Source organism: Anguilla anguilla, chromosome 15, assembly GCF_013347855.1.
Source record: "Anguilla anguilla isolate fAngAng1 chromosome 15, fAngAng1.pri, whole genome shotgun sequence".
Taxonomy (NCBI): Eukaryota; Metazoa; Chordata; class Actinopteri; order Anguilliformes; family Anguillidae; genus Anguilla; species Anguilla anguilla.
The window spans coordinates 1,543,795-1,686,384 of NC_049215.1; the positions used below are offsets into that span (position 1 = coordinate 1,543,795).

Here is a 142,590-nt window from a genome sequence, read left to right on the forward strand (position 1 = left end):
CCATGTGGGAGAAAGGAGACTTACTATAGCTGCTGTGGACCAGAGCTCATATCTCAGCCCTGAAAATGGAAATAAATAAATAAAACAACATGTCCCACAGCTCCTTTTAGATAGCTAGGAAGTGAATCTGTAAAGAGAAAATGCCATGGAAAATCAGCTCCTCGATTTAGAAAAAAAAAACTTCACAAACAACCGATATGATGAGAAACATAGAGATGACAAATAACCTTACAGAAACATTCAGACACAATAATTACAAACTTATAAACAAAAATAAACATATAAGAATCGGAGATAACAAGTAGTGAAAACGGAAATTAATACACAAACATCAGCACATACGACCATGGTCACGAGGCAGTGCATGCGTCAATGTCAGGAGACTGCGGGAGTGCGATGGGTTTTTAAAAAAAAAGTTTAATTGTGGAACTGAAAGTGTTCAAACTCAAATGCCATTTTAAAGACGGAGAAGAACGCAGAGAGCCTAAAAACTGAAAAAAGAACGGAGTAAGTAGTCTGTAGTGGAGTAGGATGGAGAGAATATAAACTGAAGATGAACAGGTGAGGGGAAAGCTATAGTAATCGCAACACGCTTAATTCAGTAAAACTGGAAACGGACAAGAAAATACACGAGGAGTAGCCTACTAGGCTATCATCAGGTTCCCCATTTGAGACCGAAAACAGAAGTACGTTTTTTAAGTTTAAATAAACGGTTTACTAATGCATTTTTGTATATTTCATGACAATATTTACCTCGCTGGACATGACGTAGGCTATTTGCAATCCAACTCGAACTAGTGCGATCTAGTGGCATTCGTAATAATAACGTACGTCTCTTTAGAAAGCGTCTGCCAAATAAATGTAATGTAAAGTAAAGTAATGAAATAATAATAAATAATTATCTGGTTTGATTGGATCTGCGGCGTCTTTGGATACAAGTAGGTTTCTCGGGACCTGTGTATAGGCCTATCTGTTAAATGTGATTTAAGGGGAATTATTTATGGGTTAATATGCTGTTTAAAAAAACTTGAAACATGCTAAGTGAAGTTTATGTTGCCGAATGTTATAATGTATGAAGCACAATGATAGGGATATTGCCGGTAGTAGCTAGCTACGTCTTCAGGCAACAAACATGTATAGGTACTGACAACAAGAGACATATAAATATTGCATTTCTAATAAAACCAAGGAGACTCATATTAAACTTCTACACAAAATATATCCAACTAAGGCATTTATGGCTAAATTTACAGATATTGACAGCCTTTGTACTTTTTGCAATAAAGCTGATGAAACTCCTGTCCATCTGTTTTATAGCTGTGAAATAACAAAGAAATTCTGGGAAGATTTAGTATCTTACTTATTTCCAAATTCTAATATTACATATTCCTTCATGCTAAAAGACATTGTTTGTTATTATGATAACGAAAATAATAAAACATTGGAATATGTAGTTAACTTCTTTATTCTTATTGCAAAATTTTTTGTTCAGAAATTCTCTAACTCCCGTCCTGCCTTGCGTCTCTTTTTGATTGAACTGGATTCACTTCTATCGTCAATTAAAATACTAAAGGACAATAAAAGTCAAAAGTTGATAAAATATTTACAAAATTTTTTTGAAGAACCCCCTGTTGAAATGTAATTGAAATAATTGGTTAATTTCACTCCTTACCATTGTATATCGTAATGTATATTCATTTTAATTTAATTATCTGTACTATTACTGACTATGGAATGTCTGTATTCACTCTATTCTTTTCCTTACTTTAACCCTTTAACTGACTTCTCAACCATGCGGTAGAGCTGACTTTGACAGTGAAAAAACCTATGAGAAGAAAAAAAATCTGACCAGCATCCTGATTGGTGTGGGGCTCCAACCCCCCTTAATCAATTTGCATAAAAAGTATCTTCTTTTAACACAACTGTGTGGAGCAGCAGTTCCCGCACTTTACCCACTCTGATGACAGAGGCAGCACTACAAATCACTCCCCAAAGATTAGGGCATAAAGCAGGAATTTGGTAGGTAAGAGATAAACCATGATGTTTTCCAGATAGAAGAGACCTTAAAGAATAGGAATATGATATTAAATATCAAAAATGTTAAAAATCCATTGTGCCAGAATTTTACAAAAACATGCTCAACCGTGCGGTTGATATGTCAGTAAAGGGTGGAAATGACCACGAGGCAGGGCAGATGTTAGCATAGTAGTTAGCATGGTAGGAAGATGTTTGAGTGGAAAAAGTGAACAAATACAATGAAATTACATTATATTACAAAAACACAATATTATCCTATTACATTACACTTGTTCCTGGTGATGGTTATACACTTTGCTTTATGTCGCTCTGGATAAGAGCGTCTGCCAAATGCCTGTAATGTAATTATATGTTAAAATATGCCTTAGTATGCACATATTAAGGGGAAACATGTAGTGCAGTGTATTGTGACCTCTTCATTGTTTCATTCTTAGCGATGGACACCAAATTTTTCTATGGCAGAGGAAAGGGTAGCAAAGCTGTGGTCCCCCTTGATCCAGAGGAGTCAGACATAGAGGACAGTGATGAGGACTTGGATGATCCTGATTATGTGCCAAGGCATACAGGTGACACAGTTGAAGAGTTACCAATCCCTGAGCTTAGTGGCCCTGATACACACTCAGACAGTGCCCCCAGGAGAAAGGTAGCCAAAAATCAGCTTGTGCAGGTCGCAGATCAGGATTCTGTTACCCCCAAAAGTGCTGAGAAAAGAAAATTGTAGAGAAAAGTGGATATCACTTCAGTCAAGTTTCCAGAGCCTATACCCCCAGAAATCATTAAGGTTCAGACACCATTATTTTACTTTTCCATGCTATTTACTGATGAAATGGTGCACCACATATGTGAGCAGACAAACCTCTACTCAGCTCAACAGCTTGGATTTCCCATTAAAACAAATCCAAAAGAGATTCAAGAGTTTTTAGCCATATTGCTATACACAGGTGTGTTCCCATTTCCGTCCCTGGAGGATTACTGGAAGCCAGAGAGCCGCTTTGCTCTGGTTGCCGACATCATGCCACTACGCAGGTTCCGGGCACTGCGCAGTTTGCTGACAATGCAGACTGTGGAAACACTATCGACAGGTTCTATAAAATCAGGCCCATTTTTGACATGTTGAGAAGACAGTGTCTTCTCCTCCCAGCTGACCAAAAACAAAGTATCGATGAGGTCATGGTTGCCTACAAAGGCACAAGAGCAGGAAATCTCCGACAATACATTTCCAGCAAGCCAGATAAGTGGGGATTTAAACTATTTTGCCGAGCTAGTTCCACTGGGATTGTACATGATTTCATTTTGTACCAGGGAAAGACATCCTTTTTCAATGTCCCCCAGTCAGAAGCTGAGCAGTCCATGCTCATGGGGGAAAAAGTTGTGACCACACTCTGCAGAACAGTGGAGGAACCAGAGTCAACAGTTGTCTTTTGTGACAACTTTTTCACAAGCTTCAACCTTGTGCAACTTCTGGAGGCCACCACTGGGTTAAAGTGTTTGGGCACTGTGAGGAACAACCGGATGTCAGGAGCAGAGAACCACCTGAAGAGTGACAAGCAGTTGTCAAAAGAAGGAAGGGGAGCATTTGACTACTGCTGCTCAGGGGGAATTGTTGCTGTAAAATGGCGTGACAACAAATGCGTCACTCTCCTCAGCAACGCATGTGGGGTGGAGCCAGTTGGTGAGGTCACAAGGTACAGCAAGGAGGCAGGGAGGAAGATACCAGTCTCCTGCCCTGCAATAATAAAGGCCTACATTGAACATATGGGAGGTATAGATTTATCTGACATGCTTGTGCATCTCTATAAGACTCCCATGAAATCACGACGCTGGTACCTACCCCTATTTGGCTACATATTGGATGTGTCAGTCTCCAATGCCTGGCTGCTGTACAAGCGAGACTGCCGCATGCTGCAAGAGAAGCCCATGCCACTCAAGATATTTAGAACAACTGTGGCCCGCACCCTGGAAGGCATCCACAAAACCCCGGCCCGAGTTGGTAGACCACTCTCCTCCTCACCTCCACCAGAGAGACCACCACAGAAGCGCAAAAGAGATGCTGCACCCATTGATGATGTCCGCTATGACAGTTTTGGCCACTGGCCAGCCTGTGGCCCACAGCGAGGGCAATGCAAACTCTGCCCAAAGGGGGTGTCACGGTGGAAGTGTGCAAAGTGCGGAGTCTTCCTGTGTCTAAACAGCACACAGCAGTGCTTTGTCACGTATCATCTCAAATGAAAGCTGAAAATGAGGCGAATAGGAGATTCCAAAACTGATCAGTTGAAAAAATATGTTCAGGACTGAGCATGAACTCAGATACCTGCAATGGGTGTTTTTTAAAAAGTTTTGTTCATGAGTTTATACTTAAAATAAAATGGCGATGTACCATACGGTGCCTGATTGTAAAGCAGAAATGACATACAAAGGAGTATATGTATACAGATGTTTGTTCCAAATCGTAGTTAATTATATGTTCAATATGAAATATGTAATCTAAATGAACTCAATGATACCTGGAATGAATATTTTTTTACAGTTTTGTTCATAGAAACAAAATAGTGCCTGATTTTAAAGCAGAAATGCCATATGACGCAGTATATGTCAATATATACAGATTTGTGTACCTAGCCATTGTAATTGATGGGACATTTACAGGCCAAAAACATGTTGATGAAGTGTAAAAAAGACCAATAAACTGTTTTAAGGTTTTAAAGAGAGATTAAAGTGATTGTGTTTCAGGAAAAATGTTCAGAAATATAGCAATTTGTGAATAGCATCTTTTACAATAAACTGACATCTCAACCGTATGGTAGAGGTCCATAATTTCTAAAAAAGGGGTCAAGTTATGAAAAAAACTGTTAGACATTGTTATTTGGTGCTCAAGTAATAGGTATTTATGGTTAAATAATTTTTTCATCACCTATTTCAATGAGTGACAGTTAAAGGGTTAAAAAAATTTTTTTTAAAATTTTATTTATTTTATTTATTTTTTTACCTTTTGATCTTTGGTAATTTATTTATTTTTTTCCTATTATTTTATATATTGTACCATGTCTTCTGTGTTTCAATAAGATACAGTAACATTTGAAAAAAAAAAAAAAAAAAACTGACAAGAGATTAGCCTATAGTATAGTATATACGTTCGCAACCTACCTTGCTAACATTCTACACAAAACATTGTAATGCTACACAGGGGGGATATCCAGGTGCATTACCACTAAATGTGTGTGTGTTTATGTGTTTATGTACAAAAGAAAAAAATCCCTGTAGGCTACTTCCCAGTGAACAAATATGCGTGCTCACCATAAATATTTGGAGAGTGGAGTCAAAGTAAAAAAATTTTTGTCTGTACTCAGGCAGTTTGGATTTGTGACCAAACGTATACGGACAGCATTTGACTTTTTATTGTTAGCATGTCTATGCATGTTTGTATTAAAATACAATGTTTAAATAACAGCACTTTTTGTTTTCAGAAATTAAGAAATAATTTAAACACGTGTACAATAACCCGAATAGGAACCTGTTGATTCATCTCAGTCTTTAAAATACCTCAATTAAAATACCTCTTTATGTAGACCTGTTTGCAATATAGCACAATAAGCACAATGTGAATTGGGGTATTTATTCTACATTGCATGCATAGCTATTTCTGACATAATGTGGCTGAAGAGGGCAAATAATCCAAACGTGAAAAGCACCTAATTAAGAAAAATAACAGCTCGTTAAAATTCTGGTATCGCAATTGTGGTTAGAATGAAAACCAGCATACAGGTGGGAAACAGGACCGAGGTGGGGAACCAGATCTTTTAACAGGTCTGCTTTCAGATAAAAAATAAATCAATTTTAAAAAAATCAGTTTATGATATTTGGTGAAGAATTCGAATTATGGTCATGTATACCAGGACTATTGTCATTAGTTATAAAAATGCAGTGTTTTCCTAAGCGTGGGTTTTGTGTGCCACAAACCCTCCCCTACAAAACGATACAGAACATGTCAGTTGTTGGTTCCTCAAATCAGACTTTTCATTGAATGTGCATTCACCTACCTTTACAGTGTATACAGAATTATTGGCACTGTCAGTTGATATGAGCAAAAATGTGGATGACATTCACTTTATAAAATGTTTTCTATGCTCAGCACTATGAGACGATTATATAGTTTTATTGTGAAACCATTGCTTAGAGGAGAAAAACTATATTTTTTATTGAGAAAATGATGCATGTCATAACTCTTGGCACCCCTTGCATTTAGTTCTTAGTGCTGTTATCTTAGCAAAGGGAGGATGCACTGAGCCTTCTCTTATAATGCCTGATGAAGTGGGAGAACACATACGGTGCCTTCGGAAAGTATTCAGACTGTTATGTTTCTGTTGTCACTTCACTTTTTAGTTTACTATCTGTTTTTCTCCTGCACAATCTTTGTTTCGGTTTGTAGTATGGGCGTGGTTTTCTCTTTCTCTCTCTCTCCCCTCAGCTGATCACTCTCACCTGTTCTGGCCGCATTCTCATGCACTGGCTAATCACTAATTTCATTCACCTGTTCCCTGTTTGCATGTTCACGCTCTGTTCAATTATCTCTCATTTCACTTACCTGGTTTCCTTGGTATATATTCTCTGTCACCCTGTTCTTCCGTGCCAGATTGTGCCTCCTGTTTACAGTGCCTTTCCAGTGTTTACGCTCTTGTTTGTTTGACTCGTGTTTAGATCTTACCTGTTTTCCCGACCACCGATTTTTGCCTGCTGTCTTTGTTTTCCTGATTTCCTGTTCTGACATCCGCCTGTTTACCGACTTTGATTTTGCCTTCCGATTTTGTACTTCTGCCCCGGTGGATTTTTCTGGTTTTGATCTTTGCACGAGCTGACTACGAGACTGCCTGCTGTATTGTGTACTTCCAAATTAAATATCTCCTATGGGAGTTTCACCACTCTGTTGTCCGAGTCTGCATTTGGGTCCACCTCACCTCGACCTGTGACACAGACCCTTCACTTTTTATACATTTTGTTACATTACAGCCTTATCCTAAAATTGATTGATGAGAATAAAAATTAATTTAATCTACACACAATACCCCATAATGACAAAGCAAAAACAGGTTTTTTGAAATTGTTTTGCAAATTTATAAAAAATAAACTGAAATCACATTTACATAAGTATTCAGACCCTTTGCTATGACACTCAAAATTGAGCTCAGGTGCATCCTGTTTCCATTGATCATACTTTTGATGTTTCTGCAACTTGATTGGAGTTCACCTGTGGTAAATTCAATTGATTGGACATGATTTGGAAAGGCACACACCTGTCTATATAAGGTCTCAGTTGACAGTGCATGTCAGAGCAAAAACCAAGCCATGAAGTCACGTAGACCTCTGGTACAGATCTGGGGAAGGGTACAAAAAATTTCTGCAGCATTGAAGGTTCTAAAGAGCACAGTGGCCTCCATCATTCTTAAATGGAAGAAGTTTGGAACCACCAGGACTCTTTCTAGAGCTGACTGCCCTGGCAAACTGAGCAATCGAGGGAGAAGGGCCTTGGTCAGGGAGGTGATCAAGAACCTAATGGTCACTCTGACAGAGCTCCAAGGTTCCTCTGTGGAGATGGTTGTCCTTCTGGAAGGTTCTCCCATCTCTGCAGCACTTCACCAATTAGGCCTTTATGGTAGAGTGGCCAGACAGAAGCCACTCCTCAATAAAAGGCACATGACAGCCTGCTTGGAGTTTGCCAAAAGGCATCTAAAGGACACTCAGACTATGAGAAACAATATTCTCTAGTCTGATGAAACCAAGATTGAACTCTTTGGCCACAGTGCCAAGCATCACATTTGGAGGAAACCGGGCACCGCTCATCACCTGGCCAAAACCATCCCTACGGTGAAGCATGGTGGCAGCATCATGCTATGGAGATGTTTATCAGTGGCAGGAAATGGGAGTCTAGTCAGGATCGAGGGAAAGATGAACAGAGCAAAGTACAAAGAGTTCCTTGATGAAAACCTGCGCCAGAGCGCCCAGGACCTCAGACTGGGGCGAAGGTTCAGTTTCCAGCAGGACAACGATCTTACGCACAAGACAATGCAGGAGTGGCTTCGGGACAAGTCTGTGAATGACATTGAGTGGCCCAAGCCAGAGCCCAGACTTGAATCCGATCGAACATCTCTGGAGAGACGTGAAAATAGCTGTGCAGCAATGCTCCCCATCCAACCTGACAGAGCTTGAGAGGATCTGCAGAGAAGAATGGGTTAAATACCACAAATACAGGTGTGCCAAGCTTGTAGCGTCATACCCAAAAAGACTCAAGGCTGTAATTGCTGCCAAAGGTGCCTCAACAAAGTGCTGAGTAAAAGGTCTGAATACTTATGTAATTGTGATATTTCAGTTTATTATTTTTTATAAATTTGCAAAAATTTCTTTACCTGTTTTCGCTTTGTCATTATGGGGTATTGTGTGTAGATTTGAGAATAAAAACTAATTTAATCAATTTTAGAATAAGGCTGTAATGTAACAAAATGTGGAAAAAGTAAAGGGGTCTCTGAACACTTTCCGAAGGCACTGTACAGGGATCTGAAACGATCTCTCCTTGCAGAATCTCTCCACTTGTGGACTCTCCTCTTCAGCTTTTCTCACAGGTTTCAGTGGGGTTTAGGTCAGAAGACTGGGATGGCCATTGCAAACGCTTGATTCTGTGGTCAGTGAACCATTTTTCTGTGGATTTGGAGATGCAGTTTGGATCATTGTCCTGCAGTCAATGATGCGGTGTGTTCTAATAAGGATACAGGGCCTGCCTTTGGAAGTCAAACAGCCCCACAAAATCACAGATCCACCAACATACTTCACAGTGGGCATTAGGATCTTTTATGCATGACCATTTCTTTTTTTAAACAAACCCACCTGTGGTGTTTGTTGCCTGAAAGCTCTGATTTTGTCTCATCTGACCATAGAACCCCGTTCCAATGAAAGTTCTAGTGACGTTTCATAAACTCACTTACATTTGTGGTATGATGACAGAAAATTTGTGGTTTGATGATGGCAAATTCTGTCTGCTGGCAAGCCTTCCAAATAGCTTGCTGGCATGGAAGTGGGTTTTATGCAGCCCCAAGATGCAGCCAACTTCTGCAATTCTCCAGGTGTGATTGTTAGAAAAACGTTTGCATCTTGAACTGTCCTCACTCTGCGTGGGGGTGAAATACAAATTTTGGGTCCACTTCCATCACAGCTCCACTTCTAAATTATTGCACTAGTAGTGGAAACAGGTATGTTTAGACATTCACCTATTTTTATTGCCATTGCCTGATTTAGGAAGGTCCAGGTCTTTGCATTTGTGTATTCTCTGATCTTCACCATGTTGAGGGAGTTTGGCTTGCGAGTCAAATCATATTTATACCCCAGTGAAACAAGTAATGGATGATTATGTAAGACCAAAGTGTGCTGAAAAAAATTAAATCAGACTGGGAATATACATTATTTATTTATTTATTTCGGAAGAATTTCTATGCGCACCAATAATTGTGAATTAAGTTTTTGAGAAACGTTTATTTAAGAAGATTTTTTCTTTTAATAATTTTAACTCAGTTCATACTTAGATATCTGTGATATTTTGAGCTGATAAACATCAAGGCATTTTTTAATAGCCCTTCCTGCTCATCTTTGCAGAATGTGCTGATAATTCTGGCACTGTTAATGCATGTTCATTTCTGGAACAGCCATAACATAAAGATTTTGTCTAAAAGCTACGAGACCCAGCAGTGTCACCTTGAAGTTCATTGTTCCTCAAAAGCCATTTTTACATTACATTACAGGCATTTAGCAGACGCTCTTATCCAGAGCGACTTACACAACTTTTACATTGTATCCATTTATACAGCTGGATATATACTGAAGCAATTTCGGTTAAGTACCTTGCTCAAGGGTACAACGGCAGTGTCCTTACCCGGGAATCGAACCTGCGACCTTTCGGTTACAAGCCCAGTTCCTTACCCACTGTGCTACACTCCGTCCCCCGTTTTAAAGGTGAAGGAGAAAGAAGAGGGTGAACAAAGGAATTAAATTGAATGAAAGTTCACACATGGTACGATTTAGGTATAATATGCCATTTTCAAATCTCCCAAAAAGTAATTTAAAAAAAATGGACACCTGCTTCTGTCACAGAAAAACAGACCGAACAGTTTGTCAAACAGCATTGAACAATCATTGATTTTGCACTGAAAACAGACGTTAATCCAGCGTAAATTCAACAGGCTACTTATTAGTCTGATGGCTCATGAATATAACTGAGTACTGGGTACTGTATAAATAATGGTAAAGGTAAATAAATTAAAGTAACGTGGGTGAACTCAATCAAAGTGATGACGCTTCAGCACTAACATCCGTGGATGGCGGTATGAACTGAATTGATGCACCAGCGTTTAGTAATCAACGTCCATGTTAAATTAGCCATTCAGTCCTTTGTTTTCTGGTAAATGTTTTTTTTTTCCTTTTCCATCCAGTGTAATATTTCTCATAAAAAACACATTTTCAACGTACAAAAATGCCAAGTTACTCACACATACAAGACATACACTGTCTATAACTCATTCATTCAAACTGGAAAAATCTAGGCCTGCCATTAAAAGTACTGATATCAAAATGCCGCCAAGTTACTGTACTACGAACAGTATAAGCTATCTTGCTTCACCAAAATTAAATATCTGTATTCAAAAGCAATGCTACCCAACTAAATTATCAGGAAAATTGTAGAATTAGAGCTCTGTGGGTCGCAAATTATGTACCCTTCTGTCCTGCTCCGTTTTCTGTTATTTCGTCGAGATGCACTTTTAGTGTTTGGAGGGTGGGGCTGTCCACGAGGGTGACTGGTGCCAAGTGGTCGGGTAGTATTTGCCTTCCAAAACCACGCCCATTTCTCTGTCACAGTGCTAATAAGTAATGTGTCTCAGAGGAGTCTTTAAATATTTCACAGACAAACAGATACGATGAGAAACATGCAAATAACAAATAACCTCACAGATTGTCTAAAAAAGGAAAACAAACAATCAATGACTGGAAATGGCACATACCAAACGTACAGACATCATAATAGCAAAATCCACACCAAATCTTATAAACAAAACCAGTCAGTTAAAAATTGGAGATAATAAATAACTTTAGTATTAACAGAAATTACTCACCATAAACTTTAGAATATTGCATAACAGCTGTAACTGATTATGTTAGTGTTTTTGCCCACATTAAAAGTAATGTAGGCAAAAACACAAAGACAATTCAGCACTAACATCTGTGGATTTTATTTCAGTGAATCTATTTCTTAACTAAATTAATATATCTGTTTATTAAACAATTTACATGTTAAATTCAGTTCATGGTTTTGTCAGAAAAGTTTCTTTCTTTTCCAACTAGTGTCATATTTATTAATAAACTTATTCTTAAGAAAATAATTAAGACACATTAGTAACAACTGGATTTTCCCACATGGCACTAATAGGCTTATGGAAGCCTATTTCTCTTGAACAGAGATTTATGGATAGAAAAACAGTTTTGTTGTACATGATGAGCATTGTGTTGACAGGGAAGTCAGAATTTAGTTTTCTCTATAATGAAGCAGTTTGGATTTGTGCAGATTGTAGAAATGTAAAATGTGGGCAGAATGTACAGAACATGGCATGTTATTGCTACAGTTTTTCTGTTAATGCTATTTGGCTAACACAGCAGGTTTAGTTAAAGCACAGTAGGATACTGAGGCCAAACTGGTAATACAGAGCTACACAAGCAATGCAGCATTAGTGTTACAGTTTTATAGTTCTCCATAGAGAAGAAGGCTGCACATTCGGTTACCTGTTGCCTAGTTAGGTCAGGCGATGGTTCCACTGACGGCACAGAGCAACTGACACGTTTTGATACTTGCAGGGACAACAGCAGAGACAGTTTCCACAGGATGAACGTTCAACTAAGGAACTAAATTTAACAGAGGTAAGCCCTAGTAGCCCCTTCACATAAGCTGTCTTTCTTTCCATTTGAAATAGGCTATTCAGTTCAATCCGTCATAGGCTATTCAGTTCAATCCGTCATAGGCTATTCAGTTCAATCCGTCATAGGCTATTCAGTTCAATCCGTCATAGGCTATTCGGTTCAATCCGTCATAGGCTATTCAGTTCAATCCGTCATAGGCTATTCAGTTCAATCCGTCATAGGCTATTCAGTTCAATCCGTCATAGGCTGTTCAATTCACTGTATCATAGGCTATTCAGCTCACTCTGTCATAGGCTATTCAGCTCACTCTATCATAGGCTGTTCAGCTCACTGTCATAGGCTGTTCAATTCACACTATCATAGGCTATTCAGCTCACTCTGTCATAGGCTATTCATCTCACTCCGTCATAGGCTATTCAGCTCACTCTGTCATAGGCTGTTCAGCTCACTCTGTCATAGGCTATTCAGCTCACTCTATCATAGGCTATTCAGCTCACTCTATCATAGGCTGTTCAGCTCACTCTGTCATAGGCTATTCAGCTCGCTTTGTCAAAGGCTATTCAGCTCACCTTATCATAGGCTATTCTGTTTATTCTGTTGTCATTGCTAAAACATTTAGAATCTGTCCCTTTAAATGTTCAGCTATTTTTTCTGCAGTTGAACATTGTTAAATATGATATATTGTTGAAATAATGGCATACATTTCATTAAATAATTTTACTATATGAGTGCCTAAATTCCTTGATCCTGGCTGCCACAAGATTGTCTCCCTCACACCCTGCTATTCACACACTACAGCATTTGTGTTATTATGATACACACCCTGCTATTCACACACTACAGTATTTGTGTTATTATGATACACACCCTGCTATTCACACACTACAGTATTTCTGTTATTGTAATACACATCCTGATATTCACATACTGTCATATTTCTGTTATTACAATGCACATCCAGTTACTTTTTCTCCCGCATTCATGATATTTATGTTTTAAAGAGTAACAGAAGGAATATTTGGCAATATCCAGGCATGAACCCCCAAAAACAAGCAGTGAGGTAAAGATAAACTCCCGGATGGGAAGAAAAAACACTCAAGCGGTCGGTGGCCAGAAAAAAGAAATCTCAGGAGGAATCCAGCTTCAGATGTGCATTCTTACACATTTTGATATTTGAATATTCTTCAGGGTTGATGTACGGATATCATTTAACTGTGAAAACTAGATGAACTAACCTTGAAAAATATCAACGTCTCCTGAGTTGAAAGCAAATTTTGCTGCTGCAATTACAGTCAGCACAAACTTTTTTGGGGGGTTCAGGCCTGGTAAAGCCATTGTAAAGCATCTTTGTGACAGCATCGTCACCAGAACCATAGTTTTTCCTATCACTGCTGATACAGAGTGTCTTCTACAGGATATAACTATTATGACATGTTAGCTGTCAACTCCAAGAATTCTTAAGAGCGACTTTTAAGTGACAACAGAAAAATAATTAAAAACAGAGGGGTACCTTTTTTTTGCGGGGGAGAGCCAATGGAGGAAGAGGCGGGTGGAAGTTCTTGGAGTAGTGTTCAGGGGAATAAGAGGAAGCCATTTGACGAGAGTGGCGGGGATAGCCCCAAAAGCAATGCCAAAGTTAGGAGAGTGGAGGGTGAGGAGTTTAAAGTATTGGTTTCAGTCAGACATAAGCAGTGATGATTCTAACCTGATGAGACTGACTAAACTAGCCGGAGAGATTGAAGATTGGTTATGTCAGTCATCCAGTCAGGCTGTTAGTGCCAGCCCCACTGCGGTGCTTCAGATGTTCGAGGTTAGGTCATGTGACTTCAGTGTGTAGAGAGGTGCTGCTGCAGGTGTGGGGGGAACCATGACTACTCAGTGTGGGGGAGGGGTTGGGTCTAATTGCAGTAATCATTGGGGGTGGGGGTGGGGGGGCACAGTGCAGCCTTTAGGGGATGTGTAATGCAACAGCAGGTGCAGGAGATACAGGTACAAGGCTGTCAGTCAGGTATCACATGCTGAAGCTGTGAGGGAAGTCAGACAGGTGTGTGGTTCCACAGCACCTTCAATAAGGCAGGATGGGAGATCAGTGAAGAGAACACACGGGCCTGTACACACAGGTGCCCCAGACAGACAGCCTGGTACTTTGATGGTTGACAAGGTACAGTTTTTAGGTTTTCTGGCTAATGTAATTAACATTTCTGCCCAAACTGATAGTGCACAAAAATCACTGTGAATGCTGCAGGTGTGCATTTAGGAATAACTGGAGTGACAGTGGAGGACTTGACCGGGTTGTTGACTCCAGCAATGGCACATCCGTCTCAAAGTGGTGATTGACCGTCTAGTTTACAACTGGAGTTTTTTAAACGTCTCTACTTGTGTTAGGTGGCCAATGGGCAGAAATTTAAAAAATTTGCTTAAGAGTTGCTTGAGTTGTCTGACCTTCTCTGCATTGAAGAAACTTGGCTAACAGCACACCTGCAGTTTGTCCTATCAGGGTATAGATCAGTGTGGAGGGACAGGCAGGTTGGTCAGGGGGGAGGGTGCTGCACCTTTGTGAATGATGGGTTATCATTTAGAGAGCTGGTTGTAAGCGCTAAGAGTGAATGAGTGGTGGAGGAGGTATGGTTGGGTACAGGGGATGATGCTGTAGTGGTGAATTTTTATAACCAGAGTTTTGACCTGCCCCTTCATTACCTTGAGGGAACACTCCAGCTTAGGGCTAATAAGATGATTTGGAGTGGAGATATGAATTCCTACAATACACTTTGGGGTAGAAAGTTGGCTAACAGAAATGGTGCTGTTGTGGATAAATTTATGGATAGCCAGGTATTGGTTTGCCTGAATGATAGGTGGTGTGCACAGTCTGATGTTATTTTGGGGACGTCATCAGTGTTGGACCTTACAGTACCTTAGTGTGCAGCTCTATGGCTGGTGGGTATGAATGGAGGTCTGGGAGGATTCAGCTGTAGGGACTGACCGTTATCTAATACTGTGTAAAATAGGGACAGAAGCATCTAGAGAGGAATGGGTGTCCCTGGGTAGATGGTGCTGGGAAAAAGGAGACTGGGAGGTGTTCAGTCAGGTCTGTGAAACTGGAGCAGCACAGATCCAGGTAGGGGGTGATATAGATGATTCAGTAACTGCATCATCTGAAGTCCTGTTAGCTGCCTTGTCAGCTGCTGTCCCTCAGACTGAAGGGAGAAGGATGAGGAAGGTGGTGCCGTGGTGGTCACCAAAATGTTCTAAGGCTGTTTGAGCACACAGCCCTGCGCTCAGGGTCCTGCACAAGAACCTTCCTCCAGACTGTGCTGGAGTATCAGAGGGCGAGAGCAGTGGCCAGGAGAGTCATCGAGGCAGGGGAGGTGTGGCGTATGATTAGGAAAATGCCAGGAGTGTCTAAGGGGCTTTTGTTTGAGTGACTTGAAACAGTTTAGGAAACTTTGGATAGCATTGCTTTTTAATACAGCTTCTTTAATTTTGGTGAGGCGAGATAGCCTATATTCTTTTGTAGTACAGTAACTTGGCATCATTTTGATCTCAATACTTTTAATGGCAGGCTTATATTTTGCCAGTTTTAATGAATGACTTTGTGCTTTGTATGTGTGAGTAACTTGGCATTTTTGTATGTTGAAAACATGTTTTTCATGAGATTACAATATACACCAGTGAGATACACACTACACAGCATGCAGAGGAATTCAATTAAATGACAACTTATCAGCATTCATAAGAAATGCTAAGTGCCATACAGAATGCCAAATAATCTCTGAATTATTAAGAACCATTCAATTTGTACATTACGATAGACAGAAAATCATCAGGTCAGATGACATTTTCCCACTGTAACAGAATTTAGTACAATATGCACCACTATACAGCATGCAAATACATTCTCCAAAAACTCACTAAGTTGTCTCAGTCTTGATCGTAGTTTTGAAGCATCACACCTCATAAGGTCACATCTCATAAGCATGGAGTCTCTGTCTGCGGTCACACACGCGTGTTACATCAGTAATTAGGCCTCTCAGATCACACAACACAACAGCACAGTATAGTACCTGGGACGGGGGTAGTATATGCCCATTGTGGGTGCCAGAGCTTCTTGAGTCCTCTCAGGAGTGCATTTGGGATGGCCCTGAGCTGCATTCCATCCTCCCCGTAGCTCTCCATCGCTCTTCTCCCTCATCGCCACGGTAACTGGGAATGTGGAGACTGGGACAAGGCTGCAGGCCTAGGCAGAAGTGGCCAGGAGTGCATACATAAATACAGAAACATTCACTTCTCTTCACTACCTTAAGCCTCCAAGCAGCTGTACACTGTAGAGTCTGAAGTGCATTAATCACTGCAGGTTTCCCACTGAATCTACAGGAACTGAGGCGGAGCAGTGATTCACTATGTGCACTCATATAGTCATGAAAGCTGTTTTTCTGATTAATCAAACATTTAATTATTTGCAAAACATTTTAGTTTACAGTCACACCTACTGCAATTATTAAGACATAAGAACACCTGTGGAGTTCTAGAAAAGACTGTTGTAAAAATAATATTGTAGTTCCTCTAAACAGCCACCAGATGGTAGTGGAAGTTCAGTTTCACACTAAACTGTCGTCTCATGGGCGCTTCCTGGTTCGAACTGTAATCTCATGTTTGGGCTGTGGCAAACATAATATAATCTGAATAACAAGTATATTAAGCAGCAATAATGATTTTGCAGAGTTCTGAGAGATAGCCTAATAGCTTATCACTAGATGGATTACAGGAGCCTTTTCTGGTCAGAGTGTCACAGGCATCGGTAAGAAGTTTGGCTTTTTGAGCATTGCTGCACTAAGAGTTTAGTTGATTATTGCAGACATCATAAATGATTGCATGTTTTCACTTGTGAGCAAGAACATGGGCACTGATGTTTCTTATTCTGAAGGGACCGTTTATGTTGTGTACAATTATAGATTCAGTGTTGGCTTTTTAAAGTCTGCAGACAAAATTGTGTAATTCTTTCTTTATTAGGAGTATATGGTCACAGTGACCACAATATACATTATTGAAATCAGATTTCTGTGATCAGATTCAGATACAAGAAATCTTAGACAAATAAAATGGTCTATAAATACACCCCCCTCCCTTGTCACAATGATTTAAGGGCTTTTAGTGTATTACTGTTGCTTTATGAGTGTCATCAAATTGTCATTGTTGCAGACATCATAAATGGTTGCATGGTTTCAGCAAGAACAGGGACACTGATATTTCTTATTCTTAAGGGACCTTCTATGTTGTGTAAAATTCAGTGTTGGCTTTTTAAAATCTGTAGGCAGAAATAGTAGTTCTTTCTTCATCTGGAGTACATGGTCACAGTGACCACAGTATTTGTCATTGAAATTAGATTTCTGTGATCAGATTCAGAATACAAGAAATCATTGACAAATAAAGTGGCCCATACATGCATACCCCCAATTGTCCATATAGGTGTATGCATGTTTTACACTGTGCACTGTAAATGTGTGTCTTTTACACTGCATAGTCCTCATACCACAAAGATTTAAGGGCCACTGAATCATAAATGGCTTATCCATGTATTCTTTCTCATTGAATCTGATCATGAGATCTGATTTCACACACGTTACTCTATCCACTGTAACATCAAATAATAGCCACAGATACACTGTACAATCATACAGTTACAGGCCAGTGTGTATTATTTTGGTTACAGGTCACTGATAGCATGTCTGCTGATGATATTTTGTGCTTGGTCATTATATTTAATTATAACTGGCTGTATTTTAAAGGCCTTTTTTGACAAATCATTGTTCATAATTATGTTGATGTATTCATCAAGTTGGAAAGTCAGTTGATTATCCATTGAGTAAACATGTTATTACAAATAAACTGCAGCTGTTTGCACTGAATGAAAATTTCATCTTTTAATTCTAATGGCGCTAGTAATGGAGCAAAGTATGGTTCAGGGAGCAAAGAAATATCCAGTGGCCACAGTTGGAGAATTACAGAACTTGGTTGCATAGGGGGGTCACCAAGTTTCTATTAATTGCTACATTAGATGCTCCAAAATTAGATGCTACCTCCATGCCAAAAGGCTATTTGGAATGGCTTCAGGAAAAATGGTTTTGCTGGGAGTAATCAACAGTTTCAAGAATCTAAATTGTCTCCTTTGTCTCATCTACTGTGGTCCTGAGAGATGACATTAGAGCTCTTTGGCCAAGCATAGCTGTTATTTCATTTGTGGCCTTTCTGTTAGCTTGAACTAGTCTGCCCATTCTCCTCTGATCTCTCATTAACAATGTTTTTTGTTTATCACACCATTCTCTGTAAACTCTAGAGACTGTACTGCATGAAAATCCCAGGAGGGCAGCTGTTTCTGTGATGCTGGAACCACCACATCTGGCACCATCCATCTGGCACAGTCAAAGTCGCTTAGATCATACATCTTGCCCATTCTAATAGGTAAGGAGCGGGCCTTGTAACCTATAGGTCACAGGTTCGAGTCCCAGGTAGGAACCTGCTGTAGTACCCTTGAGCAAGGTACCTAACCTGCATTACTTCAGTATATATCCAGCTGTATGGATGTAATGTTAAAAAATATTATAGAAAAAAGAAGTTGTGTAAGTCACTGGATAGGAGAGTTTGCTAAATGCCTGTAATGTAATGTCTACATTGAGTTACAGCCACATAATGTGCGGTTAGGAGTAGCCTATTTGCATTAATGAGGGGGTATTCCAAATAAATGTGCCGGTATATAACACAAAGGATATAAGTTTGGTGTTAGATAGAGTCTTTATTGTCCCAATGGGGCAGTTTGTACTGCAGCATAGTATATAATAAATAGCAATAACTATATTTATGACAACAGATAAACATTAAAATCATTGCAAAACCATGATTATAACTTATTAAGAAAGCCAGTGACACTTGGGATAAAAGAGTGTTTAATCCTGTTTGTTTTTAACATAGGGATCCTATTTTAAAATAGGGAGCCTACACCGATCAGCCACAACATTAAAACCACCTGCCTAATATTGTGTAGCTCCCCCTTGTGCCGCCAAATCCACTCTGACCCATCGAGAGTTTTTAAAATCACGTGGAAATAATTCACCCTCTAACAATATCTTAGCTTTTTATAGCCCTGTAGCAACTAGTGATAGGACATGGTGGCATAGTGGTTAGCACTGTCGCCTCGCAGCAGGAAGTTCGTGGGTTCGAATCTCGGCTTGGAGCCTTTCTGTGCGGAGTTCGGATGTTCTGCCCATGTTCACGTGGGTGTACTCCGGTTTCCTCCCACACTCAAAGACATGCATGTTAGGTGCGCTCCTGCACGTGCCCTTGACCAAGGCACTTGCCTCAGAACTGGAGTTGGTCCCCTGTGGCAGCCCACTGCTTCTAGGTAACTAAGGATGGGTCAAACGCAGAGGACAGATTACCCCACGGGGTTCAATAAAGTATGTCTTATCTTAATAATGTAATAAACTACCAATAGTGTAATAACTCCCAATAATGTAATCCATTTTAAATTTTTATGTAATAAAAACCAATAATGTAATAAGTAGTAGTAGTGTACTTCATTGATCCCCGGGGGAATTTGCACTGTTGCAGCATAAAAGACAATGAAGTAACACAATCAGATACAAATTTACAGTAGAATCAAAATATCAGATACAAATATACAGTAGATACAAATATATACAGAAATACAAATATACCAGAGCCTCTGGTATATTTGTATTTCTGCATGTATGGTCCAGAGGACACCTTCAGAGCTGGAGACGGGTCAGAGCTGTTTTGGCGGCACGAGGGGGACCTACACAATATTTGGTAGGTGGTTTTAATGTTGTGGCTGATCGGTGTATATCTGCGCTCTGAGGGAAGTAATACAAATGAATTGAACAGGGGATGCTGGGAATCCCTCAGAATGGACTGGGCCTTATAGATCCCATCTGATAGAGCTGGGAGGGGTCAACTGTATCATGATCCTGCCAGCTAATTTTACAATGTTGGCCAGTCTACTCTTGCACTTACGATTTAGGTTACCAAACCAGCAGATCATATTAAAGGTTAAAAAAGATTCAATAAAAGACTTATAAAAGGTAGTCATCAGCGTCGTGTCCACCTTGAAACTTCGGACTATTAACTATTAAATAATAACTATTAAATGCGGAGAGGAGGTGCTCATGCAACATTGAACAGGTCATTGAAATAAAAGGTTATTGTTGTATAAATTCATATAATCATTTTCTCTCATCCTTCTGAGACAATGACTTTCCTGTTTGTCCTTTGTGGAGGACGTGACATTTCTAGTTCTGTCTTCAAGCCTTCATGATAGCTTAATATTCTCTGTGTCTATAATACATAATGGTCTTTAAATGTCATAAATTTGGATGTGAGATTGCATGTACTTTGACCTGGCGGTCTTTCCAGAGTTAAAATTATGATGTGTTCCCATCTCCTTAGATGGGGGGCGCTGTTTCTAAATTGAGTCTCTCAGAGGAGCCAAAGACCAAAGGAGGAACCCTCAGCACTGAAAGGAAGAGGTATAAATGCATGAATCAGATATTTAATGTGATATGCAGTAGGAGGATGAGTTTAACTGGTAGCTCTGTCTCCAAGTGCTGTGAGTTAGAGCTGCAGTAAGAGGATGAGTTTTACTGGAAGCTCTGTCTCCATGTTTTGTTCACAGGGTCCAGGTAGAAAGAGCAGGGTCACCTGTTCCCAGCTGTCTGTCTATGAGGAGTGGAGAGTCAATGGATAAGGTACTCAACTTCAGAGGAGAGTTACCAGGTGATTCAAGGTAAATGAACAGGTTCATTTTGACACTTCACTGTTTAATTAAACCTAAATTTCACTGACAACTTTGAGGGCTAGGTTGGGTGCCCCGTGTTACATTCACTTGAAGGTGGGTGTATTATGTCGTATTCAGCCCAGATGGCAAACAACTTCAGCCTGGACCTGCACCGATTTCGGCACTACACTGCTGACTTAAGGCCAGAATCAGTGCAGATCCAGCCCGGAGTCACTTGCTATCTGGAAGGTGTAGATAGTGGTAGGGTGTCCTCCTGGCAACTGTATAGTTGCTGGTTTGAGCCTGTGATGGAGATGTAGAGATGCTGACTTATATCTGGAGAGATTAAGTTGGGTCTGTACACAAAATTAAAAAACTCTCATTGGGCTCTTGAGCAAGGCCCTTAACATAAAAACTGCTCCAGAGGCTTTACACTTCTTCCCACTTTCTCCTCTTTTGCTACTCTTCTCTCTGGCATTTATCCCAGGGTGTATTTGCAAAAGTTAGATCAGCAGTAAGAGGATGAGTTTAACTGGAAGTTGTCTCCAAGTGCTGTGAGTTAGATCTGCAGTAAGAAGATCAGTTTAACTGGAAACTCTGTCTCCAAGTGCTGTACGTTAGAGCTGCAGAAAGAGGATGAGTTTAACTGGAAGCTCTGTCTACATGTGCTGTGAGTTAGAGCTGCAGTAAGAGGATGAGTTTTACTGGAAGCTCTGTCTCCATGTGTTGTGAGTTAGAGCTGCAGTAAGAGGATGAGTTTAACTGGAAGCTCTGTCTCCATGTGCTGTGAGTAAGACCTGCAATAAGAGGATGAGGTTAACTGGATCTTTGCCTCCATGTGCTGTGAGTTAGAGCTGCAGTTAGAGGATGAGTTTTACTGGAATCTCTGTCTCCATGTTTTGTTCACAGGGTCCAGGTAGAAAGAGCAGGGTCACCTGTTCCCAGCTGTCTGTCTATGAGGAGTGGAGAGTCAATGGATAAGGTACTCAACTTCAGAGGAGAGTTACCAGGTGATTCAAGGTAAATGAACAGGTTCATTTTGACACTTCACTGTTTAATTAAACCTAAATTTCACTGACAACTTTGAGGGCTAGGTTGGGTGCCCCGTGTTACATTCACTTGAAGGTGGGTGTATTATGTCGTATTCAGCCCAGATGGCAAACGACTTCAGCCTGGACCTGCACCGATTTCGGCACTACACTGCTGACTTAAGGCCAGAATCAGTGCAGATCCAGCCCGGAGTCACTTGCTATCTGGAAGGTGTAGATAGTGGTAGGGTGTCCTCCTGGCAACTGTACAGTTGCTGGTTTGAGCCTGTGATGGAGATGTAGAGATGCTGACTTATATCTGGAGAGATTAAGTTGGGTCTGTACACAAAATTAAAAAACTCTCATTGGGCTCTTGAGCAAGGCCCTTAACATAAAAACTGCTCCAGAGGCTTTACACTTCTTCCCACTTTCTCCTCTTTTGCTACTCTTCTCTCTGGCATTTATCCCAGGGTGTATTTGCAAAAGTTAGATCAGCAGTAAGAGGATGAGTTTAACTGGAAGTTGTCTCCAAGTGCTGTGAGTTAGATCTGCAGTAAGAAGATCAGTTTAACTGGAAACTCTGTCTCCAAGTGCTGTACGTTAGAGCTGCAGAAAGAGGATGAGTTTAACTGGAAGCTCTGTCTACATGTGCTGTGAGTTAGAGCTGCAGTAAGAGGATGAGTTTTACTGGAAGCTCTGTCTCCATGTGTTGTGAGTTAGAGCTGCAGTAAGAGGATGAGTTTAACTGGAAGCTCTGTCTCCATGTGCTGTGAGTAAGACCTGCAATAAGAGGATGAGGTTAACTGGATCTTTGCCTCCATGTGCTGTGAGTTAGAGCTGCAGTTAGAGGATGAGTTTTACTGGAATCTCTGTCTCCATGTTTTGTTCACAGGGTCCAGGTAGAAAGAGCAGGGTCACCTGTTCCCAGCTGTCTGTCTATGAGGAGTGGAGAGTCAATGGATAAGGTACTCAACTTCAGAGGAGAGTTACCAGGTGATTCAAGGTAAATGAACAGGTTCATTTTGACACTTCACTGTTTAATTAAACCTAAATTTCACTGACAACTTTGAGGGCTAGGTTGGGTGCCCCGTGTTACATTCACTTGAAGGTGGGTGTATTATGTCGTATTCAGCCCAGATGGCAAACGACTTCAGCCTGGACCTGCACCGATTTCGGCACTACACTGCTGACTTAAGGCCAGAATCAGTGCAGATCCAGCCCGGAGTCACTTGCTATCTGGAAGGTGTAGATAGTGGTAGGGTGTCCTCCTGGCAACTGTACAGTTGCTGGTTTGAGCCTGTGATGGAGATGTAGAGATGCTGACTTATATCTGGAGAGATGAAGTTGGGTCCTTACACAAAATAAAAAAAGCTCTCATTGGGCTCTTGAGCAAGGCTCTTAATATAAAAACTGCTCCAGAGGCTTTACACTTCTTCCCACTTTCTCCTCTTTTGCAACTCTTCTCTCTGGCATTTATCCCAGGGTGTCTGCAAAAGTTAGAGCTGCAGAAAGAGGATGGGTTTAACTGGAAGCTCTGTCTCCAAGTGCTGTGAGTTAGATCTGCAGAAAGAGGATGAGTTTAACTGGAAGCTCTGTCTCCATGTGCTGTGAGTTAGAGCTGCAGTAAGACGATAAGTTTAACTGGAAGCTCTGTCTCCATGTGCTGTGATTTAGAGCTGCAGTAAGAGGATGAGTTTAACTGGAAGCTCTGTCTCCATGTGCAGTGAGTTAGAGCTGCAGTAAGAGGATGAGTTTAACTGGATGTTGTGTCTCCGTGTTTTGTTCTCAGGGTCCAAGATGAAAGAGCAGGGTCACCAGTACCCAGCTGTCTGTCTATGAAGAGTGATCGTTCAATGGAACGTCCATTCGCGTTCAGAAGAGAGTTACCAGGTGACCAAAGGTATTTAAAGAGGTTCAATTTGACACTACTTTTAAATTATACCTCAATGTGACTGGGACCTTTCTGTTGTCGGTGGGTGTTTTAAGACTTTCAGATGCAGGTGGGGGTTATTACTGCACATATAGCTGAAGGTTTGTGATTTATATCACATTCAGGTGTAGGTGAGGTATATTTTGTCATTCTTTTGTGCTGTGAGTTAGAGCTGCAGTATGAGGATGAGCTCTGTTTCCACGTGCTGTGAGTTAGAGCTGCTGTAAGAGGATGAGTTTAACTGGAAGCTCAGTCTCTATGTTTTGTTCACAGGATCCAGCAGTCACTGAAGTCCAGCTCTTTTGAAGAAAAGAGTTCAGACAAATTATCTTCTGCAAAAAAGGTATGAGTTATTATGTGTGTTCTTTGTGCAGTTAATTCATTTGAGTATTCAGTATTTAATGCCTATATAATGTAGTGCAAGGGTAATGTTTACATGTGCTAAACATTGCTCTTAACATTAATAACATATTGCACATATTTTATATTATTCATGACCATCCAATGTGGAATATCATATGAACACAATAAACCGGTCATGGTTCCTTATTCCATTTGCTATGCGGCGTCTTGGGTTGTGCTAATCGACGCCATTTCGTGCTAATCGGCTACTCAGTATCCCTGTTGAGGAAACTGAGTGCTGTTTCAGGTAACTGAGTGTGGTAATTTTCAGGACCGCCTGAGGGCGCTCCGTGATTGCTTTTGATTACGACCGATTGTTTGCACGTGATTTAGAGAACTTATATACGCTCACAGGAAATCCGTTCTTCGGTTTAGTGTTTACTTACGTACGCGATAGGCGGTACAGAGAAAAGCTCTCTTAGAGAAAAGTGTGGTAAGGAAAAAGGCATAGGATTTTGAATATAGCTTTTTGTTTTGATTAGTAGTAAGACTTCGGTCCTACTAGTCACTTAGCTTTATTCCTTATTTTCCTTAATACGTCTTTTTTGCCTTCCTCGTTACGAGGCACCTTTTCTTTGCTTTTCTCCCGACTGCACTGCAGTCTTACTAAAATTCTACTCACTCTTACACCTTAGTTTGTTCTCCCACTGAGACTATTACTTTGTGTTGGGATATTCTTCTTTAGGAGTTGAGTCTTCTTTTCGTTATCCCCCTCAAGTTTCTTACTGAGACCTAGTGGTTTCCACTTCGGTGGTTACTTAAGGAAACCCCCTTTTGAATTCACTGTAGTTGCGTGTGGTCATCAACACTTCCCCACCCTCACAAAACCAGCTTTTTACTTAAATATTTAAAAAATGTGATAAAAATTGCTCTGTTTTAATGATCTTAGTGCATAGTCTAAAGCATGTGGCACACATATTTAGGTTGTGTCCAGACCCACTTATACTCGTTTAATAGTGGATTATTTGAGCGCAATGTAAGGCACACGGTTCCAATGGGCTGAACTAACTGCCTTAATTAATAGGTGTGTCTTGGGCATAAGCATGTAATAAACCAGTCAGCATATCATCTCCCATTCCCTCTAAAAGCCACCTGCACTTGCACCTTGGTGGATTGATAATATAATGGTGGATTTAAAAAGACTTAGAAAAGACAGATTTACCTCTGTCATAAAAGATCTGTTTCTGCGTGAGTCCATTAAAATTCGGAGATCTAAAAAACAACCATCACGCACAGTGAATCCCGCAGACCATATTTGAAATAAATCATAAAAAGGTGATTTAAAGTGTTGAAATAAATGAAGTATTCGCTGGGCAATGTTGTGAATTTTTTCAGTCAAATGAACCATTCTGTCTGCTTGGTTGGCTGTAGATGAAGCAACTCTTCTGCCAGCTGATTCCTCCTCGCCCGTGCTGCTAGGGTATCTCGGTCCATTAATATGCATCAGCACATACAGTTCAGCATCACACCTTCTAAAGTCCTATAATGTGTCCTCATTTGTGTCTGAGGCATCCATGACTTTGGCAACGTTATGCAACACACAACTCGCCATAAAGAATATTCAGACCTTCTGAGGGCTGTATTGTAAAATTCCACCTGACTTATGCAAACATCTGAAGTGTATTTTCAGCATTCCAAACATCCTCTCTATTGGGCTACAGTGCATGTTTTTGTGAGTTTCTGATTGAATGACTATTCACACACACTATCATATTATCTTCAGCCGTGTCTTTAAAGGTTAGCCATTGTCCCCTAACAGCCACCCCTCCAGGAGGGGGATTCCCCTAGAAGACTGCAGGTATGACTGAGTTGGCCAATATAAAGGAGTCATGTTTTAATCCAGGATAATCTGCAAATACATGTGTAACCATATAAGTCACATCACAAAATGTCAATGTTACGGTTCACATGTATTATGACGTATTTATTTGTCATGTGTTCACTTATTATTGTGATGCAGCACACCTCTTCCTGCGTTTATTTCACACTGATAGAGCACACCGCTTCATGTGTTTATTTCACACTGATACAGCACACCTCTTCATGTGTTTATTTCAGTCTCTCCTGCGCACTTTGATGAAGCTGAAGAAGGACAAAAAGTTGAAACAGTTTCAGAGCCATCTGAGTCAGGATTGTCCAGAATGCTTAAAGAGTCTGTCTGAAGATCATTCTGTACCGGCTAAGTTTATGAAGATGAAGGAATTGTTCAAGAGTCATCAAATTGCTGATTACCCAGAATGCACTGAGAGAGAGCCGGAGGATCCTGAGGCCCTGTACATAGTTGAGAAGTTGCTGGAGACCTGTGGCAGTGAGGGGCCTCTGAAGATCACACTCCACATCCTGAGGAACATGAAGCAGAAGGATCGTGCCGACTCACTGGAGAGAGGTGAGCACAGTAAGAGTTTTCCCTCACTGCTACTGTGTATCCTTTAGAATTCTGAACTGAGTTTAGATAGTAAATCTAACAATGATTTATAGCATCTACACTTTCATAATAGTGTTTTACATTGACACATATATCACATATATAAAATGCCACAAATAACATGTATACAAAGGCGTTTACATTTATTAAAATATTGCCTCAAACAGTGAATACGGGGAAAGGTAATTGAACAAGATTAAATGTCCTTGAGAGGGGTTTAAATCTTTTGCTCAAAAGCCAGTAACTAGACTACTGTCCCATCAGACAGACTGCCCTGAGTTTGTATACAGGAACCAAAATGATAAAAGTATTAGATTATAAGGACTTCCGGGTGTCATACGCTGTAAAGAAGCTCATTCCAAAAGCAAAAGCATGACCCTGCAAGAGGGTGTTCAAGTCCTAATCGTGCGTCTGCAGATGTGCAGACCGAGAATATGATGACCCATTTATCCTATCCTAATTGTCATTAATTCGCCAAATTCATTGATAGGTCAGTCTACAGAAAGCTGGTGGAATCAACCAACAAGTCAAAACAAGCTCTATATTAGGTTTTAAGATTAGCTAATTGAATTTACTACAAAGCAGTCAAATAGATTAATGTGTTGAAATCATACATTCTTTATTGAATTCAGGCTCACTACTTCTAAATGACAAAACAGAAGACATACAACAAAATAAAAATAAAAATAAGCACACAAAGAACTTTTTAGATAAAGTAAACGATGATATTAAATATATAGCCTATATATTAACACCATCTTTAAGTGTGTGAAATCAAAATAACTCCACACCTTGCTTTTACTCCTTTCTTTTCCAGCCATCTATAAAAAATGAATTTAAAAAAGTCAGTTTTCCAGTTTCAAACATGTATTTTGATGAATATTATTATTATTGTTGTTGGTGTTATTAATTTGTTATTATTTCTTAGTATCTATTCTCAGTACATTAATTATATTTTCTTATTTTATTCCTACTACGTGATCTCAAAGAAAGACTATCTAGCGAGCTTCCCTGTCCATAAGAATTTGGTGGTGAAAATAACTACAACGCGCTCTGACGCGTGACTAGATGGCACACTCGCTCGCAATAACGCATTAGCTATTGACACAGCCTCATTATTTCTTATTATATATTTCTCAATAAGTTAAATGAATTATATTTTCTTATTTTATTTCTACTACATGATCTCAAATAGTAAGACATTATCTAGCGGAGCCAAAGAGTGAATCAAGTGTAACTGACTGGATGAAATACGTGAAAAAAACTACAATGCGCTTTCGTGCAGGTTACCCGCGCTAACTGTTGGTTGATTCACTTCTCCAACAGCAATCCTTCTCTCATGTTATCACAACAAAGCTAGATAACATGGCTTAAAATGATCCACGTTAGAAGTGTTTTATCGGCGTTTTTACTGTCTTGTTAGCTTGCTACGATGACGGGTGACTAGATGACACACTCGCTTGCAATTACGCGTTGGCTATTGACACAGCATCATATAGTAGCTAATATCATTTTCTCAGATACAAAAACAAATGTGTGATGCATTCAATCACCATTTTATTTTGGCTGGTTATTTATCTGAGAATACAGCTATGTCCTCTGGAAATGTAGATCCTACGCTGCTTATGTGCTCACTGCCACTTCATAAAGGCTTGCTAGCCAGCTAGCTTGCTAAAGTGAACCAAATATGTTAGCTCGCTTGATAATGAGGATTGATAAACATAGTGGTCGTATAAACGCATTTAATTAAAAAACTTTCACTAAATATACATACCTTTATTGCGGCAATTGAATCTGTGCAGACAAGTCTTGCAGTGGAGAATATTGGATGAGGCACGAGTGACAAAAGTCTTATTAGAGAAGTAGCGCGTCAGCTGCTGCAGTTCACACTTGTATTAGAGCTCCCTCTACTGGATAATTCTAATAAATAGCAACTACAACGTTCGAACAGACAAGTACAGATAAATAATCATTGTTTTTTGTTTACTATACTTATTAAAATATCGGGACACATCGGCGGCATAACTGCCGATCCCGATGTCGTCAAAAAAGTCAAATAATGGCCGATATATCGGCCTGGCCGATATATCAATCGGGCTCTATGCCAGACCTTGCCAACGTGTTACCCACTTCCATCGATATATTTTTGTGTTTTCTCTGAAACTGAGACTTTGAATAAACTGAATAAAATAGCTACATGACAGCTGAGTGAAATATATCCAATTTGTGTGTGTGCGGTTCCAGCAAACCACCAAAGCTGCGCGTTCTCTGAGGAATTCATAAGAGAGTGACGGTGCATATTGCACTTTGAATTTCTTTAACTACTTTTTCTGTTTTGCGTTTTGTCATGCACATTTTAGCACTTTTCTCAGTGTTCTTGTAATATGCCTCAATTCATTTTCCCTTAGCCTATATAACAAAACCGCAAAAATTTTGAAATACAAATGTTAAAATTGATTCAGTTGTGTACTTTACTTCAAGAAAATAGTTTTGCAATGTACGGTTTTGTAAGCGGTAGCACGCAGGCTTACTGGAGTTAAAACATTACAAGTTGTTGGCTAATGATACACCCAGCACTGGCTCATGTGACTCTAAAATATCTGACCTGCCCCCCAACGAGTGTTTCAAGCAACTTTCCATATAGCAAGGGATGTTGTGTCTCCCCATCGCAGACTGCCCCCTGTGATGTTCTGTGCAAGGACCCAAACGCAGACCAGGGAAATCCAAAAAACTTTGTCTTTATTCAGTGCGAGGTTCGAAGCCAGGTAATCAGAGAAAGGACGGTGCCGAATCGAGTTTCCAAAAGAATAGTGAAAAACAGGAAAAAAATCTAAAACCAGGAGATCAGAGCGGCGAAGGTACAAAGGGACAGGCAAAAGAGAAGTCAAAGCAAAGCAAAGGTCAAACCAGAAGCAAACAAACCAAAAGGGGCAGGCAAACTCGAAGTCGTACAGAAGGGGTGTCTCAGGAATCTCGATAAACAAAGGCTTACTAAATATCGGCACAATGAATTCGATCAACGTTCTGACCGTGAGCTGGTGGAAAAGACTGACATTTATACACTGGGGAAGGTAACAATCAAGGAGGGGTAAGTGAGTGAGGGAGGAGTAACAAACAACATCCAGGTGAAGAACATTAGGATAACTAATAAAATGACAGGGGACTGACAAAACGCGGACTGGAATCACATAGACAACAATGATAATAGACGGCCTGGGTTAAGCAGGTAAAAACGCGTGCAGAGAGAGAGAGGTGCAGTCAGAGCAAGAGACAGGTGCAGGCAATTGCAGAACTCAGCGTTAGAGCAGGCTAGAAAGAAAAGGGGCGGAGCTACAGCGCAGCATGGAAAAGGGGAGACTGGTTAATGTATTAGTATAGTGATATAAACTATCAAAAACCCAAAACTAGTGTGTGTTAGTCCATTAGTAATATTCACATGTTAGTATATTAATGAGGTTAGTACTTTACAATCTATAAGTTAGTAAGGATTAGTAGAAATTAGTAAAACTAGAAATAAGTAGGAAGTAAGTAAAAACGAGACTGGAAGGAAGGGGGGGAAACCACGAAAACCCGGAACCACCCGAATAGTGAAATCACACAAATACAGGGGAGTGAAGCAGCTCAGGGAACACAGACACAGAGACAGTACTGGGGAGACAAGTGACCGGGAAATACAGACTACAACAGTACCCCCCCCCCCTAGGAAACGCCTCTTGGCGTTTTCACCGGTGGCACAGGGTGTTTGACATGAAAGTCCTTAATAAACTTTTTATCCAAAATGAAGCGAGAGGGGATCCAGCTTCTAGCCCTCCCAGTCCACCAGGTAATGAAGGCCGCGACCCCGACGACGAACATCCAACAGCTTGTTCACGGTGTAGGCATCGCCACCATCAATGAGTCGGGGGGGAGGGGGGGGCTCAGGGGCAGGACAGAGGGGATGGGTAACGACCGGTTTTAAACGGGAAACATGAAAAGTGGGGTGAATTCTGCGCATGGTGGAGGGTAACTTTAATATAACAGCAGTGAGGCTGAGGATTTTAACAATAGGGAAGGGGCCAATAAAACGAGGAGCTAACTTATGGGACTCAACGCGTAGGGAATGTCTCTGGTGGTGAGCCAAACAAGCTGTCCAACTCTGTAGGAGGGGGCTTTAGAGCGGCGGCGATCGGCCGTCACCTTCATCCTGGCGCTGGCGCGAAGCAAGTTGAGGCGAGCGGTCTTCCATGTTCTTCTGCAGCGCCGGATGAAGGCTTCAGCTGAGGGGACCCCCACCTCCTCCTCCTGACTAGGGAACAGAGGCGGCTGGTACCCTAGGCAGCACTCGAATGGAGAAAGTTTGGAATAGGAGGTGTGTGAGTTTATGGCATACTCTGCCCAGGGTAGCTGATAAGACCATGAGGTGGGGTTCTTGGAGCAGAGGCATCTAAGGACAGTTTCGATCACTTGATTGGCCCGCTCGGTCTGGCCATTAGTCTGGGGGTGAAATCCTGAGGATAGACTAATGGAGGAACCCAACAGTGAGCAGAAAGCTTTCCAGAAACGTGCAGTGAACTGGGGGCCTCTATCGGAAACTATGTTAGTGGGGATGCCGTGTAGTCTAATAAGGTGATGAATGAGTAAGTTGGCGGTTTCTTTGGCAGAGGGAAGATTGGTGAGGGGAACGAAGTGAACAGCTTTAGAGAACCTATCAACTATGGTGAGGATAGTGGTGAAAGTGTTGGATGGGGGTAAGCCTGTGATGAAATCTAATGCTATGTGAGACCAGGGGCGGTGTGGGATGGGGAGGGGTTGTAACAGACCTGAGGGTGGGTGGTGAGAGGGTTTGTTCTGGGCACAGACCAAGCAGGCAGCCACAAAGTCCAAGATCTCTTGTTTCATGGAGGGCCACCAGAAACGTCTCTGAATAAATGTCCTGGTTCTGGTGGCCCCCGGGTGGCATGAGAGTTGAGAAGCGTGGCCCCAAAGGAGAACTTGAGAGCGGACTTGGGCAGGAACGTAGAGACGATCCGCCGGGCAATTACTTGGACCAGCCTCATCCTCCTGGGCCTTGCGAACCATCTCCTCGATGTCCAAGTGAATGGCATTGATGAAACAGCTCTGTGGGAGGATGGTGTCAGGTGAAGGATCCTTGGTGGGTGGTTCAAACTGGCGGGAGAGGGCGTCAGGCTTGGTATTCTTTGACCCGGGGCGGTAAGCAAGGGTAAAGTCAAATCTGGAGAAGAATAGTGCCCACCGGGCCTGGCGAGAGTTGAGGCGTTTGGCTGTGTGAAGGTACTCTAGGTTCTTATGATCAGTCCACACCAGAAAAGGTGTTTGAGAGCCCTCAAGCCAATGGCGCCATTCTCCCACCGCCAACAGCTCACGGTTCCCAATGTCATAGTTCTGTTCCGTGGGTGTCAGGCGGTGAGAAAAGTAGGCACAGGGATGGATCTTATTGTCCCTGGATGAACGCTGAGAAAGAATGGCTCCCACCCGAATGTTGGAGGCATCAACCTCTACGATGAACTGAGCCGCAGAGTCAGGATGGACAAGGATGGGTGCAGAGGTGAAGTGGTTCTTGAGGGCTCGGAAGGCTGTTTCAGCCTGGGCGTTCCACTGAAATCAGGTCTTAATGGATGTGAGGGCGGTGAGTGGGGCTGCCAGAGAACTGTAATTTCGGATGAAACGGCGGTAAAAATTGGCGAAGCCCAGGAAACGTTGCAGTTCCCGACGACAGTCTGGCTGAGGCCATTCCACAACTGCCCGGATCTTCTGGGGGTCCACCTGAATGCTGCCAGGGGAGATGATGTATCCCAGGAAAGAAGTGGTGTTACAACTAAATTCACATTTCTCCGCCTTGACGAATAAGCGGTTCTCCAAGAGTCTCTGGAGCACCTTGCGGACCTGGATGATATGTTCCTCCTTAGTTTTGGAAAAGATCAGGATGTCATCCAGGTATACAAAAACGAACTTATTTATCCAGTCCCTCAGAACATCATTCACCAGTGTCTGGAAAATAGCTGGTGCGTTTGTGAGCCCGAAGGTGTCCAGTGTCCGGTAGGAGTGTTGAAGGCTGTCTTCCATTCATCGCCCTCTCGAATGCGCACCAGGTGATAGGCGTTGCGCAGGTCCAGCTTGGTGAATATGGTGGCTCCTTGCAGGAGTTCAAAGGCGGAAGCCATGAGGGGGAGTGGGTAACGGTTCTTGACCGTAATATCATTAAGGTCTCGGTAGTTGACGCAAGGCCGGAGTGAGCCATCCTTCTTCCCCACGATGAAGAATCCGGCCCCTGCTGGTGAGGATGAAGGACGGATGATGCCGGCAGTCAAGGACTCCTGGAGGTATTTATTCATAGCTTCCGTCTCTGGCCGAGACAGAGAGAACAATCGACCTCTGGTGGGAGTGGTGCCAGGCTTCAGGTCAATGGCGCAGTCGTAAGGGCGGTGAGGAGGCAGAGAGGTGGCTCGAGACTCCAGGTACTCGGGAGGAACCGCCGACAGGTCCGTCGGCTTCTCGGGAGGAGGTGACTCAGGAGCAGAAGAATGGGCCTCTCGCAGACAAGATGCTAAACAGAATGGGCTCCAGCCCAAAATCTTGTGCGAGTTCCACTCCAAGGTGGGGTTGTGCTTCTCAAGCCAGGGATGCCCGAGAATGATGGGTGAGTGGGGAGATTCAATGATGTGGAGCCGAAGCTCTTCTTGATGGTTGCCGGAGAGCCGAACCTTGAGAGGAACGCTGGTGTGAGTGATATTCGCCAACCTCGACCATTGAGTGAGTTGGCCACTAGGGGGCATGATATCTTCTCCAAGGGGATCCCCCATCTCTCGGCGGCCCCAGCGTCCAGGAAGTTCTCCTCGGCCCCTGAGTCGATGAGGGCGGTGGTCCCTTTGGTTCGTCCCTCCCACTCAATGGTGACAGGCAGGCAAGTCCGGTGTTTTGAGGAGGATTCAGTTGGAATCATACCCACTAGTGCTCCTCGACACACTAGCGGGCGTTGTCTTTTTAGCGGGCAGGCTGCGACATAGTGGCCTGGTTTCCCACAGTAGAGGCATGACCTGGTGTGCATCCTTCTATCCCTCTCCTCCTTGGTCAGGCGAGCACGGTTGACTTGCATGGGTTCCGGGTCCGACATCATGACTGTAGGTTTGAGATTAGTAGAAGGTGCAGCAGTGGTCCTGGACCTCTCAGTGACTGCTCGGTTGTAGACCCCTTGACTGCGAGCCCGTTGGCACTCTTGGATGCGTGAATCCACGCGGATAGCCAGGGCAATGAGATCGTTGAGGTCCTCGGGCAGGTCCCGGGTCAGCAGCTCGTCCTTCACGCTCTCAGACAGGCCATTGAGGAAGGTGTCGTACTGAGCTTTCTTCTCCCAGCCACTGGCGGTAGCCAGAGTACGAAAATCGATGGCGAAGTCCGACACCGTCATACCACCTTGGCGCATGTGCAGGAGTTCTTGCGCTGCATCATGGCCGTGCTTGGAGCGGTCGAAGACCCGTTTCATCTCTTCTGCGAGCAGCGTGGATGTCTGCACGCAGGGAAGCCCCTCCTCCCAGGTAGCCGTTCCCCACTTCTTAGCTCGCCCGGTGAGCTGCATGATTATGTAGGCAACTCGGGCCTGCTCAGTGGGGAAGGTAGCTGGCTGTAGCTGGAAGATCAGTCGGCACTGGGTAAGGAATAGGCGGCAGCCACCAGGTTCTCCGTCTTACTTCTCCGGAGGAGGAAGGTGGGGTTCACGAGCAGGTGCAGGTGGAATGTCAGGCGTAGCGGGAGCCGCAGGTTGCTGGGGAGCGAAGCCAGGTGAGGAAGCCCGGAGTGCAGATGTCAGCTCCGCCACGCAGGAGGTTAGGGTCTGCAGCTGGTGAGAGACTAACTCCAAGTGGGACTGGTGGCGTCCCAACATGGCTCCCTGTTGCCCAAGTACAAATTGTACCTGGGCAGGGTCCGCTGGGTCCATCCTGGTCAGAACGTATATTCACGAATATTCACATGTTAGTATATTAATGAGGTTAGTACTTTACAATCTATAAGTTAGTAAGGATTAGTAGAAATTAGTAAAACTAGAAATAAGTAGGAAGTAAGTAAAAACGAGACTGGAAGGAAGGGGGGGAAACCACGAAAACCCGGAACCACCCGAATAGTGAAATCACACAAATACAGGGGAGTGAAGCAGCTCAGGGGACACAGAGACAGTACTGGGGAGACAAGTGACCGGGAAATACAGACTACAACAGCCCCCAGCTCATGTGCAGGAGCTTATAAAATACAACTTGGGGAAGTTTGAATAAAGCATAATGGCTGGACATGTATTCCACCCATGGAAGCTTTTTGGTTTTTTCTTTTAATTACCGAAGCTTATGCAAATCAAACAAACAGCTAAAGAGGAAGGAAAAATATTAACAAACAAAAAATAACAAAACATTTTAGCCTAACATTATGTAGTTTTAAAAAAAATTTCATTAGGGGTTCATTGAATACAGTAGTTAATAATCAAGATGAGAAACATTTTTTTAATCATGAAAGCATTTTTTCACTTTAATAGACTTCACCGTCCCTTAGGTAGGGGTGGTGGAGTTCATGCAGTTTGTAAGAGTAAGAATGAGTAACTATGTTTTGATTCATGATAACATTTTTCCTATGTCTTATTAACCTACGTTAATGTTACATGATCTGGCACCTGAATTTTCAATACAGTGATTTAGGGTTTCATTTTATGCATTTGCCTCTACGGCAGAGGTTCTGCCAGCCAGAGGGAAATAGGCTACTTGCGGGGTTCTGACAGTAGGAGGCAGCAGAGTGTAACTTTTTCTCTATGTTTTTTCCTCAGAGACAGCTTCCATAATTCTGTATTGATAAGTTGTACTTGATGTCACACTGCGTTGTATTTCGGGGTGACTGGCCATCTTTAGAGAAACGCTTAGCTCTGTGGCTTTGAGATATCATTCGTACGCTATTTGGGAAAAATAAAGCCCCAGCTAATAGTGGTCTCGCATCGGGTACCATACTTAGGATAGTGGTCAGCGTAGGCGCCATTCAAGTATTTTTATGGATCCAATCCCTAACTCATATTATAAGTCTGCAATGTAAAACCTGTGTAAGACCCTGGTCAATCCCGTTTTGCCGATTTCTCAGAAAACACAGTTAATTTTTCATGTTCAATGTCAGAAATGCTTCAGCTATAATCAAATAGCAACATATAAATCATTAATTTACCAGAAAATAACAGCAATTTTCTTTAATACGATTCCAAAAATTAGCTTCCCTCTTCCATGTAGCTAGTCACTCTTGTTGGAGGGATAGCTACACATCATCACACACTGGCAGTAGGTTGGGAACGCGGAATCAAGAAAGTGTATTCTCCTTTTCACCATAATGAAAAAAATAGCCATTTGTGTTAATTCAATCAAAAATGATTATAGCGAGATGCTCGTGTCAGCAAGAAATTCAATTTCAAGGATGGAGTGTATGTAATTCTGTGTGAGGTGTGTAACATACTGATAGAAGTATGTAACACTACGATACTGTATTTGTGAAATACTGTGAAAACTGAGGGCCTTAATATTTTTCTTGATAGTTTCTTCTTAAAATCTGTTATTGAAAGGGAAATTTTAATCTTGTTTTAAACAATTATTTATCATATTTCTCTTCAGATGAATCCATAAAAAGAGCCCAGCAGGCACTGAAAATGCATCTGAAGCAGAAGTTTGAATGCATATTTGAAGGTTTAGCGAAGCAGAGCAACTCAACCCTTCTGAATGAGATCTATACAGAGCTCTACATCACAGAGGGGGGAAGTGGGGGGGTCAATAATGAACACGAGGTTAGACAGATTGAGACATCCAAGAGACAAACCACACAGGAGACTGCAATCCTCTGCAATGACATCTTTAAGCCTTTACCTGGACAAGAGAAACCCAGAACTGTGCTTACAAAGGGCATCGCTGGCATTGGGAAAACCGTCTCTGTGCAGAGGTTCATTCTGGACTGGGCAGAAGGGAAAGCCAATCAGGACGTTGATTTCATCTTCACTCTTCCTTTCCGAGATCTGAATTTGAAGAAGGAAAGAGCATTCAGTCTGATGCAACTTCTGCAGCACTACTTTCCACAACTGAAAGAGATCAAAAGTGTTGAAGGTGATGAAGTCAAAGTGGTGTTTATCTTTGATGGTCTGGATGAGTGTCGACTTCCTCTACATTTCCAAAGCAATGAGATCTGCTGTGATATAACAGAGTCATCATCAGTGGATGTGCTGCTGACCAACCTCATTAAAGGGAATCTGCTTCCCTCTGCTCTCCTCTGGATCACCTCCCGACCAGCAGCAGCCAATCAGATCCCTTCTGAGTGTGTCCACCTGGTGACAGAGGTACGAGGGTTCAATGACCCACAGAAGGAGGATTACTTCAGGAAGAGAATCAGAGATCAGAACCAGGCCAGTAGAATTATCTCACACATAAAGTTATCCAGGAGTCTCTACATCATGTGTCACATACCAGTTTTCTGCTGGATTTCTGCTACTGTTCTGGAGACAATGTTAGTTAAAGTAGAGAGCGGTGATCTGCCCAAAACTCTGACTGAAATGTATACACACTTTATGCTCATTCAAGCTAATGTGAAGAATCAGAAGTATCATGGCGCTGATGAGACAGACCCAAAGAAGATGTCAGCATCAGATACAGAAATCATCCTGAAACTGGGGCAGCTGTCTTTTCGACAGCTGGAAAAGGGCAATCTGTTATTCTATGAAGAGGACTTGAGAAAGAGTAGCATTGATGTCAGTGAAGCTTCAGTGTACTCTGGGGTGTGCACAGAGATCTTTAAAGAGGAGTGTGGGTTGTATCAGGAGAAGGTGTACTGCTTTGTGCATCTGAGCATTCAGGAGTATCTGGCTGCCTTGTTTGTGTTTAATTCATGTGTAAATGAGAACAGAAATGTACTCAGAGCAGAAGAATCAAAACTTCACAGTGACAGAGTGCAGCTGTCTGAGTTACACAGGAGTGCAGTGGATCAGGCCTTAGAGAGTAAGAATGGACACCTGGACCTTTTCCTCCAATTCCTTCTTGGCCTCTCTCTGGAGTCCATTCAGTCTCTCTTAGGAAGACTACTGACACAGACTGGAAATAGATCAACTGTACCAGACCAACAGACACAGACAGGAAGCAGATCACCTGTACCAGACCTACAGGCACAGACTGAAAGCAGATCACAGTGCATTGAGAAAACAGTCCAGTACATTAAGGAGATGATCAGAGGGGAATCTTCAGCAGAGAGGACCATCAATCTGTTTCACTGTCTCAGTGAAATGAATGACAACTATCTAGTGGAGGAAATCCAGAATTCCCTGAGATCAGGGAAACTTTCTGATAAAGAGCTGGAACCAGACCAATGTTCAGCTCTAGCCTTTGTATTACTGATGTCAGAGGAGGTCCTGGATGAGCTTGACTTGAAGACCTACAACACATCAGCAGCAGGTCATCAGAGACTGCTACCAGTAGTCAGGAACTGCAGGAAGGCCATGTGAGTATTATGTCATTAATAATGTAGATGATTGGCAGTATTTTCCCACCTTGTATTTCTAGTGAGAATAAAGTGCAATAAAATTGCCGGAGAAGAGAAAATTTGGTTAAAAAAAAAAAGATTTATGAATTAAGATGTTTTAACTAGTCCTCTATCCAGAACATAGGCAGCATGAAATGCAAAACCTCATCACGTATCATATGTGATTTAATGAACTATAACTATTTACTCATTTAATACATTTTCTTATTATTTGCAAAGATAGCCATTGTGAAATAAATAAGGCGTTCATTGATAGGCAGAGTAATCTGATGGATCAACCTTTGTCAGAACATACAATTCAAGCAGATTAAAATGAATAAATGCTATAGTAAGTAACAGTATTAAGAAAAGGGACCTTATTTTGGTGACAACACAGGCACAAACACACCTGGAATTTCTTGTCATATTTTTCACTTTCGAAGATTGAAAGAAAATGGATATCCGCACAATGGATTACAGCTCCCAATACTTTATTGACTAAAAACAAGCAAGGCAACGTTTCAACCCAACAGGGTCTTAATCAGGCAAATGACCACATGATCAGTAAAAAAGGTATATATAGGCAGTAAGCCAATGACATCACATCGACATCACTGTCAGCCAATTAAGTAGGCCATAGAACATTGGCCATTCGATAATATGGTAAAAAAAAAAAGTAGTGCAAATACATACAAACATTTAATAATACCACAATAGAAAAATATATAGAGGTACATAATAGAAAAAGTATCAAACGACATACCAACAAACAAGTAAAACATTTTTTACATATCATATAAGAATAATAGTTAAAAAACCTCATGGTATAATAAGCAGAAGACCAATTACAAGATGTTTTTTTAGCCACTAGCATACTAGGGCACTGGAAAAGAGGGCAAGAAAGAAAATCACAAAAAAAGGTTTTATGTCAAATTCCTCATTTAGACCATTGGGGGACATGGTATTGAGGAAATAGATCCAGAAGGTTTCACGTTTAAGAAGCCTTTTTCCAAGATCACCTCCCCTATGAGGCTTCTCCACTTTTTCCACGCCAACATCTCAATGCACTGACATTATGCCCGGCTTGTTTAAAATGAGCAGCCACAGGGTTACGTTCATCCCCAGTTCTGATATTACTCCTATGTTCGCTAATCCTGGTTCGTAATGCTCGCGATGTTTTTCCCACATAAGCGAAGCCATGTCAGGGTAGTGGGGGGTAGGACCCAAACGCGGAGTCAAAAAAACACTAAATCCACAGAGTAAACACTAAACCAAGAGTTGCTTTTAATCAGAACAAAAACCAAGGGAACAAAAACAAAGCCGCGCAGGGAAAGTCAAAAAGGACAAAGTTCTTAAAGTGCAAAAACAGAGGAAGAGCAGAAATTCCAAAGAACAAAGCAAAAACAGAACAGGGGCAGGGAGGATAACACTCACGGCAAAAACACTGAGTAACAAGAACGAGCACAAGCTGAAACACAATCCAATACGCACACAAGGAACAAACAACCAACAAGGATCCAGCACCTGAGTCAGGGAGAAGGGAACTTAAATAGACGCGACACTGACGAGACACAGGAGGGCACAATGAACAATCAGGCCACAGAGAGGGAAGGGAAAACGAGAACCAAAAAACAATAGTTGAACAATTGAAAACAATACAATTAAACAGGGGGAGCAGGACACAAAACAGAAGTGCCGCCATCTGGCGGCCCAACAAGGAAAACACAGAACCATGACAGTTTTAAATACACTGGTGTCTGAGCTTTAATCTCAATATAAACTGCCACTGGGTCCGTACAGCCTGCTCACTGCTTATTCCTGTATTTTAATGTATATACACAATGTGCAGATGTTCCTCTGTCATACAGTACTGCACTGCTGCCCTGCTCTCCCTGGGAGTATCGGGGCTCCCCCACTCCCTGCCCACTGATCCCTTAGCAGTGTGCAGCACCAGGGGGTCCTGAGACGGCCTCAGCACAGGGGCTCAGCTGATCTAGCTGGACTCAACAAGACAGGAACGGACTGGACCAAACTGACACATACGGAACAATACCAAGACTCTACATGAAACAGATACAAACACAACACAGGACTGGGCAAAAGACACGGAGCGGACTCACAACACTACATGGAACTGGACATGGACACTACACTGGGGTGGACTGAGACTGACAAAGAAACGGACTGACACAGACACAGGAACAACACCGGGAGACCTACAAGGACAGACAAAGGGACAAGCAGGCGGGGAGGCACACGGCAAGACCGACAGACACACTAAGAGACAGACAGACAGGGAAGGAGAGGGGTGAACTCAAAGACTGACACACAGACTGACAAACTGGCAGACAGGACAAAAAACAGGCAGACTGACACACCGACAGACAGGCAGACAGGCGGGAGAACAGATTGGCCGACGGGCCGCCGGCCTGGGGGGCAGATAAACAGGCCAACATGCTGGCCGACAAACATGCGGGCAAACAGGTAGACAGGCAAGCGGGCAGACAAATAGACAAGGGGGCAGGTGAACAGACAGACACACGGTTGGGAACAAGGATGGGGCGTGGTCTCTGGTAGCTGGGTGGGGGCAGCGACGGCTTGGGAACACTAGGCGGCGCGAGAACACTAGGCGGAGTACGGACACCAGGGGGCGCGACAACACTAGGGGGAGCACGGATACCAGGGGGAGCAGACACCAGGGGGCGTGAGAACACTGGGCGAGGCAGGAACACTGGGGGGAGCAAGAACAATGGGAGGCGCGAGAACACTAGGGGGAGCATGGACACCGGGGGGAGCGACAACACTGGGGGGAGCACGGACACTTGGCATGGCATGGACACTAAGCATGGCATGGACACTAGGCATGGCATGGACACTAGGCATGGCATGGACACTGGGCATGGCAGGTGGCTTCGCCTGCGGGACAACAGACGGAGCAGGCGGCCCCTTCAGGGCTCTGGACGGCTCGGGAGGCCTCTGCAGGACGGCGGACCGGGCGGGCAGCTCCTGTGGGACGGTGGGCTCCGGTGCGCTGGGCTGGGAGTACTTCTCGGCCAGAGGGGGCATATCCGCGGCCCCCCGAGATACTCCTCCCAGTGGAGTGCCGTTGCTAATAGGGCGTTAAAGTCGCAACACCCCTCCAGGCCAGAGTAAATTAGCCCGCCGTGGAGGGGGTCCCTCATGTTGTCCCTAAACAACTGGCACACTATAGACTGGGGCAGGTCCGTCTGTGCGGCTACAGCGCTGAACTCTCTCGCGTAGTCCAATAACAGACGCGACCCCTGGCATGTATCAAAGAGTCTGTCCGCCCACTGTCTACTGGACAGGGGGGCCTGTCCAACGGCAGGACCTGGCCTGGAGGTCCCCCCAGCCACCACCGTGTGGCTGACACTCAAAACCGGTGGCATGACTACACAAGAATAAACCTCCGGAAACGGGAAGGGGGGAAGAGAAGGAAAAAAAAAAAAAAACTCAGCCGGGTCCAGTAGTGGCTGGATCCTTCTGTCAGGGCGGGTGAGGGGATGGACCCAAACACAGAGTCAAAAAACACTCAAAATCCAGAGTAAACGCAAAACCAGGAGTGTTGCTTTTAATTTGAACAAAAAACCAAAGGGAACAAAAGGGAAGCCGCGCAGGGCAAGTCCTAAAAAACAAAGTAAAATTTTAAAAACTAAGGAAACAAAGAAAATCCAACAATCCAAAAGTAGAAAACATGGAACGTGGGCAAAAACACTGGAGGCTACTCTTAGGAGGAAACACACGGGGCAGAAGCACGATCAGAGGCACACACAAACAAACCAACAAGGATCCAGCACCTGAGTCAGGGAGTAGGGAACTTAAATAGACAAGACACTGACGAGACACAGCAGGGCACAATGCACAATCAGGACACAGAGAGGGAAGGGAAAACGAGACAACCAAAAAACAATAATTGAACAATTGAAAACAATAATACAATTAAACAGGGTACAAGCAGGACACAAAACAGAAGTGCCGCCATCTGGCGGCTCAACAAGGAAAGACAGAGACGGAAACACAGAACCATGACAGTTTTAAATACACTGGTGTCTGAGCTTTAATCTCAATATAAACTGCCACTGGGTCCATACAGCTTGCTCACTGCTTATTCCTGTATTTTAATGTATATACACAATGTGCAGATGTTCCTCTGTCATACAGTACTGCACTGCTACCCTGCTCTCCCTGGGAGTATCGGGGCTCCCCCACTCCCTGCCCACTGATCCCTTAGCAGTGTGCAGCACCAGGGGGTCCTGAGATGGCCTCAGCACAGGGGCTCAGCTGATCCCTTAGCAGTGTGCAGCATCAGGGGGTCTTGAGACAGCCTCAGCACAGGGGCTCAGCTGATCCCTTAGCAGTGTGAAGCACCAGGGGGTCCTGAGATGGCCTCAGCACAGGGGCTCAGCTGACCCCTTAGCAGTGTGCAGCGTCAGGGGGTCTTGAGACAGCCTCAGCACAGGGGCTCAGCTGATCCCTTAGCAGTGTGCAGGATAAGGGGATTCTGACTAGCTGGATGGTAGCTGTCGGCTGCCTAGCATGAGGAACCGACTGCACACAAACCAGATTTGTGTCAACAACCGTCTGTCTCTTCTGAGTTGAAAACTCTTTGGTTTTCCCCATGGTCATAGATTACAACGGGATTTTGTATGTGTGCAACCGCATATTTGTACCCCAGTGAAACAGGAAATGGTGAAAGGCAGCAAACAGTTCCGGGGGAATGAGATCAATTTAAAAAAAATCTAATTTCATTAGATGCCACTTTGTTTGGTTTTATTTTAAATATTCTTTTGGGGTGCCAATAATTTTGACCCCTACGTTTTTGAGAGTAATACTATTTTTTATAAGAATTATGTTTAATTAAAGTGAAAGTAAGCAGTGTGTACAAATGTTTGAGCAGAAAATTAAAATCATTATGTTTAAATGTTTCTTTTATACAATCGTTTATGCTTATTTTAATGAAGAGTGCCAATAATTATTCAGTACTTGAATGTATGAACTCTTCTTTGCAGACTGAACAGCTGTGACCTCACAGAGAAGTCCTGTGATATTGTGGCCTCAGCTCTCCAGTCTTCAAACTCACCCCTGACAGATCTGGAACTCAGCTACAATAACCTGGGAGATTCAGGTGTGGAGCTGCTCTGTGCTGGACTGATGAGTCCAAACTGTAAACTGCAGAGACTGGGGTGAGTAGTGCTGTGTACTGTGTGACATTAACTAAATAGAATTACTGATTATGGAAATGTAAGGGTTTGAATTTTGTCACAGGGAAGACTAATTTCCTGACTCCATTCATTTTCAAAACCTCTAACCTGAATGTCTGTGTAAATACAGTTTTGCTCATAAGATTATTAACTGGGGTGTGCTCATATGAAATGATGGGCAGCTTGACCCTGTATCCTGGAGAGAGAGACTAGCTGCTGCTGCCAGGCATTCATCTAAGTGTTCTCTGACATTAAGACCTTCAATCCTGGGAGGTAAATATCCTGCTCATCCAGGAATCTAAAACCAACCCTGGGATTAAGCTAATTAATATTTACCCCATTTGGGTAGCGAGACTATATAAATATCACAAGGCATGACTTCTGTATTATTCTATTAAATAACATTTGACTGACTCTAGCAGCTATCCATGAAGATTTGCATATCCTGCTAGTGAAACTAACAATATGCCTGGTGAGTACCTCAGTAAGGGTGTTACCCCAAAACTTTAAGTTACTGTTGCTACCCCGGTTCTCTGAAGAGTAGAAAGATCCACGTATTGGGAATGACATCTGGTCATCCAATTGCACCAAGTGTGGCTTTGACAGCCAGTAGCGCATTCAATGTTACAGGAGACTACTGCCCTCTTGGAAGAACATATGGGACACTGCAGCGCTACTACTCTTCATATTCACTTCTCATGTGCGGCAAGCAGGGCAGTCTTGGTGGATCTCTCCACTGGGGTTACAACAGTAACCTAAAGTTCTCTTTCATCATCTCGTGTTTGAGATCCACCTATGGGGAGATATGGTCAACTCCCAGGATGCCTTATGCTCACAGCTGAGATGCTGTCAGGCCAGCAAGGGATGGCTCCTCCCCTGAGGGGAGGGTGGTGTCTGGCACATCCCGTGTAGGAAAGTACTAAACAGATTCCACTGCTCAATGCTATAGCCAGGGCCATGAACAATGTTTTAAGATATACTTTATTTAAGATATACTTAATTTGTCCTCTGCATTTGACCCATCCTAGTTACTTAGGAGCAGTGGGAAGCTGCCTGTCTTGTGCTGAGGCAAGTGCCGTGGTCAAGGGCACCTGCAGGAACACACCTAACATGCATGTCTTTGTGAAGTAATAAAACCCATAGCAGATGAGGGGAGATGTGTGCACCTTACACAGAGCTCACCCCCAGAACTGAGTGGTCTACCGGCCTCCTGGGGACGTTCAGTCAGTATCTGGAGAAACCCACCCTACCGATGAATAAATATCCTGCAAGGAGATACCCTGGTATAGGGTCCATGATGCAGCCATTCTCCTCGTAGAATGAGCCCTCAGGCCCAAGGGGGGCATTATCCTCTTTGAATCATATGCCATAACAAGAGTTCCACAAGCCAGTGGGACAGCCGCTGCATAGAGATGTTTTCCCTTGGCAGGCAGGGGCCCAGGTGACTAAGAGCTGGTTGCTCTTTCTAAAAGCATTAGTCTTTGTCATATACGTGTGGAGAACACAGCTTATGCAGCAGATGCTCCTCTTCAGAGGAGAAAGGTGGTGGGTGAAAAGCGGCAAGCTCCAACACCTCACATGTGAAAGGAGGGAAGCTTTTAGGCATAAAGGCTGGATTTAGCTTAAGATAAAGCCTGTGCATCTTAGGGGAGAATATTGTGCATGAGAGATGCACTGAGAGCACATGGAGGTCACTGACTCACTTAGCGGAGGCTAGTGCGAGCAGCAACACTGTCTGGAGAGACAACAATTTTAAATCTCTCATGTATAGACTCAAACGGCCTTAGAGACAGAGCCTCCAGCTCCAGTGATAAATCCCAAGGGGAAATGAGCGTTTTAGCAACAGACAGAGAACAGTGAGCCCCCTTCATGAACCTGTGAATGAAGGGGTGCTGCCCCACTGCATGGTCTTTCAACCCAACATGACAAGCAGTGATAGCTGCCAGGTAGACCTTAATGGTAGGAAAGGATTTCTCTTTATCCATAAGGTTCTGTGAAAAGCACAGCACGTCAGAAACAGAGCTCTGGTAAGGCACTGACTGACGAGTGGCACACCATCTTTCTAACACCTGACACTTATTGTCATGAAGTGACCTGGTAGAGGGCGCTCTCGTGCTCTGGATGGTTGCAGCCACGCGAGGGGGAAGCCCTAATGCGTTGAGGATATGCCTCTCACGGGCCAAGGCCATAGAGGTACTCGCTCAGGGCAGGGGTGGTGTATTTCACCGTTCACCTGAGACAGGAGGTCCGTGCGTAGCGGGAGCGTGCATGACTGTACATAAGGGAGAGGGATAATCACTGCGGTAACATTTCCACAATCTGGGGATGAAGACACCATTCCCCGTTCAGTGGGTTTCTCCTTGACAGCAGATCAGCGCTCGTGTTCAGAATTCCTGGAACATCAATCAATCAAATTTTAATTGTATGGCGTATTTCACAGCAATTGTCACAATACGCTTCACAGACAACCCTGGCCTAGACCCCCACAGGAGCAAGCCTAAAGCAACATGGGTCACACGTAACCACAGAAAGTGACGGCTGCTCCAGACCAGCAGTCTGTGGGCTAGACCATGGAGCTGGAGGGAGCGCATGCCACCTTGGTGATTTACATAGGCTACCGCAGTCATTATCGCAGCATACGAGCACATGATGACCCCTCAGACAGGGAAGAAAATATCTGAGAGCTGTCCATATAGTTAATAGCTAAAAGATTTGATTTACCATGTAACCCTCCTGAGACCCCCCACCCCAGAGAGGGATGTGTCTGTCCTTTTTTTCTGTATGAAAACAATCCTGAGAGGGGTTCCCTGAGTGTTAAAGTCTGTTTTCCCAGTGACGCAGAGTTGCTGAGTGCTTGTGTTTCACTGTGAGACGGTGATGGAGATCGCACACAGGGCTGAGGTGGAGGGATGAAATCCACTTCATAAAGCCCCTCATTCTTAACAGCCCCAGTGGCAAAACCTGAGAGGCTGCAGTCTGAGGCATGTGTGATACTGTACTCTCGAGCCGGGCTTGAACTGAGAGAGACATACTCTGAGAGATAAAATGCAGTCCGCTGATAAGCAAGCTCACATGGATACAGAATATAAATCCACTCCCAAGAACGTTACACTCCAGGATGGGGAGAGATTGCTCTGAAACCAAGAGACATCAAATGCGTCAGAACTCGCTGAGTGTCCTGCACAACTCTGGGTTTTGAATTGGCAATAATCAGACAATCGTCTGTACAAGTCAGTATTCTGAGCTTCATTAGTCTTAATGGAGCCAGACCTGCCTCTACACAAATACAGAACACCCGTGGACTCAGGGAAAGGCCGAAGGGTGGAACTGTGTATTTGTAACAAACACCGCGATGGGCGAAGCGGAGGAATTTTGTGTGAGGGGGATAAATGCTTACGTGGAAGAAGGCATCTTTCAGATTTACTGATGTGAAGTAGTGATGTTAAGTTAATCAATTAACTGTTAATTCTTAATAAGAATGTTGATTCATGAATTTCTATAGATTAAACATTTAAATGTCAATACACTATTTCAATGGATAACCTAATGTTGGTGATTTGATTTCAAAGAGACGTTTCTAAAAAAATTTAATTAGAGAGTCATGGTTCCCTCTGCTGGCAGCATTAGTGAAACGTTATTGGTCTTCTCAGCTGCTGGTCTCACCTTCAGCAGACTGCTCTCCAGACTGACCCCAAAGCACATAGACATGCTCATACTCCTTAACAAAAATGCTTAAGTATTAAGTTAAGCATATTTTAAGTCATTCTTTTTATAGACCATGGAGTAGATTTAAATCTAATCAGTTAATCATTATTAATCAATTTTTTGGTGCCAACGATTGATTAAAAGAATTGCACAACATTTTCCAATGTGAAAGAGTGCTGTATGTTAACATTTTGAAATTATATTGCCTCAAATGTTTGTTTAACACTGAGATCCAAGATAGGAAGTTGTGAACCGTCCTTCTTTTGGTGCTGAAAAAAAGGAAAATAAAAACTATGTTGGGTTTGATCTCTGGGAACCACACATATTGCCCCTTTTTGTAAGAGGGAAGGAATTTATTCCTCTTGAACATGGAAGCACTCTCTTGTGTTTGAGAGTAAATGACTCTGTTGAAATGGGGGGGTCACTCTGAACTGGAGTCTGTAGCCCTTGGCTATTGTCTGTAGCCCTTGGCTATAGTAGCGCTGCAGTGTTCTATGTGCTCTTCCAGGAGGGCAGTAGCTTCCTTTAGCATTGGACGCGCTACTGTCTGTCAAAGCCTGACTTAGTGCATTTGGATGCTTCTATGGACTGGATGTCATTCCCTAGAGTTGGCTTTCAAACACAAGATGGAAGAGAAGTTTATTTATGGCACCAATGCAGTGATTTGTTCAAGCAGAGATGCACACTTCAGTCAGTGTGTAAGTAAGCCACGTACTTTGGATGCACTGTAAGAGAAAGAGTACTTTATCATATGTCAAAATATGAGAGTTGCCAATAACCATGAATAGAAAGCTTTAACAGTATTAAGAGGCAATCATTTTATTTACAAGACATGGTAAGATGGACTGGACACTATGCTATAAGAGAGGAAAGGACATGCACCTGAAGAGATTGTAAGATAAAGAAAAGGAACACAATGAAATTGTGAAGCATACCAAAAATGCTTTTTATGTAAAGACTTTGGATAATGAAGTAAATTGTTTGAGCTTCCCTTAAATGCTATCCAGAGAACATCTCCCACAATCCACACTAGTTTACATTTAACAAAATGAAGTCTGACCTTACCAAAACTCTAGTAGCTACCACCATCCCCAGGATACCACCCCCCCCCCCCCCTTCTACAGGGACAGGTGTTACGTTCAGAGTAAGGACCCACACGCAGACCAGGGAAATCCAAGAAAACGTTGTCTTTATTCCGTGCGAAGTTCGAAGCCAGGTGATCAGAGATAGCGAAGGTACAAAGGGGCAGGCAAAAGAGAAGTCAAAGAAAAGCGAAGGTCGAACCAGATCAAACAAAACCAAAAGGGGCAGGCAAACTCGAAGTCGGGCAAAGGGGTGTCGCAAGAATCTCAAAATACAAAGGCTTACAAATAATCGGCACAATGAATCTGATCAACGTTCTGACAAGAAACAAGAGGAAAAGACTGACATTTATACACTGGGGAAGATAACAATCAAGGAGGGGTTAAGTGAGTGAGGGCGGAGTAACAAACAACATCCAGGTGAAGAACATTAGGATAACTAATTAAATGACAGGGGACTGACAAAACGCGGACTGGAATCACATAGACAACAATGATAACAGACGGCCTGGGTTTAGCAGGTAAAACACGTGCAGAGAGAGAGAGGTGCAGTTAGAGCAAGAGACAGGTGCAGGCAATTGCAGAACTCAGCGTTAGAGCAGGCTAGAAAGAAAAGGGGCGGAGCTACAGCGCAGCATGGAAAAGGGGAGACTGGTTAATGTATTAGTATAGTGATCTAAACTATCAAAAACCCAAAACTAGTGTGTGTTAGTCCATTAGTAATATTCACATGTTAGTATATTAGTGAGGTTAGTACTTTACAATCTATAAGTTAGTAGGGATTAGTAGAAATTAGTAAAACTAGAAATCAGCAGGAAGAAAGTAAAGCGAGACTGGAAAGAAGGGGGGAAACCACGAAAACCCGGAACCACCCGAATAGTGAAATCACACAAGTACAGGGGAGTGAAGCAGCTCAGGGAACACAGACACAGAGACAGTACTGGGGAGACAAGTGACCGGAACTACAGACTACAACAGTACCCCCCCCCCTAGGAAACGCCTCTTGGCGTTTTCACCGGTGGCACAGGGTGTTTAACATGAAAGTCCTTAACAATCTGCTTGTCCAAAATGAAGCGAGAGGGGATCCAGCTTCTTTCCTCGGGGCCGTAGCCTTCCCAGTCCACCAGGTACTGAAGGCCGCGACCCCGACGACGAACATCCAGCAGTTTGTTCACGGTGTAGGCATCACCACCATCAATGAGTCGGGGGGGAGGGGGGGGCTCAGGGGCAGGGCAGAGGGGATGGGTAACAACGGGTTTTAAGCGGGAAACATGAAAAGTGGGGTGAATTCTGCGCATGGTGGAGGGTAACTTTAATATAACAGCAGTGGGGCTGAGGATTTTAACAATAGGAAAGGGGCCAATAAAACGAGGAGCTAATTTCTGGGACTCAACATGTAGGGGAATGTCTCTGGTGGTGAGCCAAACACGCTGTCCAACTCTGTAGGAGGGGGCTTTAGAGCGGCGGCGATCGGCCGTCACCTTCATCCTGGCGCTGGCGCGAAGCAAGTTGAAGCGAGCGGTCTTCCATGTCCTTCTGCAGCGCCGGATGAAGGCTTCCGCTGAGGGGACCCCCACCTCCTCCTCCTGACTAGGGAACAGAGGCGGCTGGTACCCTAGGCAGCACTCGAATGGAGAAAGTTTGGAAGAGGAGGTGTGAGAGTTTATGGCATACTCTGCCCAGGGTAGCTGATAAAACCATGAGGAGGGATTCTTGGAGCAGAGGCATCTAAGGACGGTTTCAATAACTTGATTGGCCCGCTCAGTCTGGCCATTGGTCTGGGGGTGAAATCCTGAGGATAGACTAATGGAGGAACCCAACAGTGAGCAGAAAGCTTTCCAGAAACGTGCAGTGAACTGGGGGCCTCTATCGGAAACTATGTTAGTGGGGATGCCGTGTAGTCTAATAACGTGATGAATGAGTAAGTTGGCGGTTTCTTTAGCAGAGGGAAGCTTGGTGAGGGGAACGAAGTGAACAGCTTTAGAGAACCTATCAACTATGGTGAGGATAGTGGTGAAAGTGTTGGATGGGGGTAGGCCTGTGATGAAATCTAACGCTATGTGAGACCAGGGGCGGTGTGGGATGGGGAGGGGTTGTAACAGACCTGAGGGTGGGTGGTGAGAGGGTTTGTTCTGGGCACAGACCAAGCAGGCAGCCACAAAGTCCAAGATCTCTTGTTTCATGGAGGGCCACCAAAAGCGTCTCTGAATAAAGGTCCTGGTTCTGGTGGCCCCCGGGTGGCATGAAAGTTGCGAAGCGTGGCCCCAAAGGAGAACTTGAGAGCGGACTTGGGCAGGAACGTAGAGACGATCCGCTGGGCAATTACTTGGACCAGCCTCATCCTCCTGGGCCTTACGAACCCTCTCCTCGATGTCCAAGTGGATGGCATTGATGAAACAGCTCCGCGGGAGGATGGTGTCAGGTGAGGGATCCTTGGTGGGTGGTTCAAACCGGCGGGAGAGGGCGTCAGGTTTGGTATTCTTCGACCCAGGGCGGTAAGCAAGGGTAAAGTCAAATCTGGAGAAGAAGAGTGCCCATCGGGCCTGGCGAGAGTTGAGGCGTTTGGCTGTGTGAAGGTACTCCAGGTTCTTGTGATCAGTCCACACCAGAAAAGGTGTTTGAGAGCCCTCCAGCCAGTGGCGCCACTCTCCCAAAGCCATCCTCACCGCCAACAGCTCACGGTTCCCAATGTCGTAGTTCTGTTCCGTGGGTGTCAGGCGGTGAGAAAAGTAGGCACAGGGATGGATCTTATTGTCTCTGGGTGAACGCTGAGAGAGAACGGCTCCCACCCCAATGTTGGAGGCATCAACCTCTACGATGAACTGGGCAGCAGAGTCAGGATGAACAAGGATGGGTGCAGAGGTGAAGTGGTTCTTGAGGGCTCGGAAGGCTGTTTCAGCCTGGGCGTTCCACTGGAATCGGGTCTTAATGGATGTGAGGGCGGTGAGTGGGGCTGCCAGAGAACTGTAATTACGGATGAAACGACGGTAGAAATTGGCGAAGCCCAGGAAACGTTGCAGTTCCCGACGACAGTCTGGCTGAGGCCATTCCACAACCGCCCGGATCTTCTGGGGGTCCATCTGAATGCTGCCGGCGGAGATGATGTACCCCAGGAAAGAAGTGGTGTTACAGCTAAACTCACATTTCTCCGCCTTGACGAATAAGCGGTTCTCCAAAAGTCTCTGGAGCACCTTGCGGACCTGGATGATATGTTCCTCCTTAGTTTTGGAAAAGATCAGGATATCATCCAGGTATACGAAAACAAACTTATTTATCCAATCCCTCAGAACATCATTGACCAGTGTCTGGAAAACAGCTGGTGCGTTTGTGAGCCCGAAGGGCATCACCAGATACTCCCAGTGTCCGGTAGGGGTGTTGAAGGCTGTCTTCCATTCGTCGCCCTCTCGAATGCGCACCAGGTGATAGGCGTTGCGCAGGTCCAGCTTGGTGAATATCGTGGCTCCTTGCAGGAGTTCGAAGGCGGAAGCCATGAGGGGAAGTGGGTAACGGTTCTTGACCGTAATGTCATTGAGGGCACGGTAGTCGACGCACGGCCGGAGTGAGCCATCCTTCTTCCCCACGAAGAAGAATCCGGCCCCCGCTGGTGAGGATGAAGGACGGATGATGCCGGCAGTCACGGACTCCTGGAGGTATTTGTTCATTGCTTCCGTCTCCGGCCGAGACAGGGAGAACAATCGACCTCTGGTGGGAGTGGTGCCGGGCTTCAGGTCAATGGCGCAGTCGTAGGGGCGGTGAGGAGGCAGAGAGGTGGCTCGGGATTTGCTGAAGACCTCTTTAAGGTCCAGGTACTCGGGAGGAACCGCCGACAGATCCGTCGGCTTCTCGGGATGAGGTGACTCGGGAACAGAAGAATGGGCCTCTCGCAGACAAGATGCTAAACAGAATGGGCTCCAGCCCAAAATCTTGTGCGAGTTCCATTCCAAGGTGGGGTTGTGCTTCTCAAGCCAGGGGTGCCCGAGAATGATGGGTGAGTGGGGAGATTCAATGATGTGGAGCCGAAGCTCTTCTTGATGGTTACCGGAGAGCCGAACCTTGAGTGGAACGCTGGTGTGGGTGATGTTTGCCAACTTCTGACCATTGAGCGAGTTGGCCACTAGGGGGCATGATACCTTCTCCAAGGGGATTCCCCATCTCTCGGCGGCCCCAGCGTCCAGGAAGTTCTCCTCGGCCCCGGAGTCGATGAGAGCGGTGGTCCCTTTGGTTCGTCCCCCCCACTCAATGGTGACAGGCAGGCAAGTCCGGTGTTTTGAGGAGGATTCAGTCGGAATCATGCCCACTAGTGCTCCTCGATACACTAGCGGGCGTTGTCTTTTAACGGGCAGGCTGCGACATAGTGACCTGGTTTCCCACAGTAGAGGCAGGACCTGGTGTGCATCCTTCTATCCCTCTCCTCCTGGGTCAGGCGAGCACGGTTGACTTGCATGGGTTCCGGGTCCGGCATCATGACTGGAGGAGGTTTGGGGTTGGTAGGGGATGCAGCAGTGGTCCTGGACCTCTCAGTGACTGCTCGGTTGTAGACACCTTGACTGCGAGCCCGTTGGCGCTCCTGGATGCGTGAATCCACGCGGATAGCCAGGGCAATGAGATTGTTGAAGTCCTCGGGTAGGTCCCGGGTCAGCAGCTCGTCCTTCACGCGCTCAGACAGGCCATTGAGGAAGGTGTCGTATTGAGCCTTCTTCTCCCAGCCACTGGCGGTAGCCAGAGTACGAAAATCGATGGCGAAGTCCGACACCGTCATACCACCTTGGCGCATGTGCAGGAGTTCTTGCGCCGCGTCGTGGCCTTGCTTGGAGCGGTCAAAGACCCGTTTCATCTCTTCTGCGAGCAGCGTGGAGGTCTGCACGCAGGGAAGCCCCTCCTCCCAGGCAGCCGTTCCCCACTTCCTAGCTCGCCCGGTGAGCTGCGTGATTATGTAGGCAACTCGGGCCTGCTCAGTGGGGAAGGTAGCTGGCTGTAGCTGGAAGATCAGCCGGCACTGGGTAAGGAATGGGCGGCAGCCACCAGGTTCTCCGTCGTACTTCTCCGGAGGAGGAAGGTGGGGTTCACGAGCACGTGCAGGTGGGATGTCAGGCGTAGCGGGAGCCGCAGGTTGCTGGGGAGCGAAGCCAGGCGAGGAGGCCCGGAGTGCAGATGTCAGCTCTGCCACGCAGGAGGTTAGAGTCTGCAGCTGGTGAGAGACCGACTCCAAGTGGGACTGGTGGCGTCCCAACATGGCTCCCTGCTGCCCAAGTACAAATTGTACCTGGGCAGGGTCCGCTGGGTCCATCCTGGTCAGAACGTACTGTTACGTTCAGAGTAAGGACCCACACGCAGACCAGGGAAATCCAAGAAAACGTTGTCTTTATTCCGTGCGAAGTTCGAAGCCAGGTGATCAGAGATAGCGAAGGTACAAAGGGGCAGGCAAAAGAGAAGTCAAAGAAAAGCGAAGGTCGAACCAGATCAAACAAAACCAAAAGGGGCAGGCAAACTCGAAGTCGGGCAAAGGGGTGTCGCAAGAATCTCAAAATACAAAGGCTTACAAATAATCGGCACAATGAATCTGATCAACGTTCTGACAAGAAACAAGAGGAAAAGACTGACATTTATACACTGGGGAAGATAACAATCAAGGAGGGGTTAAGTGAGTGAGGGCGGAGTAACAAACAACATCCAGGTGAAGAACATTAGGATAACTAATTAAATGACAGGGGACTGACAAAACGCGGACTGGAATCACATAGACAACAATGATAACAGACGGCCTGGGTTTAGCAGGTAAAACACGTGCAGAGAGAGAGAGGTGCAGTTAGAGCAAGAGACAGGTGCAGGCAATTGCAGAACTCAGCGTTAGAGCAGGCTAGAAAGAAAAGGGGCGGAGCTACAGCGCAGCATGGAAAAGGGGAGACTGGTTAATGTATTAGTATAGTGATCTAAACTATCAAAAACCCAAAACTAGTGTGTGTTAGTCCATTAGTAATATTCACATGTTAGTATATTAGTGAGGTTAGTACTTTACAATCTATAAGTTAGTAGGGATTAGTAGAAATTAGTAAAACTAGAAATCAGCAGGAAGAAAGTAAAGCGAGACTGGAAAGAAGGGGGGAAACCACGAAAACCCGGAACCACCCGAATAGTGAAATCACACAAGTACAGGGGAGTGAAGCAGCTCAGGGAACACAGACACAGAGACAGTACTGGGGAGACAAGTGACCGGAACTACAGACTACAACAACAGGGGTGCTGCATGGTAATTATACTGACAGTAAATAAGGGACTTTGTACTACTGGTGTGCCCTAATGATTAAATCTATCATTCCTGTATGTGTTGCATGTCCTCCTGCAATGGTTTACAGTGATGGTCCTTCTATGGACTGTTTTATACTTCTGTGTAGTTGGCATAGTTTGCATGATTTGCATTGTGTGTCATTTGCAAACGGCAGAGCATTTATATGGCATGTTGTACAGGTACAGGTTATGATTTTCCACCCACTTACACATATCTTCAATTCCACATCTTTCATATCCTTTAATAAATTTTTATCACATCCATACTGTATGCTATGGGAACGAGGCACAGACGAGACAGACAGTGCTGGCAACATGCCTGTAGAGGACTTTTATTGTGACAGCGGTATCACAATGAATGAAGACGGGAAAAGTGAAACACAAGATGAGATCAGGCTACTCAAATGTTGGGGAAAGCACAAGTGCTAGGGAAGTGCAGGTGGGTCCAAAATTCAGGCCATGAGGAGGGGCACATCCGAGTCTGCCACAAAAAAAAAAAAAAAACAAGATTCAGAGACTCTGTTAGGCACTCAGTGAGGGGAAAGCCAGCACACCCCTGGAGTGAGACCATGAGGCCTATATAGGGCCAGCAGCTACTCAGGCAAAGGGGAAAGTGGTGTGGAAAAATCACTGGTATGCTGCCGGTGGCCTGACTGTATCTCAGGTCCAGGTCTGAGTGCGGAGTGGAGGTGCTGAAACTCAGCCCTGTCCCTCCGGCGCTGTCCAGGTCTGAGTGTGGAGTGGAGGTGCTGAAACTCAGCCCTGTCCCTCCGGCGCTGTCCAGGTCTGAGTGTGGAGTGGAGGTGCTGAAACTCAGCCCTGTCCCTCCGGCGCTGTCCAGGTCTGAGTGTGGAGTGGAGGTGCTGAAACTCAGCCCTGTCCCTCCGGCGCTGTCCAGGTCTGAGTGCGGAGTGGAGGAGCTGAAACTCAGCCCTGTCCCTCCGGCGCTGTCCAGGTCTGAGTGCGGAGTGGAGGTGCTGAAACTCAGCCCTGTCCCTCCGGCGCTGTCCAGGTCTGACATTAGTGGCACATTACAAGGGTTCTCAATGAAATTGAAAAGCTCCCTATACCCCACAACATCTTGAAATCTCCTTTTAAATTCATTTCTTATTTCCTCCCATATGCCTACAAATTCATCATAGTCAAAATGTTGCAGTAGATCAGGGTTAGCAGTTGTGCAGGCTCTTAGATTGGGAAAGTGAAGAAATTCTCTGTTGGGTATGAAGAGAGTGGTGATCTTGTGCTGGAAAGCAGTGACTGCTCTTAGCATGTTACCTGGGTGCTTCCCTTTTCCTTGGAGTTGGAGGTTAAGGGAGTTCAGCTGGGATGTGATATCAGTAAGGAGTGTCAGCTGTAATATCCAGTGAGGGTCCTCAAGCTTTGGCTCAGCCCTCCCCTTGCTTGCAGGAAAATCACGGATGTGAGGAAGTTGAGTACAGAATCGTTCAAGCACCTGGCCACGCGATAGCCATCTCACTTTGTTGTGCATCACCAGATCCCATGGTTTTTAAGTTTTGACACCAGTGCCTCCTGATGAATTATACAGTGAAATGAGACAATCTTGGGAATGCTGTCTTCTTTTTCCATCAGTCCGATAAGTCACTTCTCCTTCCCTCTCATGCTTGGAGCTCCGTCGGTGCACACCGACACAAGCTTCGACCAGTCGATTTGTTTCTCTGCAAAAAAAGTTCATGAGTGCTTGAATAACGTCTTCCACTCTGGTCTGTCCATGAAGTGGTATAACAGACAAAACAGCTCCTCTTTTGAATACAGCGAACCCACACACACAATTGCACCATGTCGCTTATATCCGTGCTCTCATCGAGTGCAATGCTGTAACATGGTGCCGCTGCAAGATCTGCAATTAGCTGTTCCTGGATATCTTTCCCAATAAACTCGATCCTCTTCATTAATGTCGAATCTGTAAGCTGCAGTGCATGTATTTGCTTTATTATTGCGTCCTTATTGGTGAAGTTACGGTACATTATCTCAGCTGAGGTCAAAAAGCATTGTTTAACAATTTCAGCGTCCATGAAAGCCTTTTTATGCCTAGCTAAAATCCATGCGATCTCGTAAGTGGCCTCTGTCGATTTCTCGGCAACAGAGACTGATCTCACCATCATTTTTTGCAGCTCAGTCAGAGTCTATGTCAACTGTTTAATTTTATTAGTCCTCAGGTTGCTACCTGGTGGGTACAACATGTTGTACTTATCGTGAAAAGCACTAAAGTGGCGTTAAAGGTTAGACGGTTTACAGTTGTCACTGGTCTTCTGGCAAATTAGGCAGAATGGAGTGGATTCTTATTGCACAAAGAAAAACTCATCAGTCCATGTATTCTGAAATTTTCGGTGTTCGTCCTGAATTGACCGCACCTTTTTCTTTGCTGATGCAGCATTGGTGTCTTGGGCTTCTCCGCCAAACCAATCGGCATTTTCCCCCGTTCTTTCCTCACGTTGCTCTTTCTCCTGGGCCCTGTTTCTAACTCCCTCGCCGTCAGCTAATGAAGAATCACTTTTCTCGTTCTGCTTTTTTAAATAATAAATCTGTTCATTTTGAGTGGGGCGGAGGCCAAGAAAATATTTGATATAACCCTACGACGTACGGCATTATGGAATATCTCATTTAGGTTTACGTGCTAAAGTTGCAAAACCATTCGCAAATGCAAAGTGTTAGGATTATTTTGCCCTTCTCCGTGGAGTAAAATGCAGGACGATGAAGAACACGCTGACAACGTCTCCTCAGAGAATTTGATGTTTATTACAATGCGCAAGGGAGAGACAAACTTGGAACATTCGGGTAGTGCACCAAGCAAATCTCTGCCGATCACGCTGTGTGGTGTCTTGATATGCAGTCCGTGGTCATACACATCAAAAGATTGAGTTAAGTGGCGGGCCGGAGACAAATGGTCCTGTCCCTCCCTGGGAACCCTCACAGCCATTTAGCAAAGGTATGTGACATCCTTGCTGCAGACGCTAGAGGTGTTATACTGAGACACACTACAGAGGTGCTAGACACAGTGGCATGCAAACTACAGACACAGTAATGGCAGAAACGGAAACACAATACACTACATATAATATATAAATGCTAGTAAATAAAACTGGGAACCTATTAGTCCCCCATTTTGTATTTGGAAATCAGGCGTCAAACGCCATATTCCCAGCAACCAATCACGTGGCGACAGTGGCAAGGAAAAACTCTCCTAGAGTTAAGGGGAGAAACCTTCAGAGGAACCAAGGCTCAGCGGGGGGAACCCATCCTCCTCGGGTTGGCCTGTGTACAGTTCTGGTGGGAAAATCAATTCCTCACGATTACAGAATGATTCACGTTTTCTAACGTCAGCGTGCCATACATTCTTCTGAACGGTCCTTAGTTTGCGGTATATGCTAATTTCCAGGAAAAATTGAAATGTTAAATACACACACGTTGGGAGAAAATTACCCATACAATACATACAAACAACCCCACACCCAAGGGACAGTAATTAGCCATTGGGTCACAGTTGTTGCCTTTTAGCTGCATTGTGATATTAGGGTTCAACACCCAGCTATCAAGTGCTGAACAGAGATGTTAGTGGTGACATCAGGAGTGACTAGAACAGAGCTGATAGTGGTCAAAGTGTCAGTTGGATTAGTGCAGTTGGAAGTGTTAGGCATTGCGCAAAGAGTAGTTTGGTTAGAAAGTAGTCCTCCTTTTGTCACCAATATTGTGCCTGTTGCTAACAGGAATCAGCCCAATCTCAATTACTGATTTTATTTGCTGTGGACCCATTGGCTCTCTCCCATCATGCACTATCCCTATGTTTCCTAATTATATCTAATATATATAATTTTGTTACAAAGAAACTTAAGCTAACCTGAAGCGTTTTACACCAGTGATTAATGATTATGTGAGAGTGTCTGATTGATACAGCCACTAGGGCAGGCAGAGGCTCTATTTCAGAGGAATTCAAAATTTAGGTCCACTATACAATTTAGGGCATGTGCCAGGCTTCTCTGGAGGGCTGCATGTGCCTCACCTCTTAGCTGAAGGGTGTATCTGTATGTGGCCTTCCGAGTGGGAAAACTATCTTCCTCCAGTCCTGCAGCATTATCCTAATTAATATAAAACTTTTCCAATACTTTAATTGCCTTCTCCGAACGTGTTCCTGTATCAACCATCAACCCATATCAGACTGTATACAACATTACAATACCATGAAAAAAATGTTCAACATTATAACATAATGACAAAAATAATAGCTGTGAGGCCATCCTGGATCCAACTGCAGCCTGCAGGGTTGGTGCACATTCCTGTACTGTGGAAACGTGTGAGTGGAGACACGCAGAGAGATAGCCCCCAGGGGCTATAAGGGTAGATGGGGATTATTGTGCCCCATGTTGGGTCTCACCCTTGTATTTCCTTAACCATTTAATGTGAAACCACACCGGAGTTCCGGTCACTGGAAGCAGCTGATGGAATCGTGAGCATGTGTGGTCCAGACCAAATTTGGATCAAATGTCTTCTGATGTGTTTTCACCAGGACCTTGTCTCCAGGTTCAACCAGGCATGTTTCTTCTTTGTCCTCAGCCGGGTCAGGTCCAGTTCTGTGATCCTGTGAAACACACTTAGGACAAAAGCCTGAAATATTCACCTAAACGGTCACTCATTACATGCAATTCCCCACCAATACACTAATCACCAGGAGCCCTCATGGGTCAACCTGTAAGAATTTCAACGGGTGAAAGCAAATGTTAACAGTTAGGGGAACGGACTGGCCCCATCCCCAAAGGGAAAGACCCTCCAGGGCATAGCTGCGGGAAAGCTCCAGGGTGGCTGGATGGCCGAGGTCTCTGGGCCCTGGGCCGGGGCAGCGATGGCTCAGGAGCACTAGGGGGCAAGAGAACACTAGGGGGCGAGGCAACACTAGGGGGCGAGAGAACACTAGGGGGCGAGGCAGGTGGCCCCCGCGGGACAACGGGGAGAGCAGGCGGCCCCTGCGGGACAACAGGCAGACCCTCCGGGGAGCTGGGCGAAGCAGCAGGCCCCTCCTGGGAGCTGGGCGAAGCAGCAGGCCCCTCCTGGTAGCTGGGCGAAGCAGCAGGCCCTTCCTGGGACCTGGGCGAAGCAGCAGGCCTTTCCTGGGAGCTGGGTGGAGCAGCAGGCCCTTCCTGGGAGCTGGGCGAAGCAGCAGGCCCTTCCTGGGAGCTGGGCGGAGCAGGCGGAGGCGGCCCCTGCGGGAGACTGGGCGGAGCAGGCGGCGGCCCCTCGGGCGGCAAGGGCTCCTTAGCCAGTGGGGGCATCTCTGCGCACCCCCGGAGATAATTCTCCCACTGGAGGGCTGATGCTACGAGGGCTTCAAGGTCAGATGACCCAATAAGCTCAGAGTAGACCAGCCCATCATGGAGGGAGTCCTTTAAGCGGTCCCAGAAAAGCTGGCACAGAGCGCGAAACTCGGTCGCGTACTCCGCCACTGTATACGACCCCTGGCATATGCTCCACAGTCTTAACCCTGCCTCCTGCCTGGACAGGGGAGCCTGTCCTACGGCAGGGCTGGTCCCGGAGGGCTTACCCAAGACCACCGGCTTGCTCCACATCGGTGGAATACTGAACAAAAAAAAAAAAAAAACACAGGGAGGAAAAAGGGGGGGAAAAAACTGCTGGGTCCAGAGCTGGCTGGTTCCTTATGTCAGGGATTCGGGGGGTTGGACCCAGGCGCAGAGTAAAAAAACATGGGAGACTCCAAAAGGGAAATTCAAACAAATACTTTACTAAATAACAAACAGGGAACAAACAAAAGGCCACAAGGGGCAAAACCATAAACACAAAAAGATTCTTAAGAACTGAAAAAAAAACAAAACCGAACACAGGCAGGGCGGAACACAGGCAGGACAGAATACGGGCAGGACAGAATACACACAAGCAGGAATGCAGGCAGAAACACAAACAGAAACACAGGCAGAAACAAAGCCGGAAACACACAACGCACAAGCAGGACGGCAGCGGGCATAATACATACTAGAGCCAGACCGATATATATCGATTTGGCCGATATATCATTATTTTAACTGCCGATTTCCCGACGACATCGGGATCGGCAGTTATGCCACAGCAAGAAGGTTCTGGGTTTAAATCCGGCATCACACACCGTGACTACCCTGATAGGGACAGAAGAGCTGGACACAGGGAGATGCAGAAATTTTGGATATCTCTAGCATTTTATTGGGGTAGCGAGAGAGAGCACAAACAAACACAAATGAAAAACCTTTGCCCATCACCCTCACAGGATCTGGGCAAAAACAATAAACTAAAATAACAAAGACAAAATAAATGAAATTATACGAGCGCTTTTCAGCATTTTCTCTGGTCTGTACGTGCTCTCTCTCTCACCATCCCGATCTCAGATGCCTAGCATGAGGAACCGACTGCACACAAACCAGATTTGTGTCAACAACCATCTGTCTCTTCTGAGTTGAAAGCTCTTTGGTTTTCCCCATGGTCATAGATTACAAAGGGATTTTGTATGTGTGCAACCGCATATTTATACGCCAGTGATATAAGGAATGGTGAAAGGCAGTTATACAGTTTCTGGGGGCGGTTCTGGAGATCAAATAAAATAAAAAATTTCTTCAGATGCCACTTTGTTTAGTTTTATTTTAAATATTGTTTAGGGGTGCCAACAATTTTGACCTCCATGCTTTTGAGAAAACCGCTATTACTCAAAAGTTTTTTTAAAAGAATATTTTTATTATACTGAAAGTAAGTAGTTTCTCCAAATGTTTGAGCAGACAATTTGCATCATTGGGTATATTGATTGTCTTACACAATATTTAATTGCTAATTTTCATAAAGAGTGCCAGTAATTCCTGAGTTGAATGTATAAACTCTTCTTTGCAGACTGAACAGCTGCAACCTCACACGGAAGTCCTGTGATATTGTGGCCTCAGCTCTCCAGTCATCAAACTCACCCCTGAGAGATCTGGACCTCAGCTACAATAACCTGGGAGATTCAGGAGTGGAGCTGTTCTGTGCTGGACTGATGAGTCCAAACTGTAAACTGCAGAGACTGGGGTGAGTAGTGCTGTGTACTGTGTGATTTTTACTAAATGGCCATATAATTACTGATTATGGAAATGTAAGGGTTTGAATTTTCATCACAGGGAAGACTAATTTCCTGACTCCATTCATTTTCAGAGCCTGTAACCTGAATGTTTGTGTGAATGTGTGTTTGCATATAAGATTATTGACTGAGGTGTGCTATGAAATGATGGGCAGCTTGAACCTGTATCCTGGAGAGAGACTAGCTACTGCTGCCAGGCATTCATCTAAAGCCGCGTTTCCACCAAAATTACCCGGAACTTTCAGTCCCAGGAACTACTTTACCAGGAACTAAAAGGTTCCTTCAGCCAATGGTTGTCTGCGTTTCCACCGGGGTCTAAAGTACCGCGAAGATTAGGCAAATTAGCCCACTGACGTATGAAAAAGCAACGTTGTCGTCGGTCCATCTGTCATATGATTTCTTCCGTAACCCCATACTACCACCGAAGTAGCCTACATTATTTTCTAATAACCGGGACAGCCCGGAGGGGTTTATTCCACTTATACAACGGGTTACCAACAATGACTATATATGGTTACTTTTGTATTTAGGCTATTGATTTTCATATATCCTCTCAAACACATTCATTATATTTTTATGCGAACATTCGCTTTCATGTCTTGACATCCGAAGCGACAGAATGCATTCACATTTATATGTATAACTGGCAACAACAGCAGAAAACATGCACACGTTGTAAACAATTTGCTGTTTGGTTACTTTCTCGTCGTCAATTGCATATAGGCTAATGGCAAAATGACAAGCATAGAACGAAAACTCGGACTTGCGTGAAAATGTAAATTAGTAGTGATACAGCCACCGTTTGCTTTCCTTCGAAGTTACTGCTAGCCGAGCAGCGAAGTGTGCCCTCCAGTTGCGAACCATGCACCATAAATTAGTCCATAGTCTTCCTGGTCTTTTCGTGGAATTGAAAAATGGCAGTAAAATTGAGTAAAATTACGGCAGTCTGAAAAAGCTAAAGGGAAGATTACTAGAATTAACCTGTTATTTTACCCGGATAAAGTGCGGATGGTGATTTCCAGTTTGCTTGTACTGTATCACCAATGTTAATTATGCAGAACTACCGCATACCTCACATAACTGTATCAAACGTTTTGAGTCAATTACAAGGGGCTAACAAAGAAAATCCGGAAGAAAATATTCAGCAACCGAATTAATCCGTTTGAATGTTTTGGTAGCCTACGTAATATGCTGTCCCAGCACGAATGCTTAGCATTTTATAAAACGAATACTAAAGCAAGAAAAGAACAGAAGAGCACACGTTATAATTCCAAGACGTTGACAGGCTATAACCAAAAGTAGGCTACTGCGCCGCATAACATACAAGTTTGATTTGAAGTTATTATGAAAATAAATTGGTTTGCCGCTGCATATTTTCAAACATGGCGGGTAATGGCGGAAAATAAATACAACACAAATGCTGCGAGTACTCGACCAATCAGAAATGTTCAGCGCTGCAAGCTCCACCCAAAAGGTTCCTGTACTTTCGGAAAGTACTACCCCCCGAGCAGGAACGTTTTGGGGGGTAAAACAAAGCCCCCAGAACTAAATTTAGACCCTAGTTCCGGCGGTGGAAACGCACTGAGTTCCTCAAAAGGTTCCTAGTTCCGGGGTATAGTTCCTGCGGTGGAAACGCGGCTTAAGTGTTCTCTGACATTAAGATCTTCAATCCTGGGAGGTAAATGTCCTGCTCATCCAGGAATCTAAAACCAACCCCTGGGATTAAGCTAATTAAGATTTACCCCATTTGGGTAGCGATACTATATAAATATCACAAGGCATGACTTCTGTATTATTCTATTAAGTAACATTTGACTGACCCTAGCAGCTATCCTACATGAGCTGCATATCCTGCTAGTGAAACTAACAATATGCCCAGTGAGTACCTCAGTAAGGGTGTTACCCCAAAACTTTAAGTTACTGTCGCTATCCCGGTTCTCTAAAACAGAGTGGAGAGATCCACATATAGGGAATGACATCCAGTCATCCAATTTCACCAAGTCTGGCTCTGACAGCCAGTAGCGCATTCAATACTACAGAAGACTGCTGCCCTCCTGGAAGAACATATGGGACACTGCAGTGCTACTACTCTTCATATTCACTACTCATGCGAGGCAAGCAGGGCAGTCTTGGTGGATTTCTCCACCGGGGTTACAACAGTAACCTAAAGTTTTCTTTCATCATCTCGTGTTTGAGATCCACCTATGGGGAGATATGGACAACTCCCAGAATGCCTTATGCTCACAGCTGAGATACTGTCAGGCCAGCAAAGGATGCCTCCTCCCCTGAGGGGAGGGTGGTGTCTGGCACATCCCGTGTAGGGAAGTACTAAAGACATCCCACTGCCCAAAGCTATAGCCAGGGCTATGAACAATGTGAAATACTAAAACCCATAGCAGATGAGGGGAGATGTGTGCACCTCACACAGATCTCACCCCAGAACTGAGTGGGCTACCGGCCTCCTGGTGACGTTCAGGAGGTAGAACCTAGCAAAAGCATCTGGAGAAACCCAGGCTACGGCTGAATAAATTTCCTGTAAGGAGACCCCATGGAATAGGGCCCACAATGCAGCCATACGACTCGTAGCATGAGCCCTCAGGCCCAAGGGGGGTGTTATCCTCTTTGAATCATATGCCATAACAATAGCTTCCACAAGCCAATGGGACAGCCGCTGCTTAGATACTTTTCCTTTGCAGGCAGAGGCCCAGGCCCTGGTCGCTCTTTCTAAAAGCCTTAGTCTTTGTCATATACATGCGGAGAACACGGCATATGCAGCCTATGCTCCTCGTCAGAGGAGAAAGGTGGTGGGTGAAAAGCGGCAATCTCCAACATTTCACATGTGAAAAGAGGGAAGCTTTTACGCATAAAGGCTGGATTGAGTTTAAGAAAAAACCATTTTAGGGGAGATTATTGTGCACGAGAGATACACTGAGAGCACATGGAGGTCACTGACTCACTTAGCTGAGGCTAGTGCAAGCTGCCAGGAGAGACAGCAATTTTAAATCTATCTCATGTATAGGCTCAAATGGCCTTAGAGACAGAGCCTCCAGCTCCAGTGATAAATCCCAAGGGGAAATGAGCTTTTTAGCAACAGACAGAGAACAGTGTGCCCCCTTCATGAACCTGTGAATGAGGGGGTGCTGCCCCACTGCATGGTCTTTCAACCCAACATGACAAGCAGTGATAGCTGCCAGGTAGACCTTAATGGTAGGAAAGGATTTCTCTTTATCCATAAGGTTCCTCTGAAAAGCACAGCACGTCAGAAACAGAGCTCTGGTTAGGCACTGATTGACGAGTGGCACACCATCTTTCTAACACCTGACACTTATTGTCATGAAGTGACCTGGTAGAGGGCGCTCTCGTGCTCTGGATGGTTGCAGCCACGCGAGGGGGAAACCCTAATGCGTTGAGGATATGCCTCTCACGGGCCAAGGCCATAGAGGTACTCGCTCAGGGCAGGGGTGGTGTATTTCACCGTTCACCTGAGACAGGAGGTCCGTGCGTAGCGGGAGCGTGCATGACTGTACATAAGGGAGAGGGATAATCACTGCGGTAACATTTCCACAATCTGGGGATGAAGACACCATTCCCCGTTCAGTGGGTTTCTCCTTGACAGCAGATCAGCGCTCGTGTTCAGAATTCCTGGAACATCAATCAATCAAATTTTAATTGTATGGCGTATTTCACAGCAATTGTCACAATACGCTTCACAGACAACCCTGGCCTAGACCCCCACAGGAGCAAGCCTAAAGCAACATGGGTCACACGTAACCACAGAAAGTGACGGCTGCTCCAGACCAGCAGTCTGTGGGCTAGACCATGGTTCTGGAGGGAGCGCATGCCACCTTGGTGATTTACATAGGCTACCGCAGTCATTATCGCAGCATACGAGCACATGATGACCCCTCAGACAGGGAAGAAAATATCTGAGAGCTGTCCATATAGTTAATAGCTAAAAGATTTGATTTACCATGTAACCCTCCTGAGACCCCCCACCCCAGAGAGGGATGTGTCTGTCCTTTTTTTCTGTATGAAAACGATCCTGAGAGGGGTTCCCTGAGTGTTAAAGTCTGTTTTCCCAGTGACGCAGAGTTGCTGAGTGCTTGTGTTTCACTGTGAGACGGTGATGGAGATCGCACACAGGGCTGAGGTGGAGGGATGAAATCCACCTCATAAAGCCCCTCATTCTTAACAGCCCCAGTGGCAAAACCTGAGAGGCTGCAGTCTGAGGCATGTGTGATACTGTACTCTCGAGCCGGGCTTGAACTGAGAGAGACATACTCTGAGAGATAAAATGCAGTCCGCTGATAAGCAAGCTCACATGGATACAGAATATAAATCCACTCCCAAGAACGTTACACTCCAGGATGGGGAGAGATTGCTCTGAAACCAAGAGACATCAAATGCGTCAGAACTCGCTGAGTGTCCTGCACAACTCTGGGTTTTGAATTGGCAATAATCAGACAATCGTCTGTACAAGTCAGTATTCTGAGCTTCATTAGTCTTAATGGAGCCAGACCCGCCTCTACACAAATACAGAACACCCGTGGACTCAGGGAAAGGCCGAAGAATAGAACTGTGTATTTGTAGCAAACACCGCGATGGGCGAAGCGGAGGAATTTTGTGTGAGGGGGATAAATGCTTACGTGGAAGAAGGCATCTTTCAGATTTACTGATGTGAAGTAGTGATGTTAAGTTAATCAATTAACTGTTAATTCTTAATAAGAATGTTGATTCATGAATTTCTATAGATTAAACATTGAATGTCAATACACTATTTCAATGAATAACCTAATGTTGGTGATTTGATTTCAAATTAAAGAGACGTTTCTAAAAAATTTTAATTAGAGAGTCATGGTTCCCTCGACTGGCAGCATTAGTGAAACGTTATTGGTCCATTCCTGGAACATCAGTGCCATCTGAGCACGTCTTCTCAGCTGCTGGTCTCACTTTCAGCAGACTGCTCTCCAGACTGACCCCAAAGCACATAGACATGCTCATACTCCTTAACAAAAATGCTTAAGTATTAAGTTAAGCATATTTTAAGTCATTCTTTTTATAGACCATGGAGTAGATTTAAATCTAATCAGTTAATCATTATTAATCAATTTTTGGGTGCCAACGATTGATTAAAAGAATTGCACAACATTTTCCAATGTGAAAGAGTGCTGTATGTTAACATTTTGAAATTATATTGCCTCAAATGTTTGTTTAACACTGAGATCCAAGATAGGAAGTTGAGAACCGTCCTTCTTTGGGTGCTGAAAAAAAGGAAAATAAAAACTATGTTGGGTTTGATCTCTGGGAACCACACATATTTCCCCTTTTTGTAAGAGGGAAGGAATTTATTCCTCTTGAACATGGAAGCACTCTCTTGTGTTTGAGAGTAAATGACTCTGTTGAAATGGGGGGGTCACTCTGAACTGGAGTCTGTAGCCCTTGGCTATTGTCTGTAGCCCTTGGCTATAGTAGCGCTGCAGTGTTCTATGTGCTCTTCCAGGAGGGCAGTAGCTTCCTTTAGCATTGGACGTGCTACTGTCTGTCAAAGCCTGACTTACTGCATTTGGATGCTTCTATGGAGGTCTGGACTGGATGTCATTCGCTAGAGTTGGCTTTCAAACACAAGATGATGGAAGAGAAGTTTATTTATGGCACCAATGCAGTGATTTGTTCAAGCAGAGATGCACACTTCAGTCAGTGTGTAAGTAAGCCACGTACTTTGGATGCACTGTAAGAGAAAGAGTACTTTATCATATGTCAAAATATGAGAGTTGCCAATAACCATGAATAGAAAGCTTTAACAGTATTAAGAAGCAATCATTTTATTTACAAGACATGGTAAGATGGACTGGACACTATGCTATAAGAGAGGAAAGGACATGCACCTGAAGAGATTGTAAGATAAAGAAAAGGAACACAATGAAATTGTGAAGCATACCAAAAATGCTTTTTATGTAAAGACTTTGGATAATGAAGTAAATTGTTTGAGCTTCCCTTAAATGCTATCCAGAGAACATCTCCCACAATCCACACTAGTTTACATTTAACAAAATGAAGGCCCCCTTCTACAGGGACAGGGGTGCTGCATGGTAATTATACTGACAGTAAATAAGGGACTTTGTACTACTGGTGTGCCCTAATGATTAAATCTATCATTCCTGTATGTGTTGCATGTCCTCCTGCAATGGTTTACAGTGATGGTCCTTCTATGGACTATTTTATACTTCTGTGTAGTCTGCATAGTTTGCATGATTTGCATTGTGTGTCATTTGCAAACGGCAGAGCATTTATATGGCATGTTGTACAGGTACAGGTTATGATTTTCCACCCACTTACACATATCTTCAATTCCACATCTTTCATATCCTTTAATAAATTTTTATCACATCCATACTGTATGCTATGGGAACGAGGCACAGACGAGACAGACAGTGCTGGCAACATGCCTGTAGAGGACTTTTATTGTGACAGCGGTATCACAATGAATGAAGACGGGAAAAGTGAAACACAAGATGAGATCAGGCTACTCAAATGTTGGGGAAAGCAAAAGTGCTAGGGAAGTGCAGGTGGGTCCAAAATTCAGGCCATGAGGAGGGGCACATCCGAGTCTGCCACAAAAAAAAAAAAAAAAACAAGATTCAGAGACTCTGTTAGGCACTCAGTGAGGGGAAAGCCAGCACACCCCTGGAGTGAGACCATGAGGCCTATATAGGGCCAGCAGCTACTCAGGCAAAGGGGAAAGTGGTGTGGAAAAATCACTGGTATGCTGCCGGTGGCCTGACTGTATCTCAGGTCCAGGTCTGAGTGCGGAGTGGAGGTGCTGAAACTCAGCCCTGTCCCTCCGGCGCTGTCCAGGTCTGACATTAGTGGCACATTACAAGGGTTCTCTATAGCCGCGTTTCCACCAAAATTACCCGGAACTTTCAGTCCCAGGAACTACTTTACCAGGAACTAAAAGGTTCCTTCAGCCAATGGTTGTCTGCGTTTCCACCGGGGTCTAAAGTCCCGCGAAGATTAGGCAAATTAGCCCACTGTCGTATGAAAAAGAGACGTTGTCGTCGGTCCATCTGTCATATGATTTCTTCTGTAACCCCATACTACCACCGAAGTAGCCTACATTATTTTCTAATAACCGGGACAGCCCGGAGTGGTTTATTCCACTTATATACAACGGGTTACCAACAATGACTATATATGGTTACTTTTGTATTTACTGATTTTTATCCATTTAATCACATGGAATTGAAATATTCTTCTGCAGCCGTTTGGGCATATTTTACCATTGTCAAGCAAAACTGTCGTTGGTAGTTGAACTTTTGGACCGTTATGCAACAAATAGGATATAACAGACCAATAGTCAGATTGTAACTGTTTTATATATCCTCTCAAACACATTCATTATGTTTTTATGCGAACATTCGCTTTCATGAATGACAAAATGACAAGAATAGAACGAAAACTCGGACTTGCGTGAAAATTTAAATTAGTAGTGGTACAGCCACCGTTTGTTTTCCTTCGAAGTTACTGCTAGCCGAGAAGCAAAGTGTGCCCTCCAGATGCGAACCATGCACCATAAATTAGTCCATAGTCTCCCTGGTCTTTTTGTGGAATTGAAGAATGGCAGAGTAAAATTACGGCAGTCTGAAAAAGCTAAAGGTAGGATTACTAGAATTAACCTGTTATTTTACCCTGACAAAAAGTGCGGAAGGTGATTTCCAGTTTGCTTTTACTGTATCACCAATGTGAATTACGCAGAACTACCGCATACCTCACATAACTGTATCAAACGTTTTGAGTCAATTACAACGGGCTAAGAAAATCCGGAAGAAAATATTCAGCAACCGAATTAATCCGTTTGAATGTTTTAGTATGTAATATGCTGTCCCAGCACGAATGCTTAGCATTTTATAAAACGAATACTAAAGCAAGAAAAGAACAGAAGAGCACACGTTATAATTCCAAGACGTTGGCAGGCTATAACCAAAAGTAGGCTACTGCGCTGCATAACATACAAGTTTGATTTGAAGTTATTATGAAAATAAATTGGTTTGCGCCTGCATATTTTCAAACATGGCGCCTGAAAATAAACACAAAAAAAATCCTGTGAGTACTCGACCAATCAGAAATGTTCAGCGCTGCAAGCTCCACCCAAAAGGTTCCTGTACTTTCGGAAAGTACTACCCCCCGAGCAGGAACCTTTTGGGGGGTAAAACAAAGCCCCCAGAACTAAATTTAGACCCTAGTTCCTGCGGTGGAAACGCACTGAGTTCCTCAAAAGGTTCCTAGTTCCGGGGTATAGTTCCTGCGGTGGAAACGCGGCTAATGAAATTGAAAAGCTCCCTATACCCCACAACATCTTGAAATCTCCTTTTAAATTCATTTCTTATTTCCTCCCATATGCCTACAAATTCATCATAGTCAAAATGTTGCAGTAGATCAGGGTTAGCAGTTGTGCAGGCTCTTAGATTGGGAAAGTGAAGAAATTCTCTGTTGGGTATGAAGAGAGTGGTGATCTTGTGCTGGAAAGCAGTGACTGCTCTTAGCATGTTACCTGGGTGCTTCCCTTTTCCTTGGAGTTGGAGGTTAAGGGAGTTCAGCTGGGATGTGATGTCAGTAAGGAGTGTCAGCTGTAATATCCAGTGAGGGTCCTCAAGCTTTGGCTCAGCCCTCCCCTTGCTTGCAGGAAAATCACGGATGTGAGGAAGTTGAGTACAGAATCGTTCAAGCACCTGGCCACGCGATAGCCATCTCACTTCGTTGTGCATCCCTGTACTCTGCCTCGTATTCCTCCAGAAGTGAACTGAATGATTAAGTGCCCTGGCCTCGATAAAGTTGACGACTCGCACAATGAGCTGCATCACATTCTTTAGCTCTTGGTTTTTAAGTTTTGACACCAATGCCTCCTGATGAATTATACAGTGAAAGGAGACAAGCTTGGGAATGCCGTCTTCCTTTTCCATCAGTCCGATAAGTCCCTTCTCCTTCCCTCTCATGCTTGGAGCTCCGTCGGGGCACACCGACACAAGTTTCGACCAGTCGATTTGTTTCTCTGCAAGAAATGTTCATCAGTGCTTGAATAACGTCTTCCCCTCTGGTCTGTCCATGAAGTGGTATAACAGACATAACAGCTCCTCCCGAAATTCGTCCTTTTGAATAAAGCGAACCCACACACACAATTGCGCCATGTCGCTTATATCCGTGCTCTCATCGAGTGCAATGCTGTAACATGGTGCCGCTGCAAGATCTGCAATTAGCTGTTCCTGGATATCTTTCCCAATAAACTCGATCCTCCTCATTAATGTTGAATCTGAAAGCTGCAGTGCATGCATTTGCTTTATTATTGTGAAGTCACAGTGCATTATCTCAGCTCATTTCAAAAAGCATTGTTTAACAATTTTAGCATCCGTAAAGCCTTTTTATGCCTAGCTAAAATCCATGCATTCTCGTAAGTGCATTCGGTTGATTTCTTGGCAACAGAGACTGATCTCGCCATCATTTTTTGCTGTTCAGTCAGAGTCTATGTCAACTGTTTAATTTTATTAGTCCTCAAGTTGCTACCTGGCGGGTACAACATGTTACTTAGCGTGAAAAGCACTAAAGTGGCGTTCAAGGTTAGACCGTTTACAATGGGCACTAGTCTTCTGGCAAATTAGGCAGAATGGAGTGGATTCGTATTGCACTCATCAGTCCATGTATCCTGAAATGTTCAGTGTTCGTCCTGAATTGATCGCACCTTTTTCTTTGCTGGTGCAGCATCAGTGTCTTGGGCTTCTCGGCCAAACTGATCTGCATTTCCCCATTCTTTTCTCACGTTGCTCTTTCTCCTCGGGCCTGTTTCTAACTCCGTCACCGTCAGCTAATGAAGAATCACTTTTCTCGTTCTGCTTTTTTCTAATAATAAATCTGTCGATTTTGAGTGGGGTGGAGGACGAGACAATATTTGATATAACCTTACGACGTACGGCATTATGGAATATCTAATTTAGGTTTACGTGCTAAACTTGCAAAACCATTCGCAAATGCAAAGTGTTATTATTATTTTGCCCTTCTCCGTGGAGTAAAATGCAGGACGATGAAGAACACGCTGACGACGTCTCCTCAGAGAATTTGATGTTTATTACAATGTGCAAGGGAGAGACAAACTTGGAACATTCGGGTAGTGCACCAAGCAAGTCTCTGCCGATCACGCTGTGTGGTGTCTTGATATGCAGTCCGTGGTCATACACGTCAAAAGATTGAGTTAAGTGGCGGGCCGGAGACAAATGGTCCTGTCCCTCCCTGGGAACCCTCACAGCCATTTAGCAAAGGTATGTGACATCCTTGCTGCAGACGCTAGAGGTGTTATACTGAGACACACTACAGAGGTGCTAGACACAGTGGCATGCAAACTACAGACACAGTAATGGCAGAAACGGAAACACAATACACTACATATAATATATAAATGCTAGTAAATAAAACTGGGAACCTATCCGTCCCCCATTTTGTATTTGGAAATATGGTGTCAAACGCCATATTCCCCATAACCTATTCAGGCCTGTACCCCCAGCGAGCAATCACGTGGCGACAGTGGCAAGGAAAAACTCCCCTGGGGTTAAGGGGAGAAACCTTCAGAGGAACCAAGGCTCAGCGGGGGGAACCCATCCTCCTCGGGTTGGCCTGTGTACAGTTCTGGTGGGAAAATCAATTCCTCACAATTACAGAATGATTCACGTTTTCTAACATGTCACCGTGCCATACATTCTTCTGAACGGTCCTTAGTTTGCGGTATATGCTAATTACCAGGAAAAATGGAAATGTTAAATACACACACACATTGGGAGAAAATTACCCATACAATACATACAAACAACCTCACCCCCAAGGGACAGTAATTACTACCTTTTAGCCATTGGGTCACAGTTGTTGCCTTTTAGCTGCGTTGTGATATTAGGGTTCAACACCCAGCTATCAAGTGCTGAACAGAGATGTTAGTGGTGACATCAGGAGTGACTAGAACAGAGCTGATAGTGGTCAAAGTGTCAGTTGGATTAGTGCAGTTGGAAGTGTTAGGCATTGCGCAAAGAGTAGTTTGGTTAGAAAGTAGTCCTCCTTTTGTCACCAATATTGTGCCTGTTGCTAACAGGTATCAGTCCAATCTCAATTACTGATTTTATTTGCTGTGGACCCAGTGGCTCTCTCCCATCATGCACTATCCCTATGTTTCCTAATTATATCTAATATATATAATTTTGTTACAAAGAAACTTAAGCTAACCTGAAGCGTTTTACACCAGTGATTAATGATTATGTGAGAGTGTCTGATTGATACAGCCACTAGGGCAGGCAGAGGCTCTATTTCAGAGGAATTCAAAATTTAGGTCCACTATACAATTTAGGGCATGTGCCAGGCTTCTCTGGAGGGCTGCATGTGCCTCACCTCTTAGCTGAAGGGTGTATCTGTATGTGGCCTTCTGAGTGGGAAAACTATCTTCCTCCAGTCCTGCAGCATTTTTATCCTAATTAATATAAAACTTTTCCAATACTTTAATTGCCTTCTCCAAACCTGTTCCTGTATCAACTATCAACCCATATCAGACTGTATACAACATTACAATACCATGAAAAAAATGTTCAACATTATAACATTAATGACAAAAATAATAGCTGTGAGGCCATCCCGGATCCAACTGCAGCCTGCAGGGTTGGTGCACATTCCTGTACTGTGGAAACATGTGAGTGGAGACACGTGTGAGTGGAGACACGCAGAGAGATAGCCCCCAGGGGCTATAAGGGTAGATGGGGATTATTGTGCCCCATGTTGGGTCTCACCCTTGTATTTCCTTAACCATTTAATGCAAAACCACACCGGAGTTCCGGTCACTGGAAGCAGCTAATGGAATCGTGAGCATGTGTGGTCCAGACCAAATTTGGATTAAATGTCTTCTGACATTTCTTCTAGCCTGGATGCAGCCACTCTGTGCAGCCAGAACGCGAAACTCGGTCGCGTACTACGCCACTGTATACGACCCCTGGCATATGCTCCACAGTCTTAACCCTGCCTCCTGCCTGGACAGGGGAGCCTGTCCTACGGCAGGGCTGGTCCCGGAGGGCTTACCCAAGACCACCGGCTTGCTCCACACCGGTGGAATACTGAACAAAAAAAAAAAAAAAAACACAGGGAGGAAAAAAGGGGGGGGAAAAACTGCTGGGTCCAGAGCTGGCTGGTTCCTTATGTCAGGGATTCGGGGGGTTGGACCCAGGCGCAGAGTGAAAAAACACGGGAGACTCCAAAAGGGAAATTCAAACAAAGACTTTACTAAATAACAAACAGGGAACAAACAAAAGGCCACAAGGGGCAAAACCATAAACACAAAAAGATTCTTAAGCACTGAAAAAAAAAAAAAAACTGAACACAGGCAGGGGGAACACAGGCAGGACAGAATACAGGCAGGACAGAATACACACAAGCAGGAATGCAGGCCGAAACACAAACAGAAACAAAGCCAGAAACACACAACGCACAAGCGGGACCGAAGCGGGCAGAATACACACATTCAGAGACGAACACAAGGATCCAGCACCTGAGTCAAGGGGACAAAGAACTTAAATAGACAGGGGTAACAAGACACAGGTGAAGTCAAAGAACAATCAAACCAGAAAAGGAGGAGATAAGACACAGGTGGGAACAATGATAGAATAATTAAAACCAATAATACAATTAACACGGGGTGGGAGAACAAACTGAAACACAAACTTTCCCCAAAAGGAGAAAAAAAACAGAAACAGAAAATACAGAATCCTTGACAGTTTCAACTACTCAATTTCATAATTTCTCCTCATTTCTCTCATACTATTGTTATTTTATCATATGCAAAGCTTGCTGGGACACATGCGTCTTCTCCTATTCTCCACTATAAAGTCTTTTGGTTCTACTGAGGTCACTGACCTAGCTTAGGAGAACAGAGAAGAGGACTCGTACAGGCAGATAAGCCTATCAAAATGCCTTATAAACCTTACAAACACTAAAAGTGCATCTCCACGAAATTACCTAAAACAGAGCAGGACAGAAGGGCACACAAGTTGTGACCTAGGGAGCTCTAATTCTACAGGCTCGCTGATAATTTTGTCAATCAAGGCTCGTTGAATGGCCGTCAAATCCGTGAGTACATACACCGGCCATATTTCAGCTGCGTTTCTGATGCGTTTACACTTATGCCACCGCACCCTTTGTCACAGCCACTGTTTTACATATATAGCAAAGCGAAACTGCTAAACGGTACACGCTCATCAGACTGTACAAATTCACACAAGGATAGCCATAATCCACAACTGTTTCTTAAAGGGTCGCTTCGCATTTCTCACTTTCTCATAACAAAACGTTTTGCAAAAAGAAATGATGTCTCATAAAAAACACGTTTTCAACGTACAAAAATGCCAAGCTACTCATACATACAAGGCATACACCATCTATAACTCGTTCATTCCAACTGGAAAAATCTAGGCCTGCCATTAAAAGTATTGATATCAAAATGACACGAAGTTACTGTACTACAAACAATATAGGCTATCTTGCCTCATCGAAATTAAATAAGCTGTATTTCAAAGCAGTGCTACCCAATGTTTCCTCAGTTGTTTCAAGTCACTTGAAACAACTGAGGAATAAAGTACAGTACAGGAATGTGCACCAACCCTGCAGGCTGCAGTTGGATCCGGGATGGCCTCACAGCTATTATTTTTGTCATTAATGTTATAATGTTGAACATTTTTTTCATGGTATTGTAATGTTGTATACAGTCTGATATGGGTTGATAGTTGATACAGGAACAGGTTTGGAGAAGGCAATTAAAGTATTGGAAAAGTTTTATATTAATTAGGATAAAATTTAATTTTCACTAATAATTGTTAAATTAAGTCATGTAAAATACATTTTATATGTAGGTTAAGTGAGGGGTTCTTGCACGCAATACCACTTGTGTTCAATATTCAGAGTGCTGAACATTTTAACAAGGGCATTGACTGAAAAATACTTGTCTGAGGGTGGCACTGTGGGTTTAAATCCGGCATCATACACCGTGACTACCCTGATAGGGACAAGAGCTGGACACAGGGAGATGCAGAAATTTTGGATATCTCTAGTGTTTTATTGGGGTAGCGAGAGAGAGCGCAAACACAAACAAACACAAATGAAAAACCTTTGCCCATCACCCTCACAGGATCTGGGCAAAAACAATAAACTAAAATAACAAAGACAAAATAAATGAAATTATACGAGCGCTTTTCAGCGTTTTCTCTGGTCTGTACGTGCTCTCTCTCTCACCATCCCGGTCTCAGATGCCTACTGTGGAAAGAAGCATGCTTTTAACTCCTGGTTGATTCGTAACATCATCCAGGTGTGTGTCTGCTTAAACAGTAGGCATGGTCCTCTAATTGCCCTGAATTTCTCCCGCAAACCGAGCCCTGTCACATCCGGCCTGGGCCTTTCTGTGTGGCGAATGGCCTTTCTTTTGCATGTTCTCCCCATGTCCACGTGGGTTTCCTCCGGGTACTCCGGTTTCCTCCCACAGTCCAAAGACATGCAGGTAGGCTAATTGAAGACAGTAAAGTGCCCATAGGTATGAGAGTGTGAGTGAATGGTGTGCGTGCCCTGCGATAGATTGGTAGCCTGTCCAGCCCAATGCACACTGGGATAGGCTCCAGCACTCCTCGCAACCCTGTCCCGGATAAGCGGGTATAGATAATCGATGGATGATGGATGGATGTCACTTGTCCAACAGTGCCTCCTGGAGTTTTACATGCATTATTGAAATGGAGTGATCTTTGTCTGCAACATGTTACGTATGCATGTAAATACACTGTTGTCTGAGCTTTAATCACAATATAGACCGCTGCTGGGTATGTACAGCCTGTTCCCTGCTTATTCCTGTATTTTAATGTATAAACACAATGTGCAGATGTTCCCCTGTCATACAGTACTGCACTGCTGCCCTGCTCTCCCTGGGAGTATCGGGGCTCCCCCATTCCCTGCCCACTGATCCCTTAGCAGTGTGCAGCACCAGGGCGTCCTGAAACGGCCTCAGCACAGGGGCTCAGCTGATCCCTTAGCAGTGTGCAGCGCCAGGGGGTCCTGAAACGGCCTCAGCACAGGGGCTCAGCTGATCCCTTAGCAGTGTGCAGCGCCAGGGGGTCCTGAAACGGCCTCAGCACAGGGGCTCAGCTGATCCCTTAGCAGTGTGCAGGACAAGGGGAGCCTAACTAGCTGGCTGGTAGCTGTCGGCTGCCTAGCATGAGGAACCGACTGCACACAAACCAGATTTGTGTCAACAACCATCTGTCTGTTCTGAGTTGAAAACTCTTTGGTTTTCCCCATGGTCATAGATTACAAAGGGATTTTGTATGTGTGCAACATATTTATACGCCGGTGATATAAGGAATGGTGAAAGGCAGCTATACAGTTTCTGGGGGCGGTTCTGGAGATCAAATAAAATAAAAAATTTCTTCAGATGCCACTTTGTTTAGTTTTATTTTAAATATTGTTTAGGGGTGCCAATAATATTGACCTCTATGCTTTTGAGAAAACTGCTATTACTCAAAAGTCTTTTTTAAAGAATATTTTTATTATACTGAAAGTAAGTAGTTTCTCCAAATGTTTGAGCAGACAATTTGCATCATTGGGTATATTGATTGTCTTACACAATAATTTTTGCTAATTTTCATAAAGAGTGCCAGTAATTCCTGAGTTGAATGTATGAACTCTTCTTTGCAGACTGAACAGCTGCAACCTCACACGGAAGTCATGTGATATTATGGCCTCAGCTCTCCAGTCATCAAACTCACCCCTGAGAGATCTGGACCTCAGCTACAATAACCTGGGAGATTCAGGAGTGGAGCTGCTCTGTGCTGGACTGATGAGTCCAAACTGTAAACTACAGAGACTGGGGTGAGTACTGCTGTGTACTGTGTAATTTTAACTAAGTAGAATTTGTGATTATAGTTCTATTCAGTGAAATGTTAAAAAGCTCCTTCTCTCTCAGTTTACTTCTCTGTCCACTAGCATTCTTTCTTTGCCCATATATACCTTAATCCTCTATCACAGCAAGCAAATAAAAGCAGGATAAAACCTTATGAGGGTCACCAGGTTTGTCGTTCCTGAGCAGAATGTTAGGTTTCAATGGATTTTGTAGTATTCCGTCACAGTTGATGACTGGATGCTGAATGTCTGATTGACATGGTAATAGAATGACCACCTGTATAGTAAAATGTTTCAGGTCTGTCACACATTGCAGTCTTCATCCATCTCCATTATTCACTACCTGCTATGAACTCTAATGAAATCCATACATTTACCCCACTCTCTTTCACACCCTGACCTTTTGATGAAGGTGAGTTTTACTCCATCACACACCTGTGTGTTGCAGGATTGCGGTGTTTCTGAAGGGATTGTGAATAAAATGGTATTTTATTCTGCTGGTAAAGCCGGGCATTAACTCGCCGGCAGGGTATGTGTGTACATCTTGATGGGAGAGTGTCCATCTGAACTGTGAGCTGCTGTTTAGATGCAGTGTTACATCGTTTAGTTTAGTCATTCTTCTGTGTCCCAAGTTATAGTTTTGATATTATACCATTGTAAGCAGTCATGCTGTGTGGAATAGTCTGATTCAGAGATCAATATTCTGGCTCTAGCTGATATCTGTCACGTAACGGGTAGGGGGGACCCAAACGCAGAGGGAAAAAAAAAAACACAAACTCAAAAAGGGAAAATTAACAAAGACTTTACTTACAGGACAGGCAAACAAGCAGGGAACAGAAAAGGCCACGATGGGCAAAAACACAAACTCAAAAAATATCTAATAAAACAGAAAACAACAGGAACTCAAAAACACAGGCAGGGCAGAACACAGGCAGGCAGAGTACAAGGGCAAACAAACACAAACAGGTCAAAAACGCAGGCAGGTACATACGGTCTGAAACACACGTCGGAAACAAACACAAGGAACTAGCACCCGAGTCAAGGGAACAAAGAACTTAAATAGACAGGGGGTAACAAGACACAGGTGAACGCAAAAAACAATCAACCCAGAAAAGGAGGGGATGATAAGACACAGGTGGGAACAATGATAGAATAACGAGACAACAATAATACAATTAACAGGGGGGAGCAGGACACAAAACAGAAGTGCCGCCATCTGGCGGCCCAACAAGGGAAACACAGACAGGAAAACACAGAACCATGACAGATATCATCTAAAGAATAACATCATTTTCAGGAATTTTTCTTAGACAAGTATTCTAATAACTTTCAAATGCCCCCACTTATTAAATTGTTTGTGTAGTTTAAATTACTCCACAAGGTCTACCAAACATGTTGATAAGGGGTTTTAAAAGAAAAAATGACTTAATATATCAGGCTTTTATTGTCATTGTTATTATCATTGTTACAATAATAATTAAATGTAACGTAATAATTAACCTGTTATATTCGCAAAAGCTGCGAGAATAAAATGAATGGGTGGATTATAGGGCAAGGACACGCAGAAAATAGGTGCAATGTGTGGAATTTTCAAAAGACACTTTTTAAAAATCTAGCGTCCCCCAGCAGTGACAATAATCAGTTGTGGTGTTCTCATACAGCCACTAGATGGCGCTGCAGTGTAATTCCAGTTGATGCCGTAGTAAAGTTGCATTGCTGGGAGATCGCGCCAGATGAACTGAAGTGTAGCACAGCTCATACACGGCTCCGGCACAGCTTCAGCTGTTAGCAGGTACAATATCGCAGGTCTGGCCAATAATATAATGACTGGTTATACAAAACCTTCATGTTATCTTATATACTGGTGTATATATTTAAGTTGTCTGTGACAGTAAGCTGCTTAGTTCCTCACTGGCTCCGCTAGCTAGGTTGGGTCATGAAGTAACGTTAAGGTAAGTTGGGCTGACTAGCTAGCTAACTCGTGCCTGTGAGTCAGCAAAAGCTGAACTTAGAACAAGAGCAACAAGTGTCAACTTGAGGGTCATGTTGTTTGATGAAAATGGTAAACAAATGATATTTGCAAAGTGTTAATAGTTATTATCAAATAATTGTGTTATGTAGCTGTAGTTCTAGATGTATTTTCAAAGAATGAACTAGCTGAGGTAACATTAAACAGCTCAGACCGAGCTGTCATCGCCATGGTAACCAACCGACCCTCCTAACGGCCACATTTTCAACAGCGTCGTCATGGTTACTGTCAGGTTACTTTGGGGAGAGGTAAATAAGGACGAGCGCAATTTTGTATTTAATGCGGTTTCATTTCACCTTGCTGAATATTTTAAAATTAATGTCAAAAACCCTGACAGACTGTATAATTAGTTGAACTTAAATTGTTTGATAACTTGATGGTTACAAGACTAGTAAGAAAATATTATGATAACAGATTTAGCTAATGGGTTCTACTTTTACATTAACAGTTATATTTACCTATTCATAGTGATGAATATTGAGCGTCTTTGAAATGTATAGATGCTTATGAACTGAAGAACATGTCAGGTAAGGTAAAGTGCATCACAAAAATGTTTCTTGTGTTTGCAGATTAAATTAATATGTTAGCAAATCAGATAAGTTCATCACACGGAAAGGGTTATTAGAGCCCAGTAATTGCCTTAGACTTTTGTGAATTAGTCAGAATACTTTATGAACTTAATTTACACACCCCCCTCCCTGTTTCCGTGTGTACATCTCAGGAATGCGTAGGTACATATGTATCAACTGTCAAGGTGAACAATGTCACAAAGAATGTGTGTGTGCATGTGTATGTGTGTGTGTTTGTATGTGTGCGTGCGTGTTTCTGTGTGTTTGTGTGTGTGTGGTCTCTCCACAGGCTGGGTTGGTGTAATCTCACAGAGGGCTGCTGTGATGTTCTGGCCTCAGTCCTGCATTCTCCTCACTCAGAGCTGAGAGATCTGGAGCTCAGAGACAATGAGCTGCAGGATTCAGGAGTGAGAGCGCTCTCTGCTGGACTGGAGGACCCACACTGTAAACTGCAGAGACTGGGGTGAGTACAAACACACACCCCTTCAATAAATAAGAGCTACAATGTGACTAAATACAACACTGATGTCAGTGTTTCTAATGTGAAAACAGACACTCCACAGAACTGAAACAGCATGTTCCTGTTCTTCCTCTTGGTAGAATTTGACTCTACACAGATGAATGAAGAAAATGAATTAGTCCACGCCTATTCAATCAATCTTGACTGTGAGATAGCCATCCACACATATGTTCAGCCTGTCCATGTAGTCCATGCTTATACACACAGGGCCAAGTGACTTGAAAGAACTGAGGAAATATTTGGTAGCATTGCTTTGGAATATATCTTATTTAATTTCGGTGAGGCAAGATAGCCTATATTGTTTGTAGTACCGTAACTTGGCGTCATTTTGATATCAATACTTTTGAGTAACTTGGCATTTTTGTACGTTGAAAACGTGTTTTTTATGAGATGTATTCTTACCGTGAAGAGTGCCTGACCCGCAACCGTAGTAATGTGTTAACACGGTGGCACAATTATATCGAGAAATACCATCTTTGGAAAAAACGCTATATTCTGTAAACGCTCGTCAAACCCACTTCTATTTATAATGCCATCATGACGCAGAGTGTTTAAAATCATAAAGCCACATCTCCGCTTTTTTGTTTTAACATTCATTTTGATATGTCTCCTAAATGCCTTTTTATGTTCATTTGGCTTAAGGCGCTCCGCAAAATCACTTAGGCGCTGCGCCTAAGCCTTTCTGTGGTAGAGAAAACCCTGAATAAGTGCTGGATGGAGGTGTAACATGAGTGGCACAGGAGGTACATGTGTAGAAATATGGGGATTTAAGTGATAGAAATGATCTACAGAGTGGTGATAGTTAGTTAGTCCAGGTATAGTCTGAAGAGATGCATCTTCAGACCACGGCAGAAGATGGGTAGTGAGGGAGAGGTTCATAGAGGAACAGGGAGTTTGTTCCACCACTGGAGAGCTAGGGTGGAGAAGCTCTGTGGTAGAGACAAGATAGAACCCTTTACCCGGATGGCAGGGGGTGCAAGGCAGTGGTCAAGTGGGCATATAGGATTTAATCATGTGCTGCAAGTAGACGAGAGCCATCCTGTTGGCTGCAGTGTAGGTGAGGGTCAGGACTTAGAACCTGAACCTGGCAGCAACTGGTAGCCAGTGGAGTGACCTCAGCAGGGGAGTGACGTGGGAGAACTTGGGAAGGTTGAAGACAATTAATGTGTATAAGATGTGTAACACACTGGTATGTGTTTGGCACACACAGCCCTGTTAGTTTATATTAGTGTGTTTAATGTGTGTAACTCACTGCTATGTGTTTGACACACACAGTCCTGTTAGTTTATATTAGTGTGTATAAGGTGTGTAACACACTGCCAGAGGTGGGTAACCTGGCTTCAAAGAGTAAAAAGACTGACCATGTATTTGCTCCACCACCATGCACTAAACCAGCTGATTCTAATTAGCATAACTCTTCAGCATGATGGGAAGAACTAATTATTGTGATCAGCTGGTTTAGTGCATGGTGCTGGAGCAAATGCATGGTCAGTCTTTTTACTCTTTGAAGCCGGGTTACCCACCTCTGCACACTGCTATGTGTTTGACACACACAGTCCTGTTAGTTTATATTTATGTGTGTAAGGTGTGTAACACACTGCTATGTGTTTGACACACACAGCCCTGTTAGTTTATATTAATGTGTTTAATGTGTGTAACACACTGCTATGTGTTTGACACACACAGTCCTGTTAGTTTATATTAATGTGTCAGGTGTGTGTGTGTGTCCTTCTCTCTGCAGGCTGTCAGGCTGTAGAGTCACACAGAGAGGCTGTGATTCTCTGGCTTCAGCTCTGTGTTCAAACCCCTCACACCTGAGAGAGCTGGACCTGAAATACAATCACCCAGGAGACTCAGGAGTGAGAGCGCTGTCTGCTGCTAAACTGGACACACTCACACTGCTGTAAGTACAGAGAGTTTCCATAGTGCACCTCACACACACACACAAAAGGAGTTGGGGGGGGGGGGGCATGGACGGCACTGTTCAAACCAGCGTTACTCAAGAGGGTTGGGAATCTCTAGTGGAGGGTGCTGCACAGGATCGCTGCAGTAAATAAGATGTGGTTCTTGTAGTTAGGGGTTTGATCAGGGACACAGTGATGGTGGAGTTTCAGTATTACAAAGCAATGCAGAGTGTGTTTCAGAGTGTGTGTGTTATATTGGTGTTTTTTGTTCAGTAGAGGGAGGGGAGCTATTTTGCACATAGGATAGGGTGATGGAATGGTGTGTTTCCTTTGTGACAGATTTGTGTTTTTCATATGATCATGGTTTTGTGTTTTATTTTGTCTTTGTTTTTATTTATGTGATGTCATTGGTGTGTTGTGAGTGGAAATAAAGGATGGTTAAAATGTAGAATTCTGTTCTGCTGTTCTTACAGTGTGGACCATGGAGGAGAGAACAGGACCAAACCAGGACCCAGGAAATGTGAGTGTGTATCGACATAGAACACTTTCCATAGATACACACTCTGCTGTGTATGTGAGAGAGAGAGACTTCTCTCTTACACACATAAACACACAAACAGAAACACACATGTACACAAACACACACACAGGTACTATCACAGCACTCTCTCTCACACACATAATGAGTTGAATATTAATAATGATAATTAATCTCATTAATGTCTCTGGTGTGCAGACGGCTGTCAGTTCACACTGGATCCAAACACAGCGCACAGATACCTGTCTCTGTCTGAGGGGAACAGGAAGGTGACACCGGAGAGAGAGGAGCAGCCATATCCTGATCATCCAGAGAGATTTCAGTACTGGCGCCATGTTGTGTGCAGAGAGAGTGTGTGTGAGCGCTGTTCCTGGGAGGCTGAGTTCAGTGTGTCTGAGATGGGACAGGTTTCTATAGCAGTGACAGATAAAGGAATCAGCAGGAAAGGACGGGGTTCTGACTGTAGGTTTGGGTGGAAAAAAAACTCCTGGAGTCTGGAGTGCTTTAAACACAGAGACTCTGATAAACTCAGTTACTCTGTCTGGCACAATAAGAACCAAACAGACATACCTGCCCCCCCCTCCCCCTACCGCAGAGCAGGAGTGTGTGATGATGATGGTAGAGGAGTGTGTGTGTACAGGGTAGGAGTGTGTGTGGACCGTCCGGCCGGCACTCTGTCCTTCTACAGCGTCTCTGACTCTAACACACTGACCCTCCTGCATAGACTTCACACACACTTCACTCAACACACACCCCTCTGTGCAGGATTTTCTGTGAGGAACACCTCATTGTCCCTCTGCTCACTGGAGTAGACACACACACGCGCATGTGCGCGCACACACAAACACACACACACACAACACACACTCATATACACATACACACACACACTCAATCACACACTCACACACACACATAGACACACACACCCACACCTACACACACACATACTCTCACACACACCCTTTCTCTCTTAGTCATGCACACTCACTCACAAATACATACACTCAGGTTTACTCATGCACACGCACTCACACACCTACGCATGCACTCTCTCACACCCAGTCACTCACACACAATCTCATGCACACACACACACACACGCATGCAAACATACACACTCTCATACCTGTATGCACACACACACACACTCTTTCTCACTCACACACTCACATACAGTATACAGACACACACATTTGCAAACGCACGCGCACACACACACCATGCACTCACGCACAAACACAAACATGTGTCAACACACACACAGTCTCTTACCCATACGCACACACAAACATACTCATCCACTCACACATGCACACACATGCATATACATACATGCGTGCACACACCATATACACATTCTCATACCCATACATACACACACACACACATGTACAAACACACACATTCACAAAGGCAATCTCACGCACACACATATACACATACATACACTCATTCTCTTGCACGCACACACTCAAATACACAGTCACACACACACATTCACACAAACGCACACACACACACTTTCTCTTACCCATACACACACGCACCCGTGCACACACACACACACTCATGCACTTAATCATACTCTCACACATGCACACACACACACATGCGTGCACACGCACACATTCTCTTACCCATAAACACACGCACCCGTGTGCACACACACACACGTCGACACACTTGCAACCTTCCTTGACCAATGCCTTACCAGTGCAATTTCAGCTGTGCCCAATATTAACCTCAGTACAGCTTAAACCCTGTACATAAGACCATGATCTTTTAGCAGGTTCAAGTTTAGCACTTGCTGTCTAAATATGATTTTATATTTTTTACATTTTGATACATTTTTATTGCAAATGTTCAAGGTGTGTTTATGTACTTTTGATTATTAAAACATTCATATAACATTGAGAGTAATAATGCCAAAAGATGGCAAGGTAAAATGTGTTTGAAGTAATAACTGTCTCCTGTATCTGCATCTTTTTAAAAAGAAGCCAAACTCCACTTAAATGTGCATTTTACTAGTTTTTACAGTTGCTTTCATTCATTTTCACCAGAGTTCCATTGTGTAAATTTCTGTGGGCAAATGCAGCTGATAGGGAGAATGCAGAATGATCACTGCAGTGTACTTATTTCCTTTCATTACTGCAAACAATGATGGATTGAGTTTCCTTATTAATTCTGTTGGGATTGTTTTTTTGTTTTTGTTTTTTGTTGCTTTAATTTTCTGTATTTTCAGGCAATAATATGCAATGATTAAACCTGAATTATAAAAATATCAAATGTTTTGCTGTTGTGATTTATTATTGTGTGATGTATTGAACTCCTGTGACACAGTAGTACTTATTTCATATTCTGTATGGGATTATGTTTGGGCTCATTGTGAGTAGATCAGCATGGGGCTAAAATCTGCACAGTTGAAGCAATGACAATCACCTACAGTAGTGGAAATAAAATCCATTATAAGAAAAGTTGTGTAGTGTCTGATGAGTGCTTGCTTCTGTTACTGTAGTGTAACCACAACTCAATACATTTTGAAAAGTCACTGCTTGTCTATTGAGCTGGTATATGTTACCTGTAGGGGACATGTTGCTACTTCTCATAGTGGGGCACCAAACTGTAGAAGATGTACATCAATATCCTCACAGGTGGTGCCAGCATGTAATAATCAGTCTCATAATAATTGTACAAACTATAAATTAGCAATTCAAATTAATAATTAAATTAATTATTATTAAAATTACACATTATAGTCAATCTTAACCAAATCATAATATCATTCAGCTAATACTAAATTAATATAAATGATTTAGCTAAGGGGGAGAAGGTATTCATTAAGTTCTTTGGATTAGCAGCGGCTGACTCAATTCAACACAAGAGTAATATAAATACAGACAACCGTGTAAATATAATAAAGTTTATTCAACAAAGCACCAAAAAGCACAATTCACTACTATGATGCGATAAACTATGTGAGTGTGTGGGTAGGTGTTGTGTGTGCGTGTGTAAGTGTTGTGTAAGTGTTGTGTGTGCGTGTAAGTATGTGAGTGAGGAATGTTGGACGTTCTCCTAGGTGGGGGTTGTGTACAGCAGACACGTGTTCACGGAGAACAAAGGAACAAGATGGAGTATGAATGGAGGAGTTTTTGAATCTAGACAAAGCAATGGCGCACGAAGCATACCAAACAGATAAGTTATAACGGATATATGGATATCGGTGTATGTTTATAGAGATCAACATGCCGTGTTATGACCGTTAGTAATTAGAATAGATCACATGCAAGATATGTTCTGTGCGTGACATATATTAAAACTAACGCAGCGCGGTGGATGGCTTATTAGAGCCAACCAAACAAACAGAATGTTTATGCTAATCATTAAACTCGTCCGACTCATCTACAACCTTCCCAAATTCTCCCATGTCACTCCTCTGCTGCGATCACTCCACTGGCTACTGGTCGCCGCCAGGATCTGGTTCAAAGCCCTGACCCTTGCCTACACTGCTGCCAACAGGACAGCCCCCATCTACTTGCAGGACATGACTAGATTCTATGTGCCTGCTCGACCACTGCGCTCTGCGGCAACAGGGGCCTTGTAACCCCTCCCACCCGCCCAAAGGGATCACAGAGCTTCTCCACTCTAGCTCCCCAGTGGTGGAACGAACTCCCCGTCCCTCTCCGAACCTCCCCCTCACTACCCATCTTCCGCCGTGGCCTGATGACTCATCTCTTCAGACTATACCTAGACTAACCACCACCACGCTGTATATTTCACTCTTTAAACCCCACCCTTTTCATGACACTTGTTACATGTTGCCCCATCCCAGCACTTTTTGGTAATTTGTATTTGTCCTAATACTGTAGCTTATTCTTCTGCCTAGTTGGCTTTGCAGAGGTTAGGTCAGAATAGTGTTCACTGTGTGAACTGTGTTCTTGGCTAGAAATAGCTGTACAAGTATTGTACCTTACTGAACCTGTGTTTAGCAGTTGTCTATGACCATGAAATGCACTTTTTGTACGTCGCTTTGGATAAAAGCATCTGCCAAATAAATGTAATGTAATGTAATGTAAATACGATAACCGTCACAGTTACATACATCCAATCATAAATGTGGCTACATTCGGTCTGTCGCTAATTATACTAATTACAGCCTTACTTGAGCGTCCTTTGCTTTGGGTTGGTTGTTAGAAAAATGTTTCCTGTTTTCCAGTGTGAAGTCTGTGGAGGTTGTGGTGGAAAGGGGAAGCTGGTCACCCTTTCTGTTCCAAAACACGCAACCGGATCCTCCGTTAGCCGCTTGCTTCTCGGGACTCGCTCTGCAGGATGCGTCGGTCGTGCGTGGCTCTCCTGGTTCTTCGACCTCCTCTAAAAATAGCGCTTTGTAGCGCTTCGTTCCGCCAGCAGCCACCGAGGATATTCGGGCCTGGCTCCGTTGCAGGCCTTGCTAACTGTTCCTGGCGTGTGGACTCACATGGGAGGGAGACGGGAGAAGGGTGGCGAGTCCAGGGAGGGGACAATGGAAGCGAGAGCGGAATGGGAAAAGGAGAAGAGAGGAGAAGAGAGCGAAACTAATGTTGTGTCGTACGGGAACGATTCATTCAAAAGAACGAATCTTTTGGATGAACGAAGTGTACTGAATCACTTCGTGAAACGATTCGTTCGCGAACGTGAACTAGTAGTTCACTGACTGACTATCGTTCGCAGTTCAGTGATTCGTTCACTGAACGTACTACGCTCGCCCCGAATTATTCGCGAACGGCAGTACACTGGCCCGAATCGTTCGCGAACGACACAACAGTACTTTTGCCCGAATCGTTCGCGAACGACACAACAGTACAGTACACTTGCTCGAATCTTTCGCGAATGACACAACAATAGTTCGTTCCTCTTGCTGTAGCGAATGAAGAGTCTCTGGTGAGGAAAGTGGGTATGAATATATGGATAATAAATGGATAATAATCGAACATCACTGTCAAATGTGCTGTTTAATGAAATAACAAGCCTTTTTTTAAAAAAAATGTCCCAACGTAGGCTAGCCAAGGCTACTATTTTATCGACTACATTTTATAAGAAAACGATAGCCTATTGTCATGGTTCTGTGTTTCTGTTTCTGTCTCTGTCTTTCCTTGTTGGGCCGCCAGATGGCTGTTTTGTGTCCTGCTTGTACCCTGTTTAACTGTATTATTGTTTTCAATTGTTCAATTATTGGTTTTTAGTTGTCTCGTTTTCCCTTCCCTCTCTGTGGCCTGATTGTGCATTGTGCCCTGCTGTGTCTCGTCAGTGTCTATTTAAGTTCCCTTCTCCCTGACTCAGGTGCTGGATCCTTGGTTGTGTTCGTTTGTTTGTGCCTCTAATCGTGTTTCTGCCCATGTTCCATTTTTACAGGTTTTTGGATTCTTGGAGTTTCTTTGTTTCCATTGTTTTGAAGTTTTTCTTTGTTTTTGAGAGTTGCCCTGCGAGGCCTTTTGTTCCCTGGTTTTGTTCCTGTTTTCTAAGTAAAGTCCTTGTTTCCGATTACCGTTTGGAGTTTTGTGTTTTCCCCCTCACTCTGCGTTTGGGTCCTAACCCCCCACGCACCCTGACACCTAGATCTACTTAGCCAACATATATCAGCACTTTCTCTTTCAAGCACCCGTTAGAACAAGTCACGGTAAAGAAATCAGCATCTAGGGCTAAAACAACATATTTTGGGAAATTTAGTAAAATAAAATGGCCATATCAAACACATTCTTTCAAACTAAATTGTTTAGAATAAAATTGAAACGAAAACAAAATTTTATTAAAAAAGAAAGAAAGTGCTTGGTTCTTTGGCTATTAAATATTCTGTGGGAAAATTCTCTGTCTTTAGCCTACTTTATAAACTGGAAAACTACATTCAATTATAATAAATGAATGGACTAATATATGAACTGCGGTTCGCCTGTTTTCATTTTCTGTAGGCTACTAATTGTCAGCTGTTCTCGGTACGATTTTTTGGTACACTGGGTCGAACCCCGTCCGTCCATCCGTCGTCCACATCCAAGTGCACCCCCCACCCCCCGGGGCAACCAACCGACGCCAAGCATAGTTACGCTGCTGATTCGGTGAACAAATCTTTTGAACAAATCTTTTTAGTGAACTGATTCTACTGATTCATTTTTATTGAAGGCTGCACGTTTCGAATTTACAGTGAGCCAATACTGTTACAGGAGAGGTGCGGAAGGGGCCGTGGTTATGTGAGTCACTCTCAGGTGGACATATGGGCTTTGTAGTTCTCTGTCTTTGTAGGCCATGGTACCTACATACCTCTCAAAGAAATGGTTTTCCTGTAGGTTTGAACCTGGATCTGCAGCACATCAGTTGAATGGATTAGACCATAAGCCAAAATCAGGGCAGAAGTGTGTTTTGCATGACATCCAGTCTCTGAGATGTTCCTGAGACCCTGCAGTTATTCTCATTTTTTCTGATGCATTTCTAATAGGCTATCTGCAGTCACACATTACAAATGCATTACAGTATGTTATGATTGCTTTGACACAATGTGGAAAACTCAATTTGCCAAACTGATGGGCAAAATTCTTACCTTAAAACACAAATTTCTGTACCTACACACAAAGTACAAAACTCTAAATCACACACTCAGTTTTCACTAAACAGTCACCTGTTGGACAAGCAAGGATTAATTAAAAATATGTTTCTCGTGAATCCAGCGGTTCCAACAATCAATGTCCTTGTTAAGATGCTAAGCACTCTGAATACTGAACTCAAGCGATATTGCCTGCTAGAACCCCTTACTTAACCTAAATGTAAAATATATTTAATTAGATTTAATTTAATAATTGTGTTTAAAATTAGAATTATCAATTAAATCTCCAAATTCTTTGATAGGTCAGTCTGCAGAAAACTGGTGGAATCAACCAACAAGTCAAAACAAGCTGTATATCAGGTTTTCAGATTAAATAATTGAATTCAATAAGAAGCAGTCAATTATATTAATGAATTGAAAACATACATTCTTTATTGAATGCAGGCACACTACTTCTAAATTACACAACAGAAGACATACAGCAAAACCGTAAACAACTAATCTAGAAATACCAGAAAATAGAGAGAGAGAGACGGGAAAGAGAGAGAGAGAAACGGATCGGCCAGACCTTGCCAAAGTACCACCCACTTCCAGTATAAGCACCACAAGGAAACCAGCTAAAAGCACACAACCAAGGAACCACCACCAAAATAAAACGAGGAAAACAACTTATTCAAGGCTCTGACACCAACGCAACACAACACCTTTTCCTGTGGCAATCATAAATACCTTACCCAGCATGGCTCGAGGATGTTTGCCCTGATTGGGTGATGCCGGGTTAAGGTTTAGAAGAGAAAGGAAGTCAGACTAATTTATGGCAAGGACTGGCCTACCTAAAGATTGCATTCAAACTTAAAGAGGACATGGGAAAGGGAAATGTTAGGCATGTAGGGTCTCCAACCCCCGATATGGTGTCCTGTGCCATCTGGTTTGTCTCTTCGGAGGGGGTGACTGGGGTATCAGTGGATTTTATACTGCCACAATCACATTTGCTTTGATGCTTGTGACGGGGAGACCAGGCCACATTCTTCTTTACTGTTTCCCTCTCTAAGGTCAAAATCTAAACACTATATATCCTACACACCTCATATTAAGACTAGAGCCCGACCGATGCCAGATTTTTGGGTCCGATGCCGATCCCGATTTTGGAGAGTCCTAGCCCACCGATTACCAATGTTTTGACCGATATTTTGTCAAAAAGTGCAACATTTTCAAATCAATTTGAAAAACTTATATTTTATTAAAGTTTCTATATTTAAGAACATTTAACTTATAAGCAAACAAATAAAAATAGAAATAAACACACAAAGAACTTTTTAGATAAAAAAGTAAAAGATGATATTAAATTAAATATATATATTAACACCATCTTTAAGTGTGTGAAATCAAAATAACTCCACACCTTGCTTTTACTCCTTTCTTTTCCAGCCATCTATAAAAAATGAATTTAAAAAAGTCAGTTTTCCAGTTTCGAACATATATTTAATTTGTTATTATTTCTTAGTATCTATTCTCAGTACATTCATTATATTTTCTTATTTTATTCCTACTACGTGAGCTCAAAGAGTAAGCGAGCTTCCTTGTCCGTAAGAATTCGGTGGTGAAAATAACTACAATGCGCTCTGACGCGTGACTAAATGACACACTCGCTCGCAATAACGCATTAGCTATTGACATAGCCTCATTATTTCTTATTATATATTCTCAATAAGTTAAATGAATTATATTTTCTTATTTTATTTCTACTACATGATCTCAAAAAGTAAGACATTATCTAGCGGAGCCAAAGAGTGAATCAAGTGTAACGTTAGATGAAATTAAATTGACTGGATGAAATACGTGAAAAAAACTACAATCCGCTTTCGTGCAGGTTACCCGCGCTAACTGATGGTTGATTCACTTCTCCAACAGCAATCCTTCTCTCATGTTATCACGACAAAGCTAGATAACATGGCTTAAAATGATCCACGTTTGAAGTGTTTTATCGGCGTTTTTACTGTCTGCTTAGCTTGCTACGATGACGCGTGACTAGATGTCACACTCGCTTGCAATTACGCGTTGGCTATTGACACAGCATCATATAGTAGCTAATATCATTATCTCAGATAAAAAAACAAATGTGTGATGCATTCAATCACCATTTTATTTTGGCTGATTATTTATTTGAGAATACAACGATGTCCTCAGGAAATGTAGATCCTACCCTGCTTATGTGCTCACTGCCACTTCATAAAGGCTTGCTAGCCAGCTAGCTTGCTAAAGTGAACCAAATATGTTAGCTAGCTCGCTCGCTTGATAATGAGGATTGATAAACATAGTGGTCGTATAAACGCATTTAATTAAAAAACTTTCACTAAATATACATACCTTTATTGCGGCAATCGAATCTGTGCAGACAAGTCTTGCAGTGGAGAATACTGGATGAGGCACGAGTGACAAACGTCTTATTAGAGAAGTAGCGCAGTTCACACTTGTATTAGAGCTCCCTCTACTGGATAATTCTAGTAAATAGCAACTACAACGTTCGAACAGACAAGTACAGATAAATAATCATTGTTTTTTTGTTTACTATACTTATTTAAAAATCGGGACACATCGGCGGCATAACTGCCGATCCCGATGTCGTCAAAAAAGTCAAATAATGGCAGATATATCGGTCAGGCTCTAATTAAGACATCCAAATTGTTATTGCTAGAAATGCTGATTGTGAAATTTACTCAACATGTTTGCAATCTTGTCTTGTCACTTCCAACAACATTGCCCAGGTGAGTAGCATTGCAGCACGATTGGTGATCCCAACATAAAAGGCTGTTTTACAGCACTACATTCAGCAGTGTCTGACAACATGGAGCAGCCCAATGGAGTTGGTATTGATGTACAGGTCGTGGCTGAGGCTGCGGTTGTGGCCAAGCAGGTAGCAGAAATACTGCTGTATCAAATTAATTTAGAGCCGCAGTGATTGACCATATCATAAATCCAGGCATGACAATGGGAGAAGCTGGAAGGGTTGTACAGCCACACTTTAAAAAGTTAACAGTGGCCCCTAATATGAGTTTTTGGACTCACCATTGATTAGTCAATTATTTACTGCAAAATGTGATAATGTAATTACATTACAGGATTGTTGCGTTGGTGTCAGTTTATATTATTACAGTATTACAGTGGGATATTACAGAATTACAGTACTAAAATGAATATGATGCCCAGGAATAGCCTTTTCTGGCATACAGAGTACATACTGTAAAGCATTGGTCTGTTTCTACTGTCCCAGTCATGTTCTTGTGTCTTTATTTCAGAGAATGATGGAGATTGATGCTGGAGCTCCTGTTACATTGATTTTTTTATGTTTTAGACACACAGTCTTGATTCTCGTGTCTTTCTTGTATTATGACACAAGTGTGTGTCATAATTGTATGATGGGCTCCATTGCATGTATTTTGCCTGGTGCAGTTGTATGGAGAGGGTTTATGACACAAGAAAATTCATCATAAGATAAATGTTTTTCTGCTAATCTACTTGCTTGTGGCTATGAAATGGTATTCATCACTAGCTTAAAGCCAACACATTTCACCATGTCAGTTTGACGTTGTCCAACATGGTTTTACAGTACCTAACATAAAACACAGGGAAGTTGCAGGAAAATAATTCTTTGAAAATCAAGTTTTTTTTTTTCTGATATTCTTCAAACTGGGTTAGGGTTAGGGTTAGATGTTTTATCAAAGAGCACAAATATGGTGCATACAGGTAAAGACCAAACAGGTTACCAATAGTTGAAAAAAAATAGCCAATTAAACAGCATGTGTTCCACTGTCTGTGTAATAAATTAAAAAATGCTTGGCTGATGTGATTCTTTTTAAAGCCATTATCAAATTTGTCCATGTGTTTTGTTTTTCTTTAAATGTGAAGCACTTTGTGAAAATACTATAAACAGATACCATTTGAAAACTCACCAGAGGTCTAAGACATTGTCAAGTCCAAAATCTGTGCAAAATCCTTTCAGTGAACATGTTTGACACCTGCCTGCATCTTCTCTGGACACATTACTTTAAAAATCTAAACTTATTTCTTTATGTGGGAATTACAGTGACTCACCAAGGTCAAGGTCAAATCCAAAGTGCAGCTTTTCCATTAGCAGTGAGAATGTTGTTGTAACAGTGTAATGTTGCTGTCCTCTATTGCAGCATCTCCTGTTGTGAGTACAGTAAGCAAACATAAAGGAAAGAGATTCATTATCAGGCTGTAGCTGCAGAGAGGCACTAAGTCAAATTTCACTGCAGTACTGATCGTTTTACTGTTACCTACCATTAAGTCTTTTGGTGAAGGGATTGTCCTTGTCCAGGCAATATTTTGCCATTTATACAAAAAAAAAATTTCACATTCACAATCCTTCTCATCACTGTTTATATCAAGCGTAACAACTAGGCCTGGCCTGCCCTCAGAATTCTTAATAACATGGCTCTGATACATCCTGGTGGCTGTTCTCAGATCAGGTTCTGTCTTCCTCTTTGAAAACAATGAGAAGATGAAACTCATGACACCACCTGGCATTGGATTGGCTCTGAAAATGTGCAGAAGAATGCGGAGAATGGTGCTGCTGTGTGATGAGGCTCGGATGGAGACACCTTCAATGGGCAGTGACTGGCTGAGGAGCCACTAGGCCCTGATGTTGAGGCGCTGTCCTGCCCTTCAGCGTGGCTCTCTGACCCTGCTGCTGCTCTTTCTTCCTGTCTTACACTGCCACTGCCATCAGACCTCACTCTGTCTCTCTCATACAACCCAATGTGCCCACTGACAGCACATTAAATGTCACGGTTTCTGTGCAGGTAGATCATTTTTCTGTGCCTGCACCGGCTCAGTGGTTAGCATTCCGATTAGCCACTCGGCTAATCGTTATTTTGGTGTGTGGGGACGATTAGTTCGAGCTTGCAGATTAGCCACTCGGCTAATCGTTATTTTTGGTTCCTGTGGGAGGATTGTTCCTGCTTGAACATTCCATGCATTCCTGCAGGGTTACCTCTGATCTGTTTCACCTGTGGGTTGCTCACATCTTCCGCTGATTACCAGCCACACCTGTGGCTGGGTATTTAAAGCGTCAGTAGGCAGTGGAACGGTGCTTGAGTGTAACGTGTTTTGCTCTAGCCAGTTCCCTGTTGTATTTCTGAGGAAGGTGTAAGGATTTTAAGAACAAAGAAATTTAAAAGAATTCTGACTTCAGTTTGTTTGTTTTTTTTGGAGAAAGGTATTAGGACGGTATATGTCCAGATTCTGAGGCTGGTGGTTTTAAGGGGTTATTGTGTCGCCGTTGGGGCACAAACCTTTCTGCCTCTTACTAACCAGTTTCCCCCCTGGTTTTAGTTGGCCTCAGAACTTCTTCTGTTTGTTTTTTGAAAAGACATTTTCTTTCTCTCTGCTTCGGGTCGAAGTCGTTTTTTTCTTTTCTTTTCCCTGTTCGTTTATTTTCTTTAGATACTCCTTCTTCCTCAGTTACCCGTTTAGGGGTTTATTCATTTTTTGGGATACGTCCCTTAGGAGTATAGCACCCCCTTCTTATTTCGTCTCTCACGAGACTCAGTGGTGACTGGAGTGCCCCTTTGGTAACTTATAGATCCCCTGTTTGGTCGCGTCTGGTCTTCACACTTCCCCTCCCTCACATTAAAGGCTCTGACATTTTCACACGATGTGGACATTTCATGTTCACTTGTGTTAAATTTAAATACCGTTCCGAGCCATTATTCTACCTGTGTATGTAGTGTGGCGCCCCGATCCCCGATCGGTGCTCCCCACGAGACCACCAAGACGGCCGAGCCCATCGACACCGGCGGCTGCTGGGAAAAGTCGTGAGTGGGTGTTACCAAACCACAGCCTGGAGATGTTCAGGACCCTGGACAGCACCAGACAGAACACCTAAGGTGACACCAGGCAGCACCATGGACAGGGCTGCAGCAGAGGGAAGGTAAGGGGAATTTTCCACTCTGCTGCACACCTGCAGCTGCTTGATAGATTGGCTGCCGGCGCCCACCTGACGCTGCTTGCGCTGACGAGCAGGCTTTTATAGACCAGCGCAACCACAGGAAGGGAGAGCTGCTGGGGCTTTCGTCGGAGCTACACCAGGTGACTTTCTGCACCTGGATCAGAGACCGTAAGCGGCTGTGGGCCACTCTCTCCTCGCGTAGAGGAATAGGTGTGACAACTTGCAAATTATTTTGTGTAAAGAGCAACCGTGAGTCCAGGGGACCGTGTGACCGGGGGGGCGACGACAGGGACCGCTCAGGGCTGGAGCTGGGAGAAGATTGGAGCGCGACCGCACAGGGGAGGGAGACCTTCACCCCTACACCCCCTCTCAGACGGGAGGAGCACCAGTCGGCACCTGGAGGAAGGAGCCGGACCCGGACCGGACTGACCAAGCCCCGCCCCCCTAACCGATGTGCTTCTTGTTTCTCTCCAGAAGGGGACCGCGTGAATACCTGGAGTGGAGCACCGATACCCCGACCGGGAAGACGTTTTAGTTGTTTTTGGGTCCCCCTACCTTTACCCCCACTCGTTACCACTATTAAAGAACTTTTTGTTAATCACTACCTCAGTCTCCCTGCTCTGGTTCTTCTGGACTTCCGTCACTCAACCCCCCGTTGGCTGAGAGAGTTCACAGTAGGTATGAACAAGTATGAAGACCCTCACAGTCAAATACATTGACTGTGTATACGTTGACCACCAGCGGCCGTCTGTTTCCCTTTTCCTTGTGTTTTGTGTCTTGTCTGAGTTAATTGTTTGTGATGATTAGATTGTTGGTTCTTGTTAGTTTCTCCTGCTTGTTTAGGTTATTGTCTGCAGGTGTGTGTATGTTCCCCTGCTTCCCTTGTGTCTCTGAGTCTTTGCGTGAACTTCCCAGTTCTGAACCTGTGTTTTATGTTTTGAGATTCTTGTGCCATTTTCCTGTGTTCTCCTGCTTTTCCCAGTTTATTGTGTTTTTCTCGTGTTTTTGTTTCCTGTGATTTTTGGTATTTTTGCTCATATTTTTAAGTAAAAGTCTTTAAGTTTTCTCTGCGCTTGTGTCCATTCCCTGAGACCACTGTGATGCTTATATTTCTGACAGGTAGTATTTCTCAGTGCAGGAGAAGCATTCTGTCAGTGGTGCAGAGGATGTGGATGGGTCACTCTCAACTCTGGAGCATCATGAAAAAAAATAATAACAATAAAGAAATACTTGTGCAAGGAAAACGTTAGAGAGAGGAGGGAAGAAGAGGATTATGAGAGATGTAATTATCCATAGTGTATATCCATATATATATTTTTTTGGGGGGTAACCTATAATATTAATAAGAGAATAATCCAATAAAGATATTAGTTGAAAAAAGAGATATGATAAATGTGTATTAGAAAGCCTACACCACCTTCATTTTTGAGTACATCACTTTTATTGCAGTAGAAACATATATCAACCTTTCCAACCTTCTATACACCATGGGAATACCCACAATTTGGACAGGGTATTGTCTCCAGTAATTTGAGACATGTGGATTCCCTGAATCAAAAGAGTTGGAATCCACCAAACTCTTTCAAGACTGAAATTTAGAAGATGTCAGGACTGGTGAGGGAATTGACCCAAATGCAGAGTAAAAAAACCCAAGAACTACAAAAGGAAAATTCACACAAAGACTTTAATTACCAAAACTAAGGAACAAATGCAGGAAACCAAAAAATGCCTCGCAGGGTAAATCCCAAAAACACAAAACAAAACTATGACACTACACCGGACTCATACGACGCTGGAGTGGACTGAGACAGACACAGAAACAAACTGACACAGACTGAAACGGACTGACACAGAGACTGGGAATGGGCTAAGACACAGGCACGGACTCAAGACACTGGACTCTACACAGGGACTGGACTCAGACAGGAAAGGGACTGGACTACACAAGACACGAACTGGACTGGAAACTCAGACAGGAAGGGGACTGGACTAAACTCTGACACATAAGAAACTGAACCAAGACACAGCACGAAACGGACTAAAACACGACACTGGCTAACAGACAGGCACGGAACGGATTAACAGACAGGGAAGGGACTCAAAACACAATGCTGGACTGGACTAACGCTATACTGGACTTGACTAACACACAGGCACGGAGCTCAAGACAATATGGAGAACGGGACTCGGACCGGGAACAGACAGGGAGACCTAACAAAAGGGCAGACAGAGAGACAAGCAAGTGGGTAGACACACGGCAAGGCTGATCGACACACTAAGGGACAGGCAGACAGGGAAGGCGAGGGGCGAATTCAAAGACAGACACACAAACTGACAGACGGGCAGACACAACAATAAACAAGCAGACTGACACACTGACAGACAGGCGGGAGAACAGACTGGCCGACCAGCCGACGGCCTGGGGGACAGATAAACAGGCCAACAAACTGGCTGACAAACACGCGGGCAGACAGGCAGGCAGGCAGACAAATAGACAAAGTGGCAGGTGAACAGACAGACGCACAGTTAGGGGGAAGAACTGGCCCCATCCCCAAAGGGAAAGACCCTCCAGGGCATGGCCATGCAAAAGCCCCAGGGCTGCTGGACGGCCGGGGTCTCTGGGCACTGGGCCGGGGCAGCAACGGCTCGGGAGCATTAGGGGACTCGGGAACTCTGAACAGAGCAGGCGGCCCCTGCAGGACAACAGGCGGAGCAGACGGCCGCCCCTGCGGGACTCATTCATTATTCATTATTGCTTCAATGAACAAAACATAGTACCAGAAGTGGTTATGGTGAGGTGAATTGTGATAAGCGACATGGATTCTTTAAAGCCACCGGAGAGTTAGGGTTAGGGTTAGGGTTAGGGTTAGGGTTAAATTAACATTAAATTAACGGTGAATGTCGAGAGCAATTGGCGCACTTTCAAGCAGCAGTTCCAACTGTACATTGCGGCCATGGGACTGGAAATGGAGCTGGATGCTAGGAAGGTAGCGTTACTGCTAACAATTGCAGGCCCACAAGCCATAGAAGTGTACAGTACGTTTGTGTATGAAAATCAAGAGATATGTATTCCGTTCTAGGATGCAGGAGCAGCGGGTGCCCTTTGATAGCTTTCTGACTGACCTGAAGCTAAAAGCACAGACATGCAACTCTTCTACACTGAGGGACTCCATGATCTGGGACCAGATCATTTCTGGCGTGGAGGATAAACAGGTCAGAGAAAGGCTACTGAGGGAAACGGAGCTAACACTAGAAGGGGCCATCAAGATCTGCCATGCGAGTGAGCTGTCCCAAATGCATGTGAGGATGTTCAGCGAGATGGCGATGGGCACAGCGAACGCGAGTGACGGTGCGGCTGTTGGTGCGATCTCAAGCCAGGGAAGAAGGCGTGCACAGACGCGGCCTGCACAGCGGACGGACGACGGGATGTTCAGCTGCAAGCGCTGCGGCTCGCAGCACAAGCCAAGACAGTGTCCAACCTTTGGTAAGCAAAGCTCTGATTGCCAGGGGGAAGAACCACTTCGCTATGCAGTGCTTTTCAAAAAGAGAAGAGAGGAAGACAGGAAGATCTGTAAACATAGTGCAAGACACTGATCTGAGTGAGGCATTTTTCGTTGGCATGGTGAACTTTGAAAATGAGCCAGAAAAAGAAATCAATGATATTAGGGAAGATAAATGGATAGCACCCCTGCAAATAAACGGGACTCTAGTCACAATGACATTGGACACTGGTGCAAAAGCAAACCTGATCAGCATGTCTGACATCAAAGCAATGAAAGATAAGCCAAGAATACAGAGAAAAACACTTGCGCTGAAAGTCTACAATGGACAGAGAATGCATGCAAGCTGAAAGTAACAATGAAAGAAAAAGTGCACCACCTACTCTTCTCTGTCGTTGCTGAAGGACTTGATTCACTGCTGGGTGATAAAACCTGTGAAGATTTGGAGCTGGTGAAAAGAGTGTATCGCACAGCTCTGTTAACTCTGTAGTATAGAACTTTGCAGATGTCTTCAGGGGTTTTTGTGTACTGCCATTCACATAAAAAATCCAGCTGAAAGAAAACGCACAGCCAGTTGTGCATGCTGCACGAAGAGTTCCGGCACTGCTGAGAGACCGTCTAAAGAAAGAACTGAACAGGATGACGACGCTGGGTGTGATAAAGAAGGTCGAGGAACCAACAGACTGGGTCAACTCCATGGTGTGCGCGAAGAAAAAGAATGGCGACCTGATCTGAGAATATGTATGGACCAGAAAGATCGGAACGAGAACATCAAGCGTGAACGCTACCAGATACCCAAGTGTGAAGAAATCACCAGTGAGATGGCAGGTGCCAGATACTTCAAAATGCTTGACGCATCACAAGGCTTCTGGCAGCTGAAATTGGATGAAAGCAGCACCAAGTACTGCACCTTTAATACACCCTTTGGCAGATATTGCTTCCTCAGACTGCCTTTTGGAATCATCTCAGCATCTGAAATATTTCACAGAGCAATGGAACACCTCATCGAGGGGCTGGATGGAATCCAAGCCTATGTCGATGACATCATCGTTTGGGGCTCCACAGTCCAAGAACACAATGAGAGACTGACCAAAGTGCTGGAGCGGATACAAAAGTATGGACTGAAGCTCAACAAGAGCAAATGCCAGTTTGAAGCTCAAGAAATAGTCTTCCTCGGAGACAAGCTCTCTGCACAAGGTGTCCAGCCCGACCAAGAAAAAATCAATGCCATACAGGACATGCCAAGGCCCACAGACAAGACAGGTGTGCTACGCATCATGGGGATGGTCAACCTCATAGGGAAATTCATTCCTAACCAATCTGCAAAAGCATCCTGCATTGGGGAGCTCCTGCACAGAGTGAGTTCAAATGGAGAGCTAAACATGAGCATGAGTGGCAAAAGCTCAAAAAGACACTGACAACTGCACCTGTGCTGACATTCTTTGACCCAACGAAGAAGATCAAAGTGTCGACAGATGCCTCAGAGGACAGAATTGGTGCAGTACCCCTACAGGCTGAAGGTGAGCATTGGAAACCAGTGGTCTATGCATCCAGGTCCATGACAGAGACTGAGTGTCAATATGCTCAAATAGAAAAGGAATGCCTAAGGTTAGTGTTTGGCCTAGAGAGGTTCCACAGCTACATATATGGCCTACCCTCCTTCACGGTAGAGACAGACCATCGTCCACTAGTCGCCACATCAATGAGATGTCGCCAAGGATTCAGCGCCTGGTGATGAAAATGCAGAGATACGACTTTGAGCTGATCTACACGCCATGAAAGCACCTGACACTCGCCGACGTGCTCTCACGAGCACCCACAGGGAACAGTGTAAGTACAACTGAAGAGGATATTCAAAGCCATGTGAACATGGTGTCTGCTGCACTTCCTGTATCCTACACAAAGTCCAGACAAATAGCTGAAAAAACAGCAAAAGACACAGAGCTGCAAAGTATCACTGAGAAAATGCAAAATGGATGGCCTGTAGGTTCCTGTTCTGCCACATCAGAGGTGAACTGAGTGTAGTTGATGGACTGTTGCTGAAGCAAAACAGAATCATCATTCCACAAGAATTCAGACAGGGCATTCTAGAAAGGATCCATGAAGGTCATCTCGGTGTCGAGAAATGTAAAAGAAGGGCGAGAGACACTGTCTTCTGGCCTGGAATCAACAAAGACATTGAGAGACTGGTAAGCAGATGTGAAACATCACAGTGCATGGAGACAGTGCTTCCAGTTAACCTCATCCTCTTAGTGCAGCTCAAACTCACAGCACATGCAGACAGAGCTTCCAGTTAAACTCATCCTCTTAGTGCAGCTCTAACTCACAGCACATGCAGACAGAGCTTCCAGTTAAACTCATCCTCTTACTGCAGCTCTAATTCACAGCATATTAAATATCTGATTCATGTATTTGTACCTCTTTCTCTCAGTGAGGGGTCCTCCTGTGGTCTCTGGCTTCCTTGAGAGTCTCATTTCAGATATAGCGCCCCCTATCCCAGGAGACTGGAACACATCAAACCAGAGTGGACCACAAATTGTTTCTGACCCAAATCAGCCAACCTGTAAAAACAACATAAGAACACAGTGAACACACATATACATACCCTCATACATACAGAGACATGCATACACAATATAGTGTTGTGTTGACAGGAAACAATCTGGAATTTAAATGGGCCATAAACATGTAGGAACTGTCCTTTTCAATTAAAACCACAGTTTTTTAATGGTGTTCAGGTCTGGAGACTGCAGCCATGGAAAAATGCCATTTTTGTGGTTTATTAAGCATTTATTTGTGAATTGTAATGTGCTTGGGGTCACTGTCTTGGTGGAAGATCCAGTGTGACTTTCAGACTGCTGGCAGAGGCAACGAGGCTTTTGGCTAAAATGTCCTGGTGCATTTGTTCTGGCTCATGATGCAGTTGTCCTTAACAAGGGCCCCAGGACAGCCCCACAATATTAAAGATCCACCACCGTATTTAGCAGTCGGTATGAGGCTCTTTTCTGTATACGCATCTTTCTTTAACACCCAAAGCTATGCCTGGCCAAATAGCTATAATGCCATCTCTCCTGATCATAGTAGATTAGACAATGTCATTTAGAAAAGATTCTTGAATCTGTTGATTGCCCATAAAGCCAATTTTTCCTGAAACCATTCCAAGCCTTTTGGCATGGATGTTGCATGTAATTATAGATTTTGGAGCATCTAATTGTGGCAATTATTTGTAGAATTAGAAACTTGGTGACCCCAAGATGCAGCCAAGTTCTGTAAGTCTCCAACTGTGACCACTGGATTTTTCTTTGGTCCCCACACCGTCTCCCTCTACTGGGCAGGTTTACCACTACTCCAGTGTTTTTAATCTTATTAACTATTCTTCTTGTAGTAAGTAGTTGTACATTTTGTTATTTTTGTGTGCAAAAGCATGTGTAATAGGGAGAGAGAAGAGTGTATGTCATGTGTATGCATGTGTGTGTGTGTGTGTGTGTGTGTGTGTGTGCATGCATTAGTGTATGTGTGTGCGTGGGGCTGTTGAGTAGCTCAAATGGTAAAAGCCTCTTGTAACTCATGAGTGAGCAGCACTGTCTCAGAGTGAATCCGGTCCGTCTCAGTACTGACTGTGGCTGGCAGGCCCACTTCACATCACTCAGGGATATGGGAGGGACACAGTCAGTAAGGATATAGCATTGTTCACTGCTCGACTAACTCCTGCAGGCTGTCCGGATGCCCATGGCTAGCTCTCTCCATCCAGAAGCCCTTGGCTAACTCTCTCTGTCCGGAAGCTCATGGCTAGCTCTCTCTGTCCAGAAGCCCATGGCTAGCTCTCTCCATCCAGAAGCCCATGGCTAACTCTCTCTGTCCAGATGCCCATGGCTAGCTCTCTCTGTCCAGAAGCCCATGACTAGCTTTATCCGTCTGGAAGCCCATGGCTAGCTCTCTCCGTCCAGATGCTCATGGCTAGCTCTCTCTGTCTGGAAGTCCATGGCTAGTTCTCTTTGTCCAGAAGTCCATGATTAGCTCTCTCATTCCGGAAGTCCATGGCTAGCTCTCTCTGTCCGGTAGTCCATGGCTAGCTCTCTCCGTCCGGTAGTCCATGGCTAGCTCGCTCTGTCCGGGAGTCCATGGCTAGCTCTCTCTGTCTGGAAGCCCATGGCTAGCTCTCTCCGTCCGGTAGTCCATGGTTAGCTCTCTCCGTCCGGTTGCCCATGGTTAGCTCTCTCTGTATGAATGGGTCTCCTCTGCCCCCGCTCTGCGCATGTGCGGCTTGGATCTGCAGTGTGAAAAGAAGCAGCTGGCTGGCAGGAAGATTGCCACAGACTGCCTTCACTCAACTGGTAGCAGGAGCTGTATATGAGCTTGCTTGTATATTGGCAAATAGGAAATTCCAAATTTGGGTGGAATTGAAGATACCAATTTGTGTGAGTGAATGTGTATGTAAAGTGTGAAAGTGTATTTGTGTGTGTGTTTGGTGTTTGCATGTGTGCACATAAGGGCATGCACGTGTGTACATGTTTGAGAAAGAGGGAGAAATTATTAACCCATAAGAACCCATGGTGTCACATATGGCACGAACACTTTAAATATTATGGAAAGTTCCTTACATAGCTTTATCCTTGACTTTAACTCATGAAGTCCCTAGGTGACATATACTGAAATATATAGTAGTATTTCAAAAAAAATTCAGATATGTGTTCCATGTGGTCCATTTGGTCTGTTTTATATCCCCCATAATTTTCCTTTAAGGAGAAATGGCGGGTTCTTATGGGTTAAAACTATTTGGGTTTGACTGCAACTGTGATACTGGTCACTACAGTGTAACCATGTGACAGTCTGCATTGTGAACCTCTAAAACTGCGTAACCCAGTGACAGAAATGCCCCCTGTTGTCCTGGCAAACCTCTTTCCTTTGCAACAGGAAGGGCCCTCAACTGTGCTCTCTAGCAGAAGAAGAAGACTATCTTTACCAGATAGAGGCATCTGTAAAATAAGAGAAAATGTAAAAAAAAAAAATTGTGTAAAATTGATACAAATAGAATTTTATCTTTTAATATTATGTTTTAAACCTCAACAGAACACGTTTTCAGTGTACAAAAATGCCAGGTTACTCATGCATACACAACACTGTCTATAAGCCATTCATTATAACTTGCTGTTAAAAGTATTGATATCAAAATGAGGCCAAATTACAACAAACAATATTGGCTATCTTAGCTCACACAAATTAAACAAGTTTTATTCCTAAGCAATGCTAACCAATGTTACCTCAATTATATAATATAACTTGGCCCTGTGTTTTTTCATCTTATAGAGAATGTGGTCATTCAAACTTTGTGTCACATGAAACTGTCCAATAACACAAAAAGCCTCATGGAAGAAGCCATTATGTAAATGGGTGTTTTAAACAGCTGATGAAAACTTACACTCCAGAAAGTATACCAGCCATAACTTTGCGGAATGGCATACCTGCCAGCCCAATTTTATTAGCCAGGTAGCGAGCGAACATCGGCTGATCATTTCCTGTTGGTACCGGTACGGTTGCCCATAAGCCTTTAAGCTCCTATGTAGCTATATAGTTCATACTGATATCCCTGCCATTGCATTTCATATTAAATTATAGCAAAACATTGTTTTAGCTTTACTTTGCATGTTTTAAGTTTTTCAACTGCCATTAGCCTATGAACAATCTCATATAAAACACGTTTTCACGTGACTTGAAAGAATTGAGGAAATATTGGGTCGCATTGCTTTGGAATACATCTTATTTAATTTCAGTGAGACAAGATAGCCTATATTGTTTGTAGTACCGTAACTTGGCGTCATTTTGATATCAATACTTTCAATGGCAGGCCTGGATTTTGGCAGTCTGAATGAGTGAGTTATAGACGGTATATGTCTTGTATGTGTGAGTAACTTGGCATTTTTGTATGTTGAAAACGTGTTTTTTATGAAATATCATTCATAAATGCTGATCAAAGTCACAGAATGACCTGAAATGGTGCAAAGGTCCATTCAGCCAGAAGAGCATTACTGAGGTTGCTGATTGGGCGATTAGGCCTGCCTCGCAGTTGGCTTTCCAACTGATCCCAAAGGTGTTGGATGGGGTTGAGCTCAGCGCTTTGTGCAGGCCAGTCAAGTTCTTCCACACTATTCTTGACAAAACCATTTCTATATGGACCTCACTGTGTGCCCGGGGGCACTGGCATGCTGAAATGGGAAAGGGCCTTCCCAAAAATGTTGGGGAAGCACATAATTGTCTAGAATGCGATTGTATGCTGTAGCATTAAGATTTAGCTTCACTGAAACTGAGGGGCCTAGCCCAAACTATGAAAAACAGCCCCAGACCGAGGGGTGACCAGATACATTTGGTAATATAGCGTATGTGTGTGTGTGAGTGTGTGTATGCGTGTTTGTGTGAGAGAGAGTATGTGTATGGGTTTGAGAATGAGAGTGCATTTGTGTGTAAGTATGTGGGTATGTCTGTGTGCGTAGGTGTGTCTGTGTGTGTAATGGAGTGTATGTCTCTACTCTAGTGAGCAGAGGGACACTGAGGAGTCACACACTCTAAATCCAGCACAGAGGGGTGTGTGTTGAGTGAAGCGTGTATGGAGTCTGTGCAGGAGGGTCAGTGTGTCAGAGTCAGAGACACTGTAGAAGGACAGAATGCCGGCCGGACGGTCCACACACACTCCTACCCTGTACACACACACTCCTGCTCTGCGGTAGGGGGAGGGGGGAGCAAGTATGTCTGTTTGGTTCTTATTGTGCCAGACAGAGTATCTGTGTTTCTCAGAGTAACTGTGATTAGTGCACAACAGACTCCAGGAGTGTTTATTCCATCCAAACCCACAGTCAGGACCCTTTCCTTTCCTGCTGATTCCTTTATATGTCAGGGCTATAGAAATGTCTCCCTCCTCTCTGAACTCAGCCTCCCAGTAACAGCGCTCACACACACTCTCTCAGCACACAACCTGGTGCACAATCTCAAATCTCTCTGGATGATCAGGATATGGCTCCTCTCTCCCCGGTTTGTGTGTCACCTTCCTGTTCCCCTCAGACAGAGACAGGTTTCTGTGCGCTGTGTTTGGATCCAGTGTGAGCTGACAGCCGTCTGCACACCAGAGACAATAATTAGGTTAATTATCATTATTAATATTCACCTGATTATGTGTGTGAGAGAGAAAGAGCTGTGATAGTACCTGTGTGTTTGTTTATACACACACACTATGGAAAGTGTTTTGTGTTGATACAAACTCACATTTCCTGGGTCCTGGTTTGGTCCTGTTCTCTCCTCCATGGTCCACACTGTAAGAACAGCAGAACTGATTTTTTAGTTTTAACCATCATTTATTTCCACTCAACACACCAATGACATCACATGAATAAAAACAAAGACACAATAGAACTCAAAACCAAGATCATATGAAAAAAACACAAATCTGTCACAAAGGAAACTTAGTCCATTCCCTCACCCTACATGTGCAAAAATAGCTCCTCTCCCTCCACTGAACATAAAACACCCATATAACACACACACTCTGAAACACTCAAACTCTCCACTGTTTTGTAATAGCAAAACTGCACCCTTACTGTGTCCCTGATCAAACCCCTAACTACAGCAACCACATCTTGCCTGTCCCCTTCACCAATCATATTTTTCCCACTTGTAGAAACTGCCATTTTCGCCACAAAATAAAATTAATGAGCAGGCCCTTTTGCTTGTATGGGAAACTAAGGATACAAATCTTACTTGCAAATGTTCCCCAGTAATCAAAATAAACTTCCCAAAAAAGAAAAGAGAGGTTGAAGTCTGGCACACCCTGAAAAACAACGATAAACAGTTTCTCTCTCCATACAAAATGGACAATGGTGGAATCCTGCCGGGTTCATCACAGAAATAAAACTATTTACTGCAGTGATCCCACGCAGCAGCTCTCTCGGGTGTGTGTGTGTGTGAGGTGCAGTATGGAAACTCTCTGTACTTACAGCAGTGTGAGTGTGTCCAGTTTAACAGCAGACAGTGCTTTCACTCCTGAGTCTCCTGGGTGATTGTATCTCAGGTCCAGCTCTCTCAGGTGTGTGTGTGTGTGTGTGTGTGTGTGTGTGAGAGAGAGAGAGGTGCAGTGTGGAAACTCTCTGTACTTACAGCAGTGTGAGTGTGTCCAGTTTAACAGCAGACAGTGCTTTCACTCCTGAGTCTCCTGGGTGATTGTATCTCAGGTCCAGCTCTCTCAGGTGTGAGGGGTTTGAACACAGAGCTGAAGCCAGAGAATCACAGCCTCTCTGTGTGACTCTACAGCCTGACAGCCTGCAGAGAGAAGGAAAAACACACCTTACACACATTAATATAAACTAACAGGGCTGTGTGTGTCAAACACATAGCAGTGTGTTACACACCGTACACACATTAATATAAACTAACAGGGCTGTGTGTGTCAAACACATATCAGTGAGTTACACACCTTATACACATTAATACAAACTAACAGCACTGTGTGTGTCAAACACATAACAGTGTGTTACACACTCTCTACCGCTCAATATAAAATAACATGGTTGTGGAATTAGTCATTATTAAAAGCAGTTGAGTTTATACACCATCTGCAGTTGAGTATAAGTAACAGGACTAACTAATTTCCGTCATTCATGTGTTTAGAGTCTTATTCTTCCAAGAGGAAGAACAGGAACATGCTGTTTCAGTTCTGTGGAGTGTCTGTTTTCACATTAGAAACATTAACATCAGTGTTGTATTTACTCACATTGGAGCCCTTTTTGATTAAAAGGGTGCGTGCCTGTACTCACCCCAGTCTCTGCAGTTTACAGTGTGGGTCCTCCAGTCCAGCAGAGAGCGCTCTCACTCCTGAATCCTGCAGCTCGTTGTCTCTGAGCTCCAGATCTCTCAGCTCTGAGTGAGGAGAATGCAGGACTGAGGCCAGAACATCACAGCAGCCCTCTGTGAGGTTACACCACCCCAGCCTGTGTAGAGACCACACACACACACGCACCGCACACACACATACACATGCACACATACACACAAATTCACTGCTGATTGTGAACACTGTGAACCTTGGCAGTTGATAAATACAGTATGTAATTTCTTATTTGGCTAAGCATTCCTGAGATGTACACAAGAACAGGGAAGACGGTGTATAATTTAGTTTGATAAGATATTCCCTGTGTGTACCAGCATATAGTGCATTAATGGGGTAAACAGATGCGTGAATAGGTTTGCAAGATTGTATATTTATGTAATAGGCCTCAATATGTGTAATTTTTTATCTGCATTTATGTGTTTACATCCCCCCACCTTCTGTAGTGTGAATGATTGTATAAAAGTGTGTTAATAAATCTGATTTTAACATACTGCTAGGGAAATGTCGCCATGGGGATAATTAAGTATTCCATGTATGTGTGTGTGTATGTATGTACAGTATTATTTTACAATCAGTATTTATTACAAGTAGCAAATATACAAGGGCTTGTATTTTTGTATTTTGTAAAATGAACTTGAGAACAAAGTATAAACATCCTCTCTGGAGGAATATCCCTTCTTTAAGTATTGACCAGACGTTTCATACATTCATTTAAATGCCTTGTATCTCAGGTTGTATGGCAGCCCTAAAACCTTAAGGTTTTATCCTGCTTTTCTTTGCTGTGATAGAAAAGTAGGAAAAAAGGGATGAGACAAATATGGGCAAAGAATGCTGGTGGACAGAGGAGTAAACAGTCAAACAGCTAATTAACATTTTACTGAATAGAAACAAAATCACTACTTCTATTTAGTTAAGGTCACAAAGTACACATCACTACTCACCCCAGTCTCTGTAGTTTACAGTTTGGACTCATCAGTCCAGCACAGAGCAGCTCCACTCCTGAATCTCCCAGGTTATTGTAGCTGAGGTTCAGATCTCTCAGGGATGAGTTTGACGACAGGAGAGCTGAGGCCACAATGTTACAGGACTTCTCTGTGAGGCCACAGCTGTTCAGTCTGCAAAGAAGAGTTAATATAGTATAAGAACATTAGATACACATGAAGCATGTAGTCTTTTAATTGTAACACCGATAGTGTTCAGTGATGAAGACTGAAATTGAGGATTTTAAGGCTGATGATGCTCTGAGGAAGATGCTACACTCTCCAACTGTGGGACTGTGGACCTGTGAATTAGACGTTCTGCTGGACTGAACTCTGACAGTTGTACAGATGTCATTTAGTTTGCAGTGCTGTGGAACGTTTTCTACAGCTTCCACCAAACGCCTTAAAGGTCAATGAGAAAATATCTTCCTGCCTGGCTGACATCTCAACTTAGACAAACAGGCATCATCTGAAGCTCAGCCTTTACATGACTGAGCTGCTGTTCATCCCCTGCAAGATCTCCCTACTAAGCAAGCTCTTAATCACTGTTGATGGCACCACAGTGACTGCCTCTCACTCTGAAAAGAGTATTCCTGGATGACCAGGTGGACCTCAAGGAGCACACCAAGGCAACATCACGGTCCTGCAGATTTATCCTGTACAACATCAGGAGGATTCCACAATACCTGACCATGCACTTCACCCAGCTACTTGTCCAGGCTATGGTGACTAAATTAAAAGGAAAACAAAAAATATTGACCTAAAAGGTGTAGGCTGAAGCTTTAGCTTATTATACCTACCCTTTTTACATAACATATTCTAATAGGCAACCCTTTCACTACTAAATGCTTAACCTCGTCAAGCTTAGTAAAAGGAGACTCAGGGGTGATTTGATTGAGGCTTTTAAATTCATAAAGGGGATCAACAAAGTGAACTACAAGACATTCTTCAGCTTGAGTTCTGTTAGTAGAACAAGGGGACATATATGGAAATTAAAATAAGGTAGATTCCATACAGACATAAGGATAAATATTTCACACAGAGAGTAGTCAATGCGTGGAGCCTGCCAGGTCACATAGTAGAGGCAGAAACTCTGGGGGATTTTCAAGACTAGGCTTGATACAGTGTTTGATACTATCTAGTCTGTGGGTAATCAGAGCACTAATTTAGTTAGGAAAATGGTGAGCATTGTTGGGCTGAACGGCCTGTTCTCATCATTATATTATGTTATAACAGGACAGCCCCTGCCTACTTACAGAACATGATTCAATCCTATACGCCAGCTCGACCACACCACTCTGCTGAAGCAGTGCGACTTGCACCCCCTGCCATCCGAGGGAATGGTTCTCGCTCATCCCTACCACGGAGCTTCTGCACCCTAGCACCCCAGTGATGGAACAAACTCCCTGTTCCTCTACGAACCACTCAGTCACTGCTCATCTTCTGCCGTGGTCTGAAGACGCATCTCTTCAGACTATTCCTGGACTAACTATCGCCACTCTGCCCTGCACTCTCATTCTGGGATCTCTTGTCACTTATATACTTCCACATTGCTCCTGTAGCACTTTCATATTAGATGTACCTCCATCCAGCACTTATATTGTACCTGTATCATTATCTTGATGTTGTAGCTTGTTGTTATGCCTCCTAGTTTGACTTAACATTACTCTCTGACCTAACCAATAGTATACTTACTGTGTGAACTGGAATTAATGTATTCATGGCTATGAATAACTGTTACATAATGAGTATTGTACCTTATTGGACCTGTTCTGGGCTCTGGGAAACTTCAAAATCCCTGTGCAGGTCAGGCTTTAGCCTGAGATAAGCCACAGAATTAACTCAAGAACAGGCACTAGGGGGCAGAGGTCACTTTAACAGTTCCCTGAGTAGACCTCACTCTGGCACTCACTATATCCTACAATTCCTCTACTTTCCTATTTTCACTCTACAGGCACTATGCTGGAGATTCTGAGTCAGCCTGCACCAGAATAAAACAAAGGCCAGGGTGGTACTACTGGCCTTTAAACATGGTGCATTTATTGCCTGCCATCGTTTCCCAACTTAATAACACAAACATTTCATTCATAACCAAACTTATCGCCCTCAAACCAAATACAGCATTATTTTAATTGTAACAGTAAGAAAGTGTTTCTCCCTCATCATCTTGTAATCATTAACTGGGATGGCAGGTTATGGCTTGGCGGGGGGGCATGCCCAATACCTATGCAGCAGAGAGTTTGGCACTATTCATTTCCTACAGAAATAACCACAATGACCACAGACACTCAGCCCTTAAGAAAATTAACTTTTTGACCTTCTGACCTCATGTAAACAGACAGAATTCACAAATAACTTCACACGTCCACACAATAAAGCCCCAAACGTGGGTTATTTTTCGTTTTCTCTCTCTTCTTTTTCCTGCCAGTTACATCATCACAAATGCTCAACATTCTCTTCAGACAGTGACATGGAAAAAAAAAAAAAAACCGAGGTCAAGGTACATTCTATAATTTAGGAAACACTGGGTAGTGTTGCTTTGGAAAAGAGCTTGTTTAATTTGTGAAAGCTAAGATAGCCACTATTGTTTCTTGTAACTCGTCCTCATTTTAATATTAAATATTGGCCTCATTTAATGGCAGGCCCAGATTTTTTGCAAGTTTTAATTTATTACTTACAGACAGTGCTTTGTATGCGTGAGTAACTCACCATTGTTGTACGTTGAAAATGTGTTTTTGTGAGATATAATTTCTTTTTGATCAGTCTTGGATCTCTGGTTGTGCTAATTTTGCCGCTTATTTTGCTTTGTTTTACTGCGGGAGAGACAAGCTGTGGTTTTGTATTGTCATTCATCCATTTCTTTCATGATTATCTTTTATTTAATTTCCAGAACTGTCTATTTTTGTGTTTCTATATGTAGTTGAGCCAGTGTCATTTAATGAGATGCTTAATTAGGCTCTATTTTCTCAGTCATGGTTTTCTCAGTCAGTGGTTCCTGTGAACAGTTCCACAGGGAGAATATCCCCACTATGATAGAAAACAAGCTTGCTTACTGTGTTTAACTATATGAGATGTATTTTTATGTGTTTATAACAAAACTATGTATGTAACTAAATGTGCAAAATGGAAAGGTACCGGGGAGGAACGACCGGGGAGGAACGACGGAGAGGAAGAAACAATATGGGTGAGCTGAGGGAGTCATTTAGATAATGTGCTTGGCTTACCGCAAAGTTTCAACTGCAGCGATTTTGGTACAAGAGAAAAACAAGAAGCTTGCCACAGGTGTCTGAGAAGGTCACGAATATGCAAACATAACTTGAGGGATATACTTAGTAAAGTAAAATTCATAGTTAAACGTACATTTGCTACAAGCATATAATCAGGTGGTATAAGGTTACTAGATGTATGACCAAAATGTCATGTCCTAATCAATAGCGTGTGTGTTTCTTTGCATATACTGTGTATAATAAGGGAAAATAAAAAAACAGGCATTTCGTCAAGGTTTCTGGGGTGAAGCAAAAAGGTTCTCAGGAAAACAGAAGGTGGGCGCGGGCAGGGGAGTGAGCAAGTGGCACGCCATGCGCGTCACCTTGTATGATTAGAACAAGGCCGCCTAAAGGCTTTACAGGAAGATATGAGGCAGAAGTTGTAAGCAGAAGTTTGAGACTCTCTTCTTGAACAGTTTGTCCTATTTGGCCAAATAAAAGTTGTATTGCCGAATTACTCTGTGAGCTGACTGAGTTATTTGCTTCCGTTGAAGGTAAAATCTATGACACCAGGTTGGCCAGGAGCAGGAGGCAGCTGGCAGAGGCAGCCTCCAGTCGACCTCTCCATCCTGCTGCTGCTGCTACTGTTTCAGCAAGGCAGGCATCGCGCTTGTGCACCAGAGGACAGGTAAGAAGACAGTGCATTTAGTTTAAATTTACTACAACTTTTTTTTGGCAGTAAATTTTTGTTTAATACCACTATCTAAAATAAACAAAAACACTCATTACTTCAACTAAATTTAATTCACTTCAGACATGCACTTAATAAGATGGCTGTATACTCACTATTGAAACGACTCCACAGCCAACCAGTCCCTGCTCTCTCGTGCACTCTGTGCTCTGTAATCTCTGTAGCAATCGTCACATGCGTCTCTGCTTCTCTCTGTATGAAAGTCCTGTAATGTCTCCTCTGTGAGGGTCTATAGCCGCGTTTCCACCGCAGGAACTTTACCCCGGAACTAGGAACCTTTTGAGGAACTCAGTGCGTTTCCACCGCAGGAACTAGGGTCTAAATTTAGTTTACCCCCCAAAAAGTTCCTGCTCGGGGGGTAGTACTTTCCGAAAGTACAGGAACCTTTTGGGTGGAGCTTGCAGCGCTGAACATTTCTGATTAGTCGAGTACTCGCAGCATTTTTTGTGTCTATTTTCAGCCGCCATGTTTAAAAATATGCAGCCGCAAACCGATTTATTTTCATAACTTCAAATTAAACTTGTATGTTATGCGGCGCAGTAGCCTAGTTTTGGTTATAGCCTGCCAAAATCTTGGAATTATAACGTGTGCTCTTCTGTTCTTTTCTTGCTTTAGTATTCGTTTTATAAATTTTTTTTTATAAAAAGCATTCGTGCTGGGACAGCATATTACGTACCAAAACATTCAAACGGATTAATTTGTTGCTGAATATTTTCTTCTGGATTTTCTTTGTTAGCCCATTGTAATTGACTCAAAATGTTTGATACAGTTATGTGAGGTATGCGGTAGTTCTGCGTAATTCACATTGGTGATACAGTAAAAGCAAACTGGAAATCACCTTCCGCACTTTTTGTCAGGGTAAAATAACAGGTTAATTCTAGTAATCGTCCCTTTCGCTTTTTCAGACTGCCGTAATTTTACTCTGCCATTCTTCAATTCCACAAAAAGACCAGGAAGACTATGGACTAATTTATGGTGCATGGTTCGCATCTGGAGGGCACACTTCGCTGCTCGGCTAGCAGTAACTTCGAAGGAAAGCAAAGGGTGGCTGTACCACTACTAATTGGAGTTTTCGTTCTATTCTTGTCATTTTGCGATTAGCCTATATGGAATTGGCGATGAGAAAGCAATCAAACAGCACATTGTTTACAACGTGTGCATGTTTTCTGCTGTTGTTGCCAGTTATACATATAAATGTGAATGCATTCTGTCGCTTCGGATGTCAAGACATGAAAACGAATGTTCGCATAAAAACATAATGAATGTGTTTGAGAGGATATATAAAACAGTTACAATCTGACTATTGGCCTGTTATATCCTATTTGTTGCATAACAACGGTCCAAGTTCAACTACCAACGACAGTTTTGCTTGACAACGGTAAAATATGCCCAAACGGCTACAGAAGAATATTTAAATTCCAGGTGATTAAATCGATAAAAATCAATAATTACAAAAGTAACCATATATAGTCATTGTTGGTAACCCGTTGTATATAAGTGGAATAAACCCCTCCGGGCTGTCCCGGTTATTAGAAAATAATGTAGGCTACTTCGGTGGTAGTATGGGGTTACAGAAGAAATCATAGGATAGATGGACTGTCGACAACGTTGCTTTTTCATACGTCAGTGGGCTAATTTGCCTAATCTTCGCGGGACTTTAGACCGCGGTGGAAACGCAGACAACCATGGGCTGAAGGAACCTTTTAGTTCCTTGAAAAGTAGTTCCTGGGACTAAAAGTTCCGGGTACTTTTGGTGGAAACGCGGCTTATGTCACATCCATGGCATATGGCTATGTAGTGTAGAACACAGCACACCACAAAGAATGTACTGACTTTCTGAGGGCTGTACAGTAATGTACCACCTAATACATCCAAAATTCTAACCTGCATTTTTTGTCATATTCCTCATGTTTCCCGTTAGCCTCACGTATCTTGTCTTTTCCGTACGATCTTTGTTCTTTGTTGCAGCGTAGGCAGACTCTCGCCTCAGCTCTCAAATCAAGGCTGATCTGACTCACCTGCGCTCTTCGCATTCCGCACGCTGCCTCGCCAGCATTTAGTCTCGGCTCATCCACAGATCTTCGCCAGATCGTTGCTTCAGCTCATCTGATGCATTATGCCAGGTTTCCCTATTTTTGCTGTTTAAACTTGCGTTTTCTCGTTTCTACAGATCCGTGCATTCGCCTGCTTCCCCTACTCGGTCCTGTTCCTGTCATGTTGCATGTCTGCCACCTGTCCTGTTCGTAGTCCAGTCTTTGTGGTTGTTCCGGGTCTTGTCTTCATCCTGTCTGTCACTTGTCCTCGCCGGCCTCCCAGTCCAGCCCAGTCCGGTCCAGCCCGGTCCAGTCCAGTCCAGTACCGTCCTCGTCCTGCCAGTCCGGTGACAGCTCCCCATCTTCATCTGATTTCTGTGTTCGAGTTCTGCACTTGGGTCCTTCAGAGTCGCGTTCATAACATTTTTAACATTACAAAAATTCACTCAATCATTGACCTAGCCCAGAACTAACAAAAATATTCAGTTTGCGAGAGACGAGACCAGCACTTTCACTTGCGCCCAAGTATGTATTGCATACGTGTGTGAGTGAATGGTGTGTGTGCCCTGCGATAGACTGGCGGCCTGTCCAGGGCGTATTCCTGCCTCTCACGCAATGCATGCTGGGATAGGCTCCAGCACCCACTGAGACCCTGTCCAGGATAAGCGAGTACAGATAATGGATGGATTAAACCTATTTGAGTATGTATGTTTTGACAACGGTTGATCTATCAGATTACTCTGCCTATCAGTGAATGAATTCCTTATGTTTTCTCACAATGGCTATTTTTGCAAATAATTAGTAACTTTACTAAATTAGTAAATAAACGTGAAAAGGTTTTGCATTTAATACTGCTTATGTTCTGGGTTAAAAACATCAAATGAGGGCACTAGTTAAAACATCTTGATTAATTAAATTTTTTATTTTTTTTAAAACCAAATTTTCACTGGCCCAGCAATTTTATTGCACTTTATTCTCACTATATATAGAAAGTGGGAAAATATGCGGTCAAGCGTCTACATTATTATTGACATAATACTCACATGGCCTTCCTACAGCTCCTGACTACTGGTAGCAGTCTCTGATGACCTGCTGCTGATGTGTTGTAGGTTTTCAAGTCAAATTCATCCAGGACCTCCTCTGACATCAGTAACACAAAGGCCAGAGCTGAACATTCGTCTGGTTCCAGCTCTTTATCTGAAAGTGTTCCTGATCTCAGGGAATTCTGGATTTCCTCCACTAGAGTGTTGTCATTCAATTCATTGAGACAATGGAACAGATTGATGGTCCTCTCTGCTGAGGACTCCTCTCTGATCTTCATTTTAATGTACCGGACAGTTTTCCCAATGTTCTCTGATCTGCTTTTTGTCTGTGTCCGTAGTCTTTGAAATAAATTGACAATGGAGTTTGTTTTTTTCCCCAAGTGAGTCTGAATAGAGTTGAGAGAGAGGCCAAGAAGGAATCGGAGGAAAAGGTCCAGGTGTCCATTCTTACTCTCTAAGGCCTGATCCACTGCACTCCTGTGTAACTCAGACAGCTGCATTCTGTCACTACAAGGTTTTGATTCTTCTGCTCTGAGTACATTTCTGTTTTCGCTTACACATGAATGAAACACAAACAAGGCAGCCAGATATTCCTGAATGCTCAGATGCACAAAGCAGCAGACCTTCTCCTCACCCAACCCACATTCCTCTTTAAAGATCTCTGTGCACACGCCAGAGTACTCTGAATCTTCACTGACATCAATGCCACTCAAATTCAAATTCAAATTCAAATGCTTTATTGGCATGACATATTTAAAAATACATATTGCCAAAGCGTAGTGACAACAGCAATCAACTACAGTAAGAATATATAATCAAAAGGAAAAAAGAAGACAAGCAGCAACAACGATAACAGCACAAATGATAGGAACATAATACTTATCTATTAAGTTAACTGAATTGAATTAATTATATTATATACATGTACACATACACACGCATACATATATATATATATATATACATATATATATACACATATATGTACATACATACATACACACACACACAGACATACACACACACATATACATACAATATCTCTCTCATACATACGCACACATATACACACTCTCTCTCAGGTCCTCTTCATAGAATATCAGATTGCCCTTTTCCAGCTGTCGAAAAGCCAGCTGCCCCAGTTTCAGGATGACCTCTGTATCTGATGCTGACATCTTCTTTGAGTCTGTCTCATCAATGTCATGATACTTCTGATTCTTCACATTAGTCTGAATGAGCAGGAAGAGTGTGTACATTTCAGTCAGAGTTTTGGGAAGATCTTCATTCCCTACTTTACCCAACATTGTCTCCAGAACAGTAGCAGAAATCCAGCAGAAGACCGGTATGTGACACATGATGTAGAGACTCCTGAATGACTTTATGTGTGATATAATCCTGCTGGCCTGGTTCTGATCTCTGATTCTCTTCCTGAAGTACTCCTCCTTCTGTGGATCACTGAACCCTTGTACCTCTGTCACTTGGTGGACGCACTCAGAAGGGATCTGATTGGCTGCTGCTGGTCGGGAGGTGATCCAGAGGAGAGCAGAGGGCAGCAGATTTCCCTTAATGAGGTTGGTTAGCAGCACATCCACTGATGATGACTCTGATATATCACAGCAGATGTCATTACCTTGGAAATCTAGAGGAAGTCTACATTCATCTAGTCCATCAAAGATAAACACAACTTTGACTTCATCACCTTCAACACTTTTGATCTCTTTCAGTTGTGGAAAGTAGTGTTGCAGAAGTTGCATCAGACTGAATGCTCTTTTCTTCTTCAAATTCAGATCTCGGAAAGGAAGAGTGAAGATGAAATCAACATCCTGATTGGCTTTTTCTTCTGCCCAGTCCAGAATGAACTTCTGCACAGAGACGGTTTTCCCGATGCCAGCAATGCCCTTTGTAAGAACAGTTCTGGGTTTCTCTTGGCCAGGTAAAGGCTTAAAGATGTCATTGCAGAGGATTGCAGTCTCCTGTGTGGTTTGTCTCTTGGATGCTATTTCAATCTGTCTGACCTCATGTTCATTATTGACCCCCCCACCTCCCCCCTCTGTGATGTAGAGCTCTGTATAAATCTCATTAAGGAGGGCTGGGTGGCCCTGCTTTGCTAAACATTCAAATATGCATTCAAATTTCCTCTTCAGATGAGTTTTCAGTGCCTGCTGGGCTCGTTTTATGGATTCATCTGAAGGGAGGAAATATGATAAATAATTATCTTTGAAAAAAACATTTCCCATTCAATAACAGATTTTAAGAAGAAAAGGTAAAAGAATGCATTCAGTTTTCACAGTATTTCACACATTATTGTTACACGCCATAACAGTATGTTACTCACCTCACACACATATACAAATCTCTCACAGTGTGTTATGCACCTCGCACACAGTAATACATAACTCAATTAGAATCCATCATAAATAAACATAAACCAAATTATTAAGAAAGTACATACTGTTGCATTTTTACAATAAAGATGAAGGAAAGAACATTAAAACACTGAAAATGCGTTCAATTGTCCTACACTTCATTTCTCAGGTTTACATTGTGGACGTATCTTTGTAGTGAACAGTCTTCAAAGGTCACATGATAATTTTAAAATCTAATATTTTTATCCTGAGTACTGTTGATATGTGCTGCTTGCAGTAAGACCGGGGGAGACCACAGATGCACAGTCAAGTACAGGAGCCACAACAGCTACAGCGACAACAACAACGACAACAATGACTACAACAACAACAGCGACGACTGCAGTGACAGTGACAGTGCTGTGGCTCCTGTACTTGACCGTGTGCATCGCCCCTCACTGCAGGCAGCACAGATAAAGTTTAGCACTACTCACGTAACCGCCCACAGCTGTGACTGCCAGCCGGCTAAACCAATCATCAATCTCACTGTCACAACGAAACATCACAACCAATGTGCACACAAAGGCATTTAAATGAAACTACAGCATCAAGCAGTGATTTTGGGGGTAAGCACATGTACATGGGTTTAAATGTGAGCCCGCTCACAACTATTATGAAAGTGTGGATGCTATAACTAATTTCAGTATTTGAATGGACACACAGCAGCAATGAGAGAAAACTCTTACTGTGCTGCTCATCTCTCTCCAGTGAGTCGAGGAGATAATTGTGCTTCATGTTCCTCAGGATGTGGAGTGTGATCTTCAGAGACCCCTCACTGCCACAGGTCTGCAGCAACTTCTCAACTGTGTACACGGCTTCAGGGTCTTCCTGCTCTCTCTCAGTGCATTCTGGGTAATCATCAATTCGATGACTCTTGAACAATTCCTTCATCTTCATGAACTTATCCAGCTCAGAAGGATCTTCAGACAGACTCTGAAAGCATTCTGGGCAATCCTGACTCAGATGGCTCTGAAACAGTTTAAACTTGTTATCCTTCTTCAGCTTCGTCAGAGTGCGCAAGAGAGACTGAAATAAACACATGAAGAGTTGTGTTGGCAAGTATGTCAATGAGTCATAATTCACCATTAATCATATTATCAAATAATAATTAAATAAATGTTGCAAGAATTCCGGCCAGACCCACCCAACACACACGATGACAGGCTCCAGCCCCCACACAACCCTGACCAGACGGATGGGTGGAAGGAATTTTTTTCCCCCAATAAACACCTTTAATATTTAGGTTGGCACTTTGTAAAAATTCTCAGTTACATGGATTTGGTCATTTTGTTTTTGTATTTGAATGTATAAAAAATGCAGTTCATAAAACAAAAATATTTTGTTGGCTGAACATCTCAATATTAATACAAGTCAATACTGTCAAATCAAACTTAATAGAACTCATTTATTGTTGCTCATTTATTTATTATTGTATATGTTACCAACATAAAATAATTGTTACCGGATGATAGAATTTGTAATCCACAGCACCTTGAAGGTACAGTAAACTGAAAAGTGCTACGGTTAAAAGTTACTTTAAAAGTTTTAGTTGGGGGAACCAGACTTCTTTTTTTATAGTGTGTGCTGTGTTACACTTGCTGAAATGAATGCTCAAATAAATTCTCTATATTTCCTGAAATACTCTCCAAATTGGAATGTTGTGTATATCTTTTTTCCCTGCCATATTCCACTTCCAGATGCTAATTTCATTCAGGGTAGTACCCACTGGACACCCACAAAACAAATATTCTTTATTTACCTATTCCGTCTTAGTCAAAAAAGCTTACAGTTTACAAACAAATTATAAAATTCAATAATCATCAACCTGGGGTGTCAATTTCAGCCCTCCTTTGGGGAAGGGGACTCTGTTGTTATTTCTTTTGTTATCTGTAGTGGTTTTACCGATCGATAAAGGGTTTATTGCAGCAAAATATGAAGAGTCTACGCTTTACAACGGTGTAAGTGTTACAGAAGTACACCTTGAATCAGTGACCAATGTAAGCAATAAAAGAGAAAGCTATTTTTAGATGTCTGCGTCTAATTGGGGGTCTAAGAAATTTAATGTAGCATGTTAGCATCAGCACTAAATCTTCTCTTGCATAGCCAGGAGCTTCACTTATTGTTTCCACTCAGGAATCTCTTCTTTCCAAACATTTCCAACTTAAATCCAGTGCAAGTTCTATACCACTTGGTGATTTCACACTCTGCACAAAGTGGTGGTAACCCAAACACAAGTTCCTTTGCTGGTTTCAGACCAATGCAGTCCACCGCCCACACTGTTAAAATTAGAATTTGCGCCCATCTGAGCGAGTTCGTCTTAAGATCAGGTCTGGTCAGGCACATTTGTTGGCGCATTGCTATTTTGATGCAACTGAAAGCGTTTGCACTAAGGCCGACTAAAAAAACCTAATCATAAGTCATGGTGTAGCTGTTTCACTGCTATTTTAAGGGTTCAATATTTAGATAGTCAAGTACACCAACACAGGCGGGTGAACAACAGCGTATATCAAAAATACACAATAAAAAATAATCATCATAATATCAAAATGGATTAATATTGATCTGAATAAAACAATTGCAGTAATGACAAATAAATTTGGCCATAACATATGTGTTTATGTAAGGGAGCCCACTCCATCGATGTCCAGGTGATTTGCAATGCTATGTGTGAGGTTACACATACACCTGGATCAAGACATGACTCCTTTGTTATTGGCCAACTCTGTCACTCCTGCAGTCTTCAAAGGGGCTTCAAATGAGGACACATTTTAGGACTTTAGAAGGCGTGAAGCTGAACTGCATGTGCTGATGCCAATTAATGAGCCGAGATACCCCAGCAGCACGGGCGAGGAGGAATCAGCTGGCAGAAGAGCTGCTTCATCTACAGCCCTGGTAAGCAAATGGAATGATTTATTTGATCGAAAAACATCCAAAAATTTGTCCAGCGATTTAGGATAATTTAAATCACCTTAATGCATTTTTACAAATTATTTTCAAATAGGGTGAGGGGATTCTCTGTGCATAATAGTTGTTTTTTTTACATCTTGATCCCGAATCAAAAAACAAAGATTTATTTAAATTTCACAATTTCAACACAATTTTACTCACATTTTTTACGTTGCAGTGACCATAGTTCCATACTTTCGGCAATTAAAACCCCACTGATTTCACCCGTTACTCCATAACTGACAAAAACTATTTTAAAGAGCACTTAAAGTCCAATTAAGAAAAATAAATCTTTGAAAGAATCAGAAATCAAAACAAAATTGCACTACATTACAAAAATGTTAGGGACTCTTTCTTCACAGGTAAATCTGCCTTTGAGAAGTCCTGCAAAATAATATTAGCAATACAACAAGGTGCAAACGGAGGTGGAAAGGGAGATGATACTCTGATTGGTTTACTGCATGTTACGCCCAAGACACACCTTCCGTATTTTTCAATTAAGGCACAAAGTTCAGCCCTTTGGAACCTTGTGCCGTACATTGGACTCAATAATCTAACAAAATAGCAATCATGGGTTTAGACACATCCTGAATGCACTTGTGCCATGCACAAAGATCATTGAGCCCTTGCTCCCAAACACACCAGAAACAAAATCTGACAGCATTATTAAAGCATTTAAATAAAAGCTGGTTTAATGAGTTTGTATGATGTGCCACTGGATGGTCAAGTGTAATATTTGGCATAGGTGCAATAAGTTATAAATACAAATAAAAGTATACAACAATATTAGGCACATAGGAATATTTTCATTGCAAGATATATTATACATGCATTATATATACTCAAATGAAATTAACAGGATGATGAAAACAAAAAGAAATCTAGGTGAAACAAGAAAAAAGCAGAAGGTTAAGTGCAATAATAGGCACTTATAAACATTATGTATGTATTCTACTTATTGTATACGATATATGTATTATCAATTCAAATGAAACTAACAATACAAATAAAACACTAAATAATTCAAAACAATTGAAAAAACAAAACTCACCTGTCTTGGGGAAGATAATTTCTCTGAACTCGTCTCTTCTAAATAGCAGGATTGGAGTGACTGCAGTATCCTGCAAACAAAACAGCTTCCAGTTAAACTCATCCTCTTACTGCAGCTCTAACTCACAGCACATGGAGACAGAGCTTCCAGTTAAACTCATCCTCTTACTGCAGCTCTAACTCACAGCACATGGAGACAGAGCTTCCAGTAAAACTCATTCTCTTACTGCAGCTCTAACTCACACCACATGGAGACAGAGCTTCCAGTTAAACTCATCCTCTTACTGCAGCTCTAACTCACAGCACATGGAGACAGAGCTTCCTGTTAAACTCGTCCTTTTACTGCAGCTCTAACTCACAGCACATGGAGACAGAGCTTCCTGTTAAACTCATCCTTTTACTGCAGCTCTAACTCACAGCACATCTGAATGACATAATACAATTCACCTACCCCTGAATGTGTCTAAATACACCCACCTACACTTGAAACATGTCAGTGACATTTAAGTATAGTTAAACAGTAGTGCCAACTTGAACCTGTTTAATTACCTTTGATCACCTGTGAACTCTCCTCTGAAATTGACTTGATGATCCATTGAAAGATCACTCTTCATAGACAGACAGCTGGGTACAGGTGACCCTGTTCCTTCAACCTTAACCCTGTGAACAAAACATGGAGACAGAGCTTCCAGTTAAACTCATCCTCTTACTGCAGTTCAGCTAATCCTTTTACTGCAGCTCTAACTCACAGCACAACTGAACATGACATAATACACCTCACCTACATCTGAATGTGTCGTAATACACTCAGCTACACTTGAAAGGTGCCAGTAACATTAAAGTATAATTAAACAGTAGTATCAATATGAACCTGCATTTACCTTTGAACACCAGTGGACTCTCCACTAAAAAAAAGTGGCTGATCCATTGAATGATCACTCTTCATAGACAGGCAGCTGGGCACAGGTGACCCTGCTCTTTCCACAAGGACCCTGTGAACAAAACATTGAGACAGTGCTTCCAGTGAAACAAATCTTTTTACTCTTACTGTAGTTAAGCTCATCCTCTTACTGCAGCACTAACTCACAGCACATGGAGACAGAGCTTCCAGTTAAACTCATCCTCTTACTGCAGCTCTAACTCACAGCACATCTGAATGTGACATAATACAATTCACCTACCCCTGAATGTGTCTAAATACACCCACCTACACTTGAAACATGTCAGTGACATTTAAGTATAGTTAAACAGTAGTGCCAAATTGAACCTGTTTAATTACCTTTGATCACCTGTGAACTCTCCTCTGAAATTGACTTGATGATCCATTGAAAGATCACTCTTCATAGACAGGTAGCTGGGTACAGGTGACCCTGCTCTTTCCACAAGGACCCTGTGAACAAAACATTGAGACAGTGCTTCCAGTGAAACTAATCTTCTAACTCTTACTGTAGTTAAACTCATCCTCTTACTGCAGCTCTAACTCACAGCACATTAAATATCTGATTAATGCATTTATACCCTTTCTTCTCAGTCCTGTGGGTTCCTCCTTTGGTCTCTGGCTCCCCTGAGAGACTCATTTTAGAAACAGCGCCCCCTCTCTCAGGAGACTGGAACACATCTGGACTGATTTCAGTATGCGTGGGTTCTGATTAGGGTTGCCACCTTTGTTCTGGCAAAATACCAGTGCTGGGGAAGCTACTTTGAAAGCATAGCTTTGCAAGCTACCAATTACTTCACACTGGAAGAAGTTGAACTACAGCAAAGCTACCCTCGGGAGAAATCTAGTTTGGTTAACTAAAGCTACTTAGAAAAAAATTGTTCAAACTATGATCAAATTGACAATGTACATACGATGTACATACATGTGATACGAAATTATAACAAAATATAATACAAAAAAGTCACATGCCAGCAAAAAAATGCCACTCAACTGAGTTTATTGCAAAAAGTGCCCCCTTGTTCACAGGTCATACATAAACCAAAAAATAAATACCCCACTATTCATGGGAAAGTGCAAGGAATGTCAGCTTTGGTTTTGTATACAATGTCCATCAGTCAGACAGCTGCCTTCCAGAAACTAGAGTCCAGGTTGGGGTATTGCACCAAGCAGGATTACTCAGTTAGCCAGGTAACTTCTAATATAGAATAGCATAACATTTATAATGGTCCATAGAATTACCCTCTATATCACCAGATCAAAATAAAGTTGTATGCTGTTACAATATTAACCATAGGTGGCAAAAGAACAGCAAGCCAACCTCAGCCTAGCCAGACCTTCATTTGAATGATTCTGGCTAAGCTATTCATAGTATTGGATTGATTGCAGACGCCTTGGTTGGCAAACACAGGCGATTGTAATCCAATAGTAGGTGATTATCATGAAAGACCGGTCCCATGCATTGCGCCATATTGTATTGTATATGCAAAACACATCGTGAGAATAGTATGACTAGGTCAGCTAACGTTAGCTAATGTTTGCTTTATGTCAGCAAACCTGACATTAGCTGGTTAGCATGTTCGTTTTTGAACATGTTCGTTTTTGATAGAACATAATTGTTGTCAGACGAATTAACGCTACAGACTTTATTTAATTAGACTAACGTTAACGTTCACTGAATTAAATCACATGCCTGTATTTAACATTACAATGTGGCTAACTTATCTAAACTTTGCTAACTTTGCTAGCAAAGTCAATGTTAATACACTCACCTTTTTGTGTTCTTAGATTTGTGTTTGAATGTCCATGGACCATTGGTTCTTTGGTAAATTGAAAAGATCACTGTCGAGTCCAACTGCCCTTAATTTAAGCAGATAATCGTTTGTTTTACTCCCAGTTTTGCCGTTTTCTCTACTAAAGGCAGCCATGTGGCAGCATGTTTTGCCACTCAGTCCCGACTGAGGGGGCATATTCTGGTGGGAAAGTGACGTCAATGCATACCGTCTATAACTTCACTCATACAGTGTAGCGTCCCCAAAATCACTTCACACATCAATGGTCTCCTGTTGGTTATACTACAACACTTAGTTTGTAAAAATGTGCTTTTTCATAATTTTGGGGAAGTTTTATTGGGAAAATTATTCGATAACTTCACTCTTCTGACAGTGTAGTACCATCAAATTCAGTTCAACCTCTGGGAGCAGCGCACACTTTGTTTGAGTTATTTGAGTTTGATTTATTTATTTGAGTTTGTCAAGCACTTTAATCATCAGCACTTTTTAAGTTTATTTTTTAAACAATTAAGGTTATTGCGATTTCTTGTTTATGCTGTGATTTAAATAAAGAAAAAAAATATTTATCTGCACCTTAATTCCTGTTTACAAGCTCTATTGTAACCCTTATGTTGGATTTTTGGGTAAAATCATACCTTAATTTATATGTTTGGCTAGCTAACACTACTATCCCCCCCTTTGTTTGTAGAACACAAGGCTCATCATCATGGATGTTTTTTAATAAATGCTGACAAAAACTTTACAGTTGCACAGAATATAAATGAAAGATGCTAAATATTTAATTGATGAGTAGTCAATACAGTACATAAGGTATGATTTTACCCAAAAATCCAACATACCTGAACAACAAATCCACGTTTCAGTGCCTGGATTCCAGTTGTTTCTGTAAATTGCAGCGATCCATTTGCTTCTCTTTTCTTCATCTTTCAGCAGACTGTAAAAAGATAGCTCCAGTTTCTTGTTGAATCTATTTGTGCACAACAGCTCTTTCCCATTTTAGATGTTTTTTGTGTTTTCGCGGCAATCAAACTGAACGCTAACGCTGCCACTCAGTAGTCTTTCTGCCACTCAGTGGATGCAACCGCAGTGACTGTGACGTCATGTGCATACCCTCTATACGGGACAGGACGGGGTGGGGGGCGATTTAGGTGCGAACTTTTTCACCCGGTGCGCACTTGCAGACATCAAGAAAATATAAAAACAGCGAACAGCAAGGCACTTCACTTCCCGAGGCAATCAGTGAGGCAGCGATGATGACACTGACGTAACGTGCACTCTCACGCAGCAGCGCTGGTGGAGCTCACAGTCACTACCAGTAAAATTACACTTCTCAACTCCGCTTGTAAAACTGGTTTGAATGTTATTCTCAGCACGTTGAAGACGTAGTGTTATATATGAAACGACGTGCGCGAAAATACGGGACAAACTGCGTCCCGTATTGAATCAATACGGGACGTAGCATTTTACTTTGAAATCCGGGACGATCCCGTATTATACGGGACGGGTGGCAACCCTAGTTCTGACCCAAATTAGACAACCTGTAAACACACAAAATGAGAACACACTGAACACGCATACACACACACAATATAGTGTTGTGTTGACAGGAAGTCATTTGGATTTTGAATGGGCCATGAACATGAATTAAACAGTCACCAACAACATTTTTGGCGCCCTTCATTATGATGAATGACTGTATAATTTAAATACCTGTGCTAAGCTATATGTGAAGTTGGGGAAGTGTTAACGACCACACGCAACTACAGTGAATTAAAAAGGGGTTTCTTTAAGTTACCCACCATAGTGGAATAACCACTAGATCTCAGAAAGGAGGGGGATAACGAAAAGAAGACTCAACTCCTAAAGAAGAATATCCCAACACAAAGTAAATGTCTCGGCAGGAGAACGAAACTAAGGTGTAAGGAGTGAGTAGAATTTTAGTAAAGACTGCAGTGCAGTCTGGAGAAAAGCAAAAGAAAAGGTGCCTCGTAACGAGGAAGGCAAAAAAGGCGTATTAAGGAAAATAAGGAATAAAGCTAAGTGACTAGTAGGACCCAAGTCTTAGTACTAGTCAAAACGAAAAGCTAAATTCTAATCCTATACCTTTTTTCTCACCACGGTTTCTTTAAGAGAGCTTTTTCTCTGTACCGGTATTCGTGTACATAGGTAGACACTAGAAGAACAGATGTCACGTGAGCCTATAAGCTCTCTCAATCGGGTGCAAACGATCAGTCATAATCAAAAGCAATCAGGGAGCACCCTCAAGTGGTCCTGATGATTACCACACTCAGTTACCTGAAACAGCACTCAGTTTCCTCAACAGGATACTGAGTAGCCGATTAGCACAACCCATGACGCCGCACAGCAAACAGAATAAGGAACCGTGACAATATACTGATCGTCCAGCGTGTGGAATATATTTTATTTCAGTTTAAATGGAATCAATGGCTCACACTAGCTATACATTTATTTGATTATATATTTATTTCCAGAAATGTGGCACCACAGTTATCGGCACCTCTGTATTCAGTACTTTGTTTTCCCTTCTTATGAATTATTGCCCTCATCCCAGTAAGATGGTTTTTTTATACCCATTTCCTAATTTTTTTTGCAGGTCAACAACTTTTTCTCTCTTTTTATTTGTGAGTTTGTTGCCTTTAATGAAAAATGGATTTTACAAGCGTGTTATCTCAGTTTAATACTCCAGTGAAACAGGAAGCCATGGGAGGCCACAGCACAGTTTCTTAGGACTGAGTTCCTTAACCTCATATATCTACAGGCTGATTTTGATTTCAGTTTGTTAGATTTAATTTATAAGAATCTTCAGAGGTGGAAATAATTCTGCCACTTGTCTATATATACAAAACATCACCATAAAATAATTATTTGTTCAAAAATCACTCTAAGCAATTGTATTTATATTTAATATAAATTTCTCTATATCATATATAGGTTAATATATTTTTTAATTTTTAATTTCATTCTGTTACTAAATGACTTGATTTTGTTTCTCTGAATGACATTACTTTTTGGTAATTAATTTACTGGGCGGCAGTGTAGCGCAGTGGGTAAGGAACTGGGCTCGTAACTGAAAGGTTGCAGGTTCGATTCCCGGGTAAGGACACTGCCGTTGTACCCTTGAGCAAGGTACTTAACCGGAATTGCTTCAGTATATATCCAGCTGTATAAATGGATACAATGTAAAATGCTGTGTAAAAGTTGTGTAAGTTGCTCTGGATAAGAGCGTCTGCTAAATGCCTGTAATGTAATAGTATTATCTAAATTAAATCACATCCTGATGCCAGCCTTTAAGAACCTAGGAACAATCCCAGATTTGCATTAAGTGCCATTTTTTCAACTCAGCTGAATGTGAGAATTGAGTAAATAATGAGGGTGATCTGCCTGGGCAACTTGCTTCCTTCTGCTTTAAATAAAATTAAAGAAAAGATTAATACATTGTTTTAAATATAACTTGGCATTTAACACTGAAATCCAATAAATATGGTTAATGTTCATTCTAAAGCAACTATTCTTTTGCCATAATTCCACATACATGTGCTTGAACTTCATGGCATTCTTAAATGCCAAATAATCCTGGTGTACTACCAAAACTTTTCCAGTGTTATTACACTAATAATGCTGAATCACATTTGCAAATGAGCATGTGTGTGCGCAACCATGGGTGTAATAAGCTCTCTTTGTCTGGAAGCCCATGGTTAGCTCTCTCCGTCCGGTAGTCCATGGTTAGCTCTCTCCGTCCGGAAGCCCATGGCTAGCTCTCTCCGTCCGGTAGTCCATGGTTAGCTCTCTCCGTCCGGAAGCCCATGGCTAGCTCTCTCCATCCGGTAGCCCATGGTTACATTACATTACATTACATTACATTCATTTGGCAGACACTTTTATCCAAAGCGACGTACAAAAGTGCATTTTCATGATCGTAGACAACTGCTGAACACGGGTTCAGTAAGGTACAATTACTTATTTTGTACAGCTATTTCTAGCCGAGAACAATGAACACCATCCTGGTCTAACATTTGCAAAGCCAACTAGGCAGAAGAATAAGCTACAGTATTAGGACAAATACAAATTACCAAGAAGTGCTGGGATGGGGCAACATGTAACAAGTGACAGGAAAAAGGGTTTTTTTTTTTTTTAATACAGGGTGGTGGTGGTTAGTCTAGGTATAGTCTGAAGAGATGAGTCTTCAGGCCACGGCGGAAGATGGATAGTGAGGGGGAGGGTCGGAGAGGAACGGGGAGTTTGTTCCACCACTGGGGAGCTAGGGTGGAGAAGCTCTGTGATCCCTTTGGGCGGGTGGGAGGGGTTACAAGGCGCCCTGCTGCCGCAGAGCGGAGTGGTCGAGCAGGCACATAGAATTGAGTCATGCCCTGCAAGTAGATGGGGGCTGTCCTGTTGGCGGCAGTGTAGGCAAGGTTCAGGGCTTTGAACCGGATCCTGGCAGCGACCGGTAGCCAGTGAAGTGATCGCAGCAGAGGAGTGACGTGGGAGAATTTGGGGAGGTTGTAGATGAGTCGGGCAGCGGCATTCTGAATCATCTGTAGTGGCTGTATGGCACAAGCTGGCAGGTTTGCAAGGAGAGAGTTGCAGTAATCAAGGCGAGAGGTCACTGTAGCCTGGACGAGCAGCTGGGTGGAGTGCATCGTCAGGTATGGTCGAATCCTCCTGATGTTGTACAGGAGGAATCTGCAGGACCGTGATGTTGCCTTGATGTGCTCCTTGAGGTCCAGTTGGTCATCTAGGACCACCCCCAAGCTCTTGGCAGAGTGAGAGGCAGTCACTGTGGTGCCATCAACCGTGATTGAGAGTTCACGAAGCAAGGAGGTCTTGCACGGGAAGAAGAGCAGCTCAGTTTTGTTGAGGTTGAGCTTCAGATGGTGGCTGGCCATCCAGGTGGAGATGTCAGCCAGGCAGGAAGAGATCTTATCATTGACCTGTGTGGCCGAGGGGGGGAAAGAAAAGAAGAGTTGTGTCATCTGCATAACAATGATAGGAAAAGCCATGTGAATTAATGACTGAACCAAGAGATCTGGTGTATAAGGAGAACAGCAGAGGACCCAGTACAGATCCCTGCGGCACTCCCGTAACAAGTGGATGAGAAGCAGAGGCAGACCCCTTCCAGGTGACCTGGTAGGTCCTATCTGCAAGATAGGAAGCGAACCAAGACAGGGCAGTCCCGGCAATTCCCATCCCAGCCAAGGTGGAGAGGAGTATTTTATGGTTGACCGTGTCAAAACCTGCAGAGAGGTCAAGAAGGATCAGGACAGAGGAGAGGCGTGAGGCTGTTGCAGTGGCAAGTGCCTCCGTCACAGCTAGGAGCGCAGTCTCTGTTGAGTGCCCGGATCGGAAGCCAGACTGGTGAGGGTCTAGCAGGTTGTTCTGATGGAGAAAAGAGGTTAATTGTTTAAGAACTGCTCGTTCAAGGGTTTTGGACAGAAAGGGTAGAAGCGATACGGGTCAATAATTCGTTACATCCGAGCGGTCTAAGGTGGGTTTTTTGAGAAGTGGGGTAACACGAGCCATCTTAAAATCAGAGGGAACATGACCAGAGGAGAGAGAGGAATTAACGATGGAGGACAGATAGGGAAGGAGCTCGCTGGAAATGGATTGGAGAACTTTAGATGTGATCGGGTCAAGTGGACAGGTGGTTGCACGATGAGAGGTGATGAGTTGTAATACATCGGAGTCCTCCAGCATTTCAAAGGAGGTCAGTGTGGCTGTGGGTTTGTCCCGGGGGGTTGGGGGGCTCACTGGATGGGCGAAGGAGTTCTGGATTGTAGCCACCTTTCCTTCAAAGGCGGCCAGAAAGTCATCTGCGGAGAGGGAAGAGGGAGGTGGGGGTGGAGGAGGAATGAGGAGGGAAGAGAAGGTGGAGAATAGTTTGCGTGGATTAGAGACACATGCACTGATCTTAGATTGGAAAAAAGAGGCTTTCGCAGCCGTGAGGGCAGATGTGAAAGTCGCCAGCAGGGTATGGTATGCGGTCAGGTCATCAGAGGATCGGGATTACCTCCACTTCCTCTCTGCAGCCCGCAGTGATGTTCTGCTGGAGCGTAGTGACTCAGTCAGCCATGGGCAGGGGGGTGAGGAGCGTGCTGGTTTGGAGACAAGAGGACAAAGTGAGTCGAGGGACTGGGAGAGGCAGGAGTTGAGGGTAGAGGTGGCAAGATCAATTGGCAGGTTAGAGAAAGATGCAGGAGGGGGAAGTGTAGACAGAGCAGTGGAGATGAGGGAGGATTGTGACAGAGTAGAGAGATTTCTCCTGAAAGTTACTGTGGGTGAGCTATTGGATGAATTGAGGGGGAGTAAATAGGAGAGGGAGAAAGAAAGAAAGAAGTGGTCCGAGACATGGAGGGGAGTCACTGTAAGTTGGGGAATGGAGCAACTTCTGGTGAATACAAGGTCTAGTTGGTTACCAGCCTTGTGTGCGGGGGGGGAAGAGGACAGGGATAGGGGGAAAGACTGGAGGAGTGAGGCAACCCTGGACAGTTGGGAGGTTTCTGGTGGGAGGTTGAAGTCTCCCAGTAGAATAGCAGGAGTGCCATCCTCAGGGAGGGAGCTCAGGAGAGTGTTCAGCTCGTCCAGAAATGAGCCGAGTGGACCTGGAGGGCGGTACAGAACAATAATGTGAAATTTTGAGGGATGAGTTACAGTAATCGCATTTAATTCAAAGGAGGAGGAAGTAGGGTTAGGACTGGGGAGGACACAGAACTTCCAGGACAAGGAAATGAGCAAATCGGTACCCCCGCCTCGGCCAGAGGCCCTGGGGGTGTGCGAGAAGGAGTATCCCGCAGACAGTGCAGCTGGGGTGGCGGTGTTATCGGGAGTGATCCAGGTTTCTGTGAGCTTCTGTGGTTAGCTCTCTCCGTCTGGTAGCCCATGGTTAGCTCTCTCCATCCAGAAGCTCATGGTTAGCGCTCTCTGTCTGGAAGCTCATGGCTAGCTCTCTCTGTCCGGTAGCCCATGGTTAGCTCTCTCTGTCCGGTAGTCCATGGCTAGCTCTCTCTGTCCGGTAGCCCATGGTTAGCTCTCTCTGTCTGGTAGTCCATGGCTAGCTCTCTCTGTCCGATAGCCCATGGTTAGCTCTCTCTGTCTGGTAGTCCATGGCTAGCTCTCTCTGTCCGGTAGCCCATGGTTAGCTCTCTCTGTCCGGTAGCCCATGGCTAGCTCTCTCTGTCCGGTAGCCCATGGTTAGCGCTCTCTGTCCGGTAGCCCATGTTTAGCTCTCTCTGTCCGGTAGCCCATGGTTAGCTCTCTCTGTCCGGTAGTCCATGGTTATCTCTCTCTGTCCGGTAGCCCATGGTTAGCTCTCTCTGCACACGTATGAATGGGTCTCCTCTGCCCCCGCTCTGCGCATGTGGAGCTGCAGTGTGAAAAGAAGCAGCTGGCTGGCAGGAAGATTGCCACAGACTGCCTTCACTCTTCAAACTGGTAGCAGGAGCTGTATATGAGCTTGCTTGTATATTGGCAAATTGGAAATTCCAAATTCGGGTGGAATTGAAGATATTGTAATGAGGGAAATAAAACTGGGACCCAGAAAAGGCTGGCATTTGAACGAGTCGGCATGCTGGGACGCAGCCTGTACTTCAAAGGTCCCGAGAGCCTTGTGATAAAACAATAAGTTACTCGGACTTCCTCTGAATGGGCAGGCCATTTGGCTCTCTGGACTGTTACCCTCTGGACAAGACTGAGATAAGGGGAACTGGACTGGTTGTTTATGGTTGTGTGAGCAAGTCGTTGGCTCTCTGGAATGTTACCATCTGGACACAACTAAGATAAGGGGAACTAGTCTCTTTGTCTGTGGTTGTGGGTGTGTGTGTTTTGGGGTCATAAAGGGTGAAATGTCGGGCCAAATGGTGGGGCAACTGCGCGGGACAGTACCACAGTGCCCTTATGTGGGCCCCTCTGCTATTACACTTTTTATTTCTTTTCTGGATCTGGACTTTAAACCATCTGTTTATCCTATTTACAAACCCTGGAAAACCGTACAAACCATGCACATGTTTTTCATTATATTATTGTATTATGCCTTATGTAATAATAACATGGATTGCATGTAAATTGGTTAAACAAAATGGTATTTTCATGACAACTGCACCATAATATTACATCCACTTGACATGTTTGGTATGTACGTATTCAACATAAATCAAGCAATTGAATGAAATATGTGTCATACCAAATAGAATTTGAAAAAACATAGTTTTAGAAACTCAGGGAAAAACTAACACAATGGAATGTCCTCTCTGGTAATCATCTCCTTTTCCCCATTTCCTCACCAATTGTTTTAACAACCGCCTCCAAATGGTGGGGGCCGGAATTCAAGATTTATGATTCGGCCAGGTTAATTTATGGTAATGCCGCCTAGACCAAACGCGGGATTTGGCTTAAAAGGAAGGGAGACAAAGCAATCGGGGAAGATCGTAAACGACTTCCCCACGTTACACATAATCTATGCGCTGTGTGTAGACAGACAAGGAAGATCATAATCGACTTCCCACACTACACAGACGCTGTGTTGTGTGTGTAGATGCACAAGGAAGATCGTAATCGACTTCCCACAGTGCGCATACTCTGTGTTCTGTGTGTAGACAGACAAGGTAGATCGCAATCGACTTCCCACACTGTGCAGACTCCGTGATTTCGTGTGTAGCTAAACAGGCTGGGTAAGAACTCTTTTACTCTGTATTTATGTTTTTAACCCTTATAATTGATTTTGAATTTGAAGATAACAACCTACCTGCCTGTTAAATAAATTCTTCTGATTTTTAACTTGCGTGGTCTTCATGACTCTAATCCATTTTATCTTCTTTTCAGCCGAAATTCCGCTTGAATACTCAGGGGGACAATGTGTTCCATGTGGTCCATTTGGTCTGTTTTATATCCCCCATAATTTTCCTTTAAGGAGAAATGGCGGGTTCTTATGGGTTAAAACTATTCTTTCGTTTGGGTTTAACTGCAACTGTGATACTGGTCACTACAGTGTAACAATGCGACAGTCTGCATTGTGAACCTCTAAAACTGCGTAACCCAGTGACAGAAATGCCCCCTGTTGTCCTGGCGAAAACCTCTTTCGTTTGCAACAGGAAGGGCCCTCAACTTTGCTCTCTACCATGCACAACTCTCTTTACCAGATAGAGGCATCTGTAAACTGAGAGAAAAAAAGTGTAAAATTGATACATAGAATTTTATCTTTTAATATTGTGTTTTAAGTCTCAACAAAAAACGTTTTCAGTGTACAAAAATGCCAGGTTACTCATGCATACACAGCACTGTCTATAAGCCATTCATTATAACTTGCTGTTAAAAGTATTGGTATCAAAATGAGGCCAAATTACAAGCAATCTTGGCTATCTTAGCTCAAACTAGTTCTATTCCAAAGCAATGCTAACCAATGTTACCTCAATTATTTAATGTAACTTGGCTCTGTGTTTTTCATCTTACCATTTGAAGAGAATGTGGTCAATCAAACTTTGTGTCACATGAAACTGTCCAATAACACAAAAAGCCTAATGGAAGAAGCCATTATGTAAATGGATGTTTTAAACAGTTGATGAAAACTTACACTCCAGAAAGGATATCAGCGTAACTTACCTGCCATCCCAATATTATTAGACAGGTAGTGAGCGAACATCGGCTGATCTCTTCCTGTCCGTGCTGGTACGGTTGCCTGTAGGTAAATAGGCTGCTATGTAGCTACCAACAGTTTATATTGATATCCCTGCCATTGCGTTTCATATAAAATTAAAACAAAACATTGGCGGCATTAACTTTACTTTGCATGTTTTCAAATTTCAACTACACATTAGCCTATGAACAATCTCCTTTACATTTAACAAATCTAGCCTACAAAAATCTGCTTATATACACACTTTTTTAACCTTTGTACTTAATATGAAGTTTGTTAAGAGCAGGCATACTGTTTTATAATACTGTATTCATTCCATCTTTGTTAGGGTTACTGTTTGACAACATTATTAATTACAGAGTGTGGCACAGTGGCTCACAGCTAGAAGGAGGTCGTGGGTTTGAATCTCAGCCTCGGCCTTTCTGTGTGGAGTTTGCATGTTCTCCTCGTATCCGCGTAGTAGTCCAGGTAGCCTAACTGGAGACTCTAAATGGTGTGAATGGTATGTGTGCCCTGTGATAGGTAGGCGACCTGTCCAGGGTGTGTTTCTGCCTCTCGCCCAATGCATGCTGGGATAAGCTCCAGCACCCCCCCACGACCCTTACCAGGAATAAGCAAGTATAGATAATGGATGGATGGATCATTAAATGCTTTGACACAATTTTTAAAAGGCCAATAAATAAAATGTTATTCTTTCTACAGTCAATGGTTAGATTCTGTATGTAATATTCATGCGGCTTCCAGACCAGTATAAAATGGCTTGCAGCCCGTGTTCCGTGGCAGATGCTGATTCCATGTAGAACAGTGAGAGCCTGAGCTGGCAAAATAAACCAGCATGAGTTTATTTTGACCTGTCTGGCTCATTGAATGCGATTGCTACAATGCATCTGAATTCCTTCCTTAAGAAGTTTTTTTTTTCATAAATATGACACTGAGTGGAAAATTAAAAAAAAAATTTCCTATAAAACTATACACTGAATGGCTGATTTAATATGGACATTGTTTAATAAACACAATACATTAAATCAATTGATATGATTAAATCACAGATGTTAGTGCTGAGGAGTGTTCACCCACTTTACTTTTATTTATTTACCCTTACCAGTATTACTGCCTTCATACCAATAATTAGCTTGCTGAATTTAAGCTGGATTAACGTCTGATTTCATTGCAAAATCAATGTCTGTTCAATACCATTTGACAAAAGGTTTGGTCTGTTTTTCTGTTGCAGCAGCAGGTTGTCACTGTGAAAATGTAGCCTAGCCTATACTCTTTCAATCAAACGACACAGCCTGTGACTTCCTTCATATCCAGTGAGGTAAAATGGTCATAAAATATAAAAAATACCTTAATAAATGAAAAACTTTCTAGAAGTATTTTTAAAATTACTTTTTGTTTTTGGTCTAAAATGGGAAATTTGAAAAAAGCTTTTTATACCTAAACTGCACCATTTATTGCCAGTTTTCTGTTTTACTGAATTAAGGCTGTTATTTTCATTATACCTGCAGATTCCCATTCCTCCCACACACCCCTTCACCAGCTTCTATTCTCTCCATCTCACTCCACAACAGGCTACTTACTCCGTTCTTTTATTCCTTCTTTTACTCCGTCTTCTTTCTTCACTTAAATTGGTGTTTGAGTTTTAAATACTTTGTTTCACAATGACAGATAACAGGAGCAGAGTAAACACCATCCTACAGCCATCCTGATTTTCTCTTATGACTTCTTCATATCATCACGTAAGCAGACACACAGCATTCCTGTGCTGAACATGGGCTCATGCTGGTTGATCTGACATACTGGATAAACAGGTATGGGCTGGGTAGGGATAACATCTTGTACAAATGCATGCATAACTGCTTTTAATACAACATTTGAAAACTTTATCTAAGCTTCCTGGACTCTATGAAACTGCTTTTGTCAGATACACTTAGACTAAGGGATTTTAGTCTGGTAAAGCAATATTTACACATTTGAGGAAACCAAATTAAAGATGAAGAAACAGTCAAATGGCTTTACCAAATGTGGGAAAGCATGGTTAGCATTTGGCATGTTTGTTTCTGTGAGACATATAGAGTAGCAGCACACATTTGGAAGCTGGGGGTTTGGGGAGCACACAGGACGGGGGGTGCGGGGCAGGAGGAGGGGGGGTTGCACAGCGCCTCAGAACTGGAGTCAGAGAGTAAAAAAAAAGGTATTAAAACAGGTGCAAAACAAATTCAGCTGGTCTAGCAAGTCCTCATCACTGTTGTCACCACCTGATCTCGCCTTGTATGGAATGATCGCCTCCACGCCTTGCTAAAGATAATAAGAGGCTGTCTCTTTCTCTTTCTCTTTCTGTTTGAGTCTCTAACCTATCCTTGTATTGGCGCTTGGCAACTTTTATAGACCTTTCAGAGCTGTGTCTAGATGTTTTATACAACAGATCATTGCCAGAAAATCATAAACAATTTAAATTTGAATATAAAAATTTAATTGAGTGCCAACAGCTGCAGTTTATTTGTAATAAAAATGTTTTGTCAATGCATAATCAACTGAGTTTCCAATTGGATTCACCCATAAACATTTTTATAACCAATGATTTGTCAAAAAGGCCTTTAAAATACAGCCAGGTATAATGAAATAGAACGATTGAGCAGGCATGCTATCAGTGAGCTGTAACCAAAAGAATACATATTTGACCTGTATCTGTATCATTGTACATTATGTATCAGTGCCCATAATTTGATTGATGTTAAAATGGATAGAATTACACTCGTGGAGTCAGGTCAGGTTTCCTCTATGAACCATTCCCTCATTGCCCGTCTTCCGCTGTGGTGTGAAGATGCATCTCTTCAGACTATACCTGGACTAACTAACTATCACCACACTGCGGATCATTTCTATCACTTAAATTCTCCTCTTATATGCTACACATGTACCTCCTGTGCCACTCATGTTACATGTACCTCCATCCAGCACTTATTGTGGCTTGTGTCATTGTCTTGATGTTGTAGCTTGTAATGCCTCCTAGTTTGACTTAGCATAGGTTAGGTCAGAGTAATGTTCACTGTGTGAACTGGACTTAATGTGTTCATGGCTACGAATAACTGTACAAAATGTACCTTATCAGACATGTATCTTGTAGTTGTTCCAATGACCTTTGGTATGCACTTATTGTGTGCCGATTTGGATGAAATTGTCTACCAGATAAATGTAATGTAATGTCTCAGTGAACAGATTCAATGAAAAAAATTCAAGGAAATGTCATTCATCATTCCGTGGCCCTTAAATCTTAATAATAATAAATGTGATATGGAGGAATGATGACTAAGTGTAAAAGACATTTTTTCAGTTTACGGTGTAGAAGATGCATACCCCTACACGGACTATTGAATAGTTAATGATTTCTTGTCTGAGAAATCTGATCTCAATGACAAATGTCATGGCCAGTGTGACCACATACTCCTAATAAAGAAAGAATTACTAGTTCTGTCCACAGATGTTAAAAACCAAGATTGAATCTATAATTTTACACAACATAGAGGATCCCTTCAGGATAAAAAAACATCAGTGACCCTGTTCCTGCACACCAGTGAAAACATGCAACGATTTATGATGTCTGCAAAAATGACAATTTGACAATACCCATAGTGCTACAGTAATACACAAACAGCCAACCTTCATACAGATACCTGTGATGGTCTGACCACAGAAAGCTCCTGTAATCCATAGTGAGAAGCTATTATATGGTTAGCTCTCAGAACTCTGTAAAATGATTATTGTTGCTTAATGTACTTGTTATACAGATTCTGTTATTTTTCTTTATCACAGGCCAAACATTAAATTATGGTTCAAGCCAGGAAGTGCCCTACAAACAACAAATGTGAAACTGAACTTCCACTGCTATCTAGTGGAAATTTAAAGGAACTGCAGTGTTATATTTCTTACAGTCATTTCCCCACCTCCACAGGTGTCCTCATGTCTTAATAATTTCAGTTGATGTAGCAGTTAAGTAAAATATTTTTAAAATATTTCAATGTTTGATTGATCAGAGAAACCGTTTTCATGTCTATATGAGTGCACATAGTGAATCACTGACCATTCTTTCACTGCTCCGCCTCAGTTCCTGTAGATTCAGTGGGAAACCTGCAGTGATTAATGCACTTCAGACTGTGCTCTGCAGTGTACAGCTGCTTGGAAGCTTAAGGTAGTGCAGGGAAGTGTATGTTTCTGTATTTCTGTATGCACTCCTGGCCACTTCTGCCTAGGCCTGCAGCCTTGTCCCAGTCTCCACATTCCCAGTAACCGTGGCGATGAGGGAGAAGAGCGATGGAGAGCCACGGGGAGGATGGAATGCAGCTCAGGGCCGTCCCGAGTGCACTCCTGAGAGGACCCGAAAAGCTCTGGCACCCACCATGGGGATATACTGCCCCCATCCCAGGTGCTATACTGTGCTGTTGTGTTGTGTGCTGTGAGGCCTAATTACTGATGTAACAAACGTGTGTGACCAAAGTCAGAGCCTCCATGCTTGTGAGATGTGACCATATGAGGTGTGATGCTTAGAAACGACTATCAAGACTGAGACAACTTAGTGAGTCTTGGGAGAATGCCTCTGCATTCTGTGTAGTGGGTATTTCCCTGGTGCATAAAGTCTGTTACAGTGGGAACATGTCGTCTGACCTGATGATTTCCTGTCTACCTCATGTACCTGCTTTGAGTGGCTCCCATCATTTCAGAGATTATTTGGCACATTGTAAGGTACTTAGCATTTTTATGGATGCAGATAAGTTGTAATTTTTATTGAAAGTAGGCTTGGGGCTGCTGGATGGCTCATTCGGTTAAGGCACCACGCTGAGGTGCATGGATGAGCCTCACGGCCTCGGGTCGAATCCGGACCGTGCCGACTGTGGCCGGTAGCTCCACAGGGAGACGCACGATTGGTGCCTGTGTTGCCCAGGGTACGGGAGGGTTCAGTCAGACAGGGATCTGTGTTTCATCGCTCTCTAGCGACCCCCCTTGAGACCCCCCTCGTATGACTGCATGTCAGAGCCGCTTATGAAAGGTCTTCCTCTGGCATGAAAAACAGCTTTTATGTTCTATTCCATTACAAAATATATATGTGCACAAGCTGAAATGTGGTAAATGTTTCTTTTTCTCATCCAAGCAGAGTAAAATAAGCCATTAACCCTCCTGTTCTGTTCATTTTTTAGGTACAGCAAAAATGTTCCCGGGTCAATCCCCATACAGGGGGGGTTTGCAAATACATGAAATTAACCATTTTCATTTAAAATGTTGATTACACTAATTAAGGCCAGTAGAAGAAGTTTCATACTGAAAAAATAATTTAAAGTATTTTTCCTAGATTTTCAAACTTTAAAAAGGGTCAATTTGACCCGCAACATAACAGGAGGGTTAATGTGCAGGCTTGTTATTGTACCAAACCTGATTTTTTTGGTTGAAGAAGCAAAGTCTTATAAAGAACCCCGTCTGTTAAGACACTTAGGCCTTAAGATGGTCTAAATGCCTTCAATTATATAAATATGTCATAAAACCCACATAAAAGATTTTAGTTATTTAAAATAAAATAAAATAAAAATCAACTCGTAGGTCGCCATTGTTATTACCGTCACAATGCACTCTGGGTAGTGACGTCAAATGGTTGCACGGGTCTCCTGTCCATGGCACATGTCCATTGAGCGGCATTGAAAATGTCTTCTGTTCAGCCTTTTCGATTCGAGCCAGAGCGGGACACTACTCAGCAGGAAAGTACCAAGGACAGCCTCATCAAATAAATAAAAACGATGAAGATCGGGGGCCAGAGGAGTCGAGAGTAGTGTATAAGAGATGGTGTCTGTGCAGCAACTGCTCGCCTACACTAACTAAGACGGAAAAGTTTCAGAGCTAGAGCTCCGCTTTCTAGCACTGCAGCAGCTGTTCGAAGTCACTTGACCATACGGATCAAACTATCGCTTTTGGTGAAACTGAAACGTGTACATGACCGTCATTAATTTAAACGGCGTAACGTAATTATTGATCCGCATCCTTAAATCTTAAATCGGTGATAACACCTCAGGAGCTACGTGCAACGTCTTGAGTCTCAGAGACAAGAACAGGCTGGTTCCCAGAGAGAAACTAAAACCTAGCAGCACCATACTGAAACTGTACTCAGACCAAGGGCTGCCATCATTAGGGGTCTTTACTACAGAGTGTGTTGTCCGGGACCGCAAATACAAACTGGATTTTGAGGTTGTAAATACACGGCAGTTGCCACTGCTGTCAGGGTCCACGTCAAAGGAGATGGGGCTCATACATTTCACCATCCCAGAGGAGCTCAGAGTAGAAGGGCTCAACACAGTGGACAACAGCCTCATCATGCTTCTCACCAGAAGCACAGTCATCAGAGCATATTATGATGTTTTCACTAGTCCAGTGGAGGCACTCCCCAGAGAGGTTCACTTTGAGTTGGACCCAGCTGTTCAGCTGGTGCAGTGTGCACCACGCGACGTCCCGGTGGCTATGAAGGAAGCTGTGAAGGCTCAGCTCGACAGATATGAAACAAAGGGTCATATCACATCGGTCAGTGAGCCCACGGATTGGTGGGCTCACTGGTAATAGTCTAAAGACCAGATAAGCTGCGCATATGTTTTCAGCTGCACCATCTCAACCTGGCGCTCAGGCATTCGCATTACATCATGCCCACGCTGGAGGATGTGCTTTATAAGCTGCCTAAAGCCAAAGTTTTCACACTGGTGAATGCAAGAGACGCTTGTCTTCAGTGCAAACTGGATGAGTCTAGCAGCCTCATGACCACCTTTTGGACCCCCTGGGGCCGGAAAAGGTGTTTGAAACTTCCATTTGGCGTGTCAGTAGCCCCACCTGTGCTACGATACTACGACGTGTCAAAACCCGTCACAGTACAGAGTGACTCCAGCCAGCATGGCATGGGCTGCTGTCTGATGCAGGAGGGACAGCCTATCGTCTTCGCATCAAGGGCACTCACACCTATGGAGCAAAACTATGCGCAGATAGAGAAGGAAAGCCTCAGCATAGTATTTGCCTGCAAGCGCTTCGATCATTATCTGTATGGACGAGATAATATCACAGCAGAGACAGATCACAAGCCCCTTATAGCAATTTTCAGCAAGCCTCTCCTGAATGCTCCCAAGCGCTTGCAGAGCATGCTACTGGCTATCCAGAATTACAACCTGCGAGTTATCTATAAACCAGGACCGGAAATGTTTGTGAGTGACACATTGAGCAGGGCTGTCACTTCCAACGCGCAGCCCGGCGCTATGCATGCAGAGCACACAGGCGGCAGTATGGTGGACGAGCAGCTGGCAATTGAACATATAAATATGGCTGACAATCTTAAGGTCACAGACAAAAGACTGCTACAGATGCAGCAACACACAGACAATGACAGACAGCTGCAAGTCGTGAAGACTACTATCCTGAAGGGTTGGCCCGTTGACAAGGAGGAAACAGAGCAGGCTGTCAGAGATTACTGGCCTATCAAAGAGGAGCTAAGTGTTCAGAATTGAGTGTTGTTTAGAGGTCAGAGAGTTGTGGTCCCAAAGTCATTGCGTCCTGAAATGCTTGCCAGAGTCCACTGCAGTCACATCGGCGGCGAGGTCTGCTATAGACAAGCACGGGAGACCATATACTGGCCTGGAATGCAGAGCAAAATAAAGAACTTTGTCAGTCAATGCACAACATGCAATGAGTATGCTATTGAACAGCAAAAAGAGACAATGCTGAGCCACGAACTGCCATGGCAGATTGTGAGTCTGGATCTTTTCCAACACAGTGGGAAGGGCTTTCCGATATTAGTTGATCACTACTCAGATTTCTGGGAGATTGATATTCCGCCAGACCTCACCGCGGGGACGACAATAAAACAATGTAAGGCTCAATTTGCTCGGTATGGTCAACCTGACAGGGTC

General features: G+C 43.3%; 2 protein-coding genes across 2 annotated transcripts; one reads left to right on the forward strand and one right to left on the reverse strand.

The window, feature by feature from the left end:
- Nucleotides 1-421: 421 nt before the first annotated feature.
- On the forward strand, nucleotides 422-82,372 carry LOC118214125 (NACHT, LRR and PYD domains-containing protein 5-like; the record flags this gene model as incomplete). Its single annotated transcript, XM_035393740.1, has 14 exons — nucleotides 422-507; nucleotides 18,314-18,438; nucleotides 20,440-20,519; nucleotides 20,666-20,776; nucleotides 21,677-21,787; nucleotides 22,688-22,798; nucleotides 23,585-23,695; nucleotides 23,999-24,068; nucleotides 26,186-26,513; nucleotides 36,179-37,656; nucleotides 37,735-38,042; nucleotides 43,091-43,264; nucleotides 77,198-77,371; nucleotides 82,261-82,372. Coding segments are annotated over exons 3-14 (3,168 nt in total), but the record flags the coding sequence as incomplete, so codon positions are not given.
- A 32,983-nt stretch (nucleotides 82,373-115,355) lies between these two features.
- On the reverse strand, nucleotides 115,356-116,430 carry LOC118213919 (NLR family CARD domain-containing protein 3-like; the record flags this gene model as incomplete). Its single annotated transcript, XM_035393152.1, has 1 exon — nucleotides 115,356-116,430. A coding segment is annotated over one exon (546 nt), but the record flags the coding sequence as incomplete, so codon positions are not given.
- Nucleotides 116,431-142,590: the final 26,160 nt, after the last annotated feature.